The following is a 144,179-nucleotide window of genomic DNA, read 5'->3' on the forward strand; positions in this document are numbered from 1 at the left end:
CTGCAGAGAATAATAACTCTTGGGGAAGACAGAGACTGTAATACACCCACCAATAACTGAGGGCCTTGGATCCAAATGCTACTACTAGAAGAAGAGCTTGGCACAAGATATGTTGTGATGCCCCTCATCAAACCAATCAGAAGCCTAAAATAATTACTATTCGAACTGAATAAAACTGTTTTATTTACATCTTCTGTTTTCTCTCTTGTGTGCTTCAAGTTACTATGGACTTGTGCCACGAAACTGCCACAGACTGCTTGCTTCATACATCGTCAAAAAGGCTCACCTAAAACCATTTGCTCATGTATCCTATGACTAGACTGCTACACAAAACTGGGAGACAACCAGAATTCGATATCATTAAGATTAGTAATTGTCTGGTTCACTTGCAAATATTTTTACATTCTTGTTTTACGTTGCTTTCACAAATTCGAAGTTCAGATAGTTTTCCTTTACAGTAGGTTTGTCTATCGTATTTCAATTTATTTCAGTAAAGTTTTCGTTGGTTTCCAATGTCCTTCGTTAAACATTACACAGATCAGCCTCACACAACTCTAGTGTCGCGACATGATAGTGTGGCGTAGTCCTATGTAATGTGTGTCATAGTCCTATGTGATGTGTGGCTAAATGTTGTTCTGTCCACAGATCTCAACATTATCATTTTACACTATCGCGCATTTCACTTTTCAGCATGAGCTGCAATAATTTATAAGTTTTCCAGACAGTGTGTACAAATCAGTGCCAGTATCAGCGGGAAGCTGCCAGTTCTGCTTGTAGGTAATTCGGACGTTGGTAAAAATCCGTTGCTGTGATTACTTTACTCTTTCCACTTAATGACAACAAGAGTAAGAGCTCCTAGGACACTTATCCAGTAGGTGTTGATCCAAACTTATTTTAAATTTTGTGATGGACGTACTTCCTATTCGAGAAAAATAGGCTAGAGTTTAAATTAAACATACATTTTTATTAAATTCTACATTCACATTTTGTGTGAAAGTAAGGTAGATTGAGGAACAGAATACCTATCGCTGAATGTGGTTCCACATTATACGAGCTTCACACTGTCTTAAACTGGCCCTCGTGAATAACGTAGAATACTTCTGCAAAGTCCATTAAACCAAATACAGAACTAGTACTGAGCTTCAGGTTTTCGAAAACGCATTTCATAAAGATTAGCACAAGTGTCTCATTTATGAAATCCTGCATTAAATATGTTTTGTAGATTCTGGCGTGAGAGAAGCACATTTTCTTGTTGTTCTACCTCCACCCACCACACAAATTTTATAAAGTCCGTCATAACACGTTTTCTTAATTAATAAGCAGGCACATATTCCCGTGATCACAGTAACCTAGAAAACAAAGCAGAATGATCATTAACGTAGCTGTGTCGACAGTAGGAGACCAAATAAAAAGAACCAGTAAGCTAAATACACTCCTGGAAATGGAAAAAAGAACACATTGACACAGGTGTGTCAGACCCACCATACTTGCTCCGGACACTGCGAGAGGGCTGTACAAGCAATGATCACACGCACGGCACAGCGGACACACCAGGAACCGCGGTGTTGGCCGTCGAATGGCGCTAGCTGCGCAGCATTTGTGCACCGCCGCCGTCAGTGTCAGCCAGTTTGCCGTGGCATACGGAGCTCCATCGCAGTCTTTAACACTGGTAGCATGCCACGACAGCGTGGACGTGAACCGTATGTGCAGTTGACGGACTTTGAGCGAGGGCGTATAGTGGGCATGCAGGAGGCCGGGTGGACGTACCGCCGAATTGCTCAACACGTGGGGCGTGAGGTCTCCACAGTACATCGATGTTGTCGCCAGTGGTCGGCGGAAGGTGCACGTGCCCGTCGACCTGGGACCAGACCGCAGCGACGCACGGATGCACGCCAGGACCGTAGGATCCTACGCAGTGCCGTAGGGGACCGCACCGCCACTTCCCAGCAAATTAGGGACACTGTTGCTCCTGGGGTATCGGCGAGGACCATTCGCGACCGTCTCCATGAAGCTGGGCTACGGTCCCGCACACCGTTAGGCCGTCTTCCGCTGACGCCCCAACATCGTGCAGCCCGCCTCCAGTGGTGTCGCGACAGGCGTGAATGGAGGGACGAGTGGAGACGTGTTGTCTTCAGCGATGAGAGTCGCTTCTGCCTTGGTGCCAATGATGGTCGTATGCTTGTTTGGCGCCGTGCAGGTAAGCGCCACAATCAGGACTGCATACGACCGAGGCACACAGGGCCAACACCCGGCATCATGGTGTGGGGAGCGATCTCCTACACTGGCCGTACACCACTGGTGATCGTCGAGGGGACACTGAATAGTGCACGGTACATCCAAACCGTCATCGAACCCATCGTTCTACCATTCCTAAACCGGCAAGGGAACTTGCTGTTCCAACAGGACAATGCACGTCCGCATGTATCCCGTGCCACCCAACGTGCTCTAGAAGGTGTAAATCAACTACCCTGGCCAGCAAGATCTCCGGATCTGGCCCCCATTGAGCATGTTTGGGACTGGATGAAGCGTCGTCTCACGCGGTCTGCACGTCCAGCACGAACGCTGGTCCAACTGAGGCGCCAGGTGGAAATGGCATGGCAAGCCGTTCCACAGGACTACATCCAGCATCTCTACGATCGTCTCCATGGGAGAATAGCAGCCTGCATTGCTGCGAAAGGTGGATATACACTGTACTAGTGCCGACATTGTGCATGCTCTGTTGCCTGTGTCTATGTGCCTGTGGTTCTGTCAGTGTGATCATGTGATGTATCTGACCCCAGGAATGTGTCAATAAAGTTTCCCCTTCCTGGGACAATGAATTCACGGTGTTCTTATTTCAATTTCCAGGAGTGTAACTTTAAAAAAGTGAAAAATAGCTAACGTAATGGCAGATACACTTAGGCCTAAAACAGTTTTCGTTCTACACTTGACTCGGTAATTTAGAAAAACCTAATCGGCTACAGATGCAAACTATAGGGAAATATTAACTGTACTGCAGAAGACAGTGTAATGAACAACGACAAGGACTGTTAACACATATTTTCTGTTACAAAATCTTTTTTAATTAAAAGTATGATCACAATTACAAGTTACATGTATCCTCTCTCAATATTTGTTAATTGTTTGACACTGAATTAACGTAATGCCAGCAAGTATTGGTAGGACGTTATCGAAATACGTGTGAAGAGAGAAAAACAAGAAATTGTGTTTTGATAAAGAATCTTTTAGACGCATTTACTGTTCAAGCAAAATTCGACTCATATAGAAAGATTTCCTAGAGAAAAATTGATTCAAGACGAAAATATTACAGGGCTATCCCCTGTACATAACCAGTATTTTACGCCTTGAGGAACAGATTTATTTATTAAAGTTAAAGCAATTACAGCCCTCGGTCACAAAATTTGGCATTTGAGAAATTAAATATTCAAATTGGGCTATATAACATAAGTACAAAGTTATGGGAACTTCTTTATAAAAGTAAGTACTGACTAACAATACAAGAGAGAAACAGTACTTATATCTCATGTGTAAGATAAATATCAAGCGATAAGGCTTTAGTCACAAAAATTTAAAAAAGAGTACATGGAAGACGAGCCACTGTGGGTTGCTCATACATATGAAGCCACAGGCAGCCACAGACTGAGGTGCCCTTGTTAGCAACTGCAGACAGCTGAACATTACACTAAGAGTGCCATCTAGTAGCCGTAAATATAAGTAGGCTACTTAACATTTAAAATATAGACAGATGAGTGTTAATATGAACAATATTTAGTACATGAACTAAGAGGAAAAGATTTTATTTCAGAGCAGCAGACATGGTAACTTTTTGTTTATGTCAAAGCTTAAAAGGACAGTTTGAAGACTAAAAACCGATTAAAAATACAAAAAGAAACAGTACTTACATGTCACGTATAAAATAAATATCAATCGAGAAAGCTTTAGTCACAATTTTAAAGTAGAATACGTGGAAAGCAAGCCATTACGGGCTGGTCGCGTATTTATTTATACAGGAAGTATGAATGATTTTAGCTTTTTTTTACTGAATCAAACGCTGCGTTTCTGATCCTGTGGGTCGATTGACAAGTGCAAATCGACTTAATACATTATTTATTTCTGCTGTTGAGTGAGATGATGCGAAATTTATGATCCTGTTATGAGAAGGTTAGATGTTATCTTCTGGATTTCGCGAATCAAATGACAGGAAATATGAAGACAAACAGTGGGAGTCAGCGTAAAACTTACTGAAAAATCAAGGAAGAACGTTTTTAACATAAATGTCAGCAAATGTTGGTTTATTCATTATGTAATCACTCATCGCGATACTCAAAGTGCACACTTGTTTATAAATTTCAAAACACATGCAAACAGATGCAGTTTAACATGTGATGGCCAAAGATGAATTTTCACACGTCATGCCAGAGATCTAAATTCTAATTAAATTGACATATGCAAGATATAAATTTAAAATAAGACTTTAAAATTACTATACTAACTATGGCTTGGTTAATCAGTCTGTTCATTTAACATGAATTCAGGCTTTTTTATTTTATGGAGACGTATTTCCAGTTATTCTATCAGAGTCTTACCATTGGCTTCCTTGTGCAGTACAGCCAAAACTTTTTCTAAACCTCCAGCGTGATGTAGGAAAGCAGGTAAGAAATTTATTTTTATTAAAACTACTATTCGTAATTTAATGAAAATTACTATGAGGAATATCTTTTATTTGCAGTGACTAGTTTCAGACATGATGTCCATTATCAAACAACCACCTTCATAGTAAGTACTGAAACATAACACAGCCAGTACATCTGCAAATAGCCACAATTGGCAGTCATGAATAAAACGTGCAAAATAGTCTACAACATATTACCAATCCTTCTTGTCACATAGCACCGCACATGGTTTCTCCATTTCGTTTACTGTTCTCTCCTCCCAGCCTCCTAAGCTGATATTCCCATCCCTGCTGGAAATCACACATCAGCTGTCCCGTATCTCCGTATCTCAGAGGTGTGAATCAAAGCGAGAATCATGGCTTTCCTTTGCCATCTCTTCATGCCTGTCCTTACAGACTACGTATCAAATCTCCTCTATCAGTGAGTGCCTGTATTTCTTGGCTAACTTGGTACAGTGCAGCTTGATGCCTTCTGTCAACCAAAACGGTTCATTAAGGTACCTATTTCTATTAAGCACCTCGCCCAGTAGCCTCGCCGGGCTGTAGAGCTCCGATTCGACTAACATTGGTAATTCCATTTCCCCCATAGCTTCGTTTTGTACCACCTCTCGGCAGCACACCAGGAGAAATTATTCCCTGAAATTTTTGTAGGTCGTGCATCGTTGAATGATTGGTGGCATTCTAACACCTTTCTGTCAAGGCAACCACTCACGAACTCGAGTTGTTGATTAACCGCCAAGGGGTAAGAGTCAAATTGCATCACCCTTATCTTCTGATGTAGCAATTTTCCGTTTCCTGTAAAGATTCAGAATCTATGCACTGACAAATGAAACTCGTAATACGGTCCTTCCCTATCCTCTGACCTCAATTCACTTCTCTGATATCGATGTAGCTATTCCATTCACCATTTATTGTGCGTTTTGCGACGCCATCTTCGGGCCATTGTTACCCAGATGCTGGGCACGTCTTTGTGCTCTTTCTTCTTTCTGTAAACACATTTCTGTCTCTGGCTTAAAATATGTACATTCCTCAAACAAATTTTCCTGTCTTTCATGTCTTCCATCTTGCAGTCAGTTGATGCATTCCTGTTGCTGTTTAAAGGCGAACAGCGACTGCAACTCAGCGGACTTTGTCACAGCCTTCGAGAGAGCACTGTCGGATTTTCCAGCGATCTACTAACAGCTCATAGTAAGATATCACAGTTATCATCCGCAAACTGGTTCACGGTCTCGTTGATTTCAACCCTTATCACCTCTGTGATCCAAATTTCCCGATTCTCCACATTAGTCACACTTTTCTCAATCCATTAAAGCACCTTCCCTACATTTTTTGACGGAGTGCACAGGCTTATGTCTGTCATTGTGCGATCGGCAACTTTTCGAGCTATAGCTCTATGTTAATCAGCATCTCTTGTTTCTTCGAACTTCTCCTCTCGCTTCTCAGGTTTGCTTTTTTTTCCCTCAAGATTCCTGCATTGTTTATCTAACACTTTGATTGTCGCCATCCCATTATGACACACCTGCTCAAACGCTTCTCTTAATTCTCTAATCTGTTTCACCCTCCACTCTGCAGTGTCCCGTATCTCCTCTTTTAATGACTTCCTCTTTTCCCCTGCCTTTCACGTAAAATTTTTGTCCCTCTTCTTTGATTCTGGGATTTCCTTCGTGATCAAACTGTACGCGAAACCTGTTGTATCCAGTGCTGAGCCAAGTTGTATCGCTGGAGCGCTTGTTAGATCTTGTTGAGCATTGATTAATAAATTTGTCTCAGTCGTAGTGCAAATTACCGTCTCCAGATGTCTAACGTCGCTATCGCATCTACTTTCTGACCCCATCTTCTTCTTCCAGTGTTATAAACTCTTCATTTGCTTTATGATCAATGGTATCCTGAGCTTTCAACTCCTCAGCCACATTTCCATTTTCCAAATGTTCGGTACTTCCTACTCGAACAGCTATGTTTCCAGCGTCTTCCAGAGTACACTCCTCTTCTTCATAACTTCTGCCATCTGCATCATGACCTGCTAGTTCATCAGCATTTTAATCAAACATTTTGCACGTTTCATTGTAGGGTCCGTGACTAATTATTTCATATAGCGTGAATCCTCAACAGTGGAGAAGGTGTACCGAGCACAGTGAAATATTCAACTTAGCTTGTGAAAAAACAATGTATCATGCACATGCAAGACTCACAGATCAAACATTAAAGATTAGAAATACGCAATCTCGTACACTGACGCCTACGCCCTTGTTTAATAAACCAAAATATGCTATACAGGAGAGAAGTGATTCGCTGCCTCCAGTCCATCTCATATCCGCTGCAGTCCACATCATTTGGTTAGTACTGTTTGCACCATGGATGTTCAGTACACTCTTCTAGCGACGATTTAAACATTACTTTTTACCACCATACTTGCGTTTTTACGGGTCAAACTCATTAGACCTGTTTCTTCTTCTCGATATTCCTTTGAAACCCATATTTTGGTGACACATTGCTAACCAGTCACAGTACAATCAATGACCAAGTGTATGTACCTTCTGCATTCTGAGCAAAGTGTTGGTACTGACTTTGTAAATGGTGCTCGAAGTCCCAATTGACTGCGCTGTCGGCATCTGGGTGCAAACATATCACCTTCTATTTCCTGAGTATTTCCCATAAATTCCTTGACATTATGTAATTTGTACTCATCCGAGTCTTTAACATTAATTCGTGACTCATCTTCAATGAACTCAATCTTACGATCTGAGCTGTGTGCAATCACGCCACTATCGATTCTGGGTTTTAATTCTCCTGCCCCTTACTCTAATACCTCGTCTTTATTCATTTCAAATATTTTCGTTAATTCAGTTCTTAGCTTTTCATTGTATCTGCCTATTTCCTGTGACGAACAGTGAGTACATCACTAACGCTTTTGCACATATAAATAACGCCAAAACAAAGAAATTGAAGTAGACCAAAACCAAAAGCAAAAATAAATTCACAAATTAGTAAAAGCGATACTCTACTAGAAATTTAAATCGTTTACAAGAATAGGGACACTGTGGATGTCGGCCCAGGTCTCTGATATCAGAATCAGCATTCTGGGAATTCTGACATCATCGTATCTGGAGTTGTGCCACAAGGGCATGAAATCATCGCTCCTGGAATTCTGACATCGTGGCACTGACCTGTGGAGGTCATCACCCCCCTCACTCCGTGTCTAGACCCATGACCCGCTCTCAGTGTGGAATTAATTTATATGTGGCTCTGTTTAGCTGCTCTGTGTTGTAGAGAAGCTGTGAGCTGATGAAGATTATGATTTTAACGTTACGTGTATTATACGTAAATATGAATGATATTTGTAAACGCGTAACGCTGACATGACCCCTTGAGCAGTTTTAATAAGTAGATTGCGTTAGCTCTGGGGATGGGGGCCTGGCTACTCACCCGGTCATCAGCGGCAACAGCAAACACATCCTGCCTGCCAGCATAGAGCACCTCCAGCATAAAGCGGTTCTCGAAACATTGCACATTTGTCTAAAAGTATGCTGCTAGCTCCTCTATTCCATATTCTTGGGGAATTTACATATATAACTTAAAGTTAAGTACAATATTTCAAACTAATTACCGCTATTAGCTGTTATTTCATCGGTTTCAGCCAGTACTCCATTGCATGTCTATTTGCAGCTACTGTAGCCTGCAAAGGCACCAATTTTCAGAGGTTTTCTTACCTAGCTTTAAGAATAAGAATAAACTCTAATAAGAGGAATGCAAAGAGTATCTATACATATCTAGAGACCTGACTGTCTTTCTGGCAAAAATACACATACCTAAAGGAACAATGAATAAATTTTCAGCTACTAAGACGGCTAAAATCTTTTATTCATTTAGATTATTGGATTTGGCAGTTCTCTGTTCACATTTTTGGAACTGCAAAATATGTGACCGAAAATGCTAGGATACAGCAGCTAACATGCCAGTACAAATAATTATATCCAAGATTTGCAGTATAGGGAATGACAACGTACCTATATTGACATCATTACACTATCATCTCTTTCAGTATGGTAAGTGGCACCATGCAATGTGTGTCCATGTCGGTATCATGAGCTTTACTAGAAGCTGGTATGTCAGTTTTAAAACAACAGCTACATACACAGATGTTGTTGCACTTACTAGAAATGCTCACATTCATTACCACTTTACAACTGACAGAACCCAGTGTAAACATTCTTAGTGATATGTAAGTACATAACATGGCACAATGGTAGTATGAATCCACATTAGAGTAAGGTGTGAATCTATTATTCCATGTAATTACTTGTGCCGAAATTATTACCATAATACATAATTCAAGTCAATATTATACAGTTTTAAAGAAACTGTCTGTAAAATCATGTGCTTCATTCATAAGATGTAATTTATACCATAAACCTTTTTATATAATTTTAGAAATTAAAATGATATACAAATTCTTAAATGTGGATTACCAAATTTTTCTTTAGAGAAAATCACAAACAATATCACAACCAATAAACACTTAACAGCTATGTACATCTAATGGTATCATACATAGGTTTACTTTAATACATCCAGGCATAGCTCAATATCTGCAGGTACAAATATGATATCTCATCAAGAACACATTCAAAGTATATATGCCAACAATAGATCTACTTAATGTTTGTGCTTTTGCTATCAGTTACAATGTTTACATAAGTTTATCTATGTCAACATCGTAATTGATAACAAAAGCATGAACGTTAAATAGCTCTACTGTTAGTATACATACTTTGAATGTATTCTTGATGAAATATATCTGTACCTGTAGATATCAAGCTATTCCTGGATGTATTAAAATTAATCTAAATATACCATTAAAAGTACATACAAAGCATTTAAGTATCATATTGTTTGTGCATTTCTGTAAATAAAAATTTGGTAAAGAAAATTAAGAATCTGTATATCTTTTTAAATTCTAAAACGATATAAATGGCTTATTGTATAAACGGTATTTTATGAATGAAGCACATGATTTTACAGACAGTTTTTTGGAACTGCAGAATATTAACTTAGCTTATATATTGTGGTAATGATTTTCTGTAAAAAATGTGTAAGAATCGGTATAAAATGCTAAAAAAATTCGAAAATGATTTGTGTATAAAATATGTTTTATGAACGAAGCACATGATTACAGACAGCTTTTTAAAACTGTATAATACTGATTTGGCTTTAATATTATGATGATAATTTAACCATATGTAACTGTGGGGCATAGTTGATCCATGCCTTAATCTAATGTGAGATGATAATATTGATCATACTGCCACTGACATCTGATATAGTTATGCATCACTAAGAATATTTACACTGGGGTCTGTCAGTTGTAAAATGGTGATGATTGTTAGATACATAATTGGCGCAATAACATAAGTGGACATAGGTACTATTTTAAAACTGACGTGCCAAATTCTAGTACAGCTCATACTACCAATATTGGCTTTGTATAGCACCGTTTACTATCATGAAGGGCAAGATCATGTAATGATGTAAACAAAGATATGTTATTATTATTGATATTGCAAATCTTGTATACAGTTGTGTGTGCTGTAATATTTCTTGCTGTATCCTAGCATTATTGGTACCGTCTTTTGCTGGAACAGATATTCAGTATGGATAAATAATTTTAGCGATCTTGGCAGTTGTAAACTGATTCAGTGTTCATTATACTCCAGATCGCCTGCAAGCTGACGATGTCTGAAGTCCATACTTAAAGGAGTCAATGTATAGGGCAGACTTAGTGCATTACCTATTTATAGCTTAAAACCAGTTCACATAATTATGATGCTGCTTTTCGTTCATTTACAGTAGTTGTCTACTCCTTATACTCTACTTTCCATTTATTGACTCCGATGTTCTCCATTTAGTGTTCCTTTTTCTTGTCAGTTTTCTTTTTTCTCATGTACACAAGATATTAACAGTGCAGAACAGTGTTAAACGCCAAATACGCAGATTCTTGGCGAATTATCATACAGAGCCTTACATTTACAATTGTTACAAACAAATTATCGTTAAAGCCTGTTTTAGGCTCTGTAAATGGTGATATTGTTACAAGGCGCACAGTATACAGTACACAACATTTAAATTTAATGAAACCAGTCATTTTGAGCAGATACAGTTGGGAGTGAAGTTCCACAAAGATATTTTTCGTGTGGTCTTTAATATAGTGAACATACTCCAATCTATCATTTTTGGCAGCACCCCAACATATGGCCACTGCTGTTACCATTACCCTGCTGTTTATAGTAAATACTAATATCCCTTATTCCCCAGTCATAGTCGGATCTTTACATACATTGTGTTCAAAGTCAGATGTAAACCTTTTTTGAACATTTGAAATTGCTTGTTTTTCCAATTAAAATTTTTATTGTTCCTTTATTTCATTTGTTTTAGATATGTAACCCAGTTTTCGTATTTTGACTTCAATCTTTTCCATTTCTAGTTTTTTATGTACATAAGACTTTAATGGCATTTAAAGTAGTAAGTTTGTGCACCACACATATTCTCCTTCTTAAGACCTGTGGAACAACAATGTTGTGTGCAACCAGTCCAAATTTGGCACTACCTATATTTTATGGTATTGTGGAAAATAATATCAGATTGAGATAAATGAAGGGTCTGGGATAAGGATAAATTAAGTCCAGTCTTATAAATTTTATAGGACATTAATATTTCTGATTAAATCTTTTCTTTATCTTATAATTATATAAAATATACACTTATTTTACAAAATTACATATATTCAGTAAATATATAACAATATTATAATGTATCTATTCAAACTTTTGTTGTTACATGGTAAAAAGTTGGGTAATGGTAACTTATTCAGTGAAAGAAGGGGATGAGTCCATGAATTCAAGGTAGCATGAGTATTGTTAGTTCCTCTAGTATTCGATCTAGGAATCAAACTATATTAAAAAGCAGTTCAAGATTTCCTGTTCTGATTGTGAAAATTTCAAGAAACAGAAAGACTGTCATAATTTTTTTGTTCTTCTGTCCCACAAAATTTTTCAAACACTGCAGATCCAAATGCTTCTCATGAGGGATGAGTAGATGCTCCGAAAATATAAAGTAGAACATTTTATAATCTGAAACTATATCATAGTGAAAAAAATCAACAAGGTTTGGAGATAATCTTACTGTCTTACCAGTATAAGAAAACTCAGGTAAATGAAACTCTAGTCCATTGGATTCTTCAGCTGAATGAGCCAATTTCAGAGCAGCAGTCTTAAATGCTCCATTATAAGTCGTCCTGAATTTTTAAAGCTTCGAGCGAATTCTGTCTATGACGAGTTCTGTAGCTGGACGTTTAGGAAAAGGACACTTCTGCTTGTTTAAGTGCTTCAGGAATGTTGTCCATTGGTGAAAAGTTCCATATGTAGCTTTAACAACGTTAAATGGTGAAGAATTTGACTGAACTGGTATGAATGCCTCTGTCAATTTATGGGAACCTCTGTACGAGCTGTCTTGTTTATAACTTCCATGTTTTCATCACTTTCCAAATAAGAATGTTCTCTTATTGGAATCCTTAGATTCACAGAGTCAAATTTCTTCTCTAGTGTAACTAAATTGTGCAACAATCGAATAAGTGTGTAGTTCGTATTTTGACCAGAACATGAACCACAAAATATGTACAGATATTTCTCTGCCTTGTCAAAGTATTCGTAACAAAATGTATAAATCATGGAGCATACTTCATCATTACCTTTTTCGGCGACACAGAGGCAGATTCTTTTCAAAATTCATACATATGGCTTTCTTTTACATCGCATTTCGACTGTCCTTCTTAGATTTTTTCTCGCTCTCATAAAATGTGATGGCTTGCAATTTGTGATAATCGATAAAGTTTCCAAATTCTTCAATTGAATCTCAATATTTTTTATTTCTACTACTTCAGTACACTTTTGTTTTTACAGTTCCAGGCATTTTACTTTGGTTATATATTCGTTACAGGTATTACATGTATCTGTGATAGGATATGCAAAGGAAATATGGAATTCGTATTAAATACGTGTCTACGTTTCATAAGATGCCTTAACTGTTGGGCAAGCCCCTTTGAATAAACTGAACATTTTACTTATACCTAGTTCCTCAGAGAGGTATACTTTACTTATATCTACACTCCTAGAAATGGAAAAAAGAACACATTGACACCGGTGTGTCAGACCCACCATACTTGCTCCGAACACTGCGAGAGGGCTGTACAAGCAATGATCACACGCATGGCACAGCGGACACACCAGGAACCGCGGTGTTGGCCGTCGAATGGCGCTAGCTGCGCAGCATTTGTGCACCGCCGCCGTCAGTGTCAGCCAGTTTGCCGTGGCATACGGAGCTCCATCGCTGTCTTTAACACTGGTAGCATGCCGCGACAGCGTGGACGTGAACCGTATGTGCAGTTGACGGACTTTGAGCGAGGGCGTATAGTGGGCATGCGGGAGGCCGGGTGGACGTACCGCCGAATTGCTCAGCACGTGGGGCGTGAGGTCTCCACAGTACATCGATGTTGTCGCCAGTGGTCGGCGGAAGGTGCACGTGCCCGTCGACCTGGGACCGAACCGCAGCGCCGCACGGATGCACGCCAAGACCGTAGGATCCTACGCAGTGCCGTAGGGGACCGCACCGCCACTTCCCAGCAAATTAGGGACACTGTTGCTCCTGGGGTATCGGCGAGGACCATTCGCAATCGTCTCCATGAAGCTGGGCTACGGTCCCGCACACCGTTAGGCCGTCTTCCGCTCACGCCCCAACATCGTGCAGCCCGCCTCCAGTGGTGTCGCGACAGGCGTGAATGGAGGGACGAATGGAGACGTGTCGTCTTCAGCGATGAGAGTCGCTTCTGCCTTGGTGCCAATGATGGTCGTATGCGTGTTTGGCGCCGTGCAGGTGAGCGCCACAATCAGGACTGCATACGACCGAGGCACACAGGGCCAACACCCGGCATCATGGTGTGGGGAGCGATCTCCTACACTGGCCGTACACCACTGGTGATCGTCGAGGGGACACTGAATAGTGCACGGTACATCCAAACCGTCATCGAACCCATCGTTCTACCATTCCTAAACCGGCAAGGGAACTTGCTGTTCCAACAGGACAATGCACGTCCGCATGTATCCCGTGCCACCCAACGTGCTCTAGAAGGTGTAAGTCAACTACCCTGGCCAGCAAGATCTCCGGATCTGTCCCCCATTGAGCATGTTTGGGACTGGATGAAGCGTCGTCTCACGCGGTCTGCACGTCCAGCACGAACGCTGGTCCAACTGAGGCGCCAGGTGGAAATGGCATGGCAAGCCGTTCCACAGGACTACATCCAGCATCTCTACGATCGTCTCCATGGGAAAATAGCAGCCTGCATTGCTGCGAAAGGTGGATATACACTGTACTAGTGCCGACATTGTGCATGCTCTGTTGCCTGTGTCTATGTGCCTGTGGTTCTGTCAGTGTGATCATGTGATGTATCTGACCCCAGGAATGTGTCAATAAAGTTTCCCCTTCCTGGGACAATGAATTCACGGTGTTCTTATTTCAATTTCCAGGAGTGTATTAACCCACAATTACTATTTCCACTTGTGAAGGTGGCAATACATTGCTTAATGGTATTTACTGTTCCATCATTAATTTCCAGAGCCTGCTCCTGTGACTCCCTCTCTTATCAATAGGGTCATTCCCAGTACTTCGAAGGCTACTAGACAGTAAATATTGAACCTCACTTTTTCAACGCCATGCGTTGCTATAAATACCTTACGACAAACTATTAATTCTTTCACACCATTTCATATTTCTTCTCTTAGTCCATACTTGTAGGTTGCATTGTTATATATTGCTTCATTTTTGTCTTTCCTAAGCCTTCTGCACTCTATTGGAAGTACAGTAATGAGACCACATAGATAATAATTCTGCAAATCTACAGATTCCATCAAGATGAATTCTCTTAAAATACTTTATCTTGTCCCTCCAATCTTGTTGTTGAAGCACTATAGGCTACAATGGCAGTTTTCTCCCATCTCATGACACATTAAACTAATCTTTTTGTGTATCTCAGATAAGCGGCCATGCCTTTTTTTCTTTTCTTCTTAGCTGCTGACCTCCTCCCACACTTTCACTACAGGCATTACTTAATGGCTCATGTTCCACATCTGTATTTTCGCAAAACCGCAGACGCTTTAGTGCACTATACAACGTGCAGGTCGCTGTATTATCATCATCATAAACTAAAGCTATGTCTTGTCGATTTAGCCACGTTCCTCTCTCCATTGTCGTCCTCTTCAATTCTTCATAAGATTTTATCCCCATAACATCAAAGAAGATATGGGAATAATATCGTATGAAGGATTGAAGAAGATATGGGGATAAAATCTTATGAAGAATTGAAGAGGATGACAATGGAGAGAGGGACGTGGCTAAATCGACAAGACATAGCCTTTAGTTTATGATGATGATGATACAACGACCTGCACAGAACAGCATAACGTACCATTAATGCACTTTACTTACAACAATGTTTGACAACAACTGTTTATCTGAACTGCAACCTACATATATCATTGATTAAAGACCAGCACTTAATGGACTAAGCCTTTTACTTTCTTGTTTCATATGGACTGAGCTCTTTCTTTCCCTGTACTACATTTTTCAAACCTCATTTACGGTATAACTGAGACTGTTTTTGCCTACTTACAACAGAAATATTGGGTCTGTTTTTTTATATACTGGTGGAAACTCAAAAAATGGAAAAGTGGACTTAGTTCATTCTTTTCCTGGATCCTTCAAACATGTTCCTCCTGCTATAATATAACTCTTCTGTATAACACTAATATCATCTTTTTTGGAGTTGGTGTTAAGAATACCCATGTAGTTTACAAATAGATAATTAAAACTACATGCAGACCGAATATAGTTGATAACCTTTTCCCAGTCTCGAGTGTCAGCAAGACTTACTTGTATGCCAACCAATATCTGTGTATTCTCATTGTCCAGTGGACTAACTTTAGAATGTTATTAAGCACGACACAACAGCTGTTCTGTAAGTTATTTGTTAACTGACGCCACGTGGGAGCAATCGGAGCAGAGTAGACTAGAGCACATTGGAAATACTGTTTGCTGGTGTTTAATACACTTAAACAGTCTTAAACAGGCTCAAGCACATGATTCATTCTGTAGCTATGATTATATTGTAGCCTCCAGCCCAGTAACTTCTTGTTCTTTAGCCAAAGAGGACGTAAAAGTTTCTCGAAGTCACGTGTGTGGACACAGTATGAAATGTTATACATATCTTGAGTCTATACAAACAATCCGTCGGAGGAACAGCCGCAACCGAATATTCACACCTGAGGCTGAAAATACCGCAGTTATTGTAAGGTTCTTTTATCTAGAATACGACCGCATGGAGTGCGCTCGCTAGTAGCACACCGGGTCTTGTACTTCCCCACTGCGGTGCTCGGAGTCACAGCACCAAGTTATGACACCTGAAGATGGGCGTATAAGAGTCCGAAACCGGACGTGATCTAAATAAAAGAACATTACAACTGCAGCGGTATTTTAAGCCTGTTATTTTACTCTATAGTTGCAACTAAACCACATTAAACAGTTAGTCCGAACTATCCTACCGTTTCCAACAATCCCATTGTTGTTTTCCTGACAGTATGAAACGTTATACATATCTTGAGTCTATACAAACAATCCGTCGGAGGAACAGCCGCAACTGAGTATTGTACCTGAGGTTGAAAATACCGCTGCAATTGTAAGGTTCTTTTATCTAGAACACGACCACACGGAGTGCGCTCGCTGGTAGCACACCACATCTTGTACTCGTCCACTGCGTCGCTCGGAGTCACGGCACGAAATTATGACACCTGAAGATGGGCGTATAAGAGTCCGAAACCGGACGTGGTCTAAATAAAAGAACCTTACAACTGCAGCGGTATTTTCAGCCTGTTATTTTACTCTATAGTTGCAACTAAACCACGTTAAACAGTTAGTCCGAACTATCCTACTGTTTTCAACAATCCCATTGTTGTTTTCCTGACAGTCTCCTTCATGCAGAAATCGCGATTTCATAGTAGGTAGTCATATATCACAATCTGATTAAGACTTCCAGCAAAATCATGCGTTATGCCCACATACAAAAGATAATATTCGTCTACAAGAATCTGCCACAACATTGCACGCAACTCTTCCATTAGAACGCCCATTCTGACTAAGTAATTCTACTTTATATGATGTATTTCTCCAAACTGATTTGGACTGCTTCCTTGCCGATCTTTCCCAATATTCCTCTTGCTAGTGTGACGCTAGCTAACGATTTTCTGCTGTGTAGTTGCTCTTCTAAACTGCATCTTATACGAGCTAACCAGTTGCGTTTATACCTGATTTTGCTTGCACCTTAGGTACTTGGACTGTGCACTATTTAAGCGAAAAAGTTGGACGTAGTCATAGGGTCTATCCGTGCATGTCTGCTTTCATGCACTGCAGCTAACCCTTTGTAGATAATCTGTATCTGTGATCCTGCAGTCAAATAGTCTATGAATTGGCTAGAATTGCTAATTAACAAAATCCACAGAAATATAAATTAAAAGACAAATGTATAATTTAATAAAAGAATTCTATGCTAACGTCTGTAATTGATGTAAATGACAGAGAATTATACTGAATATTGTTTATTCATGAGGGAATATCTCAAATAAATGGAAGTGGTCCTACAATATCTACTTAAAACACAAACAGTAAAGAATGTTATAAAATGCAGTTAAGTTACGTTGGAAGCGGTATGACAATGACAGAAAGATATCCAAACTAAATAAACATCCAAGACGCGCAAAAAAACTAAGTCCAGTTCACGATCAAAGTACATGAAGAATTCACCAGCTCAAAATAGTTCAGAGTGCAACATTATGATTCACAAATTAATATGGTTGATACGAAAAATAGTGACTCATACTCTTTCTATTATCTGTTCTGTAATTGAAGCTGAAAATGTTAGAGTCCTGTACTTCAGTACACTCATATGTCTAGAAATATAAAGCCCCTCCAGAAGCTAAAGTATGGTAGCGGCCATTCACTGACCAGTACCGATCACATACGCGATCGAATAACGCCTATTACCATAGACAAGTCCGTCTTCTTCCAGAACTTCCATAAAAGTATCTTCTTCAAGGTCGCAATGTAAAGTGCCTTGAATCGCTCATCTATTCGCTCCCCTGAGCTCTTCACTTTAATAAAGTGTCTCTCTACACTTGACTAAGTGGTGTTCCACCAGTGCCTGCTTTTCCATTGTGTGAAGGTCATTCGCACCAAAAATACATCGATCTTAAGTTTTACATGGTTTGATCAGACTCGACCACATTCTGGGCAAAATTAATATACTGCTACAAAATGTAAATAAAACAAATGTTATAAACATTCGATCCCACTCAGACCAATCAAAATACTTATAAATCGAGATTTATTTATAAATAAATAAGACGGTATTTTCTGTACAAGTGCGCTCATACTAAATGACATCAGACTGTCGCTAAATATTGTTTCAACAATTATTTATGCCTACTTGACAGAAGCATCTTTCGGCACTCTTTCCAATAGTGATGTCAACTAATACAAGAAGTTGGCAGCTTCTTAAATTACCATGATTTTGTATTAGAAATTGTTATCAATATTCATAGAAAGCTACTGACAAAATAGTAAAATTTTTATTAAGTAAATATACAAGTACGTCCAGATATGAGGTACTCATACTGTATTCTTTTACTATGTTATTGTGAAGAATACGATGTTTTGACAAAGATTTGAGTAATGAAAAGATATATAAGACGTCATTTGCCAAAAAATAAAATAGATACAGTTGAGTGGCTTTCTGGGATGATAGATAAAATGCAATGCTATCATCTGTGATATCGTTTGTTGAAATCGGGTGGAGCATTTAAAAGCTTCATTGTGAAATTATTTAGACATTGTAAATTATTATCTTTTCTTCTTTTAAAATAACTGTAAATGTTATTATGTCATTGGGTGTGCCTCATTTTTTCTGATATTGTCTGTGTATTCAAATTTGCTTTATTAGGTAACTGTTATTTATCGTCGAATTTAAAAGAGCTGTAAGAAGCCATCTTCCAACTTGTCTCGAAGTCCCTGCTGGCGGCTGTGGCCGAGCGGTTCTAGGCGCTTCAGTCTGGAACCGCGCTGTTACTGTGGTCGCAGGTTCGCATCCTGCCTCGGGCATGGATGTGTGTGATATCCTTAGGCTAGTTAGGTTTAAGTAGTTCTAAGTCTAGGGGAGTGATGACCTCAGATGTTAAGTCCCATAGTGCTTTGAGCCATTTGAACCATTTTTCTAAGTCCCTCATTTTTGTAGCATAGCTAGCCCCCATAAGTGATCGACCAATGTCCATATTACCTGTAATGGAATTTACATACGTCTGACGGCCACACTAATGCCTTTGTAGTTGGACTTGTCCACTGCCAGCTACTTAGCTTATTTGGTTGTGGTGCGCCCTGAGTCCTGGACTTGCAAGCGTTCAGCCATACAACAAATTCACCTTACCTCGTAGCACCTCTAGGTGGCTGATTAACATGTCTGCAAATGCGTAAGTTTACAACTTCCTTGCTGACACATACAATTACAATTGTAATACCCTTCAATTTGACCACTAAATTCCAGGGCGCCACAACTCGCCCGTTACCTCACAAGTAATAGAACTCAGTATGTTGCCCTCCATGACAAATGTTCATCAAAGACAAGAGTTTTAATAGGAATGCCCTAGGGAAGTGTGATAGGAGCGCTATTATTTTCTATATGCATAATGGTCTGGTGGAGAGGGTACCCAGCAGTTTGGCGTTGTTTGTTGATGATACTGAAGCTAAATTAAGGAAAGACAAACCTACGTTTCTAGCATTTGTAGACTTAGAGAAAGCTTTTGACAATGTTGACTGGAATACTCTCTTTCAAATTCTGAAGGTGGCAGGGGTAAAATACAGGGAGCGAAAGGCTATTTACAATTTGTACAGAAAGCAGATGGCAGTTATAAGAGTCGAGGGTTATGAAAGGGAAGCAGTGGTTGGGAAGGGAGTGAGACAGGGTTGTAGCCTATGCCCGATGTTATTCAATCTGAATACTTTCTGAAAGTATTTGTATGGAGTGTAGCCATGTATGGAAGTGTAACGTGGGCGATAAATAGTTTAGACAAGAAGAGAATAGAAGCTTTCGAAATGTGGTGCTACAGAAGACTGCTGAAGATTAGATGGGTAGATCACATTACTAATGAGGAGGTATTGAATAGAATTGGGGAGAAGAGGAGCTTGTGGCACAACATGACTAGAAGAAGGGATCGGTTGGTAGGACATGTTCTGAGACATCGAGGGATCACCAATTTAGTATTGGAGGGTAGCGTGGAGGGTAAAAATCGTAGAGGGAGGCCAAGAGATGAATGCACTAAGCAGATACAGAAGGATGTAGGCTGCAGTAGGTACTGGGAGATGAAGAAGCTTGCACAGGATAGAGTAGCATGGAGAGCTGCAGCAAACCAGTCTCAGGACTGAAATCCACAACAACATGTAAGGGACCAAGAGTAATCTCTGTGGAACCGAACTGGCGACTTACTTGTTTTCAACTCTCTAAGTTTGTAACACCATAGCTAGACTTTACATACCTTTTTGTTGATTTATTTAGCTTTCTATTTTGTTCAACATCTCATCGTTGAGCTTCTGTAATTAGTGTACAATTAATTCGATACTGTAATGAAGTATAACCTCTATAATGATATGTTTTGTCTTTCTTACACAATCTCTTTGGTTATCTTTGAGGATGAATAATTTTATTTAAATAATTTTTGTACAACTATCAATATACGCAAATGTTCTGTTTTATTTAAAACGTTTGTTTGCTGTTATGTAAACTGCTGACCTTCACTTAGGATTCTTAGTTAGTCTGTATGGAAAAGGTAGTGTGGTTTCCTTCGGGAACGGAACTGTGTAGTGCGCGCAAATTGCGATTGGCCTAGGTAGAAAGGTGGAAACAAGAGTCAGTCGGGGACTAGCTACCAAACTGTGCTCTGCCATGTAAAAGTTGTATATTGTGCTGGTTCCGAGAGAGGCTTTTTCGAATGCCTCGGATGGATGGATAAATAGCTGTAACGATTCTGGAATTGGTATCGCCACCAAAAAGGGACAGTCCAGCAATTCCGCCTGCAAATCCACCTACCAACATGCAATCGCCACCACATTGCGCAATCACTGTAACGGAATACTATAATAATGTACAGTGAAGGATCAGATTATTGGATGTGTTAGTGTGCTCAAATATAAGGTAATTTATAACTGAATTTATGTACCTACCTTGATTTTTTTTCCTTATCATAACACCTCTCAGGTTCCTCTCCGTTTGAACTAAAGTGATTACCGAGTATCCTTACTGAAAGAACATTAAAGCCCAGTGTTTTGCTAATTATTGCCTTTTGAACATAGTAAAAAGAAAGTTAAAGTTAATGTGGCAAGAGAGTGAGTCAAAGTAATTGATGCTTGCAGAAAATAATTTTTCTATTAAAACTCCTTATTAATATGTTGTTGCCAACTTCAATATTAAAAGTTCTTAAGACTAAGGCTTATAAAGTTTTGCTTAGAAAATGATCACATTGCTGCCTGTAGTAAATTTCGAAAGGTGAGACAGTATCTTACAAATATGTTAGTTTTGTGTCTCACTGTAGTTATAGTCGTGAATTGCACTTCTGTCAAGTTATATACTCATACTTGCCAAGCACTTGTTTCTTTTGGGTATAGAAAGTGCATATTAATAGTGTAATAAGATCCACAGGTCATCCTTTACCACTATTTATGAAAACAATAATTTCTTTATTCAAAAGACAGTGAGAAGTAACCTGTTAGTGAATTCCATTTAACTTTCATTCTAAATAGAATAGCATTTAGTTGAAAGATATTTAACCTGTGACCATTTCATAATTTTGCAGTGAACTAAATTTATAAATTTATGTCAGTTAGGGAAGTGTTTGGAAAATAATACTTAACCTATGTCCAATTTATGATTCTGCAGTAAATATTAATAGTAATGTTATAAAACTTATTCGGTTTGAATAAGCCCTGAAAGTAATAGTGTGTTCCGTTATCTGTTATATTTCTGCAAATAGTCTGTCCTGATCTGTCAGCTTCCAATCTTAACCATGAACATACGCAGGTGTCAGAGTTCATTGCACTCGCTTGTGACAAAATATAGGTTGTGTTCGTCCGTTGAAGTTATTCATACCTATTTTCTTAAACAAGAATTAATCATTTTCTTGCCTAATTAGGCTGGCGACCGTTTTCTTTATCCTGTAAACAGTGTAGACATGCAAAAATATTGTTTGTTACTGTTCGAATATTTACGTAATTCTAACTTTTATTTCCGATAAACCACCCCCGTTAGGTACAACACGGTCAACATAGCAAAATTCCTCTCAGAGGGTAACACTGCTCTGTTGCTTTATACCATAATTACTCTAATAAAATAGTTCTATTTTACAAACTGCCTCCAGCTTCGAGGTTATGGTATAGCAGTAGCGGACGGAAGCGTTATACGTGGCTTTTCCGTGACAAGACTATTTGTTCTGTTGGGGCATAGTACGTAATAAACCAAATTTGGTATTTGATTACATAAGCTACGTAAATGGTGTTGTAGTGTTATAAGTTGTTTCTCTCCAGCAGGGATGCTTATTACAGGAATGCGTTTGATGGTCAAACAACGTTATTTTGTGCGATAATCCTGGGTGAATTTCTCAGACGTGAAATTTAAAACTTTGTTTTTCGTTTTACTACCTTAAACTGCCACACTAGACTGATCATCGGGTGATTAGATGGAAACCTTAGCCTCATTTAGCGATTTCACATAGGACCAGAATTCTCTCAGGCTCTCTGCCAGATGTTTGCAAGGATATGTTGATGGTAGTAACTGTATGCTTCACGCACAGATGTTTTCACATGCGCACGAATCTCTACTGACATTTTCTTGTCGTCACTTGCTCGTTCCTTTTTGAACCGATAGGGCAACACCCTCTGCTTGCTCTGCATTTTCCGAATTTCGTTATTATACCATTATGCGTCTTTTCCGTTCTTGATTCACTTACTGGGCACGTAATTCCAGAGACCCTGATTGACAATCTGCTTAAACTTCACCCATAATTCCACTACAACCATCTTAATGGAATTACCTGACGTCAGTTCACTGTGTAACTGAGATGCTAACAACTGTTTATCTGCTCTTTCTAGAAGAAACGTTCCCTTAGCCTGCTTGAAGGATTTATTGACCTTCGTAACCACAGTTGCTGTAACGACATCATGATCACTAATCCCCGTGAACATACTGACGCTGTCGATAATGTTCGGTCTATTTGCAGCTACAAAGTCTGACACATCCTTTGCGCGTAGGCTGCCGAAGTGTCTGCTCAAGACAGTTTTCACAAAATTATGTTCAAAAGTAATTCGCACGACTGTCTCTCTGTACCCCCCGCAGTGAATCCAGTGACATCTTACACTCGGTTTAAAGTCGCCTCCAACTAGTATTACATGATGTGGGTATTTGCGTGGTACCTACTGATCCTAGCCTTTCTTTTGAATGACTCTAGAACTGTCACAGCGGAAGAGGGTGGCCAATGAAAACATCCAACAATTAACTTCGTTTCACCTAGGCCTGTTTTACGCGAGTTTATAACTTCTTTGCCACAAAAACTTCGTCCTCAATTAAGCTGCATCATTGGACACATAGCCTCTGGTAAAGGACACTGTGTGTGTGTGTTTATTTATTTTTTCCTCTTTCATGCAGTCCCTTTCCCTCCTTCAACTTCCTCTACGTGTGTGGGCAAGTGTGACTGAGAGGTCAAGAGTGGTTTGAAATATGCTCCAATGTACAGGGTTATTACAAATGATTGAAGCGATTTCACAGCTCTACAATAACTTTATTATTTGAGATATTTTCACAATGCTTTGCACACACATACAAAAACTCAAAAAGTTTTTTTAGGCATTCGCAAATGTTCGATATGTGCCCCTTTAGTGATTCGGCAGACATCAAGCTGATAATCAAGTTCCTCCCTCGCTCGGCACAGCATGTCCCCATCAATGAGTTCGAAAGCATCGTTGGTTCGAGCTCGCAGTTCTGGCACGTTTCTTGGTAGAGGAGGTTTAAACACTGAATCTTTCACATAACCCCACAGAAAGAAATCGCATGGGGTTAAGTCGGGAGAGCGTGGAGGCCATGACATGAATTGTTGATCATGATCTCCACCACGACCGATCCATCGGTTTTCCAGTCTCCTGTTTAAGAAATGCTTCTGCTTTAGCCTTTTCCGTAAGATTTTCCAAACCGTCGCCTGTGGTACGTTTAGCTCCCTGCTTGCTTTATTCGTCGACTTCCACGGGCTACGCATGAAACTTGCCCGCACGCGTTCAACCGTTTCTTCACTTACTGCAGGCCGACCCGTTGATTTCCCCTTACAGAGGCATCCAGAAGCTTTAAACTGCGCATACCATCGCCGAATGGAGTTAGCAGTTGGTGGATCTTTGTTGAACTTCGTCCTGAAGTGTCGTTGCACTGTTATAATCGACTGATGTGAGTGCCTTTCAAGCACGACATACGCTTTCTCGGCTCCTGTCGCCATTTTGTCTCACTGCGCTCTAGAGCGCTCTGGCGGCAGACACCTGAAGTGCGGCTTCAGCCGAACAAAACTTTATGAGTTTTTCTACGTATCTGTAGTGTGTCGTGACCATATGTCAATGAATGGAGCTACAGTATTTAGAGGGTTTCGTGGAATCGAAGGCTCATAGCGGCAATCTCACTTTTCGAGCACTTCAGGAGGAGGTAGAGACAGTGGTCAGTCACACAGGGCGGATACACCGTTCCGCTGAGCGCAGGTACAGAATTAGACAGTAGGCCCCATTCTCCCCTCCACTCTTGCGAACTAGACGCCCGCTCCAGAACAAAGGTTCAACATTGTTTGTTCACAGCTGGTAAGATGCAGATGCTCTTTGCTGATTTGCGCCTCTTTATCATTATAGCAGTCACTCGGTATGATACGCGGGATAGCCGCCCGGTCTTCGCCTTGCCACGGTTCAAGCGGCTCCAACCGTCGGCTGATCGAATCCTCTCTCGGGCATGGGTGTGTGTGTTGTCCTTAGCGTAAGTTAGATTAAGTAATGTGTAAGCCTATGGTCCGATGACCTCAGCAGTTTAGTCTCATAGGAACTTACCACAAATTTTCAAAATTTCCTCGCTGTAATAATGTTCAGCGTTCCCGAGATTCTGTTATTCTAAATTTTTTGTGGTAAACTTGCTCGCTTTGTCGGAGTTCCGTGGGTCGTGCTTCGTTTTGAGAGAATGACCGTTAAATCAGGCGCTTTGTGGTAATTTTTGTAATGATGAAGTAGATCACTTGCAAAGAGTTCCCATGTTCTCATTATCTTTGCAATGCATTCAACGCATTCGTTCTCTCCAAATTTTAATGGTGTTTCGTTTGTGTGAAGTGTTTGATTTTCAGCCATCACCCGAGCACCTGTTCCTTAGTTCGAAACTATTTCTTTGTGATCAACAGCGTCCATACTCGGGGCCAAGGGAGGAGCCGCGACCTTTCCCCCCTCCATCCGCCCCCCCGCACCACCACTCTAGCTGCAAGAGAAAAAAATGGCTGTGAGCACTATGGGACTTAACTTCTGAGGTCATCAATCCCCTAGAACTCAGAACTACTTAAACCTAACTAACCTAAGGACATCACACACATCCATGCCCGAGGCAGGATTCGAACCTGCAACCGTAGCGGTCGCGCGGCTCCAGACTGTAGCACCTAGAATCGCTCGGCCACTCTGGCCGGCTGCAAGAGAAATAAAAAATTGTAGAAATATAGTGTCATCATGTGTTTTTATTTCAAGAAAATTATTTAAAAGTCGGTATTATGCAGGTTTTTAACAGGGTCTGAACTCCAATTTTTTATAGGTATTTACAAGTCGCCATTCGGCTTCTAAAATATTAAAAGTACTCCATACCTGCAGTTACCTCCCCCTCTTTCCCCCTACAGACTATCACGTGGGAGCCCACGTTAATGTATAATTCTTCTTTCCCTGACCTCAATGAATGCCAGCATGACCACATTTTGCATGTGTATCGACTTCCCTTTGTACTTATTCCACGTCATTAGTTTCTCGTTCTCAGAAAGGCCTTCAATGTACTCTTCACACCCACACGCTGTCTCCTCTGCGTCTAACATTGGCAGTCTTGCTGCGATCTTAATGTGAGACACCTAATTTCGCAAAATGAGAACGTTGCCATGTTGCAGCTCCTCAGAGTACATGGATCCTCCTTCGTACGCCTCTGTCCTACACCCTCGGTTTTCTATCTGCTGCTATAAAATCCTGTAAAGTATGAAACCAGGCCTCGCTGACCCTCATGAGAATTCTGTGCACCATTCTGAGTGACCTCAGGGCTCCTGTCAGGCCTGAGCGGACATTCGCCCACCTGTGACAAGGCAACTCTTCTGCGTGTCGCTTTGTTCCTCAAGATACGACGTTACGCCGGATCAACCGTCCGCACAGCGGCCGACAGGACACAAACCGCGGCGTGCAAAACGTATGCCGTGGGCTGCGCTGTGACAAGTGAGTGCGGTGGGGTTTGAGGGTGGATGGGGACGCGAGCTGTTTAGCGCGTCGTAAACGTCCAGGCGACGCGACGCCGAGCGCTGCCTTTGTTGGCGGCGTCGCTCCTCGTAAAGACGCGGTCGCATTAAAACGAACGCCCGTCGCACACGCCAGGAGCGGCCGACCCCAGAACCGCGACACGTGCTGCCACCTGACGGCCATCCATTATCCTCCTCACTGTGTACGACAGCCGTTCATCACAGTCCATACCTACTCCAGTTCCACAATAGTAATCAAGGGCTACGTAATGCTAAAAAAGGTAAAGTAAGTGTCGCAAACTCGTGAATGGGCTATTGGCCTGGCTGTGTGCTGAGTCCAGCATTTCCTTTCTGCTGCCCTGTTAGGGGTGGGTAGCAGACACATCTTCTAGGCCACCTTTTACCCCCAGGAAAGATCCGTGGTACTCACTGGATAGACGGAGTGAACCTAGGCCAGGAGCCATGTTGCAGGGATGGAACGAGGAGTAGTCCCCACCGCTTTTTTTTATTTTTTATTTTTGGTCATCAGTCTACTGACTGGTTTGATGCGGCCCGCCACGAATTCCTTTCCTGTGCTAACCTCTTCATCTCAGAGTAGCACTTGCAACCTACGTCCTCAATTATTTGCTTGACGTATTCCAATCTCTGTCTTCCTCTATAGTTTTTGCCCTCTACAGCTCCCTCTAGTAACATGGAAGTCATTCCCTCATGTCTTAGCAGATGTCCTATCATCCTGTCCCTTCTCCTTATCAGTATTTTCCACATATTCCTTTCCTCTCCGATTCTGCGTAGAACTTCCTCATTCCTTACCTTACCAGTCCACCTAATTTTCAACATTCGTCTATAGCATCACATCTCAAATGCTTCGATTCTCTTCTGTTCCGGTTTTCTCACAGTCCATGTTTCACTACTATACAATGCTGTACTCCAGACGTACATCCTCAGAAATTTCTTCCTCAAATTAAGGCCGGTATTTGATATTAGTAGACTTCTCTTGGCCAGAAATGCCTTTTGTGGAACAGCGAGTCGCTTTTGATGTCCTCCTTGCTCCGTCCGTCATTGGTTATTTTACTGCCTAGGTAGCAGAATTCCTTAACTTCATTGACTTCGTGACCATCAATCCTGATGTTAAGTTTCTCGCTGTTCTCATTTCTACTACTTCTCATTACCTTCGTCTTTCTCCGATTTACTCTCAAACCATACTGTGTACACATTAAACTGTTCATTCCGTTCAGCAGATCATTTAATTCTTCTTCACTTTCACTCAGGATAGCAATGTCATGAGCGAATCGTATCATTGATATCCTTTCACCTTGTATTTTAATTCCACTCCTGAACCTTTCTTTTATTTCCATCATTGCTTCCTCGATGTGCAGATTGAAGAGTAGGGGCGAAAGGCTACAGCCTTGTCTTACACCCTTCTTAATACGAGCACTTCGTTCTTGAGCGTCCACTCTTATTATTCCTTCTGGGCTGTTGTACATATTGTATATGACTCGTCTCTCCCTATAGCTTACCCCTACTTTTTTCAGAATCTCGAACAGCTTGCACCATTTCATATTGTCGAACGCTTTTTCCAGGTCGACAAATCCTATAAAAGTGTCTTGATTTTTCTTTAGCCTTGCTTCCATTACTAGCCGTAACGTCAGAATTGCCTCTCTCGTCCCTTTGCTTTTCCTAAAGCCAAATTGATCGTCACCGCTATCTGCAACTGAACCTGGGATTACAGAGGGAACATGAAGATTAGTGTTCAATGTCCCACTGACATCGATGTCATTAGAGTCAGAGCACAAGCTCGGATTAAGGAAGGATAGGGAAGGATATCGACTATGTCCTTTCAAAGGAACATTCCTGGAATTTGCATCAAGCGATTTAGGGGAATCACGGAAACACGAAACCAGAATATCTGAACGCTGTTTTGAACCGTCTTTCTCACAATTGCGAGTCCAGTGTATTAACCACTGCACCACTACCCTGGGTTCGGGATTACAGGGCAGGAGTGTAGTCCCACACCCGCCATTGTACAATGGTTGCCGAGGGATCGTAGGAAGTGTTCTTCAAAAGATAGGGTCATTTGCTTATACAAATGACACACAATGAAGGAATTATATGAATGAGACGAAAATAGATAGGTGTCATGTACATATGCAGACAAACAAATGATTACAATTTCAGGAAAATTAGATGATTTGTTCTAGAGAAAGAGCTTCACAAACTGAACAAATCAATAACGTGTTGATCCGCCATTCGCCCTTATGCAAGCAGTTATTCAGCTTGGCATTGTTTAATTACAGTTGTTGGACGTCCTCCTGAAGGATATCGTGCCAGATACTGTCCAACTGGTGCGTCATATCGTCAAAATTGCCAGATGGTCTGCCCATAATGCCCCAAACATTCTCACCTGGCATGAGCTCTGTCAACCTTGCTGGCCAAAGTATGTTTTGGGAAGCACAAAGAGAAGCAGTAGAAATTATCGCCGTGTACAGGCGAGTATTATCTTACTGAAATGTAAGCTCAGGATCGCTTGCCATGAAGGGCAACGAAACAGGCGAGTAATATTGTCGACGTACTGCCGTGCTGTGAGTGTGCCGTGGATAACGGGCACAAGCGTCCTGCTACGGAAAGAAATTGTACCCCAGACAATCACACCTGCTTGTCGAGCCGTATGGCGGGCGAAAGTCAGGCTGGTACCCTACCGCTCTCCGGGGCGTCTCCAGACATATCTTCGGAGTGGAATCTCATTGATTTGAGTAGAATATTCAGTGACGAGCCCCGCTTCGAATAGAGCATCGAAGACCAGCGAAGACTTGTCTGAAACTGGCTGGCTGTCTCCCGCCATACGGTCTGACGACCAAGAATGATGGCCTTGGTTCCCATTTCCTTCCGTAGCAGGACCTCTTTAGTTGTCATCCGCGGTACGTCGACGCCTCGTTTTGTTGCACTGCATGGTAAGCCATCCCGGGCTACATTTCAGCTGCATTTCGCCCGACCCAGCGAGAATTTATACTGCTTGTCTTCGTGCTTCCCAAACCCTACCTTGGCCATATAGGAAACCGAATATCTTCCCCACTGAGAAAGTTTGGAGCATCATTATAGGCAGGACCCTTCAACCAGCTCAGGATTTTGATGATCGAACACTGCAATTAGATATAATTTGGCACGATGTATCTTAGGAGGGCATGTAACAACTCTGTCAGTTAGTGCCAAGACGAATAACTGCTTCCACAAGGGTCAGAGGTGCACAAACGCGTTGTTGACTTGCTCAATTTGAGAAAGTATTCTCTTGAATGAATCCTTGAATTTTTCTGAAATTATAATACTTTGTTTGTCTGTACATGTCAATCTACTGATTTACGTCACATTTGAGTAATCCATTCGTCGTGAGGTTTTTTTAATTTTATTTATTTATTTTTTTACCTTGAAGTCTATATAACTAAGCGACTATCCCAGATGCTGGAATCAGTTGCAGGATAGATTTGATTTTCAATATTTTGCGTAATTATTGGCGAATTCAAAAGCTGTCATAACCTACTCGTTAAGAGGTATAATGCTATGTTAAAGGTGTATTACAGTTATCAACTGTGAACTTGTCTTGAAGGAAGAACCGCAGGAAGATTAGCGTTTAACGTCGTGCCGACACCGAGATCATCAGAGACGGTGTTTGTCTTGAAGCACATTTACAGAAAGCGACGAAACCCCTGAACTTTGTTCATACAATATTTGAGAATGAGAGCACTTACACCCTTCAAACAGACTTTAAAAATAATTTCAAACTTTTTCGAAACATTTTCTCGCTGATATCTCTCCACAAAATGTTGGAGGGAAAAATATTATCACTTATTACATTTTTACTGTTGATATAGAAAAACAACAGCGTCAGGAATGACGATTTAATTTATTACTTTTTTAATTTCAAACTATATTCGCAACACAGTTTGCAGAGAGTATCAACGTATGCCAGTGTATGTACTTACGAGATTGTATCTTTGTATGTTCGGCTGATACGACGTCATAAACTTGTGTGAAAAACTAGTTTTTGTTTAAAATGGAGCACAAATTGTGGAGAGTATATTCATCGAGTGTTTGATAAAGAGAGCACTTAGCGTTTTCCAACAAACGTAAAGCGTAATTTCAAAACTTTATTAAACTTTTTCGCGTTCTCATGCTTAATGTCATATATTTAACACATTAACTCATTTGACTGATGGTACGTTGGGATATTCTGTTTATAGGAAGCCCACCCACACTGACTTGTATCTGCGAGCTGATAGTTGTCACCATCCAGCTCAGCGTGAAGGAGTAAAATGACTCTGAGCACTATGGGACTCAACTGCTGAGGTCATTAGTCCCCTAGAACTTAGAACTAGTTAAACGTAACTAACCTAAGTGCATCACAAACATCCATGCCCGAGGCAGGATTCGAACCTGCGACCGTAGCGGTCTTGCGGTTCCAGATGGCAGCGCCTTTACCGCACGGCCACTTCGGCCGGCCGTGAAGGAGTACTTTGCACCTTGGTTCACAGGGCCCACGTTATCTCAGACCCTGAGAGTTTGGCAGCTGAGCTAGCACATCTCGAAGTCACCTTTCGTCAGAATGGTTATAGTGAGAGGCAGATCAAACGTGTGTTGCGCCATCAGCCTTCTGTGCAACGGGTGAGTGACGATAGCAACGAAGTGGCACCTAAGTCTATGGCCTTTTTGCCTTACGCAGGAAGCATTTCCAACAGGATTGGCCGTATTTTGCGGAAATATGATGTGAAATGTGTTTTTCGACCACATTCTAAGATTAAGGTCCTGTTGGCGTCCGCAAAAGATGATCTTGGTTTGCGTAAGGCTGGGGTCTATCGTATTCCTTGCAGCAGTGGCATGTCATATATTGGTCAGACAATCAGGACTGTGGAAGACCGGTGTATTGAACACAAGCGTCACACACGCTTACAACAGCAGAGCAAATCCGCTATTGCAGAACATTGCTTTGACACCGGTCATCCTATGGAATACAATAACACGGAGATTCTGGCTTGCACGTCCAGCTATTGGGATAGTGTTATTAAGGAAGCTCTTGAAATCAGACTATCAAGCAACTTTATTAACAGAGATGGTGGATTTTGTTTAAATGCTGCTTGGAATCCGACTCTGTCTCTCATAAAAAAACAGAGGGACAGAATTAGCGCTACCTCACCTGTTGATTTATAGTAACTATCGATGTTTCTGATGTTGGTTATCTTTGGTTGTGTTGACACTTGTTCTGTGAGTGGTGTCTTCGTTGTTTCTCCTCTGTGAACCGAGGTATTAAATTGGCTTGCAGAATTTTTCTTCCTTGCATTTGTGCCTTGAGAATGGCAGGATGTGCTCCTGTCGAAATATGGGCTGTGTTCGACGACGTCACCCGGCAGCAAACCCGCAAGTTATTTGAACATTCGATTCGCCGGGAAAAGTTAAGGTCTCACATTGTTTACCTCTACGGGGAGGAAATGTATCATTGGATAAACGTCGCAGCAGTGGAGTAAGGTTGGAATGTGCGTTATCGCTTTTATTGAAGTGTCGAAATCATAGTGTGGTTCCAACGTTTGCTAAGGTTGTGCATCATTTTAATTCTCCTGCCGCCAATCGCATCAAGCAACGTACTGGTTTAGCTGTTGTTCGTGAAAGGATCCACTATACTCGCCGTCAATTAATTTTGTTTCTAAGGAATTTCTGCTTCATTTAACGATGGCGTCTAAGGTTTCTGAATTTTCTTGGGATTGGGTGGACGGTGCCTCTTGGTCGCAGTCTTGGAATTTCAATCTGTAACTGCTCGTCATTCGGCGAAGTTTGAACGTTTCCTTGGCTCAGTGTCTAATTCTAATTCCCGACGTTCTGTGATCAATCTCACGAAGAAAACGTTTGACGACGCAGCTTTGTCTGTGCTGGGGAAAGGTTTGAACTTCGCACCGACGTCTAAGAGTTTGCCAGTCGTTGATTTCATTAGTTCTATCGAAAAGGCTGTTTATAAACTACCTTCCGAGGCTGCGGAAGAGGTTAGGAAAAGTTAAGGTCTCAAGTGTTCCTTTGACTACAAGGATGGTTATGCTCTTCACTTATGAGTTGGCACCTACACTTTCTAGTCGTCAGGTGAGACATTATCTAAACCTAACTTTCCCCAGAAGATGGATCATCAGAAATGCTGACGTTTCTTAGTCACCAGGGTCCACGGATCTTACTGCTTTGAATTTAGCCTGTGGGAATATTTGAAAGGTGAAGTGGACAAATAAGAACGTAAACAGACGATCTAGTCGCTCAGTTGAGGGGTAGTGCTGCCACCGTGAAAGGACACCAAGCTTTTTCAGAAGGGCTACACGTGTTGTCAAAACAGTTAGAATATGGAGTTAAGGCAGAGGTGTAACTGATCAAAATCAACTTTGAATTTATCATTTACTTTTGCTCAGTACGTTGCATGTGTGTTTGTTTTGGTTACACTGCAACAGCCGTATTTCTGTAACCAACAACGTGCACATGTTATATGGAACATTTTATTCGAAGTAATCTGTACTAAGACTTTCTGAAACTTATTCACTATTTCTCCTGAAACACTCCGTACTAGTTAGTATGTTGGCAGCTCAATACAGAGTTGCACTCTTTCAGTGCCATTTATTGATTGTTTATAAATTCATAGTCATTGTTCTGTTCAGTAATAATTAGACTGTGGTTGAAGGTAGGGATGGAAAAAAACCGATCAGGTAAAACCGATACCATTATTGTGGCTCTGAATAACAACCGGTATTTTCGGTATTTGTTTCGTCTAACAGGTATTTTTCATTTTGTACTAATAAGTAGGCATAAAACTGGCGTACAAATTTGTCTGTGCTAAAACTTTTGATTTTTAAATAAAACTTTTTTTTTACAAACTAGTAATCTCTGCTTTTTGAAATATTGGGTTATTATAGAAAATGGGAAAAGCGATCAGTGCTCTTTTAATAACAACGCCAACAGTTGGAAACAAGCAGCAAACACATGAGGCTAGAGTCGATACAGCACTGTTCAGATAATAATGTACCGGTTGTCATGTGGTGTTGCCTATTAGACGATACGAACAAATGTGCAGTGTGCAAGCCCTACTCCCACCTACTTGGTCTATATGGTAGTTCGTCTTAGGAAATCGGTTGTATTGCAGAACGGCGTCATTCTTAGTTTGAAAGTACTTTTCGAAATGCAATAGCAATGAAGCAAATGTTCCTTTTGTTTTACAAGATTGAAAACGGAAGAAGGCACAACAAACTTCCAACATCATATAAGACGAAAACATGCACAATATACCTTGGAAGATGATGTAAATCTGAATGGTAACTAGAATTTTAACGACGTGCTATAAACTCGTGATAATAACTGAATCCTTCACTTTGTGGTTGCTTCAGGGTGAAAAATTGATACCATACAAGAGTGACGATGCAGGAAAGTCACCAACTCGTGACCTTTCGCTCTCACCGTCGTCCTGCCAGCCTCCATCTTCATCATCTTTACTGGAGACACTGAGACCACTCACTGACACAGCCTCAACCTCTTATCGATCGAGATCTCCTCCTCCTTCATTAGAGGTTTTCAATCTTTGATCGAAGTCTACGATTATTGCTGGAAACAGCAACAATAAAAAAGAACAGAAAATCGGTTATTTCAGAAAAGGGTTATTTTGAGTGTTTGTAACAATCAGATGAAACTGGAGACAAAAAAAGGCCGGTATAATCAAAAACCGGTTGTTTCAGCTGTAACTGCCATCGCTAGTTGAACAATGGTTTCTTAAGAATGCAGTTGCCTAACCCCTCCCATCTTCCCTCACTCCACCCCATCACATCTGCCGATCATCATTGGTCTGGAAGTCAGACGATGAGATTTAAAACTATGGAAGCCTCTGGCATATTGCTATTCTTCTTATTTTACAGCTTACGAGTAAGTTCTTTTACAAAAGTTTTTGACTTTTGACAGCTCGTAATTAATTAGCTATAATTTTAAGAACTTCGATTTTTAATATTTTTAGTCTTGTTACCTCCTTAAACAAATACTTAGAATGTTTCATTTTCATTTATAGATCTGAAGATGGTCATTAAGTGATCGAAACTAGTAATCATTTGTAACAATTTGTAGCTGAGACTTAAATATTTTTATATAATGTGAACATCAGTATCGACGAAAATCAATTGTAAAAGTAGAGGTATTCGTCACTTGCTGCTACAGATTGCCTGCGAATATCGGCGACTGCTAATGCATATATAAGATTTCACGAAGTTTTTGTAACATGACAGTTGGGAACTATGGGGTTAAGAGGCAGAGAAATGGTCGGCGAGTACGTTATTCCACATACCACCAACCGAGGTACATCACAAAACGAAAGAATAAAGTTTAATGTCAAACGTAAAGAAGGGGAAAGGTTTCACGTATTTCGCCGCTGGTTGTGGTACCTAGGCTGTTAGCCGGCAAATCCGGTCTAAGAAGTGAGAAGAGAAATGACACTAGTCATTTGTGTGGAGCAACTGCTCCAGCGGTGTTCTTGCTCTGTAATTATCGTCGCGAAACGCTCTGTCAAATGGAGTTTATAGCTCCGCGGAGTATAGAGTTCCGCCTCCAAAGAGACACACGATCCAGTTATAACATATCATATCCTGGCAATTCTTTGTGCGTGTGAGTGGCTTTAATTTCCCTGCAAGAATTTTCGTCGCAATTTATTGCATCACATTTTTTATATCTATAGGACACAGATAGCGCAACAAAGTTCTCTCGTTTCATCAATCGCTTCGTCGTCAGTTAACATAAAGCAGGCGGTTGAATGAAGCTACTTGTAACGTCACATTACTGTCACAGAATCGGTTTTAATCATCTCCCGTGACGTATGACGATATTAGGACTCGAAACGAATGTCTCTTTCTTATGCTGCCTTACCTTTAACGATCACCTAACTTCCACCACTTGTGATTCTTGTGATACGGGAATGTCGGTCCAGGAGATTTGTGTTACCGGGTTACCATACCGGGTTTCTTAAGGCGGGAAGGAGTAAGCTGCAGTGCTGGAGCTGCATATTTCTCATTCAAGGAGACGAATGTACGAGCACTTGGTGCTGCAAAGGTCATTGTCATCTACCGCATCTACCAAGTTATTTACAGTTCACTTCATTAGGTTTCCTGGGAGCATGAGCAGCCTACAGTAGTCATTATCCTCTTTGTTGTCATGGACATTTTCGTCAGCGACTCACCTTGATCATCATTATTATAGTCATCAAAGTCATCACCATCATCATCATCATCGTTATTTGCATGATCGTCACCAATGTCAGCATCATCAGCAGCAGCTGCAGGAACGTTACCACCACCATTATGTGTACTGCGTAACTTCCCTTTAATTCACCTCAGAAACATTCATTTAAATGACAGCTTCCTTTCTTGAAAGCGCTGCTGAAGCACTTTGTTTAATAACCTAGTCACAGGAGTGCAGGAAACAAGATTTTGCCTCTTAGGTTAATAAGTGTAAACCTCTTTTGTCGCTTCCTTGACTTCTTATTGTTTTCTTACATGCACACATATTTCATGCAGTTCCTTATACTTGTTCCAGCAAGGAACGTAGAAAATTGCATCTGTAAGTTATTTACTCTTGTTAAATCATTTTAGTGACAAGAAAAACTATACTCATTAGTTCACAAATGAAATGTAACAATAATCGTTTTAAAATCTTCTATAGACGGAATTAAGTGATGCCCCCCCTGTGTACATATTGGGTCGCAACAGACATGAATCACGTAATGTTAGGAACAGATATAACACTGAAACAACTGACGGCTTTGGCGTATGAAGACCGCCACCGCGTTGTCATTCTGTTAGAAACATCAGACGTGAGCGTTTGTTTACTTCTGAATACTGTTCACAAACAGTGCCCAATAGCTAGTCACTGGGAAATTGAGATCTTGCGAATACGTTAAAGAGTTTTTTTCAGCAGTAAACAACGTTATAAACACTTTTTGGGTGCATAATGAGCCGGATAGAGCTGCAACACGAGGCGAAATCCGAATGCTATCATACCGAGGGGTGTGCGTCAGGAGCGGTCGTAGCCGAAACGAACAAAGCCTTCGCCAAGAGGAGTGGCTGCAGCTACCCAACGCGACGTGCGCACTTTAGTGTAAAAATACAGAGAATTTTAGTACAAGTTCTTTGAAAATTTCATTCCATGCTTTGCAAATGTGATGTCACTGCACAGAATAGTAAGTATAAAATAGAAAAAAAATTGAAGGTCACTCACGTTGCCACAGGCAAATTCAGATAGCAGAGGGAGGTGGAACCAGAAAGCGAACAAATACGTCATAAGTGGGTCAGGCCAACAACACTGTCTGTCGTGTAAGAATACTCATTCATCATAAAGTAGACTGCGACAGAAAAACCAAAGGAAGAGAGAGAAGAATACTTGTTAGCTCGTGAGACACGTTGCAAAAGACTGTCTATAAGAACACACAGCGAGGGACGGAAACAGCAGATAACGGACTGTTAAATAAATAGAGCGGAACAAGGAGAACATATTTTCCTCGATTCTATTCACTACATTTTCATTAGTTTTTTCCGAGCTACACATCTTACCTTCAGCATTCATATGTAGCACCGTATTTCAAAAGCTCCTATTCTCATCTTGTCAAAACAGTCTATCGGACACGTTCAGTTCCGTACAAACCTACACTCCAGACAAACACCTTCAGAAAAGAGATCATAATTCTTAAATTTATATTAGATGTTGACAAAGTTTCTTTTTCAGAAATGCCGTTATTTTTCTGCCCTTATGGCGAAATTCATCGACTGCCCTTATTGCTTCATTTCCTACTCTAATTTTATCATCGACTGATTTAATTCTACAACATTCCATATTCTTTGTTTTACTGTTCTTGATATTCGTCTTATAACCTTGAGCTGTGCTTGGCTCGTGTTCGCGCCATCTCTTATTTTACATCCCGTTTTTTTTTCCTCTTACCATTCTGACACCTCGTTATGTTTCAATTTCTGTTGTCACTGAGTTGTGCTTTGCCTCCCCGTGAACGGCAGCAGCGGCGCTTATCGATATAAGCCCTGGCGTATTATCTTTGCTGACTGCTATTACTTCCCAATTGTCGTGTGTTCGGGGTTAGTCTGGATCCACCAATGAGTTGGGAGGCGCTAGCAGTGCAGTTCGGACCTGGCAGTGTTTGACTTCGGACGCGGCAGAAGTTCAGTCGGGGCGCGAATGCAGTGAGGTCCGGACAGCCATGACTCGGCTAACGGTTACCGATACATATTACTTCAGTGCGGTCCACCTTGGTTGGTCGTGGGTCAGTCATCTTGTTGGACGACGTGTATGTTGGCCTGCGATCGCTTATGTGTTGCCTCAGTGTGCCGACTCGTGTTTCGTCCTTGTTATTGCACAGTCGCCGCTGTTAGTATTGTCTAGTCCTTCGTGCAAGTGCTCGTAAAACTGTGTGTAGCTTGTGATGTCGACTGCTCAGTTACTTTAGTGCTGTCTCCGTACTGCTGTGTGGACTCGGTCGGTTGGCGTCGAGCAGCGATAAAATCTCCACGGGGCATAATTTGGCCGCGCCCGCTGGCGGTCTTTACGCAGAGTCGGAGTGCGTGGGGCTGTTCCCATTGCTACGAGGTCCGTGGCTCATCTGCTCTGGACACGAAAGTTGAGTTTGGATTTAATTTATCAGCAAGTCAAGACTGTTCCCATTGTGCCGTCTGGTTCTCGTTGTTGGCTGTTGGGACATTCCCCCGAGCAACAACGTGTGTGTTCGAGTTGGCGAAGGTTTAGCCACTGTCAGGTGGAGTCTAACTGTATTTGGTTATTTGCAATTGAAGTGCACCAGCGGAAATTTCTGCCTTGTGGCCGTTAACGTTCCGGTTACGTACCCTGGCCGTTGACGTAAATTTAGGCAGTGTCCTTTCCTCACCGTGTTGTCGCTGTTCAGCCCAGTATGTAGTTTCAGAGCTTAATATATGCTTGGTTGTGGGCGTCTATGCCTTTTATTTCATTGAACTGCTGCTTGTGTGCTGGTCGAGCGGAGCGCAAGTTACCTTGTCAGTGGGTCCGTTGACTGTCTGTTGGTTGGGCTGTTGTTGGATCGAGAATGGTTGGGCCGACTAAGTGAACGTTAGTATTTAAACTGCTGTCCGACCCCCGAAACTTCTGAGCGCCGTTAGCTGCACTGCCTTTCCTTATTTTTCTGTTGTGTGTATTTGTATGGGACAGAGCCGATGGTTTTGAATTAAAGTTGAATTGTTTTTAGTGGTGTAGGCTATTAAGTCATGGGCCTTCAGCCGCTTTAAAATTAAAGTTACTTACTTTTGAAGTGTTAGACTGTCTGAGCATTTAGCCTGATTAATATATTGTTTAAAGATGAAGCCTTGGGCCTTCTACCTACTAAAATTTTTTTTAGTTGTGTTTTAAGTCATGGGCCTTCAGCCATTTTAAAATTAAAATTCCTTGCTTGTCAAGTATTAGATTGTTTGGGGCCTTCAGCCTAATTTAAGATAAGGCTTTGTTGTTTAAATGTGTTTTACCTTGAGTTTTAAGGCATGGAGACTTCAGCCGTTTTTAAATTAAGGACCTTTGTCTTTCGATAATCAGACTGTTTGGGGCCTTCAGCCTAATTGAAGATAACGCCTTCTGCCTTGTTTTTTTAATTTAATTTTACCTTGAGTCTTAAATCATCGGTCTTCAGCTGTCTTTAAATTAAGGTTGTTGCTATTCAAGTGTTAGATTTTTGGGCCCTCAGCCAAATTATAAAACTTACTTAACGTGAGGCCTACTGCCTTCTAAATATTCTTTTTGGCGTCTGAATTTTGAGTTAATGGCTTTTAGCCGTTTTTTTTAAATTAAAGTGGTTATGCCTTTAAGGCATAACATAGTGTGGCGTATTCAGCCGATAACTAAGTTCAAGAATTTGTACTGTAATGTTTGGTTAAACAAATAAATTTGTGTGTGTTCGAGTGTAACTGGCAGCCGCTCATTTTGGCCCCTTTCCACAATTCCAACTACCTGTCCTGTCCTGCGGGTCCAGCAGGGCGTTTCAAACCTCCTTCCAAGAAACTACACGTCCGATTCAACTCATCTTACACATCGCTTGCGGTTTCTAACAGAATTACAGTGTCATACTCAAACTCCACTTCTTCTTGTACTTTAATCCTTACCAAATTTTTCCTTGGTTGCCTTTACTTCTTGCTTAATGTACAGATTAAGTAACATTCGAGAGAGGCTACAAGCCTGCTTGTCTGTCCTACATCTCATCCCCTCTAATGTCTTTCGACTATTTTAACAGTGCTCTGGATTCTGTTCAAGCTATAAATATCTTTCTGTGTGTTATCCCTGCATCCATCCGCACCATGAGTGACCACTATTGCACAGAGCTAATCTGCAGAAAATTGAGACAAAAAAAAAAAAAAAAAAAATTCAAAAGCGTGTGAAATCTTATGGGACTTAACTGCTAAGGTCATCAGTCCCTAAGCTTAAACACTACTTAACCCAAATTATCCTGACAAACGCACACACCCATGCCCGAGGGAGGACTCGAACCTCAGCTGGGACCAGCCAAATTGGGACCAGTAGTTAAAATCAGCACAAAGCACTAAAAATCAGACATCACGAAAACGTGAATTTTCTATTAGTAAATGAATACATTTGCTTAAGAATTACTTAAAAAGCTGCAGTGGTAGAATCATATATGAGGAAGTAATTTATTATTAATCTAAAGTGGATAACGAATTAAGATTGGTAATGTTCTACTAGAAACATTCTAAAGGGTTTGAAAATAAATCAGTAAGGAAGTAAAACATTAAAAATCGTTTGTTCAAATAAAGTTTTTTATTGTCTTTACTGGAATTTGGCCATTTAAACGAAAAGCGTACAGCCATTATTACAATCTTAAAGATGAATAAAATTATTGACGTCCTTCTTACCATTTAGGATCATGTAATTTGAGTTCTACAGTTTTTTAGTCTTATTTCTACTACATAATTATTACTTTCATATTTCTCATTAATTTCCCTGGCGTTCAGATGGGTTTGTTAGTAGTAGGACAGGGGTGGTATGAGAACAATTTTGATATCATATTGATATGCAAATTAATTAAATTGATTTGCTTCTTATTTCGTCTAAGGTTGATCAATTATATCAATAATTTTGAATACAACTCAAATGTTATACTTACCTACAATCCACAACCCCCTAGCCCACTCCCCCACACATGCTCACTGCCACCACCACTGCCAGATGACGTCCTGTGTTTTTCTCAGCCTGCACTTGGCTTCCCTGCCCCCTCCACACGCATCCCCTTCCCCCACCTAGCCTATCGGAAGAAATTTAGAATTTTAGCTGGCATTTCAAATTTTCTTTGTTCCAGGGCTGTGATCACGTCCACACAATCCCCACTTCGGAATTGGCGGGAATTCACAAATGGCAGTGCCCTTTCAGAGACTCAAACCGTGACCCTTCTGGACAGAAAGCAAAAATGCACCCCCAACACATGGAAACTGTCCAGATGCAAGAGAAGAAGCTTAGGTTAGTGTGCTTTATTAATTTTGGTTGAGAAACCGAAGTAAAAAATCCTGATTAGGTAATTATTCATAAACATTGATCCAAATCACAGATCTATATCGATAGTGTTACATACGGAATGCCTAAAATCGCCATACAGCTCAAAAACTGATGATGCCATACAACTGGCGTTATTCTGCTGGGAAAAAATTTCACAGTACCACTCAAAACTAATAGCAGACACACTCATACTCAAACTCTTCTCTTCACCTACAACTTGGCAGGAAAAGAATGGAAGGTACTATGTTTTTGGCAGGAAATTTATTTACCTGACGAGATACCTGTGTTGGACAGAGAGGAGTTTAATATGTGTATTATCTGTACGCATGCAGCTTAGGGCTATAGCTATCGCTTTTTGACATCAGAGATTGTTAGAGATGCCGCCCCATTCATTGCTCGACACTCACCCTGCAGTCTAGGTAATCGAGGCCAAAACGCGCTACCACAAGTGATGTCAAATGCTCCACTGTTCTAATTACACATCGAAATTGTCGTCAAAAACCCAGCACTCATACTCAATGGGTCATAATGCAACACATTTACAAGGTTTTGGGAAAAATCATTGTAATAACACAACCGTCGCAAAAACCGATCCCAGAGGACTGCAGAGGGGTGGCATTTGCAGTTGTGTCCTCCTTGATGCACGGTCACGAACTAACCATCTTGGAGGCAGTCTTACCATCCCCACTACCACCTATCCTCACCGTAGGTAGGGGTAGAGGCCTATATTTCCACTGATGGTCCACAAAGAGGCCCTTCTGGTGGTACTGATATTCTGTCTCCAGTCTGCGGAAATCAGTCAACGATGGACAAAAGATTAGAAAACGACACTTTGTGCAATATATTAAATGTATTTTTCAGAAAAACTGAGTCCCACTGAAACAACGAAATTCCAGAGAACTCTCGAGATCACTTTTTCAATCATCTGCTGCTTGGAGAACAGGCAGCTGATTCTGCCACATCTGCCAGCTACAGCCCCCACCCCACCGTGTCTGGAAACAGGGCTTCAGTCAACTGCAGCATACAGACCCTATGCTGGCAGACGAGCGCGAGATCCCTGGCTGCACCTGGTCCAAAAATGGTTCAAATGGCTCTGAGCACTATGGGACTCAACTGCTGAGGTCATTAGTCCCCTAGAACTTAGAACTAGTTAAACCTAACTAATCTAAGGACATCACAAACATCCATGCCCGAGGCAGGATTCGAACCTGCGACCGTAGCGGTCTTGCGGTTCCAGACTGCAGCGCCTTTAACCGCACGGCCACTTCGGCCGGCTGCACCTGGTCCACCTTGAGGCGACAGTCGAGGCATCGGCCCTTTGCCATAAAAAAGTACCTAAAGCCAACTCGACAATACGACACAAATGATAGCCACAGCAAGGACAACTTCTTTGTTTGTGTAAAACATAGTGACACCACGACAACACATCACCCCACACACTGCCCCCTCACCAAAGCACAGCTGCCTCCAGCGACTATCCACACATACACACACACACACACACACACGCACACACACACACACACACACACACACACAAACTGGACAGTCCCCCACACCACCCCCACAAATGCCAGCCATTCTGAATGTGAAAACACTTCACTGTAACAATTGTAGTTAACGTCCACACACCTTCTTTAAGCGAGCATCTATTAAAAAGGAAAACGCAATCGTGACAATAATAAATGTCCTCTTTCCATGAACATAGGCGCAGTCCATTTTTTTAGCTTCGTGAACAAAATTGGTGTCGCTTTTATGTTCTACTGTAGGATTCAATGCGCATCTCGTTATTTTGCGACAACCAATGAAGTGAAAAAAATCTACAGCACCGCCGCCGATTACTGATGACCAGACGGCTGAGGCCTATACATGCATAGCCAGCATAAAATCGGAAAGAAAACGTCCACTATTTTGCAGCAAACCTACCAATCGCAGCAGAATGTCATTATTTCGAAACCATCATCAGAGTAAAGAAAAACCGACAATTTAAACTCTGAAGAAAAAACATCTATGTTAAGCACTGTCTTTCAGTCTGATATAAAAATTACACATCTTGAGAGCTTCGCTCTAGATCAGCTCAGTGTCTGTAAATAAACTGTCATGGACGTGTGTATTACATACATTTCAGACATGTGAAATGTGACGCTATATCACATTGGCTTTTGTGAAAGCATCTCTCTCTTCAAATACATGGAAAGCTAATACCATCTGCAAGCTTGCATTTGACATTTTTGATCTTTGACTCCCCTCTACCGACCTGTCTGTAAAGTTTCTATCATACATCAAACATTAGCAATAGCAGCAGATTCTTACGTCCTAGTTTTGTAAGCAATTTGATCATCACAGCGTGTTTCACGCAATCTGCTCATATGTCAGGAAAAACACTATCTTTTAGAGGTTCCACACCAAGCTATAATTCAAATGCTGTCTACTTTATAATTAGAATTATGAAGTATGAAATAACATAGGGCTTGATAGTAATTAAAACAATCATGATTCCATGAGAAAAGTTCACACGATTTCTGTTAATTTTATGAGCAAAACCGGTGTGGTTTTGAGAGAACTATATGCATCCAGACTTTAACCATTTTTATACCACTCGTTGTAATAGAACCTCTTATAAAATTTTACCACATCTCTCTCTTCCGAGCAAGCCGCGGTGGCCGTGCGGTTCTAGGCGCTGCAGTCCGCAACTGCGGGACTGCTACGGTCGCAGGTTCGAATCCTGCCTCGGGCATGGATGTGTGTGATGTCCTTAGGTTAGTTGGGTTTAAGTAGTTGTAAGTTCTGGGGGACTGATGACCTAAGATGTTAAGTCCCATAGTGCTCAGAGCCATTTGAACCGTTCTCTCTTCCGATTTATTGAAAAACAAATTCCGTCTGTCTGTTGACATTGAGCACATTACGCCTATAGCTCCAGAGCTGCACACAATTTTGTCAACTACACTGGAGGAAGAGCGTATTCAACAGACCTTCAATCACAAGAGAGGGTTCCTGTATTTTTCCTTCATAAGCAGTTTTGTACATTGTTTTTTAGCTGTAACATCGACGCAGTATATGACTACAGCTTTGTACACCACCATATACCTTGTTTGTCCACCAAGACATCAAGGTCTGGATCAGATGCTAAACTGACATTACCACATTTCAATTAATTGGCTCTCACAGAATGTTGAACATCACATGGTGTAAACTATACAACTCTCACAACACAAAGTTGGTAGAAATAAAACACACAATGTTTCTAATTGACAAAATGTGGAAGACATTGCAACACGTGGAAACTGAAAGAGTTTATGGCATTTAGAGCATTTCCAATAGATATCTGATGTTGACGACCTATACAGTTAATCTCTTCTTCTGCAGCGATGGATAATCGATGTGTCAGTGTTCCATCCTGAAGAGCATTATTTCCTCATTTTGCAGCCATGTACATGATTACTTTTCCAGTGTTGACCAAGCATGTTCACAACATGCATGAGGTCATAGAAATAAAAATAGGTACTGTTATCTTACTGATAAAAATAAGCATGTGGAGGGCATTACAGCATATGGAATTGGGGCAAATCCGCAGCACTGAGGAATGCTTCCAAACAACTGTCTGAAGGTGATGAGCCTAGAATTAATCCTATGCTCCACGAAGGCTATCTCCATCTCAACCAAGTGGTGTCGCCGGCACGGGGTAGCCGCGCGATCTCAGGGGTCTTGTCGCGGTCGAAACGGCTCCCCCTGTCGGAGGTTTGAGTCCATCCTTGGGCATGGGTGTGTGTGTGTCGTCCTTAGCGTAAGTTAGTATAAGTTAGATTAAGTAGTGTGTAAGCTTAGGGACTGATGACTTCAGCAGTTTGGTCCCATAAGACCTTACCACAAATTTCCATTTTTTTCCCAAGTGGTGTCAGTCAGTCATTATGTGGTAATCAACAGTGTAGCAGTGGATGGATAGGATATCAAGACACTGTTGATATGGGACACTGTACTGTATTATGCACCACGCATTAGATCTGGAACGGTGTCTAGAGGATGAATGTCAGTGCAGTGCATTTGGGATAGTGTTTGAAGGCGTCCAGTGAGAGGACTGAGTGAGGTTTATGGAGCCATTCGCAACATAGACATAGAGAAAATGGAGAAAATGGCATTGCATTTGTAGAATATTTGATTGTGGGTGAATGAGTGCATTTGAGTACAGTATTTTTTATACTACACTGTCTGACTAATGTGCTGTTCTATCATGTACATTACATAAGAATAATACTAATGAAACAGCGGAATCGGGATGATTATGTGCTGTCATCATTGATCTCTAAGAGTATAAAAGGAGGTGTGACAGGCGCAACAGGATATGTTGGTTTGTTGTTATTACTGGATAATCAGGACAATATTTTTACGAAATATTTTTAATATAACTTACAGCGAAGATATTATGCTCTTCAGCAGGATCAATTGAAATGTGTTTACATCCCCTACAGAATTGTGTTGCGAAGAGTTTTTCGCTATTTTAAGGGCTGTAACACTGTCGAAAATAACGTAGAAGCAATTGATGTGGTTGAAATCGAGACCTTATGATTGGTAATGTCTACGCATACTCTATAGTATATAGGTGTGTAGAGCTGTCAGCGGCAGACGGTTGCGATTTGAATGCATAACTTGTTAACTGTTCATTTATAAATTACGTTGTGGGCGTGTGTACTCTGTAGGTATGGAGAAGGGAAACTCTCACGTTACAGGATGCGAAGTACAGTCAACACATTATCAACTAACGAATAATTTACGACTAGGATAAATGGTTCAAATGGCTCTGAGCACTATGGGACTTAACATCTGTGGTCATCAGTCCCCTAGAACTTAGAATTACTTAAACCTAACTAACCTAAGGACATCACACACATCCATGCCCGAGGCAGGATTCGAACCTGCGACCGCTGCAGCCGCGCGGCTCCGGACTGAGTGCCTAGAACCGCTAGACCACCGCGGCCGGCGACTAGGATAAAAAATATCCAAAAAATCTACAGGTTGAAGATTTGGGAGGGGGGTCGTATCAATTGGAAGGTGTAAACAAAAGCAGTGAAGATCGCATGGTAAGCAACAAGAGCATATACTTATGGGAAAAAACACCAGACCAGCAGTAGAAATCAACTCTGGACACGTGTCAGCTCCCTGTTGCAGATCCCTACACGGTAAAGAGAAAGTCATATGAAGGAATAGAACTGCGATAGTCTTTGAGTTTCCATCAAGTGCATCGCTACACGAGTCTGAAGACAATCTCTCTGACGTTTCATAGCAGTACACGGATTTGTTTGCAGACTATGAGTTTCCAACCTTGGTATAACTACGACAAACGTGAGTCTCGTGCAGTTACGAGGCGAGAGTTACCGTACTTTTCGTGATCTTCTTATCCAAAATACGAGTATGTGCACGTAGATCATCGGGAAGAGGGAATTCTTAGGATTTTTTAATAGACTGGTATATAGGACACGCAAATATGAACATATAAAGTCAGACTAATCATGTGTATGCCAGCAATATGACCATATACACACGGAAAACATATGGAAGAATGACATAAAATCGGTGAAAATCGAGGAAACTTGGTATAATTACGACAAACGGATGGGGGGGGGGGGGGGGGGGGGTACGTAAAATTTAGGAAAAACCGACGAAATATGTAAAATCGGTTAAAAAATTGCAAAATAACGTAAATTTTTCCCGATTTTACGCCGGGTGGACATGTATAGGGGCGTTGCAGCCTGGTAATCAGTAATCGACGGCGGTGCTGTAGTTTTTTTCACTTCGCTGGATGTCGCAAAATAATGAGGTGCGCATTGTACACTACAGACTAACCTAAAAACTACACCAATTCTGCTCATAAAACTAAAAGAAAAAGGACTGCGCCTATTTTTGTGGAAAGAGGACATTTATTATCGTCACGATAGTGTTTTCCTTTGTAATAGGTGCTCGGTTGTAAGGGGAGCGTTGACGTTACGTTCAATTGTTACAGTGATGTATTTTCCCATTCACAACTGGAACTTGTGGGAGCAATGTGGGGGAGTGTCCAGTGTGTCACATGCAGACTGAGGACAACACATCATATCAACCAGGGGTGGGGGTGAGTATGGGTGGTCGGGTGGGGGTGGGACTGGCGGTAATTAATTAATTTAATTAATTTACATATCCGTTTTATATCAATTTGATGTCGAAATCGTCTTCATGTCCCTTACCCTACTAGTTATATTTTGTAAGGCATATTCTTAAAATACACTCCTGGAAATTGAAATAAGAACACCGTGAATTCATTGTCCCAGGAAGGGGAAACTTTATTGACACATTCCTGGGGTCAGATACATCACATGATCACACTGACAGAACCACAGGCACATAGAACAGGCAACAGAGCATGCACAATGTCGGCACTAGTACAGTGTATATCCACCTTTCGCAGCAATGCAGGCTGCTATTCTCCCATGGAGACGATCGTAGAGATGCTGGATGTAGTCCTGTGGAACGGCTTGCCATGCCATTTCCACCTGGTGCCTCAGTTGGACCAGCGTTCGTGCTGGACGTACAGACCGCGTGAGACGACGCTTCATCCAGTCCCAAACATGCTCAATGCGGGACACATCCGGAGATCTTGCTGGCCAGGGTAGTTGACTTACACCTTCTAGAGCACGTTGGGTGGCACGGGATACATGCGGACGTGCATTGTCCTGTTGGAACAGCAAGTTCCCTTGCCGGTCTAGGAGTGGTAGAACGATGGGTTCGATGACGGTTTGGATGTACCGTGCACTATTCAGTGTCCCCTCGACGATCACCAGTGGTGTACGGCCAGTGTAGGAGATCGCTCCCCACACCATGATGCCGGGTGTTGGCCCTGTGTGCCTCGGTCGTATGCAGTCCTGATTGTGGCGCTCACCTGCACGGCGCCAAACACGCATACGACCATCATTGGCACCAAGGCAGAAGCGACTCTCATCGCTGAAGACGACACGTCTCCATTCGTCCCTCCATTCATGCCTGTCGCGACACCACTGGAGGTGGGCTGCACGACGTTGGGGCGCGAGCGGAAGACGGCCTAACGGTGTGCGGGACCGTAGCCCAGCTTCATGGAGACGGTTGCGAATGGTCCTCGCCGATACCCCAGGAGCAACAGTGTCCCTAATTTGCTGGGAAGTGGCGGTGCGGTCCCCTACGGCACTGCGTAGGATCCTACGGTCTTGGCGTGCATCCGTGCGTCGCTGCGGTCCGGTTCCAGGTCGACGGGCACGTGCACCTTCCGCCGACCACTGGCGACAACATCGATGTACTGTGGAGACCTCACGCCCCACGTGTTGAGCAATTCGGCGGTACGTCCACCCGGCCTCCCGCATGCCCACTATACGCCCTCGCTCAAAGTCCGTCAACTGCACATACGGTTCACGTCCACGCTGTCGCGGCATGCTACCAGTGTTAAAGACTGCGATAGAGCTCCGTATGCCACGGCAAACTGGCTGACACTGACGGCGGCGGTGCACAAATGCTGCGCAGCTAGCGCCATTCGACGGCCAACACCGCGGTTCCTGGTGTGTCCGCTGTGCCGTGCGTGTGATCATTGCTTGTACAGTCCTCTCGCAGTGTCCGGAGCAAGTATGGTGGGTCTGACACACCGGTGTCAATGTGTTCTTTTTTCCATTTCCAGGAGTATTTATCTGAATTTCTACCTTTAGATCCTCATTTGTGAAACGATTACAGATTTTGGACCACATTAAAAAAAAAAAAAACCTGAGAAGACTCTCAACAACCACAGCATTAGACACTAGCATGGAAGTCATAAATGAAAGTGAGTTGAGCAGGTAAGGGACAATTCAGTTTTCGAAAATCTTTCCTATTGTTCAATAGGATACATGTTTTGGGCTTTGAACAGCTACGTCTCAATAATATTTGAAACAGCTGCATAAGTTAGTGCATCGCTTTGTAAAGATATTTTGCTTTTATCGAACTCGTATTTCAATGCATTGGAATACGTTCTTGAACAAAAGCAAGTATATGTCTTGTAAATTATAGTTTGCAGCAATCAGTCGTCTTTTTTAAATTTTATTATGTAGATCTAGATTTCGACTAGAAACTAGCCATATTCGATGAACTATTATTTTCGCTCAAAGCATTGTTTGAGCAAAAATAGTGCATTGAGAATGGTTAGTTTCCAGCCGAAATCTAGATCTGCATAATAAAATTTAAAAAGGACGACTGATTGCTGCAACCTATAATTTACAAGTTAATATAACAGTCGCTGAGGGCAACCACTTTCTAATTGGAAGGTAATCTGATGAAGTATATGTCTTTCAGCACTGCAGCTGTTTTTGTATTGAGTTGTTCCAGCAAATGATGGTCATAAAGTTGCTCATAATTTCTCTCTTCTAGTTTTTTTCTAATTCTTAGCATTGCATTATTAACTACAAAACACAGTGGTATCTTCTAAGTTCAGGACTGCATGCTGTACAACTTAAAAGAGTTTTGAAAAGGGAAAAAGATATAGATCAGTAATTGTGTCTCGGAAGACCTACCATGCTTCTGTTGGATACTGATCTTTTCCTAAGAAAATGAAATAGTCTTCCAGTTCGGGAAAATATTGAGTTTAGACTCTACAGCAGCAATAAGCGACAAGTATTGGTGTTCTACAGGGTGGAGTAACTGAAACATACGAGGGCTATTCGGAAAGTAAGGAACGATCGGTCGTGAAATGGAAACCACATTGAAAAACCGATGAAACTGCATAGATGTGTTGGGCAGCATCTCTAGGAAGCCTGTGGATAGCATCACGTCGATCTTCTTAGTTCCGAGCGCACAGAGAGCGCGCACGACGTCTAGAAAATAGTCTATACCGCCAAGTATGCGTGTCTGCCGAGAGATTTCGCCTCATGTAATGCAACGCCACATAACTTATCTGTTATGCGGTTCCTTCTTCATGACAGTTTTCGGCCGCACACTGCAGGGGCAATGAAGACGCCCCCGCAACGTTTTCGTTGGGATATGTTTGATCGCCCATCATACAGCTGGCCCCGGTTCTCTCCGAGCTTCATCTCTGCTCAAACAGACCGCTGGATATGAAGACAACATTTTGGCACGGAGAACGAGTTGCAGTACAGCGTAGAAAACTGTCGGAAAACACAAGAGGCTACTTTCTATGACGAGTGTGTTGAAAAGTTGGTACAACACTATGACGGCTATCTAAGTGTGAGTGGCGACAATGCAGATAAGTATCTGGAAAGTTTAGCTAACCGTGAGGAAAAAAAAAAAAAAAAAAAAGAAAAGAAAAAAAATAGTTTGGATTTTTACAGAAGTTTCCATTTCGCGACCAATCGTTTCTTATTTTCCTGATAGCCCTCGTACTTTTTCCATAAAAACCTTTTAATGTTTGGAATCTTCTGCCTAGTATGAAAAAAGACTGTATAATTTTGCTATTAAAATTCTTTAGCTCAAGCGAAGCGTTATCAGGAGCAAATTTACAATCTTTATTATAATGTGTGACTCAGGAATCCAGCAGGAATAATACGAGATCTGTTCAAAAAATTCCAGAACTATGTCCACAAATGCTGTTGTTGTTGCTGTTGTTGTGGTCTTCAGTCCTGAGACTGGTTTGATGCAGCTCTCCATGCTACTCTATCCTGTGCAAGCTTCTTCATCTCCCAGTACCTACTGCAACCTACATCCTTCTGAATCTGCTTAGTGTATTGATCTCTTGGTCTCCCTCTACGATTTTTACCCTCCACGCTGCCCTCCAATGCTAAATTTGTGATCCCTTGATGCCTCAAAACATGTCCTACCAACCGATTCCTTCTTCTAGTCAAGTCGTGCCACAAACTTCTCTTCTCCCCAATCCTATTCAATACCTCCTCATTAGTTACGTGATCTACCCACCTTATCTTCAGCATTCTTCTGTAGCACCACATTTCGAAAGCTTCTATTCTCTTCTTGTCCAAACTGGTTATCGTCCATGTTTCACTTCCATACATGGCTACACTCCATACAAATACTTTCAGAAACGACTTCCTGACACTTAAATCTATACTCGATGTTAACAAATTTCTCTTCTTCAGAAACGATTTCCTTGCCATTGCCAGTCTACATTTTATATCCTCTCTACTTCGACCATCATCAGTTATTTTACTTCCTAAATAGCAAAACTCCTTTACTACTTTAAGTGTCTCATTTCCTAATCTAATCCCCTCAGCATCACCCGATTTAATTTGACTACATTCCATTATCCTCGTTTTGCTTTTGTTGATGTTCATCTTATATCCTCCTTTCAAGACACTGTCCATTCCTTTCAACTGCTCTTCCAAGTCCTTTGCTGTCTCTGACAGAATTACAATGTCATCGGCGAACCTCAAAGTTTTTATTTCTTCAACCATGGATTTTAATACCTACTCCAAATTTTTCTTTTGTTTCCTTTACTGCTTGCTCAATATACAGATTGAATAACATCGGGGAGAGGCTACAACCCTGTCTCACTCCTTTCCCAACCACTGCTTCCCTTTCATGCCCCTCGACTCTTATAACTGCCATCTGGTTTCTGTACAAATTGTAAATAGCGTTTCGCTCCCTGTATTTTACCCTTGCCACCTTCAGAATTTGAAAGAGAGTATTCCAGTTAACGTTGTCAAAAGCTTTCTCTAAGTCTACAAATGCTAGAAACGTAGGTTTGCCTTTTCTTAATCTTTCTTCTAAGATAAGTCGTAAGGTTAGTATTGCCTCACGTGTTCCAACATTTCTACGGAATCCAAACTGATTTTCCCCGAGGTCCGCTTCTACCAGTTTTTCCATTCGTCTGTAAAGAATTCGCGTTAGTATTTTGCAGCTGTGACTTATCAAACTGATTGTTCGGTAATTTTCACATCTCTCAACACCTGCTTTCTTTGGGATTGGAATTATTATATTCTTCTTGAAGTGTGAAGGTATTTCGCCTGTATCATACATCTTGCTCACCAGATGGTAGAGTTTTGTCATGACTGGCTCTCCCAAGGCCATCAGTAGTTCTAATGGAATGTTGTCTACTCCCGGGGCCTTGTTTCGACTCAGGTCTTTCAGTGCTCTGTCAAACTCTTCACGCAGTATCTTGTCTCCCATTTCGTCTTCATCTACATCCTCTTCCATTTCCATAATATTGTCTTCAAGTACATCGCCCTTGTATAAACCTTCTATATACTCCTTCCACCTTTCTGCCTTCCCTTCTTTGCTTAGAACTGGGTTGCCATCTGAGTTCTTGATATTCATACAAGTGGTTCTCTTCTCTCCAAAGGTCTCTTTAATTTTCCTGTAGGCAGTATCTATCTTACCCCTAGTGAGACAAGGCTCTACATGCTTACATTTGTCCTCTAGCCATCCCTGCTTAGCCAGTTTGCACTTCTTGTCGATCTCATTTTTGAGACGTTTGTATTCCTTTTTGCCTGCTTCATTTACTGCATTTTTATATTTTCTCCTTTCATCAATTAAATTCAATATTTCTTCTGTTACCCAAGGATTTCTATTAGCCTTCGTCTTTTTACCTACTTGATCCTCTGCTGCCTTCACTACTTCATCCCTCAGAGCTACCCATTCTTCTTCTACTGTATTTCTTTCCCCCATTCCTGTCAATTGTTCCCTTATGCTCTCCCTGAAACTCTCTACAACCTCTGGTTCGTTCAGTTTATCCAGGTCCCATCTCCTTAAATTCCCGCCTTTTTGCAGTTTCTTCAGTTTCAATCTGCAGTTCATAACCAATAGATTGTGGTCAGAATCCACATCTGCCCCTGGAAATGTCTTACAATTTAAAACCTGGTTCCTAAATCTCTGTCTTACCATTATGTAATCTATCTGATACCTTTTAGTATCTCCAGGTTTCTTCCAGGTATACAACCTTCTTTCATGATTCTTGAACCAAGTGTTAGCTATGATTAAGTTATGCTCTGTGCAAAATTCTACAAGGCGGCTTCCTCTTTCATTTCTTCCCCCCAATCCATATTCACCTACTATGTTTCCTTCTCTCCTCCCTTTTCCTACTGACGAATTCCAGTCACCCATGACTATTAAATTTTCGTCTCCCTTCACTAACTGAATAATTTCTTTTATCTCGTCATACATTTCATCAATTTCTTCATCATCTGCAGAGCTAGTTGGCATATAAACTTGTACTACTGCAGTAGGCATGGGCTTTGTGTCTATCTTGGCCACAATAATGCGTTCACTATGCTGTTTGTAGTAGCTAACCCGCACTCCTATTTTTTTATTCATTATTAAACCTACTCCTGCATTACCCCTATTTGATTTTGTATTTATAACCCTGTAATCACCTGACCAAAAGTCTTGTTCCTCCTGCCACCGAACTTCACTAATTCCCACTATATCTAACTTTAACCTATCCATTTCCCTTTTTAAATTTTCTAACCTACCTGCCCGATTAAGGGATCTGACATTCCACGCTCCGATCCGTAGAATGCCAGTTTTCTTTCTCCTGATAACGACGTCCTCTTGAGTAGTCCCCGCCCGGAGATCCGAATGGGGGACTATTTTACCTCCGGAATATTTTACCCAAGAGGACGCCATCATAATCTAATCATACAGTAAAGCTGCATGTCCTCGGGAAAACTTACGGCTGTAGTTTCCCCCTGCTTTCAGCCGTTCGCAGTACCAGCACAGCAAGGCCGTTTTGGTTAATGTTACAAGGCCAGATCAGTCAATCATCCAGACTGTTGCCCCTGCAACTACTGAAAAGGCTGCTGCCCCTCTTCAGGAACCACATGTTTGTCTGGCCTCTCAACAGATACCCCTCCGTTGTGGTTGCACCTACGGTACGGCCATCTGTATCGCTGAGGCACGCAAGCCTCCCCACCAACGGCAAGGTCCATGGTTCATGGGGGGCCACAAATGCTATTTTGTCTAAAAGTGACATGGTGAGGCCGTGGCTGTGTACAATTAATGTAGGTTGATTCTTACAAAGAAGAAGACTGCAACCAGCCACTATTAATATTGCTATTCATTTAAGTAAATAGCGTCGTAACCGGTTTCGAACTGACAAGTTCGTCATCAGACGGCAGTTCACAAGATTTGCAGGATACACTTTACATAATCGTCAATTTTCGATTTTTATTCTTCTACTGTGGCGAAATATTTTTGGTGTGTTGGTGCCCTACGGTCGAAAACAGTGTTAAAGCGCCCTATGTGAACATAAATAACCTCCAAACGATGAAATACAGAGCAAACAAATATGTGACGTTAAGTGGTCATGGTACTTAACTGAAAAATCCGCACGATTTTGTTGCGAAGTATTCAAAAAAAAAAAAAAAAATGGTTCAAATGGCTCTGAGCACTATGGGACTTAACTTCTGTGGTCATCAGTCCCCTAGAACTTAGAACTACTTAAACCTAACCAACCTAAGGACATCACACACATCCATGCCCGAGGCAGGATTCGAACCTGCGACCGTAGCGGTCACGCGGTCCACACACACATACACACCAAAAAGTAATTATCACACACATCCATGCCCGAGGCAGGATTCGAACCTGCGACCGTAGCGGTCACGCGGTCCACACACACATACACACCAAAAAGTAATTATCACATGTGAAGTTGACACAAAGATTGCAGTTTTACAAATACAGCAGTGCCAGAGATGTTCTCTCTCAGAGACATTACAATTTACAGATTGCTTTGAAGTAACAATTATATTAACATCATATGACGCACTGATATTTTGAATAAAGTGTAGTTGCAATAAAATGTGACTAAGCAGGTAAACTATATTTTGGTGTAAAGCAGTGCCAAATAAGTTCTTGTATTACAATATGTACTTTGCATTAATCTGACACTGAAAATGTTTTCCCCAAAGAATAAAAGTAACATTACAAGTAGTTATATTACAAAGAATAAACTTTACATTGTGAGCATACCATATAAAGTGAGCATTAATTACAAATAGATTGGGAAAATGTGTTTGCCAGTTGTATGAATGTTACTTATATGGTATTGTGTAATATTATGTCCACAAAATTTTTGTGCTCTTAACATTTACCTGTTGTGCGTGGTCTTCTTGGAAATACTCTCCTCCACAACTGACAGACTTCTCCAACGCCATTTCTACTTCTGAAAGCAGTCTTGGTACGCTTCTTGCTGGATCGCTCGAAGCACCGCCTGTGAATTTTCTTTTATCTCGTCTATCGTTGCAAGTCTTCCTCATTTCAACTTGATTTTCAACTCTTGAAAAGAAGGTCCGCAGGGGCCAGGTCTGTAGAGTACGAAGGATGAGGCAGCACAGTGATTTCATTTTTTGTGCAATGGTCACGCACCAACAGGATTGAATGTGCGGGTGCGTTTCGTGATGCAAGAGCCATGAATTGCCTCGCCAAATTTCAGGTAGTTTCCTTCACACATTTTTTCGCAGGGGATGCAACATGCACCAATAGTACCATGGATTAACAGTTTGTCACTGCAGCATGAATCGTGATGAACTAACCCTTAAAGTCAAAGAAAACTAGTAGCATGGCCTTGACATTTGAACTGAACTGACGAACCTTTCGCTATCCACTGTGAAGATAGAATCTTGGTCTCAACATCATAACCGTCTCATCATCAGTTACGATTTTCTAAAGGAACATCTCGTTCTCATTTGCGCGATCGAAAACCTCTTCACAGATTGCGATGCGAAGGTCTTTCTGGCGTGAGTCATGAGCCGTGGGACGAACTTGGCGGTGACACGATGCATTCCAAGACGCTGTGTCACGACTTCATGACATGATCCAACTGAAATGTTACATTCTTCTATAACCTCTCGGACAGTCGATTGGCATGCGCGATGTCTTTGACGTTCCTGACATTACCGTCGTCGGTAGACGTCGGAGGACGTCCTGAACGAAATCACCTTTAACTTTCGTCCTGTCATTTTTAAACCGTGTGAACCATTCGTAGCACCAACTACGGTTTAATCACTCACCACCGTAGGCTTCCTGCAACATTTGGTGTGCCTCTGTAAAGGATTTATTGAGTTTCACGCAAAATTTAATGCAGACGCATTGCTCCTCTAACACTGACTTCTCGTAATTCGCAAACAGTACGACACAACGTTCTACTCAATACATCGCTGAAAAACAACTAACAGATATGCAACAACGAAACATGCAGCAGTTACACATTAAACAAAGGCTTGTGCTGCAAGGATGCCAACCGCATCCAGAATTTTTTGAACAGACCTCGTACTTTTGTTTTTATTTTGATATAATTGAAGAAGCAAATTTGACATCCAAAGTTGGCATTAGCGTTGTCTGCAGAAAAGAAAAGAAGGTAAATAGTTTGTATCAATATTTTGTGCTTTGAGCTTTGAAATTGTTTTTGTAAATGCCTGAATCTGGATTATCTAAATCCTCATAAGGATACAGTAGACACTTTTCAAATTAGTATGTCAGTATCAAATGTTGCATGCAGCGCAAACTTTTTTTGTTGGACCATGATTTTAACCAAGTGTTGAAACCCTACTAAATGTAACATTTCGAGGATATTAGTTCTGCAACTTATTTCGGGAGTCATGTGCGCGCACATTTTTGTAGTGAATAAGAATTATATTTCGAACGTTTAATTCTGTCCAAAAGTCGGGACATTTGGTGTGCTGCGATAAACTTACACGAAATGGGTAACGACAACACCAAAAAATCAGGACTTTTGCGAAAGTCGGGAAATATGGCAACAGCAACTGTATTCTGTGCGCAACGATGTAAAGTTCCACCACCATGCATCCCCAACATATTTCACTGCTGATGCGCAAGCACAACTCACTGTGAGATAGGTCATGTAGGACCTGTTGCATTGCAAAGTCTGTCGCTTGATTTTAGCATGACCCCTCCTTCCTTGACTGTTTTTCTCTTAGAAGGCTAACATTGCTGCAGTTCCAAACAAATATGGACTGACAGAACGCGTCAGTAACTCATCTTACCTACGTCTACATCTACATAGATACTCTGCAAGCCACCGTACGCTGCGTGTCAGAGGGTACCCTGTACAACTACTTGTTATTTCCTTTTCTGTTCCACTCACAAATAGAGCGAGGGAAAAACGACTGTCTGTATGCCTGCGTATGAGCACTAAATTCTCGTATCTTATGTTCGTGATAATGTATGGTGGCGGCGTAAGAATCTTTCGGCAGTATGCTTCAAATGCCGGTTCTCTAATTTTCTCAACGGTGTTTCTCGAAAAGAACGTCGGCTTCCCTCCAGGGATTCGGATTTGAGTTAGCGAAGCATCCCCGTAACACTTATGTTGTTCGAACCTACCGATAATAAACCTCCCAGGCCGCTTCTGAATGCTTCGATGCCTTCACTTCAATCCGACCCAGTACAGATTCTAAACACTCGAGCAGTATTCAAGAATAGGTCGCTCCAGCCTCCTATATGCGGTGTTCTTTACAGGTGAACCACTATTTCCTAAATTTCTCCCAATAAGCCGAAGTTACTCGTTTCACCTCATATCGCTTTGCAACGTTATGCCCAGATATTTAACTGTGTCAAGCAGGACACTGGTAATACTGCATCCGAACACTACAGGTTTGATCTTCCCACTCATCCGCATTAACCTGCATTTTTCCGCATTTAGGGCTAGCTACCATTCGTAACTCCAACTAGAAATTTTGTGTAAGTCGTCCTGTACCTTCCTATAGTCACTCAACTTCGACACATTACCGTTCACTAGGGCATTATCAGCAAAAAACCTCAGACTGCTGCCCACCCTGTCAGCCAAACCTTGTATGTATGTAGAGAACAACAGTAGTCCTATCACACTTCCCTGGGACGGTACTTCTCTCTGATGAACACTCTCCGTCGAGGACAACATTCTGGGTTTTATTATTTAAGAAGTCTTCGAGCCATTCACATATCTGTAAACTTATTCCATATGCTGGTATCTCTCTCCCGCAATGGGGCACCGTGTCAAATGCTTCCGGGTATGCAGAGATATGGAATGTACCTGTTCATCCATAGTTCTCAGAATATGTGAGAATAGGGCCAGTTGTGTTTCGCACAAGCGATGCTTTTTAAAACCACGCTGATTCGTGGACATAAGCTTCTTAGTCTGAATAAAGATTATTATATTCGAACTGAAAATATGTTGAAAGATTCTGTAGCAAACAGAAGTTAGGGATATTGATCTGTAATTTTGCCGGTCTGTTCTTTTACCTTTCTTATATACAGGAATCATATGCGCTCTTTTACAGTCGCTTGGGACTTTGTGCTGGGCTAGAGATACACGATAAATGGAAGCTAGGTAAGGGGCCAATGCCGTAGAATACTCTTTGTATTATAAAATCGAACTGGGATTCCATCCAGACCTAGTGATTTGATTTCCAATCTTTCAGTTGTTTCTCTACGTCAGGTTTGCTTATTACTGTCGTCCATATGGGCGTCTGTACGATAGTCAAATGAAGGTATGTTTGTAGAATTCTCCTGTGTGAACGAATTATTGAACGTGAAATTTAAAACTTCAGCTGCCATACCAGACTCGTCAACAAGGAACTGAGTGGAAGCTTTAGACCCGCTTAGCGATTTTACATGCGGCAAGAATTTTCTCGGATTCTCTGCCTGATCTTTTTCATAGATGTGATGGTGGTAGTTGTCGTTTGCTTAGTGCATAGATTTTTACAGAGATTCACGAATCTCCACTAACCTTCGCTTGTCATTTACGACTACCCTTTTGAATCGAGAGTGCAACAATCGCTGCTTCCTCAGCATCCGCCAAATTTCATTATTAAACCATGGCGGATCTATTCCATTCTTTATCTACTTACTAGGCACTTAACTCTCTAGTCCATGATTCACAATCTGCTTAAACTTTGCGCATAATTCCTCTACATCCATCTGACTGGAACTAAGTGATGTCAGTTCACTAAGTTAGATGTTAATAACTGCTTTTCCGCTCTATCTAGCAGAAACACTCTGCTAACCTTCTCGACTGATGCATTAACTTTCGTAATTGTAGTTGCTATAATGACATCATGACCACTAATCCCCTTTTCTATACTGAAGTTGTCGATAATGTCCGGCCTATTTGTAACTACAAGGTCTAAGATATTTCCATTGCGTGTGGCCTGCCGAGATAGCTGCTTAAGACAATTTTCAGAAAACGTCTTCAAAGGTATTTCGCATGACTGTCTCTCTGTACCCCTCGCAATGAATCCATAGACATCTGTCTATAGTCGACTGGTTAGTCACCTCAACCAATATTGCATGACCTGGGTATTTACGCACTATTGACCGTGAATTTTCTTTGAATGACACTAGAACTGTCACAGCAGAATCGGATGGACGGTACAAACATCCAACAATTAACTTGGCTTCACCTACACCTGTTATACGAGATCAAATGACTTCACTGTCACACTCAACTTCGACCTCAATGAAGACCACATTTTTGTCAACTGCAAAGACACTCCACCCTTCTATGGCCTCTAATCTCTTCTTCCGATATACGTTTCACGGAGTCGCAAAATATCTCAGAGCTTTCCTCTTCGGGTTTCAGCCAGCTATCGGTCCAAAGAATAATTTGAGCGTGAGAACATTACTGGAGGCCAGTAAATTCGGAAACTTTATTACAAATACTTTTCCAGTTTACTGATAAAATTGTGACAACTGAAGTATCCTTATTCTGAACGACGTTTGGCTTCCCTTGTTATTCAGAATCCTGTTTCTTCGACATTTCCAGACTGTCAGAGCTACAGAAGTGTTTTTTAGATATCGGTTGTACATTCATTCAAACATGTTCCTAATAATGCTGGGGTAAGGTCTACGCAAGTCTTAACGTTTGTTTCTGACATTTTCACTGAAGAAATTTGTTATACGAGGGCTATTCGGAAAGTAAGGAACGATAGGTCGCGAAATGGAAATCACAGTGAAAATCAAAATTGTTTTATTTGCAACAATTAGCTACACCTTCCAGTTACTTCCATACACAGTCGCCGCTCAGACTTAGACATCTGTCGTAGCGTTGCACCAACTTCTGAATTCCCTCATTATAGAAGACAGCCGCCAGTGTTTTTCGACAATTTTCTACTCTGGACTGCAACTCGTTGTTTGCGTCAGAATATTGTCTTCATAGCTAGCGGTTCATTTGAGCAGAGATGAATCTCAGGGGTAGCCAATTAGAGGCTGTATTGTGGTTGATCAAACACATCCCATCGAAAACACTGCAGGAGCATCTTCATTGCCCCTGCAGAGTGCGGCCGAGAATTGTCATGTAGAACGAAACGCATGACAGTTATGTTATGTGGATTGCATAGCTTCAGGCGAAATCTTTCTCCAGGCCCTCATACTTGTTGGGAGACGCTAATTTCAAGCCATCTTTACGTTCTCACTGTGAGCTCAGAACTAAAAAGAGCGACATGATGCGATCTACAGGCGTAATAGACATAGTGCCCAATGCATCTCTGCAAAGCTTCGTCACACTTTGACCTATTTTCCATTTCGCAACCAATCGTTCCTTACTTTCTGAACAACCCTTGTACACCACCCATAAATAGTTTCGACGTTTGCCTTCAGTAAATGTTTAATGTCTTGACGATCGATAATTTCGAAAGCAGTCATTTTTGAAGTATAAAAAATGAAATATTTGCGAACTCATTGATAAAAATGCAACTGTTAGACAATAGAGGTGTTTAAAAATATTCATTCAATTTTACTAGACTATACATTGAAGGTTGGGGTGGATTTTAACTTACGCAATGAAATTAAAAATTTCCCTTGACACCAGTTTAAAGGCTCCTTGTCCAGACCCTCAAGGACCAAGAGACATGGACCGGCCACCTTGTCATCTTCTAGAACAGCTGACTTGCTCCCTCAATCGTTCATTCATTACCCAGTGAGTCCAAACGAGATTCGTTTTGCATTATCTCCTGCAACAGATGCAACTCATTTACCACTGTGCGGCGTAATTTTCGTCCATAGAACAGCACTATACCTCCTGCAGCATTATGGGCGTCTGGATCTCGCATCACATCATTGGCCTTCAAGGTTGCCAGATCTCACGGTATGCGTTTTTTTTTTTTTTTTTTCTTTTTAAATTGGGGGTTATGTTATAGAGTACATCTATGTGTCTCTTTTTTCCAAATCGTCGAGTGAGTAGCGACGTTGCACAGTGATGGCAGTGAATGTAGTAACTCTAGTATAGTCGCAAAAGTGTGGTACGCGTTTGATAATTGTATGTTTGATTGCTTGAAATTCTGGCTATCAATAAACACCAATCTCAGATACCTGGTTTAATCCCTAATGATCAGATACCCTTACTAAAATAGAAGCAGTTAATGTGTCTCACCATAAGATAATATTAAAGAATGTGGATTGTTCTTATTTCTAGTATTGACGCTGTGCATTGAGTTACTGGTTGGAATTAGAAATATATCACTTGCAACAATTTTAATTAATAAACAAATACACTAAGAAGCACTGGTTAGAATACAAAGTTCCTTGAACAGATTTCTACCTGATGTTCTTGAATTTACACCACAAATGAGTCTTATTACACGATTTTGCACACGAAAAACTTTTGCTCAGTTTAACACGCTACCCCAGAATATGTCCCGTATGACATAACAGAATGAAGGTAAGCAAAGTATATAAGTTTTTCTGTGTATCTCCTACATTGGACATAACTGGTAGATAAACAAATGATTACAATTTCAAAGCCGGCTGGAGTGGCCGTGCGGTACTAGGCGCTACAATCTGGAGCCGAGCGACCGCTACAGTCGCAGGTTCGAATCCTGCCTCGGGCATGGATGTGTGTGATGTCCTTAGGTTAGTTAGGTTTAATTAGTTCTAAGTTCTAGGCGACTGATGACCTTAGAAGTTAAGTCGCATAGTGCTCAGAGTCATTTGACCCAACAATTTCAAAAAGTTGGATGATTTATTCAAAAGAAAAAACTTCACAATCTGAGCAAGTCAGTAACGCGTTGATCCACATCTGGTCATTTTCCAAGCAGTTTTTTGCCTGTTCAGTGATTGATAGGATTTTTGGATGTCCCCTTGTGGAATATAATGCGAAATTCTGTTGATTCGGTGCGGTAGGTCGTCAGAATCCAGAGCTGGTTGGAGCACGCTGGCCATTATCCTCCAAACGATCTCAGGTGGGATGGGATCCGTCTACGTTGCTGGGCAAGGTGGTGTTTGGGAAACATGAAGAAAAGCATTAGAAACTATCGCTGTCTTCGGACGGATATTATCTTGCTGAAGTGTTGCTGAAATGTAAGTCCTGGATGGCCTGCCATGAAGGGCAACAAACCGTGGCATAAAATATCGTTGACGTAACGTCGCGCTATAAGAGTGCCGCGGATGACACTCAAAGGGGTTCTGCTATGAAATGGAATAGCGTCCCAGACCATCTATTTTCGAACTGTATGGTGAGCGACAGTCAGTTTCCTACCACTCTCCGGGGCGTCTCCAGACGCGTCTTTGACCGTCATTGGGGCTCACTTCAAAGCTACACTCATCACTGAAAACAGTTCTACTCGGCAGTGACATTCCGTGCTGAATAATCCCTACACCACTGTGAGCCACTAAAGCACCAATTGTATTTCGAATTGATGATAATTACGAAACCGGGGCTCTGAGTGCCTGTCTGACGATTGCTTCACGTTCTTTCGTCTTTCCTGGTCGATCACTTCCTACTTGACGCTGTGTTCGGCTATGGTTCACGCATTGCTGCATCTCGTCGAACAGCGACTTGATTCCATATGTCGAGCGATTCGGCGATTACTGCAACCGGATTATTTGAGCCCAACTACACGACTTCTCTCAAATGCTGACATCTGCGTATATCATTGCCTGTCTTCGAGGCATAGTTACTGTCCACCTGAGTACACGGAATCAAATTCACAAAGACTTTGTACCCTGGTATTGACATGTCCTCTGTTTACTATCCTTATCAGCTGCGCAGTGAAATTACGTTGCCACGTCACACATTCATCCATCAGTTGCGTTTACAATTTTGCATTTTCCGTCAATACCTATATGAATATCAGTCTGTGTCCGTCGGGCGTCTTCTTTTGTCTTAGAATGTATTTATGTCGTGATAAGTCTTCCAACTAATTGTTTCAAGTAGTCTCCAGAAAATGTATGTAGCATTATTTCGCTGGCCGTCTTGTGTCACGATCACTTATAAATCTGTAATCGGCCCAGTCGATTGTATGATTAGAGGTATCTTCAGTGACGGCAGTATGACTGGGAAACATAGGTATCAGCGAGTTGAGGTTTTTGTAAAGATTTCTGGGAATGAGTGTGGTGGTCGGTAAAAACATCTGGTCACAAGTTGATGTTCACCCTTAAGACGAAGTCCTGTCCAAACAATCTTGCATGTCCTTCAGTTTATATCTCTGCGAAATTGTGTTTCTTGTCTGCTGCGACAAATACACAAATTCCATTTCTTATTAGCCTGTTTGTTTTCTCCATATATGCTTACATTAAATGTCACTGCTGTCATTTTCGGATTCTAGTCAGTTTTCTGTAACTAGTACATTATGATCTCCACTTCTTTTTCGGACTATTTCAGTCTCTGGGATATTATTGACAAAGCTTAGACACTTGATTACTGAGGTTTTAATCTTCTTATCTGAGCGGACGGACAATTTCTTTGTGTCGTATGGTATTATTTCAGGGTCTCCAAAGCTATTATCGTTTAGAACAAATGCATAGTCGCTTACGTTAAATAGTTCTTATGTACGCTCCACACACTTTCAGCCACCTATGTAGCAGCCTACAGTGTGTAGTGCACGCATGATCAAAAATTCTAATCATTCTGTTTAACGGAGATGTGCACCATCATAGTAGTCTAGCATAAAAATGTAGATTGGGGTAGCACAGTTGATGGACTCACTTCTGCACCTCGTACATAAAGGCCTAGATACGCTTGCAATTACACATTGACAGTAATTTTGTTTTGACAGCTGTTTCAAGTCGTGGTTATCTGAATCACATTCCCCAAAACTATTCATACGCACACAAAAAAAGTTCCTTTACTCACTGTTGCTTCTCCCTCCCCATCGCTAATCCTGTTTTTCTGACGCGCGGGGTAGCCGTGCGGTCTAGGAGCTTTGTCACGCCTCGCGCTTCTCTCCCCGTGGGAGGTTCGAGTCCTCCCTCGGGGATGGTTGTTTGTGTTGTTCTTAGCGTAAGTTAGTTTAAATTAGATTAAGTAGTTTGTCAGCTTAGGGACCGATGACCTCAGCAATTTGGTCAAGACCTTACCACAAATTTCCAAAGAAATTTCCTGTTTCTCTTTGAGCACCTCACGTTTCTTAATTCTCCTCTTTCGTAAACGATTTATTTTGTCAAATGATAGTGTTTCTAACTTTTTTGAATTCTAATGGTGTCATGACTTAATAAAACCTTAACTAGTAGCACCTAACGATCATGTTTATCATGTGCGACATAAAAGAAAGTTGGAAGGCATGTTTCTACATCTGAAAGCTGAAGTCTATTAAAATATCGCGATAGTCGCATAGTAGCGCCACATTAAGATGAAAATCGGGTTTGCTTTAAAAACGCGCCGTAACGGTCGTGAGCGTTAGTTACCGTTGACGTTGGACGTGGTGAGTTCACGTTAGTCAAGAATACCCTTAAGGTGACAGAGACGAAATTAACACCTCACTGGGTTTAAACGTCGTGTAATAGTGCTAAGAGAAGCTGGGCGTTCCTTCTGCGGTACTGTAGGATGACTTGACAGGAGTGCAGACACTGTATATGACTACTGTCAGCGATAGTTATACACTCCTGGAAATTGAAATAAGAACACCGTGAATTCATTGTCCCAGGAAGGGGAAACTTTATTGACACATTCCTGGGGTCAGATACATCACATGATCACACTGACAGAACCACAGGCACATAGACACAGGCAACAGAGCATGCACAATGTCGGCACTAGTACAGTGTATATCCAACTTTCGCAGCAATGCAGGCTGCTATTCTCCCATGGAGACGATCGTAGAGATGCTGGATGTAGTCCTGTGGAACGGCTTGCCATGCCATTTCCACCTAGTGCCTCAGTTGGACCAGCGTTCGTGCTGGACGTGCAGACCGCGTGAGACGACGCTTCATCCAGTCCCAAACATGCTCAATGGGGGACAGATCCGGAGATCTTGCTGGCCAGGGTAGTTGACTTACACCTTCTAGAGCACGTTGGGTGGCACGGGATACATGCGGACGTGCATTGTCCTGTTGGAACAGCACGTTCCCTTGCCGGTCTAGGAATGGTAGAACGATGGGTTCGATGACGGTTTGGATGTACCGTGCACTATTCAGTGTCCCCTCGACGATCACCAGTGGTGTACGGCCAGTGTAGGAGATCGCTCCCCACACCATCATGCCGGGTGTTGGCCCTGTGTGCCTCGGTCGTATGCAGTCCTGATTGTGGCGCTCACCTGCACGGCGCCAAACACGCATACGACCATCATTGGCACCAAGGCAGAAGCGACTCTCATCGCTGAAGACGACACGTCTCCATTCGTCCCTCCATTCACGCCTGTCGCGACACCACTGGAGGCGGGCTGCACGATGTTGGGGCGTGAGCGGAAGACGGCCTAACGGTGTGCGGGACCGTAGCCCAGCTTCATGGAGACGGTTGCGAATGGTCCTCGCCGATACCCCAGGAGCAACAGTGTCCCTAATTTGCTGGGAAGTGGCGGTGCGGTCCCCTACGGCACTGCGTAGGATCCTACGGTCTTGGCGTGCATCCGTGCGTGGCTGCGGTCCGGTCCCAGGTCGACGGGCACGTGCACCTTCCGCCGACCACTGGCGACAACATCGATGTACTGTGGAGACCTCACGCCCCACGTGTTGAGCAATTCGGCGGTACGTCCACCCGGCCTCCCGCATGCCCACTATACGCCCTCACTCAAAGTCCGTCAACTGCACATACGGTTCACGTCCACGCTGTCGCGGCATGCTACCAGTGTTAAAGACTGCGATGGAGCTCCGTATGCCACGGCAAACTGGCTGACACTGACGGCGGCGGTGCACAAATGCTGCGCAGCTAGCGCCATTCGACGGCCAACACCGCGGTTCCTGGTGTGTCCGCTGTGCCGTGCGTGTGATCATTGCTTGTACAGCCCTCTCGCAGTGTCCGGAGCAACTATGGTGGGTCTGACACACCGGTGTCAATGTGTTCTTTTTTCCATTTCCAGGAGTGTATATCGGCGTATCTGTAGCCGCATTTTGGGTATCATTTGGCATCACAGTGACACAACAAACTGTTAGAAATCGGTTACTTTAAAAACACCCCCGAGCTAGACGCAGGGTATCGTGCATTCCACTGACTCCAAAAGCAACATTTGCTTTTTCAATTATGTCAGGCGAAAACTCGTCTAGATAGTATAGTGTTCTCTGATAAAAGCCGGTTCCGTTGCGGTGACAGCGATGTTTCGGTGACAAGGGGGCCGGATGGGCGCCTGCGAACATCTTGTCTGCGGCCTAGAAACACTGGACCCACACTCGGAGTTACAGTGCGATTTCGTGTGGCAGCAGGAGCACTCTCGTGGTTATCCCACGCACCGTGACTGCAAAATTTTACGTCAATCTGGTGATTCGACCCGTGGTGCTGCCATTCATTAATATCGTTCCGGAGGGTGTTATCCATCAGGATAACGCTCGCCCGCTTACCACTGTTGCGACCCAACGTGCTCTACAGAGTGCCGACATGTTGCCTTGGCCTGCTCCACCACCAGATGTGTCTCGAGCCGAGCACGTATGGGACATCACTGGACGGCAACTCCAGCACTAACCGCACCTGTATTGACCAGTCAAGTGCAACATGCCACAACATTCGGGTTATTAATGTAAAAGCATTTCACATTTTCAATGGCTTATCTCGTGCATATATTCACCTGTGATCTTGCAACGCATGCAGTGTTAACCACTTACGTGTGTTACATAGACAAATGTCTTTCCAAAGTTTCATTACTCTGCCTTAATTATTTTTTGGTATTGGAATTTTTTTCCATCATCTACCTGCTAGACTACAAAGAAACTTAGTTGTCTGGTTTCCGTTTTTTCTTTTTTTCGAGTGGTGGTATTTCTCATGCTGTCGACCACTCAAAATTTTTTAAATTCAATAATATTGCCTATTTCCTACTTTGCTAGCCGTTTTTCCTTATCCACATTCTACTACCGTACAAAAATGAGTTTATAGCCGTAAGTTTATAAAGTTTCGTTTCATTTGTATCTTTTGTAAGGTGTCGGTACAGGTTCCCTCCAACTGCTTCGCAGTTTCAAGGAGGTATCTTTCGAAGACAGAATTGGTTTTCATTTCCCACATTGATCTAACAACTGCTTCACTGATTTTTGGACCCACAGAGAGTAAGCCAATGTTCGTTAATTTTCTACTATAATAAATTTAGTGACCTACGTATGAAAATGGCCGAAAGCGTCAGCCTACAGGAATTGTGAAACGAATCCTGTCGTCGAGAACCGTGTGCCACAAAGGGCGCACATTCATCACGAGATGGGGAAATTCACAGGCGTCTATCATCTATTGAGGCCTAAGCGCTGTAGTGTGCGAGTGAGACAGACGAGAATCTACGTCATAGGGAAACCCAGCAGAAGTTGTCTGTGGCCGAGGAGACATAGCAGTGTCAAAATGGCGAGCCTAAGATGGGCTATAAAGGGAAACTTTTATGAAAACTATTTAATACTGCAGTAATGCAGGGAATCAAGCCACAGTAATTTTAATCTGATATCCTTCATAAATTTTTATGATGATCCCAATAAAACTTGAATACTGATCATATCTGTAATAGTTTCGGATTTACTGTTAAAGGGAAATTAACACGTTTTATAACAAAGACCTGAATGCTAAAATCTGAACGCTTTGGTCGATCTTAACGATCCACATTTCATATAGGAGGGCATCATTAAAATGACAAATGTTGTAGATATCAACTCTGTAACTTTATTTGTTCAAAATATACAGTAAATTTAAATTATCAGTATTTACAGTTAACCATCAAATCATAACCTCCTCCACCAAGACACACTGAACGATGACAGTACGACACAGTATGGAATCATTAAGATAGAATATTTGTTCTAAAGTTTAGTGCATAATAGTTACTTTTGTTCCTTACTTAGTTATCAGAAAGCACATTGGTGCAAGGCTTCTGGCTGTGGCATTGAAAGCTAAGAAGGAAACTGTATTGGTTTTATGTAAAAGAGTTTATCGTTTATTATGTAACGGATATTATTGTTACTTTATTTACAATGTGAAAGTAGTTAAGGTTTGATTATTTTAATATGTTAAAAAGTAAAATAAGCTTTAGCCAATCAGATGAACGGCTTCAGGAAAGAGAACTGCCCTCGTCAGTTGAGCGACGATATTCGGCGCGTGGGAAACGCGGCCAGGGACGGGCAGAGGGAGTGCTGGTGCAGACGCGAAAGCTGACGGTCGGTCTTAAGGCAGCTAGGAAGTGAAAAGACTTAGAAAATTTCGCGTTGTGTGGTATCGTGGGATTTAGTCTCTGAGCGGTGAGCAGTCGCGCGCCTTGTGTGAACTCTAACTTATCGCGTACATAACTTGTATTTCACGATGAGACTGTGAATTATCGAACTGTGTGAAATGGATATGCGCTCGAGTGCAACAGTAACTCTAAATTCTGCCACTTTCGCTGTTAGTTTGCTTTCTGAATAAACATTATTCTAATCAAATCGCAACTGTGTGGCCTACATCATTTATGGGTCGTTAATTTAGCTCGCGATATTATTATTACTGTAATTATATGTTACATTAACTTTGCATTTCGCAAACTTGCCACCAGCCAGACAATTTAACCAAAGGGTCACAAGTTTCTAACTTAGGGCGTGTAATACGACACGTGCGGTTCAATCCCTAGACGGGTTTCAAAAAAATGGCTCTGAGCACTATGGGACTTAACATCTGAGGTCATCAGTCCCCTAGAACTTAGAACTACTTAAACGTAACTAACCTAAGGACATCACACACATCCATGCCCGAGGCAGGAGTCGAACCTGCGACCATAGCGGCCGCGCGGTTCCAGACTGTAGCTCCTAGAACCGCTCGGCCACACCGGCCGGCTAGCCGAGTTTGAGCCAAGACATTTCGCCGAAGAGGTACCGCATGTAAGCCCGTACATCTTTGGGATGTTAGCTCGCACTGCTTACTAGCTTACGTCGATAGAAACTATGCGGGCTCCTGATTTTTTATTGTAAAAAAGGTTTCACACTTCGTCACACTGACCACCATTATTACAGATCCACTTTGTCATAGCAACATATACGAAATGGATAGCTAAAATGTGAATTCCTCTACATACGCTGGCTATTGAAAGAAAATCATCTGACCATTCCAAGAATTATTTATCACTGGACATATATTACGAACCGCATATGCGTGATGAGGATACGATATTACCGGATAATTTTGGAAAGGATAACACATAGAGAGTGTGGTCTAGATATTGTCAATTAGGTACATAATTTTCTGGTGAGTAAAATGTAATACTGTACTTTTAGAACTATTTACATAATATGTGGATATTTTAGCAACTTCTCGTCGATTGTGCGCGATTTTGTACATTTAAACCGAGAAATGTCTTTTACCATGGAACATGAGATACTTGCAAATAATCTAAGTCAAAATGTTTTTAGCTTTTGATACTATTTCTGCTTTGTTTGATTTCACTTACTAATTATTGGTGTGTAGCAAATAATGTAATAGATTTGCTGTTAAATGCAATGATGACAAAACATTTTGATAACAGTGCCTTTAAATTTCAATCGAATTGTTGTTTTTAGTTACATGACCATGTTGTAGCTTAGAACATAGGTATTTTCACATTTGGATAAACCTTAATTTTCCGGAGTAATTTTTTTAAATTCAGAAATGGACCGCAGCACATAAAAAGTGCCATCATTTAAAAATAGAGTAAAAAATAAATTAAACTTCTTTTACAATGCTGGGTAGAGGCGAAAGTTGAGAAGTGTACCGAAGTACAACGCTCTCCACTATTACATAAATGATAGGTTGACTGAAGTAAATAGGAATAATTAAAGATGACTTTGAAATAAAAACCACAGAGTACATAAAAATAGGCACAATGTCAATCACAGTAATAACATGAGTATAACACGTGTGCACTAGACCAATAGAGAGCAACATTGGAAAGGTATTGAAAATGTGGAGTGGGTTGGGGTTGGGTTGTTTTGGGGAAGAGACCAAACTGCGAGGTCATCGGTCTCATCGGTTTAGGGAAGGACGGGGAAGGAAGTCGGCCGTGCCCTTTCAAAGGAACCATCCCGGCATTTGCCTGGAGCGATTTAGGGAAATCAAGGAAAACCTAAATCAGGATGGCCGGACGAGGGATTGAACCGTCGTCCTCCCGAATGGGAGTCCAGTGTGCTAACCACTGTGCCACCTCGCTCGGTAAAATGTGGAGTGATGCATAAACAGAGTTAACATCACCGTTGATAATTCTAACACGAATGGGAATAATAAACTAAAACATCTTTTTGTAGGAAACTTAAAATTAAGTAAATATATGAAGATAGTAACTGTTCTCGAAAGAACAGATCCCATTGATGACCGTGCAGCTTCTCTAGAATAAATGACAATTAATTGAAACCCTCAGCTGCCGACAGGTGTTGTTGATGTACTTCGATTCTTACGGGAATCACCACCTTAGTGTGCATGAGTAATGAGTGGATGGGCAAATATCTATTAGGTACATTACGTATGTAGATTGTGGACAGTTGGGAATGTGGGTCTCATGGGAAGCGTGCAAGGGATAAGTCCCTGCAGTCGCGCGGTTCAACTGTGTCCTCGGTGACTCATATGGATACAGCGTCTGCCATGTAAGCAGGAGATCCTGGGTTCGAGTTCCGGTTGGGGCACACATTTTTGGCTGTCTCCATCGAGGTATATCAACAACACCTCTCGGCAGCATAGGGTTTCAATTAATTATCATTTAAAATTAAGTATTAATGCAGAGAAAATTTGTATATGATAAAAGGAGAATATACTGCGATTTGAAGAACACTGGAAATCATCTTCTTGTTGATTATCAGCGGCTGCCTCCGTTTCTCCCCCCCATGTTACTATCTTCTTCTCTCTTGACTTTCCTCAAAGTTAATATTCCTAGTTTCCGTTGCATCCGCCACATCATTGCACCATTTGCATCGAGGGCGACTTATTTTCCCCTTTTCTTCCGCTGGTATAGTATCTATTGTACTGTCCTATTTGATATCCTCTCTTCATTCGTACTATTCGCACGGCAAAACCAACTCCGCTGTTTTGTTGGGTGTCGTCACAGATATTCATTTATATACTCAAATGGATCAAATGGCTCTGAGCACTATGGGACTTAACTTCTGAGGTCATCAGTCCCCTAGAACTTAGAACTACTTAAACCTAACTAACCCAAGGACATCACACACATCCAAGCCCGAGGCCGTAGCGGTCGCGCGGTTCCAGACTGCAGCGCCTAGAACCGCTCGGCCACTACGGCCGGCATTTATATACTGTCGGCGGCTTTTCTCATCCTATCCATCCTAGCACAGCTTGAGCTGTAATCCATCTCAGCGGGAAGCAATTGACTCTTATTTCTTTTGTTAAAGTCCCAGGCTTCTGCTCCGTATAAAACTACCTTCAGGACTGTAGTCTTATAAATTCTCTTCTTCGTTGTTTCTTCTTGTCCCACAAAACAGAGTTCATTGCCCTCGTTACAATTTGTCCTTTGTTAATCCTGACAGTGATTACATCAATGCTTGTGCCCTATTTTTTAAATAATACCACAAAATACGTTGTTTTTTCCACACCTACATTTACTTATCCATCTATCTCCAAATTGTTTACTTTTCCCATTCCAACAGCACTCACACTTCTTCATGTCCATCTTCAGCCAGCCATAATGTATTCCTCTTCAAGCTTTCTTACCATACAACTCATGTCATCTCCATTTACTGCCAGTGTAATCCGGTCATCTGGAAATATAGGATAAATACCTTGCTGTCGTCTATTGTCACTCCCATAACCTAGTATTTTCTATGCCAAGTCTGCAGGATTGTATCTAGATACAGCTTAAAGAGTGTCAGTGACGGTCCAGATGTCTACTGCAGACCCTACCCTCCTCGAATTCTTCGGTCCAACTATTCCCAATCCCTACTATCACTGTGTTATTTTAATATAATTCCATAACAGCCTTTAGCAGTCTTTGATCTAACTCTGTCTCTTTGAACTTTCCCGCTGTTTGCTGTTGGGAACATTATTGTGCGCTTTCCCTAGCACAATCAATGCAACTTGCATGTCCAGTCCAACCATTGTGCGTTTTTCGTATGTTGTTGTTGTTGTTGTTGTTGTGGTCTTCAGTCCTGAGACTGGTTTGATGAGATCTCTATGCTAATCTATCCTGTACAAGCTTCTTCATCTCCCAGTACCTACTGCCACCTACATCCTTCTGAATCTGCTTAGCGTATTCATCTCTTGGTCTCCCTCTACGATTTTTACCCTCCAAGCTGCCCTCCAATGCTAAATTTGTGATCCCTTGATGCCTCAGAACATGTGCTACTAACCGGTCCCTTCTTTTTGTCAAGTTGTGCCACATACTCCTCTTCTCCCCAATTCTATTCAATACTTCATCATTAGTTATGTGATCTACCCATCTGATCTTCAGCATTCCTCTGTAGCACCACATTTCAAAAGCTTCTATTCTCTTCTTGTCCAAACTATTTATTATCCACGTTTCACTTCCATACATGGCTACACTCCATACAAATACTTTCAGAAATGACTTCCTGACACTTAAATCTATACTCGATGTTAACAAATTTCTCTTCTTCAGAAACGCTTTCCTTGCCATTGCCACTCTACATTTATGTCCTCTCTACTTCGACCATCATCAGTTATTTTGCTCCCCAAATAGCAAAACTCCTTTACTACTTTAAGTGTCTCATTTCCTAATCTAATACCCTCAGCATCACCCGACTTAATTCGACCACATTCGATTATCCTCGTTTTGCTTTTGTTGATGTTCATCTTGCATCCTCCTTTCAAGACACTGTCCATTCCGTTCAACTGCTCTTCCAAGTCCTTTGCTGTCTCTGATAGAATTACAATGTCATTGGCGAACGTCAAAGTTTTTATTTCTTCTCCATGGATTTTAATACCTACTCCGAATTTTTCTTTTGTTTCCTTTACTACTTGCTCAATATACAGATTGAATAACATCGGGGACAGGCTACAACCCTGTCTCACTCCCTTCCCAACCACTGCTTCCCTTTCATGTCCCCCGACTCTTATAACTGCCATCTGATTTCTGTACAAACTGTAAATAGCCTTTCGCTCCCTGTATTTAACCCTGCCACCTTTAGAATTTGAAAGAGAGTATTCCAATCAACATTGTCAAAAGCATTCTCTAAGTCTACAAATGCTAGAAACGTAGGTTTGTCTTTGCTTAATCTTTCTTCTAAGATAAGTCGTAAGGTCAGTATTGCCTCACGTGTTCCAACACTTCTACGGAATCCAAACTGATCTTCCCCGAGGTCGGCTTCTACCAGTTTTTCCATTCGTCTGCAAAGAATTCGCGTTAGTATTTTGCAGCTGTGACTTATTAAACTGATAGTTCGGTAATTTTCACATCTGTCAACACCTGCTTTCTTTGGGATTGGAATTATTATATCCTTCTTGAAGTCTGAGGGTATTTCGCCTGTCTCATACATCTTGCTCACCAGATGGTAGAGTTTTGTCAGGACTGGCTCTCCCAAGGCCGTCAGTAGTTCTAATGGAATGTTGTCTACTCCCGGGGCCTTGTTTCGACTCAGGTCTTTCAGTGCTCTGTCAAACTCCTCACGCAGTATCGTATCTCCCATTTCATCTTCATCTACATCCTCTTCCATTTCCATAATATTATCCTCAAGTACATCGCCCTTGTATAGACCCTCTATATACTCCTTCCACCTTTCTGCTTTCCCCTGTTTGCTTAGAACTGGGTTTCCATCTGAGCTCTTGATATTCGTATATTAGTTTCATTGTGAAGATGTTGTATATTACCGATCTTGCTGAATGGTATCCCGCTTGCTCTTCTTCCCGATTGTGAGTTGGTTTTTCTCCACAAGATGTTTCAGCACCGTAACTACTACTGTTGCATCCACACTTCACTATTACGTGAAAAACCACTCCGATTTTCTTGGAATTTGTCTTTAAATTTATCATCATGTAACTTGTCACTGGCTGACACTTGCACTGACCTGATTGTTCTCCATGCCTAAGCACAACGAGCCCCACCCATCATCCTCGCTACCTAGTCACATCTTTCTTCCAAACCTTTTTTCATTTTTAATTTTTTTCTTTTTACTTCTCTATTTAGTGCCCTATATTATCTCCACTGAAAATCGCAATAAAATGAATACAAGATAAAAATGGATGAAAATGAAACAAACTGCCACAAAGATGTAGAAATGAAGCGCTTAAGTGAAGTTTAGGAGAGGTGAAGCATCAATCTAAAAATGGAAAATCTAGGATGGAAAGTAACAATATTATGAGCAGTATAGTTGCTACTCACCATGTAATGGAGATGCTCAGTCGCAGATAGGCACAAGGAAAGAGTGTTAGAAAATGAGCTTTTGCCAACAAGACATTCGTCGTAAATACACGCAATACACACACAGATTCACACAAACGCAACCCACACACACGTGATCACAGTTTCTGGCTGCTGAGATCACACTGCGAGCAGCAGCACGCTATGGTGGTTGTAACGATGGGGCTGGGGCAGGGAAGGAGAAGGATAGCAGGGTAAGAGTGGGGGGACGGTAAAGTGCTGGCTATGATCGTATAGGGACTAGGTGGAGAGAGGGTTTCATCATTTATTATTAAATGAAAATCGTGCGCCAATTTTCTGTTGATTTGCAGGACATCGAACAGATTCAGCTCTCCCCTTGTTTGCCAACTGAAGGACATGGGAATGTAGCTAATAGCTGTAACCTTCAGTCGCTACGTACTCAGCAAATGTGGAATCAGTTTTATCCCTTATCTACGTTCATTTTTATCCGTACTAGTAGCTATGTTTCAACATAACTGACAAAGTAAGGCATATTGCAAAAAAAGTTTTTAAATGCCCCACTGTTATGTATCAATTGGGTCTGAACTTTACAGCTGAAAAAATATTTGGCTGAAGTGATCCTGCAGAATTACGAAATTTTATTGTTGCAGGATTTCAGAGTTTTTACTACCTTCTGTGATATTTGTTCTAAGTGTGGGATAGTACACTACTGATGGAATTGGAATGGAGAGCAGATAGAAAACACAGGAGGCGAATAATTTTTAGTTGTGTTTCTTACGTAAGATGTAGTCAGTCAAAACGAGTTTTAGACACTGCTGGAGGAAATATGGTACCTAACTCTCCTTGGGAATCGTCTTTAGACATTGGAACAGGTACGAGACAGTTTACTCTCGAGTGGGAAGCTGCATGTTTGTGTGCTGTTGAATTTGAGAGCAAGAAGGTACTCCTGGGCCTGTTGTTGTTAAATTGCTGTCCATTCTGAAACAATATGTTTGTGTTTTGATGCGAATATAAAGATTTAGGAAGTTTATGGATTTGTTATCTATCTCCATTGTGAACTGCCTGTACCAGTAATCAAACAGATCATCTACACGTCTGAACAAACATTTAATATATGGACTGTGAGTTCGTTTTACTATAGTAATTTTTTCCAAGTGGTCTGTGATGATTTTTGCCAGAAATGGAGCCAGAAAGAACCCTACAGCTTAGCTGTTTAATTGCTTATACAAAGTTTTTCTAAGAGTGTTCGAGCGGTTAGTCTCAGTTCATTCACCTTCAAAGGCAAAATAGCTGAAGCTGCCTCTACACAACATACCCGTTACATCACCGTAACAACAAAGCCGAAATCACTTTTCAGACGCCACACAGTGGGCTTTCTGCCTTCACATAATTTGTAAAGATAACAACATATCTCAGCACTATGTGGAAGGGTAGCATTCGTGTGCTTGTAGGCGCTGGAAAGGGCATAATTATGTTGGTTGCAGCTCATACCTACTACAGGTTGCGAAAGTAGTCCTTTGTAATGGCTGAGGCTTTAGTAGCCAATTGTTGAAGTATTGTCTGTTGCCTTTCGTTTCAGAATCTTCAGCTGAAATATAGTTGATGATTTTTCTGATGTTTCGCATCACAAGTGGCTGGCATCGTCAGAAATTAACCTTCATTTGCTGGTGGCGGGCTAGAGTCAGTTCCGCGACAGGAGAGTGTGTTACGTACTTATAACGCCCACCTCTCATGGTCGTTCTCTGGTCGTTACCGCTGTCACCTACAGTGGCCGTTCGCTGCAGCACGAGACTCCAGGATTAGTTTATCTCGAGGCTTTCTTCTTTCTCGTTAAAACTATTGTTGTATTTATGATTTGCAATGGCTTCCCTGAACAAACGGGCGTGGTCCATCCTTGATGATGCTGATTTCTCTATATCCATGACCGCCATGATCGTTGTGAAAAATGTTTGACCTCTCGCATACTGCGAAACTGCTTTGAATGTAATACCGTTTACGGATCACGGACTTTTCGTAACTTAAAGAGACGCGTCCAGCTACAGAAGCCACACTTCCTCTTTGTTGCGGAAATATGACAATTATTCATCTTCATCTACATGTACACTGTGCAAATCACACTTAAGTGCCTGCCAGAGGTTTCATCGAACCACCTTCACAATAATTCTCTATTATTCCACTATCGAACAGCTCGCGGAAGAAAACGAACAGCTACATCTTTCCATCCGAGCTCTGATTTCCATTATTTTATGAGGATCGTTTCCCCTATGTAGGTCGGGGTGAACGAAATATTTGCACATTCGGAGGAAAAAATTGGTGATTGAAATTTCGTGTGAAGATTCTGCAGCGACGAAAAACGCTTTTCTTTTAATGGTCACCATTCCAAATCCTGTATCGTGTCCGTGACACTCTCTCCTCTATTTCGCAATAATACAAAACGTGTTGCTCTTCTTTGAACTTTATCGATGTACTCCGTTAATCCTATCTGGTAAGGATCCCAGACTTGCAGCAGTACTCCAAAAGAGGACAGACAACCGTAGCGTAGGCTGCCTGTTTAGTAGATCTGTTACATTTTCTATATGTTAACCACCACTGTTGTTAACTGTCAGTAAACCGGTCTTTGGTTTGCCTCCCTCACAACGTTTTCTATGTGTTCTTTCCCATTTAAATTATTTCTAATCCTAATTTCTAGGTATTTAGTTGAATTTTCGGTCTTTAGATTAGACATTTATTGTGCCACCGAAGTTTAACGGATTCCTTTTAGCACTCACGTGGACGACCTCACGCTTTTGATTATATAGCGCCAATTTGTAATTCTTTTTGCAATTATTTTTGATCTTGTGATGAGTTTACTAGACGATAAGCGCCAGCATCATCTGCAAACAACATAAGACAGCTGCTCATATTCTTATTCAATTATATAGAGGGCCGATAAAACTACCTTAGGGAACGACAGAAATCATTTCTGTTTTACTCGACGACTTTCTGTCAATCACTACCAAATGTGACCTCTCTTCGAGGAAAACACGTATCCAGTCACATAAATGAGACGATATTACATTTGAAAATCTGGAAATATCGAATCAATTTGAAATCCATTGCCAATAGCACTCAACACTTCGTGTGGGGAAAGAGCTAGTTGTGTTTCACAAGAACGATGTTTCCTAAATCCGTGTTGGCTATATGTCAATAGATCGTTCTCTACGACGTAATTCATAATGTTCGAATACACTGTATGTTCCAATGTCCTGCTGCATATCGACGTTAATGATATGAGCCTGTAATCTAGTGGACTACTACCTTTCTTGAATATTGGTATGACCTAAGCTTCTTTCCAGTCTTTGGTTACAGATCTTTCGTCGAGCGAGCGGTTGTATATGATTGTTAAATATGCAGCTATTGCATCGGCATACTCTGAAAGGAACGTAACTGGTATACAGTCTGCACCAGAAGACTTGCTTTTATTAAGTATTTTAAGTTGCTTCACTGCTCCGAGGATAACTATTTCTAAGTTACTCATGTTGGCAGATGTTCCTGATTCGAATTCTGGAATATTTACGTCTTAGTTGGTGAAGGACTTTCGATAGACTGCGTTTAGTAACTCTGCTTTCGCAGTACTGGCGTCGATAGTATTTCCATTGCTATCGTGCAGAGAAGACATTGACCGCGTCTTGCCGCTAGCATACTTTACATACGACCAGAATCTCTTTGTATTTTCTGCCAGGTTTCGAGATAAAGTTTCATTGTGGGGACTATTATCAGCATCTCGCGTTCATGCCCGTGCTAAATTTCGAGCTTCTGTGCAAGGTCGCCAATCTTGAAGATTTTGCATTCGTTTAAGTTTGGTAAGCTGTTTCCGTTGTTTCTGCAACAGTGTTGAACCTTTTCATATTTATCTTTCATTCTTTTCATTTTTAACTGTCTTCCGAAGAGGTGAGGTAACGCCCTCGCCCCAGCAGATACACTGGTTCCTGTTAGATCACCGAAGTTAAGCGTTGTCGGGCGTGGCCGGCACGTGGATGGGTGACCATCCAGGTCGCCATGCGCTGTTGCCATTTTTTTGGGTGCACTCGGCAAGTGAGGAGCTAGTCGACCGAATAGTAGGAGCTCCGGTCAAAGAAAACCATCATAATGACCGGGAGAGCGGCGTGCTGACCCCAGACCCCTCATATCTGCATCATCTTCTGAGGATGACTGGCGGTCGGATGGACCCAATGGGCCACTTGTGGCCTAAAGACGGAGTTCTGAGTGCTTCCAAAGAGGTGAAGGCTATAAATTCGTCATGTATATTTCTTATATTCGTTTTATAAATTAAATCGCCGTCTTCTTGCTGCAGTCTGTATTTTTTATATGTGGTACATGTAGATTAGGAAAGTATAACGCCATTCTTGTTACATTAACGAAATATTACTCACAGTTATCTGTTTTTGCTGTCGAAAAATGAACTTCATAGATTAAGTCGCGCTGCCACTTCACTTGTAAAACCAATACATCTTCACGTCACTACCTTTTCGTTTTGTTGTTTTCATATTTCGGAAGTTAAATGCCGTGTATCACCACTACTGGTCTGGAACTGACTGAACATTTTTCTACCAGAACTGTGAGTGATTTATGACGTAACTGTGTGTTCACTTCGTGTTTCTTTTCTTACTTGTTTACGTACGTGTTGCCAAGTAACTGTTACCAAAGTAAGGATTGTTCATTTTATTCTTTCTCTTTCTGTACGCCTCTCTCTGTACCCCTTTCTCCCTCTTTGTATCTTCATCTTTCTCTCTGTATCTCTGTCTCTCTCTGTGTATTACTCTCTCTCTAGCTCTCTGTATCACTGTCTCTCTCTTTCTTTCTCTCTCTCTATTGTCCCTCTTTCTTTCCTCTCTCTCTCTCTCTCTCTCTCTCTCTCTCTCTCTCTCTCTGTGACTGCTTCTCTCTCTTTGTATCTCTCTCTTCTGAATGTGCAGCTCTCCCTCTCTGTAGCTCTGTCTCTCTTTATGTAGCTCTCTGTAGCTCTCTGTAGCTCTCTGTATCTCTCTCTTTCTCTCTGTGCATGTGTCTATTTCTGTCTCCCTCCCCCCCCCCCTCCCCCCACTCTCCCTCTCTCTCTCTCTCTCTCTCTCTCTTTGTGTCTGTGTGTGTGTGTGTGTGTGTCTCGAAAACATAGTTATGATTCCAATGTATTTGTCTGGGGATGGCGCACATCTAAAGACAGCAAAATCTTCAAAGGAAACCCTCACTTCTTATTGCACATTACGATTCTACGGCAAAATCTACATACATTTTGAGTGAAGCATTTTCTTCGTTTCGCCATAGGCGGCGCTGTAATCGGAGCAATAGAAATGGGTGCACAATCGTTATTTACGACCTACTCATTGGCCCTTGAATATACAATGGCATGTGGGACCCCACCTCCAATTTGCGAGGGTAAGACAAGCCAGTATTTCATAGCTTCGAAAAGGGAACCCCATGGGCAACGTTGTATTACTTTACATATCGAACAGGGGACTACACGACGTGCAGCCATGGCCGTGTAGCGAACTAGGACGTATTATAACAGGCGGTCACTGCGATCGCAGCTCACGTATCGTGCAGACGTAGAACAGATAGCGGCTTAAACATTACAATACTTGCGGAGTGTTTATTGCCTGCATACCTACCTATTATTTGGAGAACAGACGTGCAAGCGGACGATGAATGTTGCAACCACAGAGGAAAAATACTGAAATGATACTGATTTACGGAGAATGTAGGAGAAATGTTGAGGCTGCTGTTGTCTTGTATGCCAAGAGTTTCCCAGAGAAAGTTCTCTCTCTTTCACAAGATTGAGAAAGCCTTTATGTCTGATGGCAGCGTACAGACCGATAATAGGAAACGAAGCATATGTGTTACAGGAGATGCTAGTAAAATAGTTGTACTATCGACAGTGCACCACAACCCACGGATAAGCGCCGGCAATTACGCCATGATTCCAGTATGTCTACGGGTAGTATTGTCACAACATCCATACCACGTGTCACTGCATCAAGTGCTTCAGGGCATCGATGTCTATAACCGGATAGGGTTTTCTGAATGGGCACGTCAACAAATGCAAACGATCCCCACGATCCTTGCATGAGTGCTATTTCTCGATGAGTCTACATTCACAAACTATGGTAGTGTTAACTGTCATAACATGCATTACTGAAGTGTAGACAATCCCGCCTGGTTACGGTAAGTTGAATATAAACGTCCTTGATCGGTTAACGTACGGTGTGGCATCATTGAGAACAAACTCACTGGTCCTTATTTTACCGACGGCACACTGAGTGGAGGCAAATATCGAACTTTTTCGAACAGGAACTACCGGTACTACTCAGGATATTGCCCTGGACGTTAGACAACGTATATGGTTTCAGCATGACGGTTGCCCAGCGCATTGCGCAATTGAATCGAGGGATGCATTAGACCGTGTTTACATTGGTCGGTGGATCGGCTGAGGTGGCCCTATTAATCGGCCCGCTGGGTCGCCGGATTTGACATCGCCGGATTTCTTTATGTGGAGTATTTAAAAGGTGTACCAGCAAGTGCCAAGAGGCGATAAAGACATGGTCGACCGCATCAGAATCGCCTGTGCTGACATTCCAACAGATATGGTTCTGTCCTATGTATGGTCATTTGAAAACGGAACACTAAGAATACTGAAGTTGGTGTTACCACGTTTGAACACCTACTCTAATTGGGAAAGTAGAGCGGCGTTCGCCTCGAGCCACGGTCACAGTGGTGCGTTGAGTAGCCCCCTGCTCGGTATATCGGACAAATACAACGTTGCGAATGGGGTTTCTAATTAGAAGTTATGAAATATTCGCCTGTCCTACCTTCGCAGCATGGACACAGAGTACTACACGCCATTGGATATTCAAAGGCCATTGAGTAGCATGTCGTTAATTATGATTGTGTACCCATTTGTATTCCTTCGATTAAAGAACCCAATGTGGCGAAACGAACAAAATGCTTCAGAGAAAACGTGTGTAGATTTTGCCGTAGAATCGCAATCTTTAATGAAAAACGGGGGTTCCCACTGAAAATTTCAGTTTTCCCTCCGCCAGCCACGCATGGGTTGGCGTGGGAGTTCAATATGGTATCATGGGATTTGAGGAGATGTGTAGTTTTCGAGATATTTCAGCGTGTTCAGTTAAAAAGAATACTTCGTATATCTTTCTATTTGTACCGTCCCCCACCCCCTCTCTCTCTCTCTCTCTCTCTCTCTCTCTCTCTTCTCTCTCTCTCTCTCTCTCTCTCTCTCTCTCTCTCTCTCTCTCTCTCTCTCTCTCTCTCTCCCCATATATATTATACTTTTATCTCTGTCTGTCCGATTGTCTGTTCAAATGGCTCTGAGGACTATGGGACTTAACATCTGTGGTCATCAGTCCCCTAGAACTTAGAACTACTTAAACCTAACTAACCTAAGGACATCACACACATCCATGCCCGAGGCAGGATTCGAACCTGCGACCGTAGCGGTCACGCGGTTCCAGACTGAAGCACCTAAACCGCACGGCCACACCGGCCGGCGATTGTCTGTCTCTGTGTCTTTTTGTATGTGTGTGGGTGTCTAAATGCATGCAATAGCGTTTCTTTTGGGATGGTGATATTTTGGCTATTCAGAGAAGCGGTTACAGAAATTTTAATCTGGATGTAATAGCTATCAGAAAGTTGGTGATAAGTTCTATGTTTTCGGATTACTGGAATTTTTGGTTTATAGGTTATTTGGAGGTGGTGATGAAGAGTGAGGTGAAAGAGTTGTGTGGTATTATTATTGCCATCATCTGTTGAAGTGTTATTGTGTTATTTTATCTGTTAATGTAAAACTTGAGTTTTTTTCGTGTACACATGGACGTTCAAAACGGTTTTCTTGTAAGCTTTGGTTTTCTGTACGTGATAATTTCCTTAAAAAGTCGGAAGGATACAACAGTAAGGTAGGGTACAGTAGTAACGTAAACACAAAGCTAAACAACAAAAAAAATAGCAGTAAACGTAATGCAACAAACAACAACACAACATTACACGAAGGATCGTGATGTGAAATTTGTCAATGTCGTATAAGCGAAGTGACAGTACGACTCGTAACCTACGACCACTTGGCAGGAAATCTAGATTTCAGCTCTAAAAACGTACAACTGTAAGCAATAAATGAATAACGTAACAATCATGATGTGAACTTTTATCTAATCTATAAGTGACGCATATAAAAACAAAGCTGTATTGTTGCAAAGTAAATACACTGAAGACGCCTTAACGTAAAAGGCGAAGCGTGTCTGGAACATAGAAAATAGAGACTGCAGCAAGAAAAAGGTGATTTAATTTACGAAACAAATATTTGGGTACTTGTTGCAAATAACGGCCATCAAACGATCTTATTACACTTTTCACGTTTGTGCGCGGATAGCTACTCAATGGCTTATTAATTTCGAAGATTCTGGAAGTGTCTGATTTCTGGTTCGTTTAGAATGGTCTCATGCCATTGCCAGATGGTACCATTGCTCACGTACAAACAAAAGACCACGTTTTAATATTGCACATATACGTGTGGGAGAGACAGTTGTTTTGCGGGCTGCCTACTCTCCGCATTGTAGGCAACACCATAGGATTCGTGCCGAAGATGTCATGAACGCTGCGGTTATAAGTATTTTGGCGTGTTTCAACTAAAACAGAAGATTTTCAGCTATTCCATTTATGTCTTTGTGGGATACGATGGCTTGATATTTGCACAAATATTAGTTGGAACGATTTTACACATTGATGATTCTGAGAATAGTTGCAAATCTGCAGAACAGTAGTAGGAACTACACATCGCATAATATTGCTTGAACATCAATGTGCTAAAACATTTTTTATGCCTGACAAATTTAATGTCAACGAAGAAGCTAAATTATCAGTGAAAACTTATATTACTACAGCGGGTATGAAATTTTCTTGTGTGCTCAAAGAACATCAGGAAATACATTGGATACTCGTTTAAAAGTATCTTCATGAAAGGATCTCTCAAGATTAAACTGCTTTTTGTAAATGGTTATTTCTCTTGTCGGATATTGCGTTCTTTGTTATTTGGAAAATACAGTTTCGGATCATGGTTAATCGGCGTACATTTCGTTCAACAACTTTAGTTATTAATATTTTATCTATTAAAGTGACTCAATGAGAACATCATGAAAGCTCTCATTTCAAAGAGGCTCATATATTAAGAACAACAATACTTTTTTTTCATTTATTGCTTCTCAGGGTATCAGGATTTATATAGTCACACATTTGAGAAAAACGTTTTGATATACGAAGAATACTTTATTCACTACACTTCGTTGCTTGTCATTTTGTTTTCCAAAAGGTACAATTTTAGTTTGCTGGATTTCTTGCAAATGATTTTTTTATTCATACAGGCAGCAAGCCGAGACCTTATAACTATTAAAGTAATATTTGAAAGTTAACAAACAACAAAAGGCGTGAAATAAAATAGGTGCAAAAAATTAGAAATGCTTTCGAAAAGGCTGAAAACAAAAAAAAAGCAGCAGACAATAGTTATTCACCAAAAAGAAAAGAAACTATTTTTCATGTAATTACTTAGTTCATAGAACGGCAGCTGGCGCCAAAGTTAAAAAAATAAAGTTGATGGGTACAATGAGTAACTGAACACCACAGTAAGTTCTAACATTGCGCATCTTAAGGGCCGGAGGTAGCAGTTGGGCAAATAATCGTTGTAGTTACTTCAGCATACAACTGCTAATGTTAGGAACATTATCGGCAGGAACGGAGAGTCAAGCACCCATCCTCTTGCAATATGTGTTAACCCTACATAAACATGCACCTAAAAAATCATACCTAGGCAAAAAGTAAGAAACAAATAAAGTTATTCAGGCACGAAGTCCTCATCTTACTTTATAAACGGCAACACAGATCCTCTGCTCCTCCCACCTATGTTACTGCCCGTTCACTAGACTGTCCCTTCCCCATAGCGATCAGTCATATGAACTCCAAGTCCCATCAGCTGTCTCTCCGTGAAACGGCTATTGAGTAAACATGTATTCCGCAGTAACAGACTACACAGTCTTCCGCTGTTTTGTAGCATTTTGGCGGTGGTTAGTTCCTAAGGGACCAAACAGTTTAGGTCATCGGTCCCTAGGCTTACACACATCTTAATCTAACTTTAAGTAATTGATGCTAAGGACAACACATACACCCATGCCCGAGCGAGGACCCGAAACTCTGACGGGGGGAGCGGCGCAAAGCGTGGCAAGGCTCCCTAGACCACGCGGCTACGCCGCGCGCCTTCATAGCATTCCAAAGAAGTTAAAAGGGACATGGAAAACCAACGTACCAGTTGTTATCTATGAAAAACCGGTCACATACGCCGTACTGAAGGTAACATTACAATAGGTCCAAAAATCATTGAAGAAAGCAGTATTAGGTTCAACAAAGAGTATTCTAAAACCAAAATTATCCCTAATTGTGTAAAGCTGAAAACAGGTGACCAAAAATCTAGACGGGGTCAATAGCGATACTGAGGGCAAAGAAACTGTGGATTCTCACTAAAATTATACTCATTTATGGTGAAAAGGGATAAGACAACCAGATACGGTACTGTATGAAATTAGAGACATGCTGAAGGAGCGGACTTGGGAGAAACTAAGAAGTCAGATGCATTATATATTGCAGCGGGAGTTCACAAAGACGAAACTGAAGCATAGCAAGTTGCTTGGTCTTACCAGGAAAGTACTTGGGCTCGAACAAACACAAATACACCAAAAGTGTGTGAGAAATAACGTAACGGTCTCTTATTGCACTAGTGATACTCACGCATCTGCAAAGCTCTGCAGTCGTCCGTTTGAGGCCTCTGCGTATGCCATGCCGCATTGCACACTGACCTGCCGGTACGCCAGTCGGGACCAGTAGGGACGGTGCAGTGTGCCTCTGAAGCTGCGTTTTGTGATATTATTTGTGTATTGAAGCGTCAGATGGCTCGGCGATTGGCAATCAATCCTGCCAATGTATTGCGATTGGTTGAGATGAAGTTACGAAGAACCCTTCTTCGTGAAGATGGTATTGGTGTAGAAGACGAATCATTCGCATGTTTCCTGGTATCTATTATAGTGCAGGAATATGAGCATAAGTTAGAAACAGATACTGTTGTAACACTAACACATAATGATGATGATAGGGATGATGATGATGACGAACAACTCATGGCAAACGGTAGTGCTACGGCAAGTGCGGGAAGAGGCGATGGAAGCAGTGACAGTGAATACCAACCGTCTCCCAAGAAGAAGGTTAAATTTGCAAGTATCATCACGGCGTTTGATGACAACACACTGGAGAACATGTACGATGATTATTACGTAAGAGGTTTAGACACATACGACAAGCTTCTGAAAAGATACCCTAAACTGAAGTCTAAAAGCAATATTAAAAACATACTGGATTACGTGGCAAAGAAAACAGAAGGAAATACAGTTTTCAAAGGAAATCGTACACTGCTGTTCAAGACCATCAAGGAGCGTGTAATGGCGAAATTCGATGAAGCGCGAGAATGCGGTTCCGCCGTTCATTACTGGCATTTACAACACTGGGCATTGGACGTAGCCAGAAATATCGGGTGTACAAACTTTACAGCTTCACTATGATTTATTACTAATTTGAAAAAGGAGTTTAGGATAACATCACGCCGTATCACTATGCTCCAAGGACGAAAAGATAAGGATGACGAAGAAGAGCTGATTGAAAGAGTTCAAACGTTTGTTGCTGACGTCAATGAGCATATCACGAGAGAAAACATCGATACTAGTTCTGTATGGAACTGTGATCAGAGTCAGTTCAACTATGAACTTTCTTGTGACAAAACACTATCCATGAAAGGGGGGAGAAACACTGTCGCGATGTTGCAATCAGTTAACTGTGCAACACATAGTTACACGATCGATGTTGCTATATCTATGGACGTACGATTGGCAGACAAACTCTATATTTGCTCCCAAGAATCCAGTGGAAAGTTTGGACCCCGCATGTCAAGGAAAATAGAAACGCGGTGCCCTCCAAATGTCGTCATTAGTACTTTGTGACTCCTGGTCTGGACGTAAGGATGAACGAGTACTACTGGAAGCATCGGGCGGAAAACATGCAGATTTAAAAATCATTCCGCCTAAAACTACAAAATATGCACAACCTCTGGATGTGTATTTCTTCAGGCAATATAAAATATGTGCCAAGAGAATAACAGACTTCATTAAACTACTTTCCAGTAATATGCAGCGAAATTGAACGACAGATCCTTTATCATGAATATGCATTCTGTCATTTACAATCAGTTATCTGCGGGAGTATACAGACAAATGCTTCGTTACGCGTGGCAGAACGCTGGCTGCGATATTGGTGAATCAGTGAACAACTTCAAAAGTGTCATTGAAGTGGCGTTCAACACTGATATTATAGAATGTGCAAATACGCCATGCAATCAACTTGCATTTCTTCACTGTGCGTTTTGCATTCATTCGTATTGCTCGGAGCATTTTATTAACATTCCGCATTTACATTTATAGTTAAGATTGCTGCATTGCGTATGGCGTCTACAATTACATCTACAGTGATATCTAGAGCATGACTGCAGAGTTTTGCAGGAAAACGACACCCACCAGCACATTCAGAGGTACATAATGGTCCTGTAACCAAGCGTTTATACAGATCTGTTTGTTCGAGCCCAAGTACTTTCCTGGTTAGTAGAGTCGCAGGTAAAACAATGAGGTTAAAACACCACATTTATTTAGTTTCTACGTAAGAGTAGTAAGCTTATTGTGTTTGAGGAGATGAAAATATGATTTTAAATAAAGACTTGAAACTAAACATTGAAACACTGTTCGATAAGAAATCAGAGGAGGAGACATAGTTAAAATGGCAACTAACTTAACGAAACTTAATCGTGGTGAAGTGATCACGTGGGGCACAAGTTACATACAGCTGTGGAAGTTGAACAAAGTAATCGGGGGAATGGCTTGAAGTATCATTAAGGTAATAAGGATCGGAAGACAACAAAATTCGTGAATAAGAAATTAATTCATAACAAAGCGATTGTTACTAGGACAGGGAAGCGGGATACATTAATTTTTGTTACAGAAGGCGAATACATCGGCAAAATACTCGAATTTTGTGATGAAAATGACATTACCAAAATACCTAAGAGCTGACTGATGAGTTTCAAAATGCATTTAGTAGAATTCTTAATCATATGTGTTTACTGTTCACAGAAGAGAAAATGTCATATGAGACCCATGGCACATAAATTAAGACTATAAGTACACAAAGAAAATAACCTGTCACACCGACTGTTAATGCAAGAGGAAGTGCTGCTTACAAACTGTAGAATTTACTAAACCGCTTCCTTAGAGACAATTATGTGTATGGTAACAACTACACAGTGCGGCCCTAATTAACGAAATTAAAGATAAGCCGATCTCTGTATTCACCTCCAACTAGTCTCCATGGACGTTAAAAACTTATACGCTAACTTTACTGTAGATGAAACGATCGAATTGTTAAAAATAATTTTCTCATGCATAAGAAGCTCTCAAGGGAGGAAAGGTTTGAGTTTCTAAAGCTGCTGTGGCATGGCACTGGTTTTTACTATTTATCCTTTAGCAACAAATTTTCCGTCCAGGGAAAATGGGCTAGCTATGGAATGAAGCTTTCGGGAAGCGTTTCGGGAATATTGGTGGATATTCTTTACTGGCAATCTGGAACAGAATATTTTAAGTTCTGACGACCATTTAATGAAAAGGTGGCATATTATAAACGCTTTGTCGATGCCACATTGTTTCTCGTAGATGGAAATAAGGACATTCATAAAACAGTAGGTAAATATAATACGACAAAGCCTATGCATTCAAGATTTTCAGAAAAGCAACAGTAGCAGATGTTATGACACCTAACCTGCCTTGCCACCCACAAAGAACCAGCGTTTTGAGGCTAAATGAACAGAGCCTGTAATGTACCAGTGGGAGAACTAGATAGGTTAAATGAAATGAACATTATTAATCCAAAAGCATAGCATGACGAGCTGAAACTTCTGCGGCATTTGAACCGTATGACGAACTCAGCTCGCAAATACGCGCTTCACTTTATGACTGCATGGACGTCAATTTTTTAGCTACTCAGCTCATTGTAAAGCATAGTACAGGTCATGCGTTTGACGTGGAAGACGATCAAAGTAAAGATCCATCATGACGAAGATAGTAGCTCATGGGGAGGGTGAAGAGAGTTTACAGGAGCTTACTGACACCTGTTCACGACTGTATCACCTACATACAGATGAAGGTATGCCTCCATTCCTTCGTAATAATCCTTGTCAGCCTTTAAAAAGTGATCCTCGACGCAGTCACCATTCACAGTTCTGGAAAACTTTGTCAGCAGTACATTTCCTTAAAGCCTACAAACCTGCCAGTGACAGCACTTCCCACAACGAATCAGCGTCACCGCGGTGTTATCCAAAGTCTTCGAACCGATCCTTTTCCTATGCATACAGGAGTATCTAGCCGCGCGGTGTAGCCGCGCGCTCTAGGGCATCTTGTCACGGTCCGCACGGCTTCCCCCGTCGGAAGTTCGAGTCCTCCCTCGGGCATGGGTGTATGTGTCGTCCTTAGCGTAAGTTAGTTTAAGTTAGATTAAGTAGTGCATAAGCTTAGGGACCGATGTCCTCAGCAGTTTTGTGCCATAAGACCTTATCACAAATTTCCAAAAAAATTTTCCAGGAATACCTAAGTTAGCACCTTCCAACCCACACATTGCTATGAAGCAGTTGGGTTCCACCCCAGCTTCTCACCTGCCGCCGAATCGTGTACCTCTTCCATGTCCTATCTTATCATCTCTATACCAAAAATCAGCTTTTTTGTGTTCCTTTGTAGCTTCCCCAATTTCTAGTTTGTTATGCTAATGAACGTAATTGAATGACCCGAATCGAGTCATGAAATTGAGGAAATCAGTTCCAAATAAATAGTTCACTCCTCTTTCTTCTTAGACAAATTTTTAATGATTGTTACAAAGTATAGTAAATTGCGAACAACAAAGACGACGAAAAGCACCACGAAATTAACAGTAACCCAAAGAAAATCAATGAAATTATTTCTAGTTCCGATCGTCGGTTGAACTGAACAAATTCTGTGTATTAACCAGTTGGTTATCAGATCAGTAAGTGTTGTGCAACTTATTTGGATAGGCTTACAATTACGAAATAGTTCACACAGGAAACTAACAGGAACACTACACGAAATAAGATACATACATTTTTAGGAAGATTTTAAATTACTAAATGAAATCAGATGTAATAATTTGAAAGAAAAAATTGAAATAAATAGTTGAAGAAGCGGTTAAATGATAATCTGTCTCTATTATAATCAAAACTCCGTTACGTCACAATAATGTTTACCTTCATAGGCAAAACTCCTCAACTTCACAGCTGAGATTACAGAATTTCACTGTTATAAATAATTTGAAACTCTTTGAATGGAATAATAGTATTCAATGCACTTACAACGCTGAAATGCGAACCAACAAGGGACCAAAAGAAAACACATTCACAAAATGTCGCTGCCGCTGTGTCTCGTAAAATATGACTTGATCTCACACTAACCAACTTGTCACTGCGTTTGAGATCCACACACCCACTCTATACCGTGTCTAGCGCTGGGGTGACGAGTACGAATATTCTCACAAAACAACTAGAGCTTTCGTTCCTGAAATTCAACAACACTTCATCCGTATTTGGGAGGACAGTGGTTCCAATCCTCGACTAGCCATATTAGTTTGGATTTCCAGTAATTTCGCTAAATAGCTTAAAGCGGCTCGTGGAACTGTTTCTATGTACGGCACTGCTGATTGCCTCGCCCGAAACGAGCTTGTACTTCATCCTTAATGACGTTATACAATAATCTCTCTCAGCATGTACTCTGAGCGTAGTATCGCGTATCTACTGGGTCGTCCATTGATCGTGAGCGGGTCAAATATCTCACGAAATAAGCGTCAAACGAAAAAACTACAAAGACGAAACTTGTCTAGCTTGAAGGGGGAAACCAGATGGCGCTATGGTTGGCCCCTAGATGGCGCTGCCATAGGTCATATGAATATCAATGCGTTTTTTAAAATGGGAACCTCCATTTTTTTACTACATATTCGAGTAGTAAGTAAAGAAATACAGGGTTATTACAAATGATTGAAGCGATTTCACAGCTCTACAATAACTTTATTATTTGAGATATTTTCACAATGCTTTGCACACACATACAAAAACTCAAAAAGTTTTTTTAGGCATTCACAAATGTTCGATATGTGCCCCTTTAGTGATTCGGCAGACATCAAGCCGATAATCAAGTTCCTCCCACACTCGGCGCAGCATGTCCCCATCAATGAGCTCGAAAGCATCGTTGATGCGAGCTCGCAGTTCTGGCACGTTTCTTGGTAGAGGAGGTTTAAACACTGAATCTTTCACATAACCGCACAGAAAGAAATCGCATGGGGTTAAGTAAGGAGAGCGTGGAGGCCATGACATGAATTGCTGATCATGATCTCCACCACGACCGATCCATCAGTTTTCCAATCTCCTGTTTAAGAACTGCCGAACATCATGATGGAAGTGCGGTGGAGCACCATCCTGTTGAAAGATGAAGTCGGCGCTGTCGGTCTCCAGTTGTGGTATGAGCCAATTTTCCAGCATGTCTAGATACATGTGTCCTGTAACGTTTTTTTCGCAGAAGAAAAAGGGGCCGTAAATTTTAAACCGTGAGATTGCACAAAACACGTTAACTTTTGGTGAATTGCGAATTCGCTGCACGAATGCGTGAGGATTCTCAACCGCCCAGATTCGCACATTGTGTATGTTCACTTCACCATTAAGAAAAAATGTTGCTTCATCACTGAAAACAAGTTTCGCACTGAACGCGTCCTCTTCCATGAGCTGTTGCAACCGCGCCGAAAATTCAAAGCGTTTGACTTTGTCATCGGGTGTCAGGGCTTGTAGCAATTGTAAACGGTAAGGTTTCTGCTTTAGCCTTTTCCGTAAGATTTTCCAAACCGTCGGCTGTGGTACGTTTAGCTCCCTGCTTGCTTTATTCGTCGACTTCCGCGGGCTACGCGTGAAACTTGCCCGCACGCGTTCAACCGTTTCTTCGCTCACTGCAGGTCGACCCGTTGATTTCCCCTTACAGAGGCATCCAGAAGCTTTAAACTGCGCATACCATCGCCGAATGGAGTTAGCAGTTGGTGGATCTTTGTTCGTCCTGAAGTGTCGTTGCACTGTTATGACTGACTGATGTGAGTGCATTTCAAGCACGACATACGCTTTCTCGGCTCCTGACGCCATTTTGTCTCACTACGCTCTCGAGCGCTCTGGCGGCAGAAACCTGAAGTGCGGCTTCAGCCGAACAAAACTTTATTTCCACGTATCTGTAGTGTGTCGTGACCATACGTCAATGAATGGAGCTACAGTGAATTTATGAAATCGCTTCAATCATTTGTAATAGCCCTGTATGAATGTTTTAGTTGGACCACTTTTTTCGCTTTGTGATAGATGACGCTGTAATAGTCACAAACGTATGGCTCACAATTTTAGACTAACAATTGGTGACAGGTAGGTTTTTAAATTAAAATGCAGAACGTAGGTACGTTTGAACATTTTATTTCGGTAGTTCCAATGTGATACATGTACCTTTGTGAACTTATCATTTCTGAGAACGCATGCCGTTACAGCGTGATTACCTGTAAGTATCACATTAATGCAATAAATGCTAAAAATGATGTCCGTCAACCTCCATGCATTTGGAACACGTGTAACCGACATTCCTCTCAACAGCGAGTAGTTCGCCTTCCGTAATGTTCGCACATACATTGACAATGCGCTGACGCATGTTGGCAGGCGCTGTCGGTGGATCACGATAGCAAATATCCTTCAACTTTCCCCTCGGAAAGAAATCCGGGAACGTCAGATCTGATGAACAATCCGCCTGTCATGAAATATGCTATTCAATACCGCTTCAACCGCACGTGAGCTCTATGTGCCGGACATCCATCATGCTGGAAGTACATCGCCATTCTGTCATGCAGTGAAACATCTTGTGGTAACATCGGTAGAACATTACGTAGGAAATCAACATACATTGCACCATTTAGATTTCTATCGATAAAATGGGGGCCAATTATCCTTCCTCCCATAAAGCCGCACCATACATTAACCGGCCGAGGTCGCTGATGTTCCACTTGTCGCAGCCATCGCGGATTTTCCGTTGCCCAACAGTGCATATTATGCCGGTTTGTCGCTAAATAGAACGCGTGCAAAAAATCTGTCATCGTCCCGTAATTTCTCTTGTGTCCAATGATAGAACTGTACCCGACGTTCAAAGTCGTCGCCATCCAATTCCTGGTGCATAGAAATATGGTACGGATGCAACCGAAGTTGATGTAGCATTCTCTTCACCGACGTTTTTGGGATTCCCGATCATCGTGCAGTTTGTCTGCTAATGATGTGCGGATTATCCACGACAGCAGAAAAAACTCCTACTTGGGCATCATAACTTGCTGCAGGTTGTGGTTGACGTTTCACATGTGGCTGAACAGTTCCTGTTTCCTTAAATAACGTACTATCAGGCGAACGGTCCGGACACTTGGATGATGTCGTCCAGGATACCGAGCAGCATACATAGCACATGCTCGTCGGGATTTTTTTATCACAATAGCCATACATGAACACGATATCAACTCTTTCCGCAATTGGTAAACGGTCTATCACGAAGCAAATACCGTCCGCACTGGCGAAATGTTACGTGATACCACGTACTTACACGTTTATGACTATTACAGCGCCATCTGTTACAAAGCGAAAAAAGTGGTCCAACTAAAACATTCATATTTCCTTACGTACTACACGAATGTATAATAAAAAAGGGGGTTCCTATTTAAAAAAAACAACGCAGTTGATATCCGTTTGACCTATGGCAGCGCCATCTAGCGGGCCAACCATACCGCCATCTGGTTTCCCCCTTCAGCTAGACGAGTTTCGATCTTTGTAGTTTTTTCGTGTGATGCTTATCTCGTGAGGTATTTGGCCCCGTCACTATCAATGGGCCACCCTGTTTACCATCCCAGAAGCCTCACAGTAGGCAACGGAATTGCAAGTTTCTGACGTGCGGGATCTGGCGGACCCGGTGGTGCACGACAGCCGATTCCCGCCTGAAGCGACTGGAGTGTGAACGCCGTCTGCCTCTGCAGCATAGGACGGGGACTTGTCCCACTACCCTCTTCACTACGATATCGTCGCTCATGCTTAGTTCAAGGAGTCTCATCCTTGTTGACACTGTGATAGCTGGGCTCTTACTTGCTCCAGTATTTGTAATGAGTCTTCGTACCCTAGTAGAATTGCAACTTAAGTAAATGCTCTTTTTGTTGTGTTAACTTGCTCGATAATTGTTTCTGCTCCTGTCCAGCTTTCCTAAGACTACAGTTACCTTAGCACTCTGAAGCCCCCCCCCCCCTCTCCTTACCTTTGTGTACAAGGTCATACAACGCTGAGTTACGAGTAAGCCCTAGATGTGACGTCGATCGTAGCCTGTACAGGGTCGGTTCGAGAACATTTGTGGCAGACGTTTACACTATTTTTCACCCTGTATACAAATTTTGCATACTGTATACAAATTTCTCAGCTTCGCGCTCCAAGCGGAAGTTTGTGTCGCTTGGGTCCTAAACGGGCCTGGACAGTGCGCTTGGCTCTGTACAGTTCTGATAGACATGATTTCCTGACACAACACGCAGAAATCGGCGGCGATCTTACAGCAGACAGTTTGGTTTAAAGAACGCGACGTCTGTGAAAATATCTCTGTGACCGTTGTCTGCGCTGTTTATTACCATCAATAAAGTGACCTTGAACCCACAAAGAACCCAATTATATAAACAAAACACACTGATCTTGCCAAAAGCCGAGAAGCGATGCTTATTGGCATTGTAAATCTCTGGGCTGTTCTCAGTCAGTGTGTGTCTCTCGGTGACTCGGTAGCTGCGCGTGCCTGGAGTGCGTGACTGCACAGCACAGAGCTACAGTGGCGTAAGGCCCACGGTGGGTTACGCGCTGTGCCCGCCTGCCGTCCCCAACGCATCTCATACATGATCGATCGGACTCAATCCGACGAAACGGGCATGCCAGTCCATTAGCCGAATATCCTCTTCCAAGAGCTCCTCCACCTCCGTTATTCGATGTATGCGAGCATTTGTGTTTATAAAAATGAAGTCGGGGCTGAATGCACACCAGAAAAAACGTACATGGGGAAGGAGAACAGTGTCCCAATAACGTTGTCCGATGAGTGTAACGTGATGAAAGATTTGGAGGTCAGTACGCCTATGCAACATTTTGCCTCCCTACGCGATGACACCATAGACTTAGTATAAAGCAGCAATAAGTTAAAACGTCATGGATAGTCAGATAAACCACCACATTGTTTACGCACGTTGCTTACATTCAAGAGAAGTGCACATTCAGAGGCAAGTTACCCATTTCCCTTACAACTAAGTATAAGGGTGGCATGAGCAGAATTTTGATATCAAATTGATATGCAAAGTAATTAAATTCATCAATTAATTGTGCTAATTGATTTATGGCGTCCTGAAAGTGGTTCGTCATGGATCAACTGGAAGCTGAGAGAGAGGAATAGCAGCAGCAGCAGCAGCAGCCGCATTAACGTCAGAAATTTATATTTTTTTTCTTCATAGTACTGTTTGTCTGTAATATGTTGTTCTTAGAAACATTATTTTTTTCGTTAAAGAAATTCCATCGTATATGTAAATTGATGTCTGATGTATATTCTTTGTTGTTGTAGGTGCTTTCGAGGATGAGGGCAGGGAGAGACAGAGGTTGGTGATACCATCCACATCACAGCTAAAAAAAAATTCTGAGTTGTGTGTGCAAACTTTTTTTATTAAATAAATATGTTGCTCTTCTATGTGATTTCAGAGACCTTGGATCCACTGTAGTTTGGGTGAGGTGATGCTGAAAATGGTTCAAATGGCTCTGAGCACTATGGGACTTAACATCTGAGGTCATCAGTCCCATAGACTTAGAAGTACTTGAACCTAACTAACGTAAGGACATCACACACATCCATGCCCGAGGCAGGATTTGAACCTGCGACCGCAGCGGTTCGAGACTGAAGCGCCTAGAAGCGCTCGGCCACCACGGCCGGCTGAGGTGATGCCTTAGTGAGTGGAAGAGATGGAGAGGTAGTTGCAGCACTATGAAGAGATGCTGGATGACCTGAGGGATATGTCACATAGCCTGAGCGATACACGTTGTTTTTTATACATACGTTGCTTCCACATAATCATTATCTGAAGGCGATGACTGAATATTCTGCTTATTTGTGATTATACTTCTTCCAACACTCGCACCTGTTGGACAACACCAATCTCCACAGTACGCCAAGATGCTGGTACTAGAGGCAGTGAAGAAAGAACTATGTAAACGAGGTCACATGCGACATGCTCCAGTGTGTGAGATGGAACTCGTTACTTCATGGGAAGCTGCCTCCTTTCATGCAGTTGCAACCACAGCTGCAGCCGCCCCCACTGCCGCCGCCCCCCCCCCCCTCCCGACCAGTTCCTCTCTACCGTCTATGGGCCACCCTCAGTCCTGGAGCTGGCTTCGTTTTGTGGCAACAACAGTCTCTGCAGTCGCAGCCAAGATGCTCACACTGGTGTGTTGCATCGTCTCCTCCTCCCTCATATTCTTGCGAAGACTGCAAGATGCTCATACCTCCCGGCTCCTCGTCACAGCCAGCAACAGCAGCATCTAAGTCATCTACTTGTAGTTACAGTAATAGTAGTAATCCCGTGGTCAGCAGCAGTTTTCTCCCTTATCGTATTAGTGAAGGACGTCAGATTAGTAACACTATGCCGCAATTAGAATATTAGCTGATTGCGGATGCTTTTGAGGTGCGAATCTCATTCACTAGGATCGAGAATCGATCGGGAGGGTACTGAGACCCTGCAGGGTTTCTGAAGAAGTGGCTTCCTTTTGCAGAAACGGAGTTTCTCAAGATTGTTAATGATCCGCGTTATCCCATCATTAAATGCAGTGCTATGCTATGCATCGAACTGTCACATCCTCCAAAACACGACCCTGGCACTGAAAAGACAAAGCATCGCTATCTTGGCGTAGTAATGCAGAGTACATCAGTCGCCCAATGTTTTGGTGAGTCCATCTTGACTGCTATACTTGAGTGGTTTTTTTCAGGTGGAAATTAGAGGGTCAGCTAAAGCACTCAGCCAAGTACTACACCTTGACATCCAAATCCATATCCATGGTCCATTAACCGGAGGATCTAGCTGTATCGAGCTTCTTAACGATATAACTGATAAGAAGGCATGTAACAACGTCGAAAATAAAACAGAGCAGGTTTGTTTTGCCCGGTCGATCCAGGCTTACGAAAGAAATCAGTATGCAGTGCACTGTGTACATCTTGATATGGTAGAGACTTTGACATTCAAATGTGTTATAACTTTGATGGTGTTCAGTTCTCCGTCAAGATACAGGACATACCCAAATATAAGGTGCAGAATATGGGAATATCAGTGCATGTTTGCGGCCCGGAGAAACGCAAATAACATGATCAGAACACGCTGTCGTCGAATCCCTCCATTTCTCAGAATTTGTCGGTGAGCTTAAAATACATTCAACATGCTACTATTTTCAGATGAGGAGACTAAGGAAGAAGGTAATTATCATTACATTTGAATCATGGTCGTGTCCCATCTAATTTCGCCCCAAATGTGTTAACACGGTCCTAAACAGCGTATCTGCTCAAGTTGCCTAAAAGTTTTTCCCTATTAGATTGCGCTTCCAATGAGCTAGTATGTGTTGTTATGCCTACTGAGGAAAACAAATTCATAAAATTTCAGAATGCTCACCATCAGAAGGAATGCCCTTTTGTGGTGTATGCCGACTCTGAATGGCTCCTATCTCCTGTGACGTGCTGTGACGGTGACCCTACAGCCTCACATTCCCTTCACATAAAAATATGTACTACGTGCAGCAGCGTACCAAGTTACATCATCCTATGACTCGAGTCTTAACAGATACAAATCTTATGTTGGGGATAATCTTGCGGTCTGACTTCTACTGTGCTTGAAAGACTTTCATGGGAATTCGATAAGCCTTACAGTGACAACATTCCCATGACCAAATTGAAGGAGAATGAAGATTTGTACAATAACGCAGCTGACTGCCACATTTGTGGGCTGCCGTTAGATGGAAAAGTGCTAACGCCTCGTAGGGACCACTGTCATCTTATGGGGAAGTTTCGTGGCGCTGCCCATGAAACGAGCTGCTTGAAGTATCTTTGCAGTGGCTGTACAGTGGTGTTTGCGGTGCTCCACTACGACCATAGCGTTTTTTTTTTTTTTTTTTTTTCATCAGTCTACTGACTGGTTTGATGCGGCCCGCCACGAATTCCTTTCCTGTGCTAACATCTTCATTTCAGAGTAGCACTTGCAACCTACGTCCTCAATTATTTGCTTGACGTATTCCAATCTCTGTCTTCCTCTACAGTTTTTGCCCTCTACAGCTCCCTCTAGTACCATGGAAGTCATTCCCTCATGTCTTAGCAGATGTCCTATCATCCTGTCCCTTCTCCTTATCAGTGTTTTCCACATATTCCGTTCCTCTCCGATTCTGCGTAGAACCTCCTCATTCCTTACCTTATCAGTCCACCAAATTTTCAACATTCGTCTATAGCACCACATCTCAAATGCTTCGATTCTCTTCTGTTCCGGTTTTCCCACAGTCCATGTTTCACTATCATACAATGCTGTACTCCAGACATACATACTCAGAAATTTCTTCCTCAAATTAAGGATGGGATTTGATATTAGTAGACTTCTCTTGGCCAAAAAAGCCTTTTGTGGCATAGCGAGTCTGCTTTTGATGTCCTCCTTGCTCCGTCCGTCATTGGTTATTTTACTGCCTAGGTAGCAGAATTCCTTAACTTCATTGACTTCGTGACCATCAATCCTGATGTTAAGTTTCTCGCTGTTCTCATTTCTACTACTTCTTATTACCTTCGTCTTTCTCCGATTTACTCTCAAACCATACTGTGTACTCATTAGACTGTTCATTCCGTTCAGCAGATCATTTAATTCTTCTTCACTTTCACTCAGGATAGCAATGTCATCAGCGAATCGTATCATTGATATCCTTTCACCTTGTATTTTAATTTCACTCCTGAACCTTTCTTTTATTTCCATCATTGCTTCCTCGATGTACAGATTGAAGAGTAGGGGCGAAAGGGTACAGCCTTGTCTTACACCCTTCTTAATACGAGCACTTCGTTCTTGATCGTCCACATTTATTATTCCCTCTTGGTTGTTGTACATATTGTATATGACCCGTCTCTCCCTATACCTTACCCCTACTTTTTCAGAATCTCGAACAGCTTCCACCATTTTATATTGTCGAACGCTTTTTCCAGGTCGACAAATCCTATGAAAGTGTCTTTATTTTTCTTTAGCCTTGCTTCCATTATTAGCCGTAACGTCAGGATTGCCTCTCTCGTCCCTTTACTTTTCCTAAAGCCAAACTGATCGTCACCTAGCGCATTCTCAATTTTCTTTTCCATCCTTCTGTATATTATTCTTGTAAGCAGCTTCGATGCATGAGCTGTTAAGCTGATTGTGCGATAATTCTCGCACTTGTCAGCTATTGCCGTCTTCGGAATTGTGTGGATGATGCTTTTCCGAAAGTCAGGTGGTATATCGCCAGACTCATATATTCTACGCACCAACGTGAATAGTCGTTTTGTTGCCACTTCCCCCAATGATTTTAGAAATTCTGATGGAATATTATCTATCCCTTCTGCCTTATTTGACCGATTCTAATACTGGATCCCCTATCTCTTCTAAATCGACTCCCGTTTCTTCTTCTATCACATCAGACAAATCCTCACCCTCATAGAGGCTTTCAATGTATTCTTTCAACCTATCTGCTCTCTCCTCTGCATTTAACAGTGGAATTCCCGTTGCACTCTTAATGTTACCACCGCTGCTTTTAATGTCACCAAAGGCTGTTTTGACTTTCCTGTATGCTGAGTCTGTCCTTCCGACAATCATATCTTTTTCGATGTCTTCACATTATTCCTACAGCCATTTCGTCTTAGCTTCCCTGCACTTCCTATTTATTTCATTGCTCAGCGACTTGTGCTTCTGTATGTTTGTACTTCCTCCTTTCATCAATCAACTGAAGTATTTCTTCTGTTACCCATGGTTTCTTCGCAGCTACCTTCTTTGTACCTATGTTTTCCTTCCCAACTTCTGTGGTGGCCCTTTTTAGAGATGTCCATTCCTCTTCAACTGTACTGCCTACTGCGCTATTCCTTATTGCTGTATCTATAGCGTTAGATAACGTATCTCGTCATTCCTTAGTACTTCCGTATCCCACTTCTTTGCATATTGCTTTTTCCTGACTAATGTCTTGAACTTCAGCCTACTCTTCATCACTACTATATTGTGATCTGAGTCTATATCTGCTCCTGGGTGCGCCTTAAAATCTAGTATCTGATTTCGGAATCTCTGTCTGACCATGATGTTATCTAATTGAAATTTTTCCCGTACCTCCCGGCCTTTTCCAAGTATACCTCCTGCTCTTGTGATTCTTGAACAGGGTATTCGCTATTACTAGCTGAAACTTTTTACAGAACTCAATTAGTCTTTCTCCTCTTTCATTCCTTGTCCCAAGCCCATATTCTCCTGTAACCTTTTCTTCTACTCCTTCCTCTACCCCCCCCCCCCCCCAGGGGGTCCACAACTCTTTTGTGGATACGTGCGTGGTGAGCATGGGGCCCCGAACTATTGCAGCCTTCTTTCTCTCCAGGGCTGCATTTCCTTCCCCTTCCCCTCCTTGCTCCTTTCCCGCCGCCCTCTCCTATCCCTCTCTTGGTGTCCTTGCTTATGTTGGCCCCCGCTATCCTCCTGGTTCTGTTGGTTTTACAATCCGGCTTTGTTGCGTAATCATCTCCTCCTTTTGGCATTCCTTGGTCCCCTTCCGGGGTTTGACCCCCATTACAAAATTTCTCCTCCGTAGTGTGAGCCATTTGGGGAAGAGGACCTTACCTAGTGTCTCCGACGTGCGCACTCCTAGTACATTCCACTTTTATTTCACGTCGTTTGCACCATTACTGATGGAGATACTTTCACCAATACAAACTTTTATTCTTTATGGAACACATTGAAGACAAGTTTGGCGAAGTGGACTCCCTGAGCAAGATGCGGTCGGGATCGTTGCTGACCAAAACTGCTTCAGCTGCCCAATCTGCGGCCCTTCGTGCCTGTACCCATCTTGGCACAATACCTGTGTCCATTACCCCCCACCAGTCTCTAAATATGGTACAAGGTGTGATTTTTCACAGGGATCTCATCCTTTAAACTGATGATGAACTTCGAGACAGTCTCGGACGGCGGGGTGTTCACTTTGTTTGGCGTGTCCAGAAGGGTCCTAAAGACAATCGCATTGATCCTGGTGCCTTTATCCTGGCCTTTGAAGGGGATACCCTCCCTGAGAAAGTTAACATTATGGTTTATCGATGTGCTGTGAAGCCGTACATCCCACCTCCTATGAGGTGATTTAAGTGCTTGCGTTTTGGACACATGTCTTCCCTCTGTTCACAGGGCCCTCCCTGTGGTGACTGTGGACGTCCACTCCATGATGGCAGTCCCTGTGTTCCCCCTCCTGTGTGTGTAAATTGTCATGGTAGTCATTCTCCACGTTCACCAGATTGCCCAGTATATAATAAGGATAAGAAGATACAGGAGTATAAGTCCCTCGATCGTTTAACCTACACAGAGGCCTGTACGAAATATACACGTCTTCACTCTGCGTCCATGACATCTAGTTACGCCTTGGTTACATCTTCACCCCTTCCTCCCCCTTCCTTACGCCCATCCTGGCCCCCTCTCCTCCCCCCCTCCCCCCTCCCCCCTCCCCCCCTCCCCCCTCCCCCCCCTCCCCTGCGGCTCCCGCACCTTCTCCTCTGGGCGCTGCTCCCCCTCCTCAGCCGCAGAAGTGTCCCACTCCTTCGGCGTCTGCCGGTCAAGGGCGCCTCTCCCGGGATGCCCCTTCCCGGCACCTTGCAGGCCAAAGGTCTGCTGCCGCGCGACGACCGCGAGAGCCGCGGTCTGTCGGCCCCCAGGTCGCCCGGTCTCTTTCTGTTCCTGATTTTGCTGCAGCTGGCTCCTTTATGCCACACAGCCCTCCTCGATCTCAGCCTGAAAAGAGGAAGAAACATAAGTCCCAGGACAAAGAGCCTCTGGTGTCACCAGAGGTCCCTTCCCCGACTTCACAACCGGATTCTGACCTGTCGTTCATGAAAGTCGCCCCTCATTGTCGGTGACGGGTGGGGATCCGGCAGTATGACTGGCTTTAGCGTGTTCAGCCCCCATTTAACTCATCGTTTTGTGGTTCTGCAATGAAATTGTAATGGATACTACCATCACCTTCCGGAATTGAAATCCCTTCTTTCGTCTTACTCTGCAGCTTGTGTGGTCCTCCAGGAATCTCATTTTACTGATTCTCACTCACCGACCCTCCGTGGGTTCCGTGTTTTCTGTCGAAATCGGGTCGGACCCCTGCAGGCTTCTGGTGGTGTTTCTACACTGGTCCATACAGACATTGCTAGCATGTGGATTTCTCTTCAAACTACACTCCTGGAAATGGAAAAAAGAACACATTGACACCGGTGTGTCAGACCCACCATACTTGCTCCGGACACTGCGAGAGGGCTGTACAAGCAATGATCACACGCACGGCACAGCGGACACACCAGGAACCGCGGTGTTGGCCGTCGAATGGCGCTAGCTGCGCAGCATTTGTGCACCGCCGCCGTCAGTGTCAGCCAGTTTGCCGTGGCATACGGAGCTCCATCGCAGTCTTTAACACTGGTAGCATGCCGAGACACCGTGGACGTGAACCGTATGTGCAGTTGACGGACTTTGAGCGAGGGAGTATAATGGGCATGCGGGAGGCCGGGTGGACGTACCGCCGAATTGCTCAACACGTGGGGCGTGAGGTCTCCACAGTACATCGATGTTGTCGCCAGTGGTCGGCGGAAGGTGCACGTGCCCGTCGACCTGGGACCGGACCGCAGCGACGCACGGATGCACGCCAAGACCGTAGGATCCTACGCTGTGCCGTAGGGGACCGCACCGCCACTTCCCAGTAAATTAGGGACACTGTTGCTCCTGGGGTATCGGCGAGGACCATTCGCAACCATCTCCATGAAGCTGGGCTACGGTCCCGCACACCGTTAGGCCGTCTTCCGCTCACGCCCCAACATCGTGCAGCCCGCCTCCAGTGGTGTCGCGACAGGCGTGAATGGAGGGACGAATGGAGACGTGTCGTCTTCAGCGATGAGAGTCGCTTCTGCCTTGGTGCCAATGATGGTCGTATGCGTGTTTGGCGCCGTGCAGGTGAGCGCCACAAGCAGGACTGCATACGACCGAGGCACACAGGGCCAACACCTGGCATCATGGTGTGGGGAGCGATCTCCTACACTGGCCGTACATCACTGGTGATCGTCGAGGGGACACTGAATAGTGCACGGTACATCCAAACCGTCATCGAACCCATCGTTCTACCATTCCTAGACCGGCAAGGGAACTTGCTGTTCCAACAGGACAATGCACGTCCGCATGTATCCCGTGCCACCCAACGTGCTCTAGAAGGTGTAAGTCAACTACCCTGGCCAGCAAGATCTCCGGATCTGTCCCCCATTGAGCATGTTTGGGACTGGATGAAGCGTCGTCTCACGCGGTCTGCACGTCCAGCACGAACGCTGGTCCAACTGAGGCACCAGGTGGAAATGGCATGGCAAGCCGTTCCACAGGACTACATCCAGCATCTCTACGATCGTCTCCATGGGAGAATAGCAGCCTGCATTGCTGCGAAAGGTGGATATACACTGTACTAGTGCCGACATTGTGCATGCTCTGTTGCCTGTGTCTATGTGCCTGTGGTTCTGTCAGTGTGATCATGTGATGTATCTGACCCCAGGAATGTGTCAATAAAGTTTCCCCTTCCTGGGACAATGAATTCACGGTGTTCTTATTTCAATTTCCAGGAGTGTACATTGGAAGCGGTTGCTGTTAGGGTCCACTTAGACTCTGCAGTCACAGTTTGCAATTTTTATCTCCCTCCTGACAGGACTCTTACACCTGCTCCATTAACTGCCCTTCTTCAGCAACTTCCTCCTCCCTTCCTCCTCCTTGGGGATTTCAGTGCTCATCATCCCTTGTGGGGCAGTGCCTTTCCATCTAGACGATGTCTTCTTATAGACCAGTTAATTGCAGATCACGACTTGTGCCTTCTTAATGATGGCTCCCCTACTCATTTCAGTGCTGGCCGTGGTACCTTTTCTGCCATTGATCTTCCTCTTTCTTCTCCCTCTCTCCTCCCTTCATTACACTGGTCGCCACACGACCACCTTTGTTATAGTGACCATTTCCCGTTGATTATCTCGCTCCCTTCCCGCTCCCCGATGGACAGGTTACCTCGTTGGTCTTTCCAACGCGCCGATTGGCCTCTATACACTTCCAGGTCGTGTTTTCTCCTTGGCAGGTTGTATTGATGACGTCCTACGTGACATGTCTGACACGATTGTTCGCGCTGCTAACCTTGCTGTCCCGCGCTCATCTGGACCATTTCGTCGCTGGCAAGTCCCATGGTGGACAACGGCCATTGCCATTGCCATCCGTGATCGCCGTCGAGCTTTGCAACACTTCAAGAGGCACCCATCTGTAGCCAGCCTTACTACCTTTAAACGCCTCCACGCTAAAGCCCGTTATTTAATCAAACAGAGCAAGTAGATATGTTGGAAACGATTCGTTTCTTCCCTTGGTGCTACTGTCCCTCTGCCATGGGTATGGGCTACACTTCGCTCTCTCCAAGGTTGCCATCGGCAGTCCACCCTCCCAGGCCTTCACCTCCCAGATGGCCTTTGTACAGACCCATTAGTTCTTGCAGAACATCTTGCGACCCATTTTGCAGTGGCATCAGCGTCAGCCTCCTATCCAGCTGCTTACCATCATCAGAAACAGCGGGGTGAAGCTCCCACCTTATGTTTCACCACTTGTGAGTCAGAATCTTACAACGAACCTTTTACTGAATGGGAATTTCTTTCTGCTCTATCTTCTTCTCATGATACGGCCCCTGGCCCCGATTCCATTCATAACCAACTGCTTCAACATCTCAGTGCTCCACAACGGCAACATATTCTTCAGGTGTTTAACCGTATCTTGCTCCAGGGTGACTTCCCTTCTCAGTGGAGGGATAGCATCGTGGTTCCTGTCCTTAAGCCTGGTAAGAATCCCTTATCTGTTGACAGCTAACGGTCAATTAGTTTGACCAACGTTGTTTGTAAGTTACTTGAACGGATGGTAGCCCGTCGGCTCAATAGGGTCCTCGAATCTCGGGATCTATTGTCCCCTTACCAGTGTGGCTTTCGAGAGGGACGGTCTCCAATCGATCATTTACTTCGCTTGGAATCCTCAGTTCAGCAGGCTTTTTCCCAGCACCGCCATTTGGTTGCAGTGTTTTTTGACCTTCGCAAGGCCTATGACATGGCCTGGCGCCATCAAATCTTACTTACCCTTCATCAGTGGGGTCTTTGGGGCCCACTCCCGATTTTTATCCGCCAGTTCCTGTTCCATCGGTCATTCAGAGTTCGAGTTGGTACTGTTTTTAGTTCTCCACGGACCCAGGAAACGGGCATCCCACAGGGTTCTGTCTTGAGTGTCCTTCTTTTCCGCATTGCTGTCGATGGACTTGTGGCCTCAGTCGGTCCTTTTGTCGCCCCTGCCCTGTATGTGGATGATTTCTGTATTTGGGTTAGTTCCTCTTCGATGGCATCTGCAGAGCGGCAGCTCCAGGGAGCTATACGTTGTGCCTCTGCATGGACCCTCTCACATGGGTTCCGATTCTCTCCTCTAAAATCGCGGGTGGTCCACTTCTGTCGCCATACTACGATCCACCCTGATCCAGAGCTCTATACCGATGCCCACCGATTGCCTGTGGTCCCACAGTTTCGTTTCCTGGGTCTTCTTTTTGACAACAAGCTCACTTGGCTGCCCCATATCAGACATCTGAAGGTAGGATGTTTCTGTAAACTCAATGTCCTTCGCTTCCTTGCCCACTCCTCTTGGGTTGCGGACCGTTCCCTCCTTCTCCGTCTTTATTGTGCTCTAGTTCTGTCTCGCTTGGACTATGGTTGTCAAGTTTATGGTTCAGCTGCTCCTTCCACACTGCATGTGCTGAATCCAGTCCACCATCGTGGTATCCGTTTGGCCACCGGTGCCTTCCCTACTAGCCCTGTTGATAGTCTCCTGGTTGAAGCTGGGATCCCCCCCCCCCTTTCTGTTCGGCGGTCCCAGCTTCTGGTGTCTTATGCACTCACTATCCGTTCTTCTCCCACTCATCCTTCCTATTCTATCCTGTTCCCAGACCATGGACGTCGCCCACCCGGCTCCCGCCCTTGGGCAGGTTTACCGGTTGGGCTCCGCCTTGCGTATCTTTGCCGTGATTTTCAGCTTCCTTCTTTGTCCTGCCTTTTTCGCTCCCTCCCCTCCACCCCCCCCCCTTGGTTAGTTCCTTGGCCTCGAATTCGGATGGATCTCCGCCGAGGTCCAAAAGATTCCATCCCCCCGGTGGTGTTCCATTCCTTTTTCCGCCGAATTTTATGGGAGTTTCGGGATGCTGTTGTTTTTTACACTGATGGCTCTAAATCTGCTGCTCATGTTGGGTATGCCTTCATGTCCTCTGTCGGAACGGAAAATCATCTGCTGCCACCTGCATGTGGGGTGTTTACTGCGGAATTGATGGCAATTTCCCAGGCCCTTATCTTTATTAAACAGTCCCAACACAACAGCGTTTTGCTATGTACGGACTCGATGAGTGGCCTTCTTGCTAACGACCGGTGTTTTTCGCGCCATCCCTTGGTCTCTGCCATCCATGACCATCTCGCTGATATTCACCGTGCTGCTTGTTCCATTGACTTCCTTTGGGTTCCTGGCCGTGTGGGTATCCCGGGTAATGATCTCGCTGATCGTTTGGCTGGGGGAGCAGTCACTTACCCCCCGTTTTCTGTAACCCCTCCTGCAGCCGATTTACGGCTTTACATGAAATCCCGCTTTGCACAGTCATGGGCCAATTCTTGGGAGGCTACTCATCTGTCTAATAAACTTCGTGTAGTTAAGGTGACACCAGGCCTGTGGCGTTCTTCCTTTCGCCTCTCCAGAAAGGACTCGACCACACTGTGTCGTCTCCGCACTGGCCATACCAGGCTGACCCATGGTTTTCTTTTGCGTGATGAGCAACCCCCACTTTGTGGTTGTGGAACCTTCCAGTTGGTAGCACACATTTTGGTTGAATGCCCCCTTCTTTTCGCACTGCGTGCTAAGTACAGACTCCCCCTCACTTTACCTTTGATGTTGGCTGACGATTTCCGGATGGTCTCTCTGGTTCTCGGTTTCCTCCAGGAAAGTTGTTTTTATTCTCAGTTTTAAGGTTTTTAATCTCTCTCTGGTATTGGGGCAGGGTGGTGAGTGGTTGGGTGTCTCCCACTGTAAGCAGCGTTCGGAGATTCCCGATTCCCCTCCATGACCGAAATCCTCTTTACTTCCCCTTTTACTCTGTTTTTACCCTTTTTTTAAGGCTTGGTTAGTCTCCTTTTCCCATACGTACTTCTACATTCTAGCGGTTGCACCTTTTAAGTCACAGGTGGTCTTGCCTATGCTGCTTCAGCATAGCGTTGGGTTCGTTCTCTTGCTGACTTCCCTCATTTTTTTACCATTGACAACATGACTGCCTTTTTACGTTTTTAGCTTTTTCCCTTTTATTGTTATTACTTTCTTCAGATGTCCCATTAGCGGAATGGACCATGTTTGAAACAAGGGACTGCTGTTTGGTCCCTTAAACCTCAACCAACCAACCAACCATCCTTCCCTTACAACTGCATTCCAGTCGCCCATGACTATTAGATTTTCGTCCCCCTTTACATACTGCATTACCCTTTCAATATCCTTATACACTCTCTCTATCTGTTCATCTTCAGCTTGCGACGTCGGCATGTATACCTGAACTATCGTTGTCGGTGTTGGTCTGCTGTCGATTCTGATTAGAACAACCCGGTCACTGAACTGTTCACAGTAACACACCCTCTGCCCTACCTTCCTATTCATAACGAATCCTACACCTGTTATACCATTCTCTACTGCTGTTGATACTACCGTATACTCATCTGACCAGAAATCCTTGTCTTCCTTCCACTTCACTTCACTGACCCCTACTATATCTAGATTGAGCCTTTGCATTTCCCTTTTCAGATTTTCTAGTTTCCCTATCACGTTCAAGCTTCTGACATTCCACGCCCCGACTCGTAGAACGATATCTTTTCGTAGATTATTCGATCTTTTTCTCATGGTAACCTCCCCCTTGACGGTCCCCTCCCGGAGATCCGAGTGGGGGACTATTCCGGAATCTTTTGCCAATGGAGAGATCATCATGACACTTCTTCTATTACAGGCCACATGTCGTGTGGATACACGTTACGTGTCTTTAATGCAGTGGTTTCCATTGCCTTCTGCATCCTCATGTCGTTGATCACTGCTGATTCTTCCGCCTTTAGGGGCAATTTCCCACCCCTAGGACAAGAGAGTGCCCTGAACCTCTATCCGCTCCTCCGCCCTCTTTGACAAGGCCGTTGGCAGAATGAGGCAGACTTCTTATGCCGGAAGTCTTCGTCCGCCAATGCTGATTATTTATCAAAATTTAGGCAGTGGCGGGGATCGAACCCCGGACCGAAGACGTTTTGATTGTGAATCAAAGACGCTACCCCTTTTTTTTTTTTTGATAATTATTTTTTTTATTTTTTGTCAGACTCATAACTTGAGACCGACTATGGTAAAAAAAAAAGTAATACAGTTGGACGCGAACAGGCAACTATAAGTTTACAACGCACGACGCTTGCCACTTTTTTTTCTATCCATCTTTTTTTTATTTTTTTAGGCGCTACCCCTTTTTTTATTATTTTGTTTTTTATTTTTTTTTGCACTTTTTTTGTTTTGTTTCTTTTATTTTTTTCAGACGCCACCCCTTTTTTTTCTTTTTTTCCGGTGCCACTTTTTTCCCTTAAAAAGCCCCTTACGAAAATGGAACTAAAAAAATAAATAAATAAAAAAATAGAAAAAGAAAAAAAACCTTAGTGCCACCGCCACTTTTCATCCTATAACAAAAAAAATCTGATCCACTTCAGGCGTTGGCTCCTGAGGAAACACACCCCAGAGAGCTGCCTATAGACCAGGGGAGGTATGGGAATCAAGGTTAGGGCTATCCGTTGCCACTTTTTCTTTTTTTTATATGATTACATTTAGGGAGCGTGTACAAATGAGAAGTCTAGTAACTGTTACAAGTAAGTGTTACAACAACAAAGGTGGCATAAAAGAGTAATCAAAAAAATAAAAATATAAACCATTGATGTAATTCTAACTAAAAGGTTCTTCAATAATGTAACTGGTTCCACTTGGAGCTTTGCCATCGTTATCTGAAATCTCCAATAGCGCCTTTGAAGGGCATCTGCAACGGAGGCATTCTGCTTCGCTAGTGCCTCAAGGAAAACAGTATCCTTGCAGCAGCTTGTCTCTTCCTTTGGTCATGGCTGACAAGGCAGAACGTTGAGCCGTTAGTGTGATGCGGCACAGCACATTAACCACAACCTGGCACTCCCCAGCTGAGTGGGGGGTTAACGAAAACGCTGCGTAAATAATTTGCGAAGAGCGTACGGTATTTCGGTGTGCGTTCGAGGGCATTGTAAGCATTTTGTAGGAACCACCAGTAATGAAGCTGCTCTTTCTCTCCGTCGCTGAAGATGTAGGCGACGGTAAGTCCATTGAACCATGTAAGCGCATGATATTTTGCAGCCGGAAAGTAAGTTTCATCGGGACAGAGTAGGGTCTGCGGGTCAATCATATCAGGTGTGACCCGGAGGTAACAAGCCAATATCTTCTGTATTAGTCGCCAAACTCCGGACGATGATGCGAAAGTAAAACGATGTTCATCAGTATCCAAAAGGTGACAATCTGGGCAATAAGGGGAGTCTGCCAGTCCAATAGTGTGAAGTCGCTGGCGTGTGGCATATTTTTTGTTGGCGATCTGATACCACTTCGAACGCACCGTGGATGACAGAAAGTGGTGGTGTATCGTTTTCCACACTCTTGGCCAGTGAACCGTAGGGTACTTGTTTTCCACCACGTTATGGTGAACAGCCCGCAGAAGGTTGGTATAAAAATCTTTCGCCTTTGGTGGACGTGTGGCGGAGAGGTTCAAGCTGACATAGCTGTAATCAAGAATGAAGGTCGACACATGGGAAAGCTGTGGTGCGACGTGCGCAACAGACACCGGCGGGACGTTAGAGGCAGGCATCAGAACCTGTAGTAAACGACCCGTGAGAGACGTATATTGACTTTTCCATCGTTTCCTCATGTTGCTCATGTAAAGGGCAGCTGCTCTCGCCCTGACGTTGACCAATCCCAGCCCTCCTTTGTGCACTGGGAGGGTAAGAGTGTCGTATCGTACTTTAAAGATATGACCTGCGGAAACGTAGTAACTGAAGGCCGCCTGAAGCCGGCGACCCATCTGCAGCGGTAGTGGGAGGACCTGTGCCACGTGGTTGAGTTTGGATGCTACGTAGAGGTTCAGGTATTCAACACGTTGTAGCTGATTCAAGTCCCGGAGCAGGTTCTGTCGCACCATTGCGCGTATGATCTGTAATAACCGTCGGTAGTTTGCTGCAGCTGTTTTACGTACATCTTTCTTGAACGCGATTCCCAAATATCGCAGATCAGAAACTGGTGGGAGGGGAGCGAGGGCTTCCGGTCCGAGACCACGCCCAATGTCCAACGCCGCCGACTTGTTGATGTTCAGAAGACTGCCTGCGGCCTGTCCGTATCGCTCAATCCAGGTTAGTACGCTTTGAACTTCGTCATTGGAACGAACCAGCAGTAGCAGGTCGTCAGCGTATGTCCTATAGCGAAAGGTGACGTCCCGCAGCGTGAAACCAGATAGGCGGTGGTTAAGGCCCCCTAGGAGTGGCTCGAGTGAGATTGCATAAAGGTAGGTAGAAAGGGGACAACCCTGTCGTAGAGACCTCTTAATGGGTACTGGTCCTACCGTCCTTCCATTGACCTGGACGTGTGAGCTGGCTGCGGTCCAAAGACGCCGTAGGGTGTCGATGAGGCCCGGGGGGAATCCCATACAGTCAATCACTCGTAGGAGGAAGTTGTGGTGCACTCTATCAAAGGCGCGGCTGAAATCGACGGAGACGATCGCCGCTCGCAGACGGCACGCAGAAGCGATCGCTATTAAGTCCCTGCAGTCACCGGTGGCCATGTGTATGTTGGCTTCTCCCCCCTGCGACGTCTGTTCTGGAGCGAGGATCATCGGCAAAGTCGTCTTAATACGGCTCGCCATAATCCTGGTGAAAATCTTGTAATCGGCGTTCAACATTGTAAGTGGCCGATAGTCGTTAATCGATAGCCCTCCACCTGGCTTGTGTACTGGTATGAGGAGACCTTCTACAAACGCTGGCGGCACAACACAGTCTGGAGACATAAGTTCGCGGAACATTATAACCCAGCGAGGCATCATGATGTCACGGAAAGTCCGGTGGAATTCGATGGGCAATCCATCAGGTCCAGGAGATTTATTGGCCGCACCGTTGTCCACGGCGTCTTCGACTTCTTCGAGTGAGATTTCCTCTGTTAGTGCATTCACGGTAGCCTCGTCGATAGTACGTGTTATCTGCTGTAACACTTCAGTAGTGGCCTCGTCAATGACGGTTCTTTCCTTGTAAAGATGACGAAAATGATCCTCCACCGCCTTTACTATGGTTGCTTGGGTCGTACATAAGCGACCGTCGTGTGTCCTGAGTTGTGTGATTAAATGTTGACGTTGTCGGCGCTTATCCGCCACAACGTGGTGCATAGTGGGTTCCTCTGCAACCGTTCGGTCGTGCCGTCGCGAGCGGACTACTGCACCTTCTAGTCGACGCTTCGTCAATGATAGTATGTGAGCCTTGATTCTGCTTTGGTCATGTTGTCTCTCCGGGGATGGGGGTAAGGCGTCGAGGTCCCTGAGTGCCACGTAGTAAAAATCGAGGGTCTGTCGATGCCACGCAGTCACGTCCTTGCCATATCGCATAAGTGTCCTATGGATTGCTGGTTTGGCACAGAGGAGCCACCACTCCAGGATCGAGGTGTATCGTGGGTGACGGCGTTCACAGTCAGTCCACGTTTCTGCAACTTGCCGACGGCAATCCAGGTCCTGGAGATGAGTTATGTTAAGCTTCCAAAAGCCATTGCTGCGCCAGACTTGTTGGGGGCGTAGGTGCATAGTGCAGATATAGGCACTGTGATCGGAATAGGCTTGAGGCCATAATTCGGCGTCTACCACACCTTGTGTGAGATCTTGTGACACATATATGCGGTCAAGTCGGCTGGCCGAATGACTGGTAAGATGAGTGTGGCCAGAGCGGTTACCGTGGACTTTTTCCCACGTGTCGCACAAGTGAAGTTCTTGGATCATCGCACCCAGTTCCGGACAAGGCATGTAATGTGGGATTTGGTCCTTGGGGTGAAGTACGGAATTAAAATCGCCGGCGAAGACGCTGTGGTCGTATCGTCCAAGGAAAAGGGGAGCGACATCTGTGGAGTAGTATCTGGCGCGGTCGTGACGTCTTGTGGTACCCGACGGCGCGTAAACATTAATGAATCGGGTGTTGAGTGCCGTAAATGCTATTCCTCGCGCGGAGGGAAGAAACGTGACGTCGGTAACTTCAATACCTTCACGCACTAATACTGCCACTCCGGTGTCTGCAGGGCTACCGGGCGTCTCATGTGTGGCGTAACCGTAAAAGTGCGGGAGTGCAGTCGTTTTCACTTCTTGTAGGAAAGCAAAGTCAACTCCCATGGCTCGTATGGTTTCTTTCAAAAGTTGGATCTTGACAGGAGAACTGACCATGTTGATATTCATTGTCGCCAGGCGGTAAGCCTGGCAACGCGTTGTTTGGGCGAGGTTATCCATGTTGAAGTTGGAGAGAAGCGAACATCGTAAGTGATGTCACCCCCCGCCAAACGCGGTCCTCCTTGTGCTGCTTATGCTGCATGATCCGGCGCCGCCTCAGCTGGCCGCGGGTCGGGATCTTGTCTCGACGTCCTCGGCCCACGAAGCGGGCGCGGATGTCTGTTCATGTTCCATAGCCTCGGAATGGTTGGTAGTAAGGGACCGGGCGACTTCGCTGCCTGCACTGGTACCTTCCCGCTGCTCACTGTTTCTGTCAATGGGCTGATGTTCGAAAGCTGCAAGTTTTTCTGTCTGTTCTGCAAGGTTGGAGTCAGTGGAAACAGCCTCAGCTTCACGGCTGGCTTCTTGAGGGGTCAGTTGTTCTTCCCCGGCCGAATGCGAACCGCTGTGTTCCGACACGGTCCGACGACGGCGCTTTTGGCGTTTCGGTGATCGCTGTTTCCGTACATGGCCTTCATTATCAGAAGACGGCACTGACTCACGCTCCGCCGGAACAAACGCTTCGGTCGGTACAATAAGGGAATCAATTGCCATCTTGCCGGCGTCAATGTCTGTCGCGTTCGGTAGTTCCAGAGTCGTAGTACTATTTTCCACCACTGGCCAGGTCGGCGGATCATCCAGGTTTTTGTCCGTGGAAAGTGATTCTTGTACCGCTGAAGTGGTCGGCCGTGTCTGTTGTGTGGAGAACGTCGTGAGCGCCGCCGCGTAAGTCACGGGTAGAACAGTCTTCGCCGCTGGTGGTGCAACGTCCTTCGGTGGGAGTTGTGTGATCCGACGCTGGAGGCACTCGGAACGAAGGTGTCCTTCTTTGCCGCATCCGGAACACGTCTTCGGCTAGCCGTCATAAATAACTATGGCCCGGCATCCTCCTATCTGTAGATAGGATGGCACGTGTCGTTGGAGATCTATGCGCACCTGGCGTACTCCATTGAGTACTGGATACGTCTTAAACTGGGTCCATTTTTCAGCCACGTGTTCGTGTACCGTGCCGTAGGGGCGGAGCGCCGCTACAACTTCTGCCGCCGGGAGTTCAAATGGAAGTTAGAATATGCGGATAGTCCGCAGTCCCATTCCGGCATGGCAGACCTCGACGTTGCCAACATTGCCATCTGCGTGGCAGAAGTGGAGTTCTTGTTTCATCTCACGAAACACCTTGTCGCATGTAGTTTCGTTTATGAGCTTTACATAGACCGTGCTACTGACGATCGAAAAGTGAATGCCGACAATGTCGGCAGCCGGGATCTTGGCTTCCTCTTTTAAAAAGCGTTCGACTTCGAGCGCCTTTGGCCGGGTAAAGTCGTTCCGAAATGTGAATTTCAAGGTTGATCTTCTGTATTGGTTTGCCATGGTCTTGTAGCGCTACGGCGTCACGTTAGTGTCGGCCGAAGAAAGTAAACAAGGCGCGCGGGCTCTCTCTGACAGCGGAGAGCACACACCGCGCGTCTGCTTCGCTCGGCTGCGAGAGCCGCACTGCCCCTAGACCACGCCATAGCATATAGCGTGGAGAATGAAGAATTTGATTGAGAAGGTCTCAGTGCGTACACTGTACTGAAATCGCAGTCGGCCTGTCGCCTTATGATGATGAACGTTCATTAGTGATGATGAGACTGAAACTCTCCCGTACACAGACTATTCACAGAGGGGGGATTCTGATTGAGTGAGACTGAGGGAATGAGGCTAGGATATATACATATATTGCAAAAAAGTCTCCATGCAATCTTCTTCGACAAAAAATTGTGCTTGTAAAATATCTGCACACCATGTGCGTTAACAAAAAAAAATGTGTGTCAGAAATACAGGGTGATTATAATTAAAGTTAAACCGCTGTAGGAATAACGCCACTGGTCATAATGACGTCAAATTGCAACGGAATATTATGGGAGACGGGGGAAAATGTATGGCTGAAGAAACATAAATAGTCACCAAATGTAGCAATAAATGGCGCTGTAACGATCAAAATTTAATAGTGGTCGTCTATAAATGACAAATGAATCGTACAACAATGTCTAAGGTGTCTCAACGACCTTATAACTGTTTCAACTGATCTGAAGAATCCGTAAATTTTATGAATCAATCTATTGTTGAGATAAGAGTTCGTTGCAACGTTACACTCGACGTTGATAGTACTGATGGGAAGTATATCCACAGACTGATCATATCTGTAAAGCTTATTAGAATCCTTCTTCAAAACCTGTCCTTATATGAAACCCAGTAGCCGTCCTGTTGAACCTTTCTGATTAAAGTCAGTCGCTGCATTCGGTGTCATTATTTGAGATTTAAGTGTATTGATGTTTTCACGTAGCACAGTGCCTTTTCCAGACCGTTTCAAAACGTCGTTCAGATCGTCGTAATCGTACGCTCCAGATTCTATTTCCACACTTTGCTTTCCACCATTAATTTGAAGATGAATTTCATTGTTAGCTTCTATGTTACTCGGAATGCCGTTTTTGTCTCCTGTCCAATCAGCTTAATTCTTCACTACCCATTGCTTAAATCAATCGGTGGGAAGCAATTCGCGAGTAATATCGACGGTCGTTCTTTTAAAGTAAGAGCTTACGACATTGCATATGCATCTTAAATGATGAAATGATGAGTGGATGTTTAACGTATCTCCTTATAGATCCTCCTTCATAAACATTAGGAGGAACATGATGCACATATGGCCATACAAGTAAGCGTTAAAGTCCTGGTAGCGATGAGAATTGTAGAACAAACATCTTCTGACGGTGAAGTGTCATAGTAACTCTTCTGGTGGCTGCAAGTCTCCAAACGAGTCAAAATTGTACACGTTGTTTGAAAATTCTTCTTAACATACGCCAACCAGTTTGTACCTGGTCTCCCAGCAACATCTAAATTCACAATGCCATATTCTCTGGATTTCCTCATAGTCTTCGGTACTATATCCCGCATAAACACACCGCAGAATCTCGGAATGTTGACTTTTTTCTTAACAAACTTGAGTATTTGTATTTATAAACGGTCTATACGGTAGGATAGCTAGTAGATAATTTTTATTTGTATAGAGACCTAGTCTTTTCTTGTGTGTTTTCAGATTTGGTTATCTTCTGATGGCTACCGCTTCCATCATACGGTTACGCTTAACTGTTCCTGGAGATCTGTGCTTTCTTGACTATTCTGGCAATAGCTGCAGCACGACCAATTAGTGAACCCGTCGCTGAGGGACGTCCGAGGACAGGAATGAGGAAGGGGATGATTCCGCCTGATGTCTCGTGTATCGACAGAACCCGGTGAGCACTAACTGGTCCTTTAATTTCAGGGTACTTCAGCTGCATCCATCGCTGTCAGAATACAATTTTTTAAACATGCTTGTCATGGCTCCTTCTTCATTGTTTTCTTCCTCTTCAGTACAGAATGCGCAGTGCTCCTAACTTGAAATTCACACCCAAGCCCAATTTAATTTTACCACAAATGGGCTTACTAACAAGAAGCCGCGCAGGGTAACCGCGCGGTCTACGGCGTCTTGTCACCGTCCGTGCGGCTCCCCCCGTCGGAGGTTCGAGTCCTCCCTCGGGCATGGGTGTGTGTGTTGTCCTTAGCCTAAGTTAGTTTAAGTTAGATTAAGTAGTGCGGAAGCTTAGGGACCGATGATCTCAGCAGTTTGGTCCCATAAAACCTTACTACAACTTTCCAAAATTTCCAATAATCAGAGTTTAATTTTCGGCTGTCCCCGTCAGAGGTTCGAGTCCTCCCTCGGGTATGGCTGTGTTGTGCTTAGCGTAAGTTAGTTTAAGTTAGAGTAATTAGTGTGTAAGCTTAGGGACCGATGACCTCAGCAGTTTAGTCCGATAAGATCTTACCACAAATTTCCAAATTTTTCCTACTAACAACATATGCTGCAGTGTACCGCCTTATAGCAATATCCTTTCTCACACATTTTGTCCTAGTTTTATCAGCTGGAATTCGATCTGTAGCGTGACATCCTGGGCTATCCTTACGTCATGTGTATGCAATATCGTGTTCGAAACACGCCCCTTTCAAGCAGGTTATTCCCCTTATTACCATGAGGCAAACGTATTTGAAGCTCCTGCAGTAATTATACCGCGGATGTGCAACTCGAGTAGAAGTTTGTCGAGAATAACACCGTTTCCTGCAATGTGTATGCTATCGTGCACGTTATGCTACTGCGCTGGCTGTGCCCTGTGTAATCCATTACCTGGAAAATCGTCAACATCAATCCAGCTGTTTTGTGTTGCAAGAAAACCAGGCCATTTAACTTGCGCTCTATTTCCTTGACATCTTATAACACACTTTACGAGGAACACATGTGGTTCTGAGCTCCTGCTATTACTTCTTAAGATACAAATTTTGTGGTTTGTTCTCTGCACTTTGGAAACTGTGAATACCTCACTCGACCAATTTGGTAGATATGAATTCTCAAATATTGCCATGTGTTTTGCGATTGTACTGAATTATCCACGTAAAATTTCTGTTTGCGTCGATCCAGCATTTTAATACGGTAGTACACCGTAGCAATGAGTCGATTATCACGAACATCGATTGGTCTCATTTTTATTGTGCTTTGTTTGGTTCGATTATACTGTGCAGTTATTTTTGGGAGGATATCCGTCCATTTGAATGAGCTGCAAAGATTAAATGCATCCACATTTGGTATTTTTTTGTCCTGTTCAAACGTTCCAGGATACTCATCTTCAGATGGGTCAATGGTGAGTAGTGATGTGTTCCATACCGCTGCATCACGGTCTTGAAATATCAATTGTAAAACTCCACACTGTGATTCGTTTGGATGTTGTCCAGGCATCGGTTCGTCCCTGCCTGCAACAAACACTCAAATGCCTCCCTCACATCTCCTCCCATTTTTGCTTTATCAGGTGATGTTCAGGTAAAATTTTAGTGCGTATCAGTAACTAGCAGATATATTTGAATCCACTATTTACGTAATATTTCCACATATCTATAAGATCAACTTGCCATAAGTCATCCAAACCTTTAATTATAACGTTCCTATCATGGTATGTTGAACGTGCCAGTTTGTGTGGTTCTCGAACTAGTCTCCATACTTATTCTTTTACACCTCTATCTCTAAGCTCAGAGATTATTGAAACAACATTATTCGAATGAGCATTATTACCACCAGCAGCTGATGCCATGAGCAATCAGAGATGGTCTGTTAGCTCACTGGACTTGTTGTAGTATATATACTGCAGGGATCAATTGCTGACCCTTTTATGTTGTATGTAAGCCATCACTATATCAAGCATCTGACAGGCTTTGTAATGGTTCTTCATTTCGCATGTGTCGATGTCTTTCTTTCTTATGTACACCACTCAATTGCAATATTTCACCACACATCTCCAGATCTTTGGGTGAATAATTTACAATTTTTGTATTATTTAGAAAAATGAGATTCATTAGACCAGTTGTTATCTGAAATTCCCTATCACCTATCTCTATTGCTTTTTTCTTTTAAACTTATGGGCTGTGTGACCAACACGTATGGTATATCATCACTGACACTGAATGTTTTGTCTATACTGGCATCGCTGTGATGGTTAATGAAATGCCATCGCTGTTCCGTAATTTGCTGAGGCTTCATTCAGAGATTCACTAAACAGATTAAAGGTTTCTCTCAGTGTCAGTTCTCTATCTAAATGTCCCATCCTTATCAGTTGCAGCTTCCTGAAGAGCCTCCCGTGCTGCGAAGACCTTTTGCTTACTCGACATCTTGTTATATACTAAGTGGACACCTTTCAGTCCTAGATCCTGGATCTATTGGCGGTGGGGTGGGGTGCCCCGTGCAGCGATTTCAGGGGTGCCAAATTCATATTCTTGAACGAAATTTTGATTTTTCATGCAGCAAAACGTTTGACAAACTTTGGTGAGGTAATGGATTCTTTCACAAAAAGGAAAGCACACCATGCAAAACTGTAGCAAAATTAGTGAGAAAAAAATGCTGGAACCTAAGAATTGAAGAAATGTATATAGTTTTGGTATCTCCTGTCTTTACTGGTTTTATGTTGCCTATATTTAATTTTATGTCATACAAAAGAGAAATTTATTAGCTAATAGGCAAAAAGAGTGCAAATTTTCTGCAGAGTTCTTGTCTTACAGTTCCTCGAATATATATGATTTATACTGCGTATCTAGCTCTTCAGAAAGATGTTCGCTGCAAAATGAACATAGTATTTAAAAATAGATTTTTTTTAAAGTTTTGGACGTCCTATCTCAAACGCTCGAGGGGAAGGGGGGCGTCACTATCACGTTTCTGCCCCAGTTCAGAAATATCGTAGATCTGGGCCTGAGTCTCCTTCGCAGGGTACACCGTAAATACACTCCGTCCAGTTTTATCAACCTTTACAGTTACGTCGCGTATATTTGCTTCATTTCCATCAACCTTTATCATTAACTCACCTACTTTCTTTCTCAGAATGATCCAGGTGTACATCTCTAGTTCCTTAACCGTATCATCTAAGTCGTTGATCAGTCTCAGAAGGATCAGGACATAATCTTCTAGGTCCTTGACTTTCGTTTGAGAGGTTGAAATTTTCCATTGTGTATAGACGCATTCTCTGCCTATGCACGCCTATCCTCTTGGCTGAGTGCCTGACATAAGTGCGAACTTGTTCATGGTGTGATGTAAACTAACTTACTCATCACTATTCACATCTATGTGTTTATTCATATATTCTGGAAGTTTCTTCTATACCTAGGATCATTCATTTTTCTTGATTTATCAATAACATGAAACCTGTACAGTGTGTGCAACCTGTGCATGTCTTTATGAAGCCATTGAATGATATGTGGGTTCTTACATGTACCCAGTAAATGAGTTTTAAATTCAGATTGAATTTTTTGAAAGCTATGATGAGATTTGAACTATTCCTGAACAACTGTTTTGTGATTCTAGAATATATTTTGACTCACATAAAATACGTCAACACCCATATGGCGACCAAAACGTATATATCATAGAATCCTGGCTTTCCACAACAACATCGTCAAACATGAACACGGTGTTTGGGTTTACTTTTACTGCTGGAGGTTTTGACTGCTTTGACTGAATGTGGTGTATGTTACCTTGCAGCATCTTTCGCGGCAACTGGTGTCTAGGCTGAAACACCGTTTTTGAAAATACACATACATTCTGAAAGCGGAGTCCGTTCAGGTGTTTAGCAGTCAAATGAGAATATTTGTCTTGCTGCAGATGGATGGACCTACAATTATCGCTCGTATGTTATTGGGCAGGAGTGTCCCATTCTTCTTCTTCTTCTGGTCTTCTTCCACGTCCTCACAGGACCAGTCACTTACAACAAACGTCTGATGATATTTCATCCACCCAACAATGATACTGACTACATCAGGTTTTTGTGTGCAGTGGGCTTTTATAGAAAAGTGAGCACTTATAATAATAATAATAATAATAATAATAATAATCACATCACAGCCAATACAGATAAGCGTGGAATATACCAAGGAGACTCATTAAGTCCTTTCTGGTTCTGTCTTGCTCTGAACCCACTATCCAACATGCTAAATAATACAAATTATGGATATAATATTACTGGAACATACCCACACAAAATCACACAGTTGCTATACATGGATGATCTAAAACTACTGGCAGAAACCAATCAACAACTCAACCAATTACTAAAGATAACAGAAGTATTCAGCAATGATATAAATATGGCTTTTGGAACAGACAAATGTAAGAAAAATAGCATAGTCAAGGGAAAACACACTAAACAAGAAGATCACATATTGAATAACCACAGTGACTCCATAGAAGCGATGGAAAAAACAGATGCCTATAAATATCTAGGATACAGACAAAAAATAGGAATAGATAATACAAATATTAAAGAAGAACTAAAAGAAAAATATAGACAAAATCTAACAAAAATACTGAAAACAGAAGTGACAGCAAGAAATAAGACAAAAGCTATAAATACTTATGCTATACCAATATTGACCTACTCATTTGGAGTAGTGAAATGGAGTAACACAGACCTAGAAGCACTCAATACACTTACACGATCACAATGCCACAAATATAGAATACATCACATACATTCAGCAACTGAAAGATTCACATTAAGCAGAAAGGAAGGAGGAAGGGGATTCATCGACATAAAAAACCTACATTATGGACAGGTAGACAATTTAAGAAAATTCTTTCTAGAACGAGCAGAAACTAGCAAAATACACAAAGCAATCACTCATATAAATACATCGGCTACACCACTGCAATTTCATAACCACCTTTACAACCCTTTAGATCACGTAACATCAACAGATACGAAGAAAGTAAATTGGAAAAAGAAAACACTACATGGCAAGCACCCGCATCATCTAGCACAGCCACACATTGATCAAGACGCATCCAACACATGGCTAAGAAAAGGCAATATATACAGTGAGATGGAAGGATTAATGATTGCAATACAGGATCAAACAATAAACACCAGATATTACAGCAAGCATATTATTAAAGATCCCAATACCACAACAGATAAATGCAGACTTTGCAAACAACAAATAGAAACAGTAGATCACATCACAAGCGGATGTACAATACTAGCAAATACAGAATACCCCAGAAGACATGACAATGTAGCATAAATAATACATCAACAGCTTGCCTTACAACATAAACTTATAAAGCAACACGTTCCCACATACAAGTATGCACCACAAAATGTACTGGCGAATGATGAATACAAATTATACTGGAACAGAACCATTACAACAGATAAAACAACACCACATAACAAACCTGACATCATACTCACCAATAAAAAGAAGAAATTAACACAACTAATCGAAATATCCATACCCAATACAACAAATATACAAAAGAAAACAGGAGAAAAAATTGAAAAATACATCCAACTGGCTGAGGAAGTCAAGGACATGTGGCATCAGAATAAAGTTGACATTATACCAATTATACTATCAACTACAGGAGTCAGACCACACAATATCCACCAGTACATCAATACAATACAGCTACATCCAAACTTATATATACAATTACAGAAATCCGTAATTATTGATACATGTTCAATTACCCGAAAGTTCCTAAATGCAATATAACATATACCGTACAGTTAAAAGGAAGTGACGCTTGATCAAGGTCCGCGTCACGTCCCATTTTTTAACCAGACTTAACGTCTGAGAAAGTTAAGAAATAATAATAATAATAATAATATGTGTAGGCACTATAGCGCAATCATAGTGACTGGGCCACAATGGCTACACCTTAAATTACATGGGTCGGTTAAATAAGAAAAACGACAAAAATTTACGATAATATTTTCTTATTTACACATCAGCAATTGTATACATCAGTAAAAATTCACTGGTTCAGTCTTCAGAACAGTAAAATATTTAACAAATAAAGCTTTCTTTTATGCCCAGAATTCAGGGCGTATTTCTCTCAAACTGACGGGTGTTACTTTAGCTTCCTCTTTTGACACCAAGTTCTATGTCGTTTGCATACACATTATACGTACAGAGATATTTCACATCATCTTCATGCACAGTTTAAACACACAGCAACCCACAGTCAGTCTTTCCAACAAAATGCATAGCACCATCCAAAGGCCAAACAAGTTTGCGACAGTCGATGGTGCAGGTAAATGGATCGTCCTCCACATCTTACCTTGAGTGTCATGCTGTCGTACAATGATGTTACAGATAGCACCAGGTAAGCACAGTAAATGTTTGGCTGTGAGGGAGATGAAGAATATTCAGAGGTGATCTAATGATTGACTTAGGGTTCTGCACAACACAGTTCATGTCATTCCAACTCCATAGACTTCTTGATACAACTAAAAATTCACTGCCGACTGATGATTCTACACCAATATTTAAGCTCTATTTAAGCCCTCTTAACCACTAACTGTTAAATTATAAGTTGAAGTGAAAAGCAATAGAGCACTGGGAGGAAGTGACAGCTTCTCATCCACATCAACGCTCTGCACTTGCAGTAAGACTGGAATGTCCTGGGATGGTGCGTATGTCAGAGACCAATACTGGCCTGCACCATTTGGTTAAGCGCCACTAGTGATACCCAGAGACTGGCTGGGTGTCTTCATTGCAGAAATCAATGAGTGGGATGGATAACAGCAGCTTGTTGTCCTACTCCAACATGCCGTTCAGATGCTAAGGATCCCATGGTGCTGCTGATGCTGCTGGCCCCGATAGGTCAGAGGTCACAGCGTGTCCCGACAAGTAGGTAGGGGCTGTGGGTGGCCGGGACATGCTAGAGGTCACCGCAGACCTGGACACACTGCAGGGTGCTGCTGGTCTGGACATGCTGGATGTTACTGAACAAAGAAGAAGAAACAATAAGCATCCACAGACAAAGAGGTGGAGTTGAACAAAGACATGGAACTAACGCACATGTACATACTTTTACACTTCTTCTGTGAAGGAGAGGTGGATGATGATGTCGATTCCTGTTGACACTTCATGGTTCTTCTACTGAATGACGTCATGATCACGTGAGCAGATGTAGTGTTCCCTCATTCCTCCTGGTTCCCACCAATTGTGAGGTGGAGAAGGGTAATGCTGTATTCCTATTGGTTCCCAAGAGAAGTGATGATGTGGGAACAAAAAACATTTCAAGCATACTCTGTGGTAGTTTTGTGAATTACTACTCAGTATGCAGTGGGCTGCCTTTTCGGTTGCATGTGTTGAATGGGTTATGGGCAGCGTATAGCAGAGGCACAATCACTGTCCTTTACAGCTGTTCTAGTGTAGCACAATAATGGCGTTTCTGCTCAGGGCTATCAGCGTTTGGTACTTCGTCTGGCATCTGGAGGTGGCCATCTGACAGATGTAGCCCAACTTCTGTGGCATGCAGATGTATGTGCCCTGTGCTTAAACGACACACATGTATAGGCGATTCAAAATGGTGGTTAATATCCTACACCTCATTCAGTTCTTCAGTGAATACAGTTATTATGTCATGGGAAGCAAGGGGAGGGGTGCAGATATGAACTTTACCCATCTGGGGGACCACTGTATCCCACAAACTGATTAAATAAAGAATACACAAATTGGATTGAACAATATATTATTATGGACACTGATTTGAGTACTGTGTCATGAGGTGTTCAGGCTCTAGTAAAGACTCACTCTTTTTTCCATCAGTTTACAGATGGAGGGAGGGAAGGGAGGGTTGGGGAGGGGAGGGCTGGGGGATTTCCCAGAGGAGCTAACTAATTGATCATTTTAATTAATCGGTCACTTAATTCAATATCAAAAATCTGCTGACTTTGGTGACAGGGAGGAGAGAGCGTTGGGAAATTTCTAAAGGGATTTGGGAGCAGGGGATTGGGGAGGTTGGGGTTACTCAGAAGGGTGGATTAATCCCAGAGGGTCATACATCAACTCCCAAGGTGTCATTAATCAATTTGTATAGCACTGCGTTAAGGGGAGGAGTAATTACTTCTGAATGTATGGCAGAACCAGAATGTATGCAACCTGCACAAACAATGTGGTGTAGGGTCCTCGTCATCCCATTACTTGCCTGATGCTGAAGACTGATTGCACGGGATCACTTGCACTGCCTTATGACAAACATTCATTTTTTAACTATAATAATTGTCTTTAACATAATAAGAAAAGTATTATAGTTAAAAATGTAAGATTGTGTCTCTTACTGATTACAGTATGATAGCATTTTAAACACTAAAATACGGTCAACAATTACACGAAATGTTGTAAAACAAATCTTCGTTGTCCTGGAAGTGGTTATATAGCCAACTGACCTGGTACCCGGTTTCAGGACAGCTGTGTAGTAATACGGCTCAGACAGCAACTATTGTTTTCGTTTTCATTACGATGATACATTTCTGCTTCCTACTGTTACAACCCCCTAGCTCAGGGGTTGCAACATGTCAGAAAGACCGAGAAGCATGGTTTTGGAGAGAGAGATGGCTCACGCTGAAGCGTGCAGAGGAATACAGGCAAGCGTGTCATTGACTTTATTACATCGAAGGTATACAACGGGCGCTTCGCTGAACTCGGCGATGGGGCCGCGCACGCCAACGCCGGAATCTGCGGCGTCGGCGTCCGGCCACACGGCCTTGCGGACTAGGGCTCCTATTCACGCAACGGCTAAGTGGCCGCCACGTGCGTTAACTGTGCCCGTGGCTCGGAGCACGGCTGATTGCTCCCTCAAGTCTCTCATGGATCCCACGCAGAACGCCGAAGGGAAGCAGCCAATCGTGGCAGTGAGCCTTAGTAGCTGCGGCCATCCACCCAGGGCAGCTCGGACAACGGCCACAGACAGCTCTGCACCCGGGAGGCTGCGAGTTCTCGCCCTGATCATGCCCCTGCGGACGGCGGCTTGCAGTCCGCCGGACGATGCCACCCAGAGAGCGGAGGTTGGCAGGACTGTCGTTCCTCGAGCCGGTGTAGTTCCAAGATGCGACGCCACAGCATTGATGCCTCCCTGCGGCGGAGGTTGGAGGCAACTTGAGCTGGCCTGTTGGCCGCCGATATCCATCACCAGAAGGTCGTCGTGTTTGGTCTGCAACTTAAACTATCGTCATTCTTTCCGGTTCTGGACGAAGACAGAATGGGGACATGACTGCCCGCTTTGAGCCTCCAGGTTCCCTTATTTGCACGTCTTTTCCCTACGCCTCTGACGAAGTTCCTCTGGAGGGGGCAAGTGGAGTGCTCTTTGATAATTACATCGTCAGCTTTTCTCTGCCCGCTTCGGCCCCTAAAAACAGCTCACTAGGCGCTGTTGTATCTGCAACGTATGGATTCTTCACAGCACGTTGGTCCCCTGTGCTGCCTTGATTACCTCATGTTTGTATACAGTGCAAATGGTTCAAATGGGCCTGCGCACTATGAGACTTAACATCTGAGGTCATCAGTGCCCTAGAACTTGGAACTACTTAAACCTAACTAACCTAAGGACATCACACACATCCATGGCCGAAGCAGGATTCCAACCTGCAACCGTAGCGGTCGCGCGGTTCCGGACTGAAGCGCCTAGAACCGCTCGGCCACCGCGGCCGGCGTATGCAGTGCCTGTCGGGTCATGCCTCTAGCCTGCGAGCGGTGTTGTAAACCTGCCTCGCATAATTGTTTGCAAAATATCATTATCGCCCGCACCTGCGATCCGATGCGCTAGTCGGTCTCTTAACTACTACCTTCAACCATAGCTTCCCGAAATTTACAAGAATTCCCCAAATCCACGCCTGTACTTAATCGTGGCGCAGCACTAGTAAAGAATCTCCTCAGATTGGCGAAAATATCAGCTTATAGTGAAACTATCAACTGATACGAATGAAGTACATCATTAACCGTGTTTTCCTTGAGATAACTCTGTTTCTGATCGACTATCCCTTGCCATTTATAGGCCAGTAAAGAGAACAGAAAATTCTTTCTAGGAGAAAGGGAAAGGTAGGGGAGTTTCACATAACAATTTACTTGGGACCAAGGGAACAGCTGTGGGCGGGGGGGTGGGGGGGGGGGGGGGGTGGGGGGGGGGTGAGGGGTGAGGCGTATTGATCGTTGAGACAAACATCATAGGGTATATTGAGTGTAGAAGACATACAGAAAACATTAGCATTACACTATTACAGATGAAACACCGTATCGGTTGGGAGACATAAATCTAAAGAGCGAAGATTTCAGTGTGAACGCGATGGTTTATCAAGGGCCAGCGCGCGGAGTTTCACCCTACAAATGTGGGCTCGTCTGGTCCTTCAGTGACGTGTATATACTCGCGATAGCCACAACAGTTTTATCAGAACCGACTAACAATGTCGACGCACATTATTAGCATCACCTGATAGTATCCAAAATAATCCGCCTTCGCTACACATACAGCAACTACATGAACACCATGTTGTTCAAGCATTACTGATGACAATTTTTTTAACATCCATGCTGTTTGCAGTGCTTCTTACAACTACTAAAGAACCTTTTGTAAATTATTTACCCAGATGACACCATTTCTGTCATGGTAGAGATATCAAATTTAGTAAAAAATTCAAGAAATTCTTTGAATTTTTTGCTGGGTTTATGGGCTATAAAATTTTCGCAGCAAATTGTCTTGACGTTAGTTGGGTTGTTCTTTAGTTTGTTCTTAACCCTTCAGAGTGATATAATATTAAACCCTATACTGAAGTATGCAGTGTAATGTAATGCATAGACGGAGACTACTTACAAGATAACGAGAATTAGCTAATATACATGGGAAATATCTATTATAAAATTAGATAGACTCGCAAGTAAATGTTATGTCGGTGTAATCTTACGGCCATCTACAAAGATATGTACTCTTTTCGGCTCGGTAGAGAACGATTTGGACTTGTGAGAGAGTGGAGTCTACACCATATCATGTCAGTGGGTTAAAGCCTTTATTGGAAAGACCACATGCGTGATATATGACAGATGCGTCGAATATGATCGCCACAGTCTCCTTCCATAGGTCAGCAAGTTATTTGTAGTTCAGCATTATAGGTACACTGAAAGAGCCAAAAAAAACTGATACACCTACCTAATATCGTGTAGGGTCCCCGCGAGAACTCAGAAATGCCGCAACACGAGGTGTCATGGACTCGACTAATGTTTGAAGTAGTGCTGACGGAACTGACGCCATGAATCCTGCACGGTTGTCCATTAATTCGTGGAGAACGAGGGGATGGAGATCTCTTCTGAACACCACGTTGCAAGGCATCCCAGATATGCTCAATAATGCTTGCGTCTGGGGAATTTGGTGGCCAGTGGAAGTGTTTAAATTCAGAAGAATGTTCCTGAGTCACTCTGTATGAGTTCTGGACGTGTGGGGTGTCGCATTTTCCTGCTGGAATTGTCCATATAGGTCGGAATGCATAATGGACACGAAGGGATGCAGGTGATCAGACAGGATGCTTATGTATGTGACACCTGTCAGAGTCGATCTAGACGTATCAATGGACCCATACACTCCAACTGCACACGCCCCACACCATTCCAGAGTCTCCACCAGCTTGAACAGTCCCCTGCTGACATGCAGGGTCCATGGATTCATGAAGGTGTCTCCATACCCATACACGTCCATCCGCTCCATACCATTTGAAATGAGACTCGTCCGGTCAGGCAACACGTTTCCAGTCATCAACAGTACAATGTCGGTGTTGACGAGCCCAGGCGAGACGTAAGGCTTTGTTTGGTGCAGTCATCAAGTGCACACGAGTGATGTTTCGTTGAATTGTTCGCACGCTAACACTCGTTGATGGGCCAGCACTGAAATCTGCAGCAGTTTGCGGACGGGTTGCACTTCTGTCATCCTGAACGATTCTCTTCAGTCGCCGTTGGTCCTGTTCTTGCAGGATCTTTTCCCGGCCGCAGCGATGTCGGAGATTTGATGTTTTGCTGAATTCCTGATACTCACGGTACACTAGTGAAATAGTAGTAAGGGAAATTCTCCACTTTATCGCAGTCTCGGAGATGCTGTGTCCCATCGCTCGTGCGCCGACTATAAGACCACGATGAAACTCACTCAAATCTTGATAATCTGGCATTGTAGCAACGGTAACCGATCTAACAACTGCGCGAGACACTAGTTGCTTTATATAGGCGTTGCCGGCCGCAGGGCAGTATTCTGCTTGCTTGCATATCTCTGTATTTGAATACTCATGCCTATACCAGTTTCTATGGCTCTTCAGTGTATCTAACAGGGCATTCTATAGATTATTCTGACACGAAAATCTTGGCCGCAACAATATATTTCTCGGATTCAGTTACTAAAGAATCTGTAAAAATACATTTGGTGTGGGACCTCATTGTTAATGACGCCACCATTCAACTTGTTAATGCAAGGCACTCGGAAATTTCTGTAATATCTTCAGAGAGACAGTTTCTTTTACGGCTAATGTCACGTTTAGAGATGGTTAATTTTGTTATTTTGATCACTGAATTTTTGCTCAGCGGGCTCGCAATTCGACAGAGGGGATGCATGCAGTGGCACGTTTACGAATGCTCTTCCACGTCTCAGACAAAGGACGACATAGGGCGGTCACCCAGCGCTAACCTATGCGCATAAGCTGCCACGGCAATTTCTGGTATAAAAGTGGTGAAGTGCGCCAGCAACAGGCAATGTAAAACTCACGATGCCTGCATGGTTGTCTACCGAAATATTGTGAAACGTTGTCGACGTCATTCGGTTGCAATCCCGAATCGCTGTGGAAGAATGCACACATTGTAATGTATTGAACTGGGGACCTAGAAACGATGGAGAGGCTTCGTCCCCGCCGTAGCCCTCAGCGGTTCACAACCCCACAACAGGCTACAGCAGTCTACTCATCCCATCGCCGCCCCACACCGAACCCAGGGTTCGGCCCCCAAGTGGACCCCCCTCCCAGTGGAGAAAATTCAGTATTAAACAACTAAAAATTTAGCAAACCATGCCACTAGGATGTGAAGCATCAGGTGTTTGCCGAATGTAGTCCAGGGCTACATAAAAAAACATCGCTCTATTTTTGGACGATATTAATGATCACGTATTCGATAGTTTTGGGTATATTCGCATAAAGCGGAATGTTCTGAATATATTCTAGTACAAAATTACGGAAAACAAACGGAAATCTTCTTTATTTCTCGAAGAGATGATGACACTGCTATTAACAGTTTTTTTGAAACAAAGGTGCTCCTACCTACTGGGAACGCACAGAAACGAAACGAGTTGCGCACTGAGAACACATGGTGTAAATTAGGCTGCAGTGAACCACGGCGACTTGAATTAATTCCGTGAGCAAAAAAAAAAAAAAAAAAAAAGTGGTTGTAGCGTATATGCTACAAAAGGATTGAGAACTATGAAGCACGCACGTGCGCGCTTAGTAGACCGGAACATTCGCCTAAAACACTGAAAAACTATAAAACAATTAAGTCCGATTCCACGCCTTCGCCTGGGAACGATCTCGCGGATTCCTTCAGGTTCTCCGCATGTGAATGTGGCCTTTCTTACATCGGATAAACAAATCGTACTGTCCAAGAAAGATGTACAGAAAACCGGAGGTACACACGACTTTTACACTTAACAAGTCGGCAGTGGCGGAGCACTGTGTTGATAATCGTCATAGTATGTTGTATGACAACGTCGAGAATTTGGCAAGTACACCATCATTTTTGACTCGGTAGTGAAGGAGGCAATTGAAATTCGCTTGACGACGAATTTAATTAATAGAGATAGTGGTTTCAATCTTGATAAATCATGGAATCCGGCAAAGACGTCGTCACAGTGCAGATCACAGCGATATATCAATATGCCAACACAGATCAACTGCGGAGTCATAGATACAACTCGCGCATTATGCACGTCTCTGCCGCCGACCAACGTGTCTGGTGCATTTGCATCTGTGGCCGCATGTGTAGTCGCACGGTACAACAGTATAAAGGGACGAAGCGAGCACTGGAGCGGTGATTCGAGGGTTGGATTACCTCACTTCCTCATCGAGGGCTCGCGCTGCCTGGGCTACTCTCAGGATGTATCTTCGACATGGAAGAGCCCCAACCATGCCTGTCGCGTTGTTGCCCGTCTGCCCGCCGTCACTGCTGCGCGCCGCCGCCGCCGCCGCCGCCGCCGCCGTCTAATCGCCTCCTCCTGGTGCTTGCCGCCGCCGCCACCGCCGCCTGGTCGCCGTCTGTCGGTGTTCGCCGCTTCTTCTGCCGCCGCCGCTGCCGCCGTCTCTCGGTGTTGGCTGCTGCCTGCAATCGTGGACGCCCCAACTACCACCATCATCTACACCTCCCCTTCACCTGCCCCCGCTATAACGTCATGGAGTGCTTCCTCCGTGATTAACCCATCTCATCTACCTCCCCTACTCACAGTCTCCTCCCCATCTCTCTCCTCTCCATCAATGTATCGCCACCTGTATGTCACTCCTGCTCCTACCCCTGCTCCTACACCTGCTGCTGCCCCTGCCCCTGCCCCTGCTTCCACCCCCCCTCCCACTCCTGTCGCCCACCGAGACGACTTTCCCCCTCTCCCCCCTGCAACTGCCATTGCTTCCCCTGCCCGAGTCACCGCCCGCCGCGCCACAGTCGCCACCACAGAGAGCCCTACCCTCTCATCCAGTGCCTCACAGGAGGGCCCTGCCTCCCACCACCTCCTCATCCATCCAGTCCCTCATTCCTCCTCCCAGGCAACACCTGCCAAAAAATCTTCCGAACGACCCAGTGGCGACCTCTGCTCTACTCCCTCATCCAAAAAGCCACTGCCCGCCCCACCTCCCCCTGACCCCACTATGGATACCACCCCACCTCCCTCCTCTCCAGCCCCCTCCCTGTAGACCTTCGTCCTAGCCAACCCTGATCCGAAATTCCTGGATGCCCACACCCTCACCCTTGAAATCCGGAAGGACATCGCCAGTGCACCCATCACCCAACTTATCCCTCACAGAGGCTCTGTTCTCATCAAGTCTCCCTCTCCATCCTTCCATACTGATCTCCTCCGGCGCCTTCCTCGCATCACCTTTGGGCCCCACGCATCCCTCACCCCATTCCAGACATCCTCCTCTCCTCGTCAGCCACAACCGCCTCGTCGTCCGCCAACCCTCACCGCCGTCATCGCAAAACTCATCCCTGTGGTCACGGAGGCTGAGGTGTTGGCGGAACTGAAGGCACACCCCGCCCTGGAAGTCCACTCCGCCGGCCGTATTTACAACTCCTCTGGCCCTACTTTCCTCATGCATATATTTACAGAGTCCGCCTCCTCCATCGACCACCTCCTCACGCAGGGAGCCCTGATATTCAACCGCCGCTACCCTGTTGACCCGTCCCGTTCCCCTCCTCAATCCTACTGCTGTCAGCACTGTCTTCTGTACAACGACCACCTCACACAAAACTGCAAGAACCCACCCACCTGCCACCATTGTAAAGCCTCCCACATCCTTAAACAGTGTCCCAACCTTGCCTCCCCCCTTCCTGCAACACCTGCAATGAACCTCACCCCACCTATTCCTCCAAATGCAAAGCCAAGCCCCCTCCCACCAACCCTGAACTCACTGTCCCCGTTCGCCCCATTGACCCACCCATCCACCCTAACAATTCACTCCACTCTCCCCCTACAGCAGAAGACATCATCCAAATCCTCACCATTGTCCTGCAGAACATCCACCCCTTCCAGCGCCCCCACACACTCCAGCAGATTTCCCTTGCCACCCGCCCCGCTCTGTTTTCCACTTAAACACCTACACCACCTACTCCCACAACCAGGCCCACTTTACCTTTACCCGCTTCGACACCCTCGTTTAAGCCCCTCTTTCCCCTTCCCACACTCTTCCCACCTCAAACCTCCTGGCGGGTCAACAGTATAACCTCCTCTACCTCAACATTCGCTCCCTCCCTGCAAACAAGTACCTCTTCATGCATACCCTCTCCCAGCACCAGGTTGACTCTTTCATCCCTAATGAAACCTTCCTCCAACCCCACCATGTTGTTTTTACCTCCCCCTATCTCCTTCACCTTACTGACAATCCCCTTCCCCTAGCCTGAGGCAGGGTCGCTATAGGCCACCTCAGGCATCTTCCTGTCTGGCCACAACCCCTCCTCAATGACCCAACCGAACACCTTCTCCTCAGCCTATTTTTTCCCTCCCTCACCATCACCTGTGCCACTATCTATATTCGCCCTGCAGCTCCTCTCCCCTTTGACTTCATTTCCCATGTTGACCATACCTTCCCCACCTATGTGATCGCCACTGACCGCAACATCCACAGCCATGATACTGCCACCCTTCAGCGGTGGCATCAGTTCCTTGCCACCCTCCATGGTGACCTTGTTCCTCTCTCACAGCACACGCATCCTGAAAGTAACTCCACCCTTAATGTCATCCTCGCTTCCCCCAACCTCCTTGGTCGCATCGCCATTGATGTCCTTGATCCCGTCGGTAGTGACCATCTCCCTGTCCTTCTCACTATCTCCTCTACTCGTCCCGCCACTGGAGCCACCCGCCCAGCTGCCCCTCCAAACTCTGTCCATGACTACCACCATGCCAATTGCGATGCGTACTGGGAATCCATTGGCTTACAGGTCGAAAGCCACCCCCCCCCCCAACCTTTCACCCCTCTGATGACATCACCCATGCCTCTTCCACCCTTCAGAAGACCATCACTGACGCTGTGGAGGCTCATGTATCTACCAAACTCATCCACCCTCACTGCCCTACGCTTCCTCCACAGCCTGTCCTTCTGTGTGAATCCCACAGGCTCTACCGCTCCTTTCTCTGCACTCGTGACCGGGATACTCTCACCCGCCACCGGCAATTACAGCGACATATCTGGAACCTCTTTACAGCAAAGAAATGCAGGGACTGGTGCCAGACATGCACCTGCCTCAACTCCACCCTCCCTGTCAACTCCTCCAAGTACTGGTCAGCCTTCAACCGCCTAACTGGTAGCCATCCCACCCTGCATTACCCCATCCTCCATGACGATCGACCCTTTCCTGACAACCTCAGTAAGGCTAACCATTTTGCTTCCCACCTATCTGAGGTCTTCTCCATTCCTGACAATCCTCATTTTGATTACTTCCCCACTGTCCTTGACCGCACTGACACCTCTGTCCCCCCGCTCGCCCCTAGCTTCCAGTACTTGTATCGGTTATCTCCCTCAGACATCAACACTCCCATCACCACACAAGACATCACACTCATCCTCCCCTCCATACGCAACACTGCCCCTGGTCATGATGGCGTCACCTACCGTCACCTCAAGGAATTCCCTCGATCCTTCCTGTCTGTCCTTGCTACCCTGTACAATGTCCTCCTCTCAACTGGATTTTACCCCGACCTGTGGAAGACTTCCCGTGCCTGCTGTTCCCTAAACCTAACAAACCCCCCTCTGATCCTCATCCTATCGTCCAATCTGCCTCACCTCTGTGTTCAGTAAGGTCTTCAAGGCCATCCCCTCTCACCATATTCACCGCCACCTTATCCAGCACCGCCTCCTTCCTCTTACCCAATGTGGCTTCCGGCCTCCCTTCTCCGCCGACGACCAGCTCCTTAACCTTACCAATCTTCTTTCCCTCCAACTTAACTCCCGTCGCTTCACTATCTTTGTTTCCCTTGATCTCCAGAACGCCTATGACCGTGTCTGGCATGCCGGCCGGGCTCCTCTTCAAACTCCAGACCTATGCTGTCCCCATCAACTTCGTCCTTCTTGTTGCTTCCTTCCTCTCCCATCGTCCCTCCTATATGACTATCCACAATTCCAACTCCCACACTTTTTATCCCTCTGCCGGCGTGCCCCAAGGATCTGTCCTTTCCCCTCTCCACTATCTCCTGTACACTGCTGATATGCCCAAACCTCCACCTCCTGTTCATCTTCTCCAGTTCACTGATGACACCGCCTTCCTAGCCCTTTATCCTACCCTTCAACGGTCCCAACGTTCCCTCCAAACCCATCTTGACCAATTCATCGCTTGGTGCAACCAGTGGTTCCTCCGTGTTAATCCCTCCAAGACCCAGGCGATCATCATAGGCTGCACCACCCACTCCTTCCGGCTCTATGATTTCTTCCTCATCATTTATGGCCGTCCTTTCCACCTCACTCCTACTCTCAAATAGCTTGGCCTCACACTCGACCCCCACCTCACCTGGACTCCCCATCTCCTTACCATCCAAAACAAAACTCACAACTGCCTCCACCTCCTGAAACTCCTGCCCAGCCGGATGTTGGGTCTGCATCCTTCCACCATCCTTCACACCTACAAATCCTTGATCCGCCCTATCCTCTGTTATGCTAGCGTAGCTTGAATTTCCTCCCCTCCACGGTTCTATAATGCCCTCCAAATCCTCAAACACCATGCATTCCACCTCGCCTTCCGCATCAGCCTTCCGTCCTCCACGCGCGTCCTCTATGACCTCATCCCCTTCCCCCACATTCTGCTTTTCCTTGAGCACATCCGCACGCTATATATTGTCCGCCGCCTTGATTACCCCTCACCCCCTGGTATCTCCCTTCCTCTTCACCCCCAACTAGTTGCCGCGCCTTTACCATTGTGTCCCACTCTCTCTCCATCTCCACAACCTTCATCTCCTTTCCCAATGCAACTTCCACCGTCTACCCCTCCCGGATGATGAGCTTCGCCCTGACATCTACACATCCTACCAACTCTAACCCCATCTTCCTGCCTCCTCCTCAGCGCTCCCTCTCCTCCCCCTCCTCCTTAGTGGATTCCCCCTCCTACTTCCCCTCCACCTCTTGTGCCTCCTTTCAGTGTCTCTGCACACCCTACTGCCCTGTCTTCCCTCTTCGTCTCCCGTCCCACGTGTCTCCTGCCTCTATGTGTACCCACTACTGCGCCCCCTCTCTTCATCCTGCTGCTTCACCTGCTGCCCCTTGCTCACCCCTCCTTTTCCATCCTCTCTGCCCTTTCCCTCGACAGGTCCCGCCTGGCAGTTTTCTTCTTCATCGTGTGTGCTCCAAGTGGGTTTTAAGTGTGTTGTTCCGGGGTGTTTTTACTACTGTGGCCGACTTTTAACATCTGCATGTCCATTCAGTGTCTTCTCTGAGTCTTAAAGAATCGGCAACTGTGTTTTTTTTTAACTTTCTGGTGACGTTTTTTAACTGTCCTCCATGAACATCTCCATGTTAGTCTATATTTTTTACCTCCATTTTCTCCCATTCTTCTGTTCGAAGTTCCCCTTTATCGCATTATGTATGTACCATTTTACTCTTATTTTAAGTTCATGTCACTCTGCTGAAGAGCGGCAGATTGTGCCGCTGACAATAAAGAAGAAAAAAAAATGGAGCGGCAGTCTTGCGGCTCACTCAGCCGAAATATTAGAAGAAGGAGATTTCTTGCAGCTGCACACCCGAAACTTAATGGAACAGTCTTTTCGCCGCCAAAACCTGAAGATTGACATCAAGTACCTCTGCGGGGATGAGATGGTTTTATGTGTTCGACGATTGGATAAGCTTCGACACTTGAGAGCGAGAGTTTTTTACTAAGGTGCCGTGACCAGGGCATAATTCCAAAGTTTGCCAGACTAGTACATTTTATAAAAACGATGTCTATGAATAAGATTTTAATAAAAGATGGATCTGCTATTGTTAAGATGAGGATCTACTTTACTCGCCGAAAACTAGACCTGGTTTCTGAAGAACTTTATCGCCTGCACCTGAAGATGTCTGTGGAGATACCCTATGATTCTTGGAATTGGATTGATGGTACAACTTGGGCCAAATCAGACTGGATTCGTGAGGTGGCCACATCCTGACAGACTGCAAAATTCAGTCGACTGAAGACGACATTGCAGTGAGAAACTGTTATTCTACGCCCTGTTATTAATATGACAGGTAGAGATTTGGACGATGCTACGATGATGGTTTTGAGTAAGGGACTGAAATTTGCTCCCATGCCACAGGTTCTGCCATTGCCTTTCGTTTATCAGCGCCATTGAAGAAGCTGTTCGACCACTTCCCTCTGATTCAGCAGAGGGAATAAGACGTGAAACATGCCGTGCAATTGTTAAGGCTTGTCCATAAAGGAGCAATATGTCTGTGGCAGAGAGGGCTGCTCTACACAAGCTTCGCCTAGATACTCAGACGGTGGTACTCCCAGCAGATAAAGGTAATGCTGCTGTTTTATTGTATGTACAATTTATTGAGTGATAGCATGTACTGTAAGATCAGCAGGGGTCCCACTAATCGAGTGGCGAAGAAAACTGTTTCGCTTCTGAATGATTCTCCCTTTCCACCAGAAGTTGTTCAGAGATTGAAACCAAGTGGTCCGGTGCCTCCTAGACTTTATGGACTACCAAAGGTCCACAAGAAAGATGTTCCTTTATGCCCCATAGTGAGTAACATTGGCTCTCCGACCTATGACATTGCCAAACATTTGGCATCATTGTTGAGGCCTCTTGTGGGAAAATGTACTCACCACATAAGAAACTCGGCTGACCTCTTTAGTAAACTGAAATCATTGAAAATGAACCCGTCTGATATATTAGTTAGTTTTGATGTGGTGGCTTTATTTACATAAGGTTCCCCTTCCAGAATCTTTACAACTTATTGAAAGAAGTTTCGACAAAGAGATTTCAGCTTTATTTAAATATGTTCTAACCTCCACATATTTCTTATTTAACAACGAATTCTTTGAACAGACGGACGGAGTCGCCATGGGTAGTCCCTTATCCCCTCTGGTGGCCAATTTATATATGGAGGACTTCGAGGAGAGGGCGCTTGAATCTGCTGACTTGAAATCCCCGGTATTCTGGAGGTATGTTGATGACACCTTTTTAGTTTGGCCCCATGGTGAAGACAACTTGCAAGACTTCTTAAGACATCTGAACTCCCTCCACGATCAAATAAAGTTCACAATGGAAATTGAAAAGGAGGGATGCCTTCCATTCTTGGATGTTTTGGTTCGGTTCAAATGGTTCAAATGGCTCTGAGCACTATGGGACTCAACTGCTGTGGTCATCAGTCCCCTAGAACTTAGAACTACTTAAACCTAACTAACCTAAGGACATCACACACATCCATGCCCGAGGCAGGATTCGAACCTGCGACCGTAGCAGTCGCACGGTTCCGGACTGCGCGCCTAGAACCGCGATACCACCGCGGCCGGCTTTTGGTTCGGCGCAGAGAGGATGGCACTTTGGGATATGAAGTGTATAGGAAGCCGACGCACACCGATCTGTATTTACGTGCAAATAGCTGACGAAAGCAGTCTGCAAGATGAACTTTCCCACTTACAAAGAGTGTTTGAAGACAATGGGTGTTCTCCACAACAAATACAGAGGGCACTGAAAATGAAACCGAAAGAGACCACAAAGAAAGCAGAAGAAGATGAAGAAACCTTTAAATCGATGGCCTTCCTGTGTGGGTAGCCTCTCATCAAAAATAGGATGCATTCTCTGCAGACACAAAGCAAAAGTGATTTTTCGTCCTCCACCCAAGACAGCTGCACTCGTGGGCTCCGTCAAAGATGATTTGCTGCTCCGAAAATCTGGAGTTTACAAAATTCCATGTGAATGTTGCCTTTCTTACATCGAACAAACAACTTGTGCTGTCCAAGAAAGATGTACAGAACACCGGAGGTAAACACGACTTTTACAACTTACCAAATTGGCAGTGGCAGAGCACTGTGTTGATAATGGTCACAGTATGTTGTATGACAACGTCGAAATTTTAGCAACTACAACATCCTTCTGGGAATCGATAGTGAAGGAGGCAATTGAAATTCGCTTCACGACGAATTTAATTAATAGAGATAGGGGTTTCAATCTTGATAAATCATGGAATCCGGCACTTACTGTAATAAACTCGCAAGGACGTCGTCACAGTGCAGCTCACAATGATATATCGATATACCAACAAAGATCAACTTCGGAGTCATAGATACAATTCGCGCATTATGCACGTCTCTGCCGCCGACCAACGTGTCTGGCGCATTTGCAGCTGTGGCCGCATGCGCAGTCACGTGGTACAACAGTATAAAGGGACGAAGCGAGCACTGGAGCGGCAGCTCAGTTCGACGATCACAGAGGAGGTGGTGTTGGCGGAACTCAAGGCGCATCCCACACTGGAGGTGCGGGCGGTCCGCCGCATTTTCAACTCGCCTGGCCCCACCCGCCCTATGCGGGTTTTCTCCGAGGACGCCCCCTCCATTGACCGTCTCCTGAAGGAGGGTGCCCTCCTCTTCAACCAGCGCTATAAGGTCGACCCCTCCCGTTCCCCTCCTCAATCCCTGCGCTGCCAGAGGTGTGTGTACTATAACGCACACCTAACAGCCGAATGCCGCGAGGCCCCCACCTGCCCGCATTGTAGGCAAGAGCACTTCCTCCGGCAGTGCCCAAACTTTCAATCCCCTCCCTCCTGTAATACCTGCAATCTCCCCCATCGCACCTACTCCCTGAAGTGTAAAGCCCGACCCCCTCTGACCACTCCTGAACTCACTGTCCCTGTCCGTCCTCTGGACGCCCCCACCTATCCTGGCAATTCCATTCTTCCCCCCCCCCCCCCACCGCTGAGGACATCATCAGGTTCCTCACCATTGTCCTACAAAACGTCCACCCTTTCCAGAGCCCTCACACCCTCCAACAGGTCTCCCTCGCCGCCTGTTCCATTTTCCACTTAAAAATGTATGCCTCCTACTCCAATAACCAGGCCCAGTTCACCTTCTCCCATCTTGACACCCTTGTCTAAATCCCTGTCATGGCGCGACAGCACTGTATCCTTTTCAACAACATCCGCTCCCTTCCTGCCAACAAGAACCTCTTCCTGCACAACCTTGCCACCCACCACGTGGATGCCTTCCTCCTCAATGAAACCTTCCTCAAACTCCACCACACCGTCCACCTGTCACCCTACCTCCTTCACCACTCCGATAACCCCCTCCTGATTGCGCGTGGTGGAGTTGCCATTGGTCACCACCGCCAGATCCCAGTTCGGCTCCAACCTCTCCTTCCTGACCCCACCGAACACCTGCTTCTCAGTCTCGTCTTCCGCGGCCTTATCGTCACCTGCGCCACCATCTATGTCCGCCCTAATGCCCCTATTCTCTTCGACTTCCTCTCCCACATTGACCGTACCTTCTCCTCCTACGTGATCGCTGCTGACCTCAACATCCATAGTCGTTCTGCCACCCAGTTATGGCGGTGGCATCAGTTCCTCTCCTCCCTTCAAGGCGACCTCATCCCCATCCCCTAGCACACCTATCCCGAATCCAACTCCACTCCCGATGTTATCTTTTCCTCCCCTAACCTCCTTGGCCGCATAATGGTGGATTTCCTGGAGCCTATTGGTAGCGACCATCTCCCTGTCCTCCTCACCGTTTCAGACGGTCGTCGCCCCCATCCCGACCCTCGTACTGACCCTACCCCAAAGTACGTCCATGACTATTCCCGTGCCAACTGGAATGCCTAACGGGATACCCTCTCCACCCAGGTCGATAGCCACCCCTTCACCTACCGCCACCCTGATGATGTAACCCATGCTGCCTCCTTTCTCCAGCAGACCTTGTCGGAGGCCGTCGAGGCCCATGTCCCTACTGTCGCCATCCACCCCCACCGTCCTACCCTACCCCCACAGGCCATCCTCCTCCTCCATGAATCCCGTTGTCTCTACCGTGCCTTTCTCCACACGCGTGACCCAGACACACTCCGACGCCACCAGCAACTCCAGCGACACATTCGTAATTTGCTCAAGGTTAAGAAACTGGCGACAGACATGCACCCGTTTAAATGCTACCCTACATATAAACTCGTCCAAGTTCTGGTCAGCCTTCCGTCGCCTTACTGGAACTAAACCCTCCCCCTACTATCCTCTTCTCCATAATGATCACCCCTTCCCTGACACCCTTAGTAAGGCCAATCACTTTGCCTCTTACCTCTCCAATGTCTTTTCCATCCCCGATGAACGCCAGTTCGATTACTCCCTCTTCCCGGATGTCCGCGATCGAACTGACACCTCTGTCCCTCCCCTCGCACCTGGTTTCCAGTACTTGGACAACATGGCACACATGGAACTCAATGCCCCTATCACTACACAGGATCTCATTGTTACACTCCACACGAAACGCAACACCGCTCCTGGTCAGGATCAACTCACCTACTGTCACCTTCGTGAAGCTCCTGTCTCTTTCCTCTCCACCCTGGCCAGGCTCTACAATGTAGTCCTGTCCACCGGTTACTACACCGACCTGTGGAAAACCTCCCATATCCTGATGTTCCTTAAACCTGGTAAACCGCTGTCTGCCGTCTCCTCCTACCACCCCATCAGCCTTACCTCGGTCTTCAGCAAGGTCCTGGAATCTATCCTCACCTGACGCATCCACCAGCATCTCCGCCAGCACCGCCTCCTTCTCGTTACCCAGTGTGGCTTTCGGCTGTCCTTCTCTTCTGGCGACCTTCTCCTTCACCTCACTCATCTCCTTTCCAAACAGCTTAATTCCCGTCACTCTGCAATATTCCTCTCCCTGGACCTCAAATGTGCTTATGACAGCATATGGCATTCTGATCTCCTCTTCAAGCTCCAAACCTTCGCCCTTACCATTACGTCCGTCTGATCGGCTCCTTTCTCTCCCACCGTCCTTCTTACATCATCATCCATAACACGGATTCCTACACCTTTTTCCCCTCCGCCGGTGTGCCCCAAGGCTCCGTCCTCTCCCCCCTTCCGTACCTTTTATATACAGCGGACATGCCGCCGCCGTCACCCCCGTCCACCTTCTCCAGTTTGCCGATGACACCGCCTTCCTTGCCCTTGCCCCCACCCTGCAGCGCTCCCATCACCTTCTCCAATCCCATCTTGACCAGTTCACCGCTTGGTGCAACCAGTGGTTGCTCAAGGTCAATCCCTCCAAAACTCAGGCGATCATTGTACACAAAACCACCCCTTCCTTCCGCCTCCGTGATTACTATCTCACCATCTATGGCAGTCCTATCGCCTTCACCCCCACCCTTAAGTACCTTGGCGTCACCCTCGACCATCGACTCTCCTGGACCCCTCATCTCCGGACAATCCAAGCCAAGGCACGCTCCCAACTCCGTCTCCTCAAGATCCTTTCCAGCCATACGTGGGGTCTGGACCCCTCCACCATACTCCACACCTATAAATCCCTAATCCGCCCTATCCTTTGTTATGCCCATCCGGCCTGGATCTCCGCCCCCCGTACCTTTTTTATAAATCCCTTCAAATCCTTGAACGCCATGCCCTCTGCCTCACCTATCGCATCTGTCTCCCCTCCCCCACCCGTTTCCTGTATGATCTCATTCTGTTCCCCCACCTCCTCACCGAGCAAGGTGGCGCAGTGGTTAGACACTGGACTCGCATTCAGGAGGGTGACGGTTCAATCCCGCGTCCAGCCATCCTGATTTAGGTTTTCCGTGAGTTTCCTAAATCGCTCCAGGCAAATGCCGGGATGGTTCCTTTCAAAGGGCACACCCGACTTCCTTCCCCGTCCTTCCCTAATCCGATAAGACTGATGACCTCGCTGTCTGGTCTCCTTCCCAAAACCAACCAACCAACCACCTCCTCCTTTTCCTTGAAAGGATATGGATCCTGTACACCTCCCACAAGCTTGATCCTCCTCACCCGCTTGTCTCACTCATCCTCTCCCACCCCCGCCCACTGCCGCGCCTGCATTCCCACGTCCCACCCAGTCTCCATCTCTCCACCCTCCTTACCCTCTCCCAAGGTGGCTTCCGCCAGCTCCCTCTCCCTGATGATGCCCTCCTCCCCTCCATCTACCCCTCCTACCAACTTTGATCCTCCCACTCTCTTCCTGTGTTTACTCCTTTGGGCACGCTCCCTCCCTTCTCTCCCTCTTCCGTCCCTCCTCCATTTCTCCCCACTCCTCCCCTGGGCTTTCCCTCCCCTGTCCCTCTCCTCCTCCCCCATCTCCTCAGCCATTGGCATCCTTGTTCTCCCCTTTCCCCCACCTCACCCTTAATCCCCTCTTGGGAGGTCCCCAGACTAGCACACACGTTCCGGAGATCATCGCCATCAGTGTCTCGTGTGTGCCGCCGGGTTTAGTGTTTAGTGTTCAGTGTTCACCGTCACACTCCATCGTTCACCAGTGCCATCGACATTTTCAGTGTTTGTGCTTCGTGTCAACAGTTTGTAGTGTGGATTGTCATCGAGTGTGAATGGCTTCATGTTTTTTTATGTTCGTGTGTCTACTGTTTTTTCCCCGCCGTTTTGTTCCAACTCATGTGTCTTCTCTGTTTTTATCATTGTACTATCTTTGGCTGAAGAGCGGCGTATTGTGCTGCTGCCAGCCTACCTGTTCTACGGGTTTTAAAATCACAATAATGAAAAAAAAAAAAAACTGGAGCGGCAGTCTTGTGGCTCACTCTGAAGGTGGCTGAGCGTTATACAGCCGAAATATTAGAAGAAGGAGATTTATTTTGGCTGCAAACCCGAAACTTAATGGAACAAATAATAACGTGATTTCTCACTTTGTATAACTTACTACCCACTACACTTGAAAAGCCGCCTTTGCCTTAAAAATCACTAAATTTGTAACTCTCCATTTAATTTTGTAGAATTGTATGGATACTTCCACATGCCTTTATTTTCTTCTGGGGTTTCTTGAAATTGATTTTATTTGAATGTTGATCAAGTGTTAAAACATGTACATTACAGTGCATAATTAGTTTTAGCAATAGTTACAAGAACTCTAAAGGTAGGGAGAGGCTGATAAGGACAAAGAAAACCACAATTGTGTTTTCTCCTCTGTTTTCATACATATATCTTAAGAAAATAACTGAAGCTGACGACGGTGCATTCTAGTGGGGCTTGGAAAACTTATTAAATCACTTCTGATTCCTGGTGTGAGACAGTGTAACCAGTCAGACAACAGAAGCATAATTTAAAAATGACGCACGAAATTATAATCAAAGGCGATTGACTTTGTAATGCACTGTAATCACTGGTAAAAGTTACTGAAAGATAACGTTTGCAGAAAGTAGTGTTTAAGAGGAGACATTTTGTTAAGACATTATTATTTGGGAGTCATGTCTTAGTAAGCTGGTATCAGGCTAATTGGGCAGTTTTGCATGTTGTTTTTATGTTTAGGTGGACCTGGGACGTTTTATTCTAAATTTATTTTTGAATAACTTCTGCCTTCAGCGAACACAATTTGTAAGCCAGCACGAATACAAGAGTGAGCTTGAACATCGAGAAGATGTATTCTGTTGCGTTTAGTTAATAAATAAATAAATAAATTACTTAATGAAAAAGAAACATATAATTTTAATTAATTAATATATTAAAAATTACACACACGTAGAGCGAATCACCTAAAACTTGCATTGCATATGTTGCCAAACTGGAAAGTGATACTGATGTGTGATTTTCACAGAATGGATTGGCAGTCAGGAGCTCGTATTGTTAAGCTAAAAAACAGTTTGTAATAATGCTTAGAAAGTGTTATTTTTGTGCGAACATACGCTTTTTTAAATGGAACAATGCCTGTTGACTAAAGTCGTGTAAATTGGAATGTCTGTGATTTTTGTTGCAGGATTATAATGCGAGTCGTTTACGAGATATCGTATTTTGAAAAGTTTCATCGGCCGCTGTGGCCGAGCGGTTCTAGGCGCTCTAGCCCGGAACCGCACTGCTGCTACGGTCGCAGGTTCGAATCTTGCCTCGGGCATGGATGTGTGATGTCCTTAGGTTAGTTAGGTTTAAGTAGTTCTAAGTCTAGGGGACTGATGGCCTCAAATGTTAAGTCCGATAGTGCTTAGATCCATTTTTGAAAAGTTTCCACAATGACATTTGTTTGTGCCATTAAACCTTGCAGTTGTAAAGTATGGTCTGTGTTCCTTGAGTGCACTGCGACTTGCTAGTCGGTGTGTGACAGTCCAAGCAGTGGGTCGTGAGTACACTACGGGTTTTACCAATGGAGAAAAAGTCTATATGTCCATGGGTGTATGGAGAGTGCAGGAAGAATGCAGTTAGTTCTTGTACTATGTACGCGGCAAGATATACCACTAGACGTCAATTATGTCGGCAAGTATTCATCAGCCTCTTCAACCAGTTACGTGAAAGTGGTACTGTAATACGTAGACAATGTAACGGAAGGAAACAAGTGACGAGAGATGAGGGAGAAATTAATGATTTTCCTGCAGTTGC

Source organism: Schistocerca americana, chromosome 8, assembly GCF_021461395.2.
Source record: "Schistocerca americana isolate TAMUIC-IGC-003095 chromosome 8, iqSchAmer2.1, whole genome shotgun sequence".
In the NCBI taxonomy this organism is placed as follows: Eukaryota; Metazoa; Arthropoda; class Insecta; order Orthoptera; family Acrididae; genus Schistocerca; species Schistocerca americana.